This window comes from Drosophila rhopaloa, unplaced genomic scaffold (genome assembly GCF_018152115.1).
Source record: "Drosophila rhopaloa isolate 14029-0021.01 unplaced genomic scaffold, ASM1815211v1 contig_178, whole genome shotgun sequence".
Classification (NCBI taxonomy): domain Eukaryota; kingdom Metazoa; phylum Arthropoda; class Insecta; order Diptera; family Drosophilidae; genus Drosophila; species Drosophila rhopaloa.
The window spans coordinates 6719780-6841675 of record NW_025335059.1 but is presented as its reverse complement, the minus strand read 5'-3'; the positions used below and the strand labels follow the sequence as shown (position 1 = coordinate 6841675).

Below are 121896 nucleotides of genomic sequence, written 5' to 3'. Positions count from 1 at the left end.
TGATGTAATAGGTAATCATTTTTATAGCAAGGAAAGTGTACATAACAGCTTCGCATTTATGTAACTTTCAGTACATTTTTGGTCTCAATGTTTGTCACTCACTTTTCCTGCTCACCCTTTATCGAACATATTTGCTTTTGATTTATGCAGTGTTGTTCGAGACCTTCATTCTACCCTCTCCCATTTTGCTCTCGTGTAAACATTTGCATTATGTTAAATAAACCCGTCATTTTTTTCGACAATATCGAAATATTATTTGCATATACGCAAAAACAATAACCCAAACTCTGCTCAAATATTTGACTTCTATGGAAAGCTTAGAACTGAAGCTCTTCTTTACATGTAGCTGAATACATTTTTGAGACTAGTGTTATTCAATCTAATACTTTTTGAAATGTATTTAAGTTATTGTTTAATTAAATAAAACAGCTTAATATTTGACGAAAACAATAAAGCTTTTTAAACAAAAGTAATTTTAGATATTGGAGATTTTAACTCAAGTGTCGATTGCCAACAAAAATTTCAAATTAAAAGTAGTAAAAATTAAAATCTAATTATAATAAATATTCATTTTATCTTATTTTGTAAATGACAAGATCATTAGAGATGTAACAGGTTTTGTTATGTAAAAACAGAAAAACTAAACGAATTTTATTATTCCTTTCCCTTTCAGTAAAACTGATTCGTCAAAATAGCCAACTACCAGGACCTGTTGGGCAGCCATCATCAACTGCTCATAGCCGCCACCGCCGCCGCCGCTGCAGCAGCCGCCGAACCGCAACTGCAACTGCAACATCTGTTGCCAGCAGCGCCGACGACACCAGCAGCCATTAGCCATCCGATAAGCAATCCGATCAATTCGATAAGCCCAATCAGTTCGATTAGCCCGATCAGTCAGATCAGCAGCCACAACCCGAACCACAACAACCAGCAGGCGGTGTTTGAAAAAGCCATCACCATTTCGTCGATTGCGATAAAACGCAGGCCGACGCTGCCGCAGACGCCAGCAAGTGCCCCACAGGTGTTGTCGCCGTCGCCCAAGCGCCAGTGTGCCGCCGCCGTCTCCGTGCTGCCGGTGACCGTTCCCGTGCCCGTTCCGGTCTCCGTGCCGCTGCCCGTCTCCGTGCCCGTGCCCGTCTCGGTCAAAGGTCACCCGATCTCGCACTCACACCAGATCGCCCACTCGCATCAGATCTCGCATTCGCATCCGATCTCGCATCCGCACCACCACCAGCTGAGCTTCGCCCATCCCACGCAGTTCGCGGCCGCCGTTGCCGCCCACCACCAACAGCAGCAGCAAGTGCAGCAGCAGCAGCAACAACAGCAGCAGCAGCAAGTGCAGCAGCAACAGGTTGCCTACGCAGTTGCCGCCTCACCGCAGTTGCAGCAACAACAGCAGCAGCAACAGCAGCGACTGGCCCAGTTCAATCAGGCGGCAGCAGCAGCTCTCTTGAATCAACACTTGCAGCAGCAACAGCAGGCCCAGCAGCAATCTCTGGCCCACTACGGAGGCTATCAGCTGCACAGATACGCACCCCAGCAACAGCAACAGCAGCAACACATCCTGCTGAGCACCGGCAGCAGCAGCAAGCACACCAGCAATAGCAACAGCAACAGTAACAGCAACAACACAGCAGCAACATCAGCGGTTGTGCCAATAGCAACATCCGTTGCTGCAGTGCCGACCAGCGGCGGCAGCTTGCCGAACAGTCCCGCCCACGAATCGCATTCGCACGAGTCCAACTCCGCGACCGCCTCCGCGCCGACCACGCCCTCGCCGGCAGGCAGCGCCACCAGCGCCGCCCCCACAGCGACAGCAACAGGAACCGCTGCGGCAGCAACAACAGCAACTGGCGCACAAGCAACGTCGGCCGTTAGCGACAGCAACAACAACCTGAACAACAGCAACAGCAGCCGCGACAGCAGCAACAGCAACGCCATAATGGAGAATCAGATGGCTTTGGCCCCACTGGGACTTTCGCAGAGCATGGACTCCGTGAACACGGCCAGCAATGAAGAAGAGGTGAGTGACAGCTTCCATTTCTCTATCCGAAATATATACGAAATAAAAATATATGAAAAAGTAAGCGAAAACGAAAACGAGAAAGAATTGGCCCAGCAGCGAAATGCGACAAAAGTGACAGCTTGGGGAATACGGCGGAGTCCTGCATACTGAAATATTGCCTGAGTTGGTGTAGAATCGCGCAAAGTTATCCTGGCAGCTGAAACTCTAAGTAGAGTACTAGAATTTGGGCTGAAATTTACATTTATGTACATAAGCAAGGTCCATGCAAATTATTCTGGGAAATATCTTGGGAGGTTTTGGTTATAGCTTAGTTAAGGCAAGTTTAAGCATTTTCTGAGAAGAAGTTTCCTTATAATTTTGATAATTTAATGAAATTGGAATACAGCATGGCAACATCCGTTGGAAATAAGCTTGCTATTTATTATGTTTAGTTATCTTTATTCAAACTATTTGAACGCATACCAGTTAATTAATGTGTAATAAAAGAAAAAAATCTTATAAAAATATACAAAAGAGCTTACTTAAAAAAAATGGCTGTCATGAATTTTTTAGAAATTTGAACTATGAATACTTATAGAAAACTTCAGTTCATTAACCAGATTTCAATTTATTTATTAAAATTCTCAATAGATCATAAATTTAAAACTCATTTATGCATATGTACTTTAAACACATATGGTGTATATAAACCATTTTCAATCATTCGCTTTCATTTGATTCATTTAAAGACTTTCGCCTGATTTCGAGCTGCAATAGAAAGCATGATCGATATGTCGAGTGCTGGCCCCATACAAGCATATCCCCTGAAATAATGGTGCGCTACATCAACTGGCAGCTCGGGCGTAGAATTTTTGTTTGGCGCCCTTTGTTTTTGGGCAAAAAGGGGGGCAGCCTGCTGCTTTATGAAGGCAGAAAAATAAGGGGAGGGGGTGGAGGTAAGGTGGGGCGACGCCTTTGCAGTGTAAGTGGCGTGTGCATCCAATGGTGGTGCTACTGCTGCTCCTGTTGTTGTTTCCTACATTTTGATTATGCGCCTTGTCTTATGCTACACATATTTCACGCTGCTTTCCTTTCATATTTCTTCGCAGCAGCATGCCACGCGTAATCCGCGCGGCACGTGCCCAACCACCCAACCCACCAGCACCCCACCGAACCACCCAACCACCGCACCACCCATCGTTCGCTTCGCTGCACTGCCTTCATGTCAAGTGGGTACGTGGCCTTACACGCATACAAAGGCCGTTGGTGGGGGGGAGGGGGTTGTTTAAAAAAGGGGGTCTACTACTACTACCACTACCGAGCGATGCGTTAAATTTGATTTCATCCTTGATAAAAAAAAATGTTCTTACTTTTGTTTTACTTTTCTCGTTTCTACTGCGATTATGGATTTTATGCGCGCGTGATTTTGGGAAATTTATTGAAGTCCTTTATCGCACAGGTTGGTGAATAGTTGGCCAAAGGTAAAAGGATAACGTGTTTTCAAGTTAAAGTTGCAAGCGAGTAGTGAAAGAATATTTCTTACACTAAAAATTTAATTTATGTATTGTTTTTCTATTAACTTAAAAAAAGCTTGAAAAAAAGGATATTAAAAAAAGGATGTGGAAAAACATATATTTTCAGATTTGTTCATTGCGTTGTAAAAACTAAAAGAATATGAATAAAATACAAAATTTAAGTTTTCGTTTACCTTAGTCCAGTAGCAAGCTAAATTTAACCAAGAAAACGTTTTTAAAATGCAGAAAAATTCTCTTAAGTGTTCAGAACCTTTTCCCGTCTTACTGCGAAAATTCTCGTACGGAAATTCGCATTAAAAATGCATCAATCACTTGACTCCACTTTCATTTCACCCCATCCCCTGCAGTTTGAGCCAAAGTAAAAGGCGAGAAAGATCCAGGGCGAAGGAAGATAAAGTTGCACATGAAAATGAAAAATATTACCGACTAGGAGACTTAAATTAATCAAAGTAAATATCAAGCCGAAAAGTAAACGAAGGCAATCTTCCTGCAGTGCGAATGGAAGAAAAAAATGAAGGCAAGGGGCTGAGGGTCGTTGACCTGAACCTGGAAAAAGAGTTGCAAATGCAATTCACCTTTTCCGTAGCCCTCAATCTCCATTTTCTCTCACTCTTTCCCATCCCATTCATTCACACTGCATTCTGACTTCATTTGTATTTATGAGTATTCCCCCCACTTCTTTTGGTCCTTCGCGTATGTGTCTCTGTGTGTGAGAGCTGCATGAATTATTGATAAGTCAATTAAAAAAGTATGACAGCGGCTGATGGTTGGTAAATATTTTACAGAGACCTCAAGCCAGGGGGCTAGAAGCATATCCTTGATGAATCCTGGCCACGCTGTTTGCTTGTCATCTGCAGGCGGCAACATATTGCTTTTCTTTCATTTAAACGTTTTACGAGCAAGGAAGCCAATTCCCCCAAGCTTCACTGCGACAAAATTGCGACTTAATTGAAAAAAATCATCTTGAGATGGGTAGAACAAATTTCAAAAATTCAAAAGTTTGTCAAGTTTTTTAATATTAAATCTTTGTTGAACTTTTTTTATCCACTGGGTTTATACAAACTAATATTTGTGATTATTTAAAATCTCCTGAAAATCAGTTAAATTAAAATTGAAAATTAGATTCAGCCATCATATTTTATGTTCAAAATTTAAGCAGTATTCAATTGAAGAAACCAGAAACAATACTCTTTAGTATACAACTGAGGAATACAAATTTGTGGATTTTTTTTTAGTGATGAGGGTGCCGGAGAAGGAGAGTCCAAGAGTCCGGATGCAAAGTGGCGGACTTCTGGGGCCATCGAGCAGCCAAGTGTGCGCAACCTGCCATATAAAAGTGTGTGCGATGCAATCGAGTGACCTCTGGTCCTTAGATCCCTCTCAGATTCCGCCTACTTAACCCCTCCGGCTGCAACAACAAGTTTGTGGCAGCACGTTCTGCTTTGTTTAAATGCAAAATGTGAGAATGTATAAAGTAAACTTAATAGAACTTGTCACAGATGTCCTTTGGCCCCGAACCCCGTTTGCCTGGGTTGACATCACATCCTGCCCAAAGTTGCGCACAATTAAACTTTTAACTTTTTGCCAGTTTGCAAGAGGAATTTTCCCACCCCTCTACCCCTCCCAGGAGCCGCCCCTTGTCTGGCACTTTTTATGCACATTCCACATTTTTGTCATGTGCACTCAACGGAAATTGCCATGTGCCAAAATGGTAGCTGCCTCAGCCTCAGCTTCCCACTTTCCCACTTTCCCACACCAACCGCTTTCCATTTCCACTCCCATGACAGTTTGCAGTTTTCCAGTTTGTTTGCATTATTTTGTTTCACATTTTTTTTCAATTTGCTTATTTATTTGCCGTTGTTTGTGCACAAAATTGCAAATAGAATAATGGCCAAGGAATATCAAAGTTGAGAGTTTTGGCCACTAGGTGGCGGGCGTCAGACTGTCAGCCTGTCTAACGAACAGAGGGAAAAGTTAGCAGTTTCCCTGTCGCAACTGTTGCTCACCTACTGTATGGCTATGGCTAAAAATAAAAAGAGCACAGTACCGAAATGTGTGTATAAAACCTATGGGAAGGAAAGGGAAAGCAAATGCTTTTGGCCCAATGCATTTGGCTAAACAATTCACGCCCCACTTGGAGCTCTCTTCACACATTTTGTGTGCAGGGCAACCCATTTTACCCAGCCCCTGATCAAAAATGTCAACTGTATTTTATTTACTTATTTACATTTGCATTTTATTTGTCCTTGCTCTTTTCAGTCCCCGGTTAACCCCTCGAAATGCCAAAGAGTTGAGTGTTCTGATTTTTCCATTTATTTTTTTGTTTTTGACAAGGCTTTTAAGCCAACATCGATGCAGTTGGCAAATTGCTTTACGTGGTCAAATGTTTGGGACCCGTCTGTGCCACTTTTAAATTCCATTTCCGATCAGGTAACAATGTCCACTTTGCGGCCAAGTCCTTGAAGCATCTTGAGCGCCATTAGGAGAAGTCAACTGCCGACCTTTGGGTTAAGCTTAAGTTGATTAAGTCAACACTTGACGAATTTTCTTGCTAAATAAAACTGGCAGTAATAGATTGCAGGCATTAAAATTATAAAAAAGAAACTTATTTCTCAGTCACATACATTCATAAATGCGCAAGAAATGAATAAGCGAAAGCATTGTTAAAAAACACTATTTAAATGCCTCTTTTCTAGACAGCTTTTTTCAGTGTAGCTAAAGACTACATGAAATTGAGGAAAAAGAAAAAAGGATGAAGTTGCCTTTTACGGAATGGGTGGTGGCTTAATTCAATTTGGCTAAGGACAATTTCGCACTAAACGAAATTATTAAAAGGTTCAGGCCAAAAGAATGAAACGAAAGGAGAGGCAAGACTCTCAAGATGTTATCGGAAATAATTTGTGTAAAACTAGAGGTGGCAACATAAAAAAAATTAAAAGAAAAGCTGCACTCAGCTAGAGGTCGTTGAAAAAAGATCCAAGATAGCTTAAAGTAGTTTGGAATGGTTGGAAGATGCATCTGAGTTAGTTAAAGTGGCTTTGTTATCGAAATCATCAGTGGATTTGACCTTTTCGATCCTGCTGGGAAATGAGAATTGGAACGTGACTTGTGGCAGCTGTCGCTGATTAAACTTCAATTAATAAAACAAACGCCATGCAACGTCACCTCGTGTGACACTTCCCTCCAACGCCCTTTTTCCCCTCCTATCGGCTTACGGTGCTCATTATGCATTTAACATGCATTAACCTACCGCCGTGTAATGCAATTAAAAGCGCCAGCTGAACACATAAATTACACGCTTAAATAATGCAGAAATTAATAAGTTCTGTGCGGCCTCGACTCCCAGGCCATAATTCTTAATTACCTGTATGCGTGGGTGAAAGGGAAGATGGCGTGCCACAGGTGAGAAGAAAAGCAGAAAGCTGATGGAGATGAGGTGAAGGAAGTGCAGCCATAAACTCCGGCATATATTGCATGCTGGTAAATGTTTGCTAAGCTTGCCCACTGGGAATTCCCCCAAATCCCGCCACTTCATCCTGCATCATTAATATTCCTTTCAACTGTTTCTGGAATCGTATTTTCCCCGAGCTGATGCTCTTTTTGGATTTGGCCATTTTGTGGCTGGTTTTTCGCCTTTTGTTTTCTCTGCTCATTACGTCCGAGATATAGCACCCGGGAGCCCCATCTCTTGGCCCCTTAAAACTCATTAGTCGCTGCTTTGTCTCTCTCTAAATACAGCGCTTTGTCCCTGTCTCGTGTTCTTGTTTATGCGTTGCCATCAAATCGACACAACATGCAAACGCCTCATAAACGAGAATTCCCCATTAACAAAGAGCCAAAAAAAAAAAAAATCGAGAAAGAGTGCAAAAACAAGTAATTAAAGCAGAATAAAATGGGACTTTTATTGGCACAGAGTGGGTTTCTTTCTTGGGAATAAGGATTTAAATGTGGTGGCTAATTCTGATTATGGTTGATTTTTCTAAGATGGGTATTTAAAACATATTTTTTTTTTAATATATCCTGTATTTAACATTAATCTTCTAAAAACAAGTAAATAATATTTAGTAGCACAGCCTTAAAAATCCATTCCTTCGGCCATTGATATTTTTATAATGAATACTTCTTTAAAACCATTGATAAATTATCCTGCTTTCAGTCTTTTTCGTTATTCCTCTTTTCATTTTAATATTTCTTGTAAATCTCCCAATTGTCTGCTACATGTATTGTGTGAAAATTCTTATAAAATTTGTTAGCAACATATCTTAACCTGTTCTCTTCCTTTTTCCCCGATTCCTATTTTCAACCATCAATAAATAAGGCTGAATGTAAACACGCATATACAAAAAATGCTGCTGACATTTGCTACAATTTCCGGTTTCGGTCAGTTGGCTGTTTCCTCTCTTCGCACGTTTTCCCACTCATTTTCCTCGTCCCTGCTCCTTTTTGTATGCAATGCGACATCTGCCGTCTGCTGCCTTTTTTATGATTATTATAAGTTTTTCCCATTTTTTTCTTTTTGTTTGTGGGTGTCGTTGGGTGGTTATGGTGGCTTCCCCTTTTTTTTTTTTGGGTGGCATTTTTGTTGCTTCCTTTGTTGTTTATTGTTGTTGGCGGTACTGTTGCTACTGCTGATGTTTTGTGTTGTGTCATCATCGACACGCAAGTCAAACAAATCAGCAAACAAATAAGTGCAAACGGGCATTTTGGGGATGGCCGGCACAAAGGTAACGGCGACGGTAAATGAAAAGATTCAACACACAAAATGTGGGGGTCTTTCCCATCTCCTACCCCTTGTAAACACAAAATCGTGACGAGGCCAAAACAACAAAGTGAATAAAAATTCGCTTCCTTTCAGCTCCGTTTTTCTTCTTTTTTTTGTTCTTGTTTTAGTTACAGTTTATGGTCAGGGAAAAACTCCACGAACGCCACACAAAAAACATCCTCACCTTCAGCTGCTTATTTTTTACGTGGAATAATTGAAGTTTCATTTGAGTTGTCCCTTCTTGTTGTTCTTTTTCGTGGGGGTGGACAAACTGTTGGCAAGCTGAAGTTGAGACTCCTGCGGTCAACGCCGAGTAAGTGAAAAAAGGTTAAGCTCAATTAAATATTGATGGAGTTGGGTAAAACTTGGAGTTGGGGAAGGGGAAAGTGAATTCCCATCAATTGAAAATTTATAAGCATGCTGACCGTTCTGCCTTGCGGAAAATTTAATTTACACGCTGCGGTTGAATTTGGGTTGTCCGTATAAATGATTTTATGTTGGGGAGAGAAGAGGCTTTTCTTTTGTGCGGAGTTCGAATTTTCTTACTTGCCATATTTTATATACAAAAAGTTATTTATATTGAAAATTTTGCGGGCCTTAAAAGCATACATTTCTGAGAAAACTACTGCTAGTCAAATATTGTTTTAAAATTATAATGGCTAGTTTTTACTGAAAAAAAAGCCGTAAACCGTAAAATTTTTTTAGCCAACCAATTTTGTACTATTTTTTATCGTTTTTACTTTATTTACCCAGCACTGTTCAGACCTTCTTGCCTTGGGATACAATGATTTCAGAGTTTCTTGCAATGTTGCTCTTGCCATTTTCTTTACATTCTTCCAAAATACCTTTATTTTCCCTTTTCAATTGTGGAATATATTTTTGACCCTTATTTGCTTTCACTCAAATTGCAAATGTCTCACAAAAAAATGGTCAGAAGTGTAATATGTGGCACTAAATAAATAGAGGATCTTATAGATTCTTCAGCCCCTCACTCCATTTGCCTCCTTTTACCCTCAGTCCAACGTTAATGTGTTGAACATGTTGGCGGTAATGTGCTGACAACACGCAATCAGGAAGTTTCTGGGGGAGTGAGGAAGCGGATCGACATCCTCTAAAGGCCAGAGACAAATGACAATGCCACATGCCACACGATTTGTCTGTGTGAGCGTCATCTTCTTGTTCCACCTAGCTTTCCTCTTCCCTCTTCTAGTTTAACTATTTGCTCGGTTTCCGCTTGAGTTCCTTGGAGAGTCGAAATAATTCTTGGACTGCGCGTGCTGTGTGTTTGATCTGTCGCACTTGGGAGGCCTTCATTAGTGGGCACAGAACAGCAAAAGTGTTTGCCGTCCATCATAATTAGGCCTCAGCCCAGAACATGTGTTTTCCCCCTCTCAATTACCGACTCTTCACCCCCACTCACTAACCATCCGCAGTCATGCAAACATTATGCTTGTTTCGCTATTTTTTTGGGTTTCACATAGATTTGTTGGGTATGCCAAAGGTCAATTTACTCAACGAACTATAAACAAAGTCAGCTGAGAAAAAAACTAATTTTTTAGATCTACCAAAATGAAGATACATTTTATTACTTTTATTATATTGTTTTAAATGTATCTGTGCAATACGATAAAATAAATAAATAGAGTTTAGATCTATAAAAAAATAAAATTTATACTAATCAATATAGCTACAAATTTAAACATTCTAGACAGAAGGACTCTGTTTTCAAGCGCTTCCTTTACAAAGTAAACTATTTAACACAAGATACGCTTGTCAAATAAATAATAAACTTGAATAATGCAAACAGAATAAATTTGACATGATTACACTCGCCCGACATGCCTTAAAAACTTCAAATTTGCTTTCATGATTTTTGGTAGATGTATTGTTTTTGCTCGTTTCTAGTTTTCCAAACTACATGGGTGGAGTCAATCATAAAATATGAAATTTACACACCCCAATAGACACGCCCACCAGGCTACACGCCCTCACGCACACAAACCAACAATTACCCTGCAGCTGCACTCAATCTCGCACGGAATTCTCGCACGAAAATCGCGGGGAGAGGGGAAGTTGGGGGGCGGCAGCCATTTGAGCGGAAACCGGAAATCAACTTTAGGGCGCCTTTTGTTTATGCGATTTTATTTTTCTCTGCACTTTAACACAAAAAACAAAAACAACATGCAGTGCACCACCGCATGAAAAAACAACAACAGCCAACAACATTCGGAAAAAATCATAGCACAGCTTTAGGGGCTGTTCGGTTTCGCCCCCACTTTTTTTTTCATATTTCCCAGTTCCATGGTCCTTATTTGTTTAGCATGGGAAAAAGAGAGAGAGAGAGAGGAATGGGACAGTGTTAAAGCCTTGGCAGGAGAATTCTGTTTTCACACAGCTTTTGATGTTTTATGCAAGCCGAAGAGAATGACTGTCAGGATTCTTAACAAGGGTACAGATATAAAACAACAAACAAACAAAAACTTAACCCTATTGAAAACAAAACAGGGGTTTACATAGATAAATATAGCAGAATAGGTATTGGAGAGAATAACGTAAAAGAATATTAATTAAAGGCCTCACTGACTTCTTAAGTTACTTAAGCAGAAGAAAAACCCAGAAAAAGTTTGATCTACATTTTACCTAGAACACTTAAAACTTTTACCTTTTTAAAAAAATCTTTCATTTTGCTAAAGACCCTTTCACCGAGTTCTTTTTAGTACTTACAATTTAATGTTACAAATTACCTTAAATTTTTAAGGACACAACTTGCTGATTTTACATATTAAAGGCGAGTCCTAGAGCGCCTTGCTTTTCCCCAACCCCTGGCGATATCTCAAGTCTTACCCCCAACTGACTGGCAAAATTGCTCCATTAAATTTCCCAAAGTGCGTAAATCATTTAGCAGGCAAGTGTTCCACAGGTTCATTTACCTAGAACAGAAATGGTGGCGTGGCATGAAGTCGCTCCATGCTTCATGCTCCACGTTCCACTTTGCCACTTGGCTTGGAACTTTTGTGTGCTGCCTTCATCTGGCGATGCAACAAAGCTGGAAAAAACTTCATTGAAGCCGGGGCCAACAACAACAAAAAGAGCGGGTAAAAATGGTCAAAAACCATTGAAGCATGATTTTAATGGCAGCGTAAAAGAGTGGCAGAGGGGGGTGCAAGGGGGTGAAAGGGGGCATCCATGTAGCTGGGTAAGCAATTCATTTAATTTGCGTGCCATGTAAGGGTGCGAGTTTAAGGGCGGGCAGGATGCACTGTGGTCGTCCTTCGGAGCCATCGAAGTGATTCGATGGTAGTTCATATTAGAGAAGATTGAGAATGATCTAAAGCAGTAATAAATTAATTACAAATATTATAGATAAGCAGTTTTAAAACCATTTTTAATATAAATAAATAATTGTGAATTCGGTTTTAAGTACAAGCAATATTCAATCTGTTTTAAAAATGTATCTTAACAAAATTAAATTATTTTTATTTCTTGTTTATATATTTCAAGCAATAATGAATGGAAAAACAATAATTAATGATGAAAATATATAGAGTTACATTTATTTTAGCAGGATGTTTTAATAACTATGTTTTTCAAACCACTGTATACTAAAAACCCAAAAGATTCCCGTTGGAAACATGAAACCGGCGGAAACTCCCTTGCCCCACAACTCCGCTCTCTTTGCGTAAACATAATTTTCTTTTCCGCCTATTTACGTCACAAAAGGCGAACCAGGAAGGCAGGAGTTTCCAGAAAGGCGGCAAATAAGAAAGGAATCGCCGCTTAATTCAAAAATGTTGGTGTGGCAAAGAAAAAAAGTTGTAGGCTGAGAAAAAAAGGAGTAGAAGAGGCAGCAAAAATACTTGGGCATAGAAAACAGCATTGAGTTTTTGAAAGGCCATTGTTGTCAATGAATGGGAAAAATCCATTTAGAGGGCCATTGGCAATCTGTGAGGACAAATTGTCGCCGGTCAACATGGGTTAAGTGTGGTGAGAGCGGCATAACTGTTGATTCAGCATCTGTGGGGAAACTTTCCATAATTTATATATGTTTGAAGGTCCAAGGAAATTTAATTAGGCCTTAATGTGATATGCAGTATTATAACTAATACAATTTTTGTATTTTTTTATCTTTCCAGGTATGTACTCCTTACATGGACTATCAAATTTCGTGTATCTATTGAAATTTATCTCATACCACACGCAAGTATACAAAAATAACTTTTGGTTACGCTTGGCTGGCCGGAATATCAATGAAAAAAACAGACTCAATCAAATGCTCATTAGCCGGCACTGAAATTTGGGTCATGAAATGTCCATTTAGCTATGGAAAAAATCGCACACAAATTATACAGATCCGATGCCACGTCGGCCCCCGCCTCCCAAAACATCCTCTTTAAGTGCACGATATCTGGTGATTCAATGGCAAACGAACACATATAATCCCAGCTGAAAATCAAATATGCATGGTACATAATGCCGGCTATGTGAGGGTTTCAAAAAGGGGGATCGGAGGACGATGGCTCCGATAGTCGTTGGAGCGGTCAGTTGACGTGCTCTCGCGTAATTACAGTCCAAAATGTCGACAGCCAACGCCCCTTTCCCCATTCCCCCTTCCCGGAACCCCGCATTTCCACCTATCCAAAAGCCTTATTTAGCTTGCAAAATTTTCAATTGTGTGCGCGGGAGCCAAAGTCGCACAATGTCTCCCCCTCTAATGATGCCTCGTTGTTGTCGCTGTGTGCAATTTGGCGAAAACTAAATTGTTCTATTGTATTTAAGTTAATTACTCATACTAATGCTAATTTGTGTCTCGTACGAGTCGCAATTTACAATTGTCGTGAGTGCGATGGCAACAATAACAATAAAGATTGCCTCCCTTTTTATTGCTGATAAAATTGTACTAGCCTGAAGATGATAACGAGTGGCCACCCTTTAAAAAATCAACTGAAAAGCTTCTTTCAGGAGTTTATGAACCATAAAGTTATAAAAATAACGATAAAATGATGCCTTATATGAACAGATATATATATGGTTCCAATTAAATATGTTATTCTGACAAAAACGCCATATTTCCTTAAAAAAAAATAAACTAGTCAACCTTTTATTGCGTTTTAAAACGCTAACTACAACAGAAAAAGCCACACAAAATTCCCATGTACATATGTATATACACCCACTTTTATATAGACTGCGGTTATATGTGCTCTATCATTCAACCTTCATGGTTCGCTGCTTCACAAAAAAAAATAAAGAAAAAACAATAAGTTACGAAAATTTCATTGCAAAATGTCCAAATGTCTCGAGTTGATTGTTTTATTTACGACCCTCTTGTTTAATGTTTGACAAATTAGAGACAAAAACAGCAGCAACAGCAACAACAACAACAACAGCAATTAACAGTGGCAAGTACAGGAAGTTAATGGCATTTCGTTGCCAAACAGAGACAATGGAAAATGGTAAAAAGTTGTACAGAAATGAAAATGAAAAATAATAACATTTTATGCATAAAGGGAGAAATAATGTTTACATTCGAGTGCGGTTGAGCTGGGGGCTACGAGGTGTTGGCTCAAATTACTCGAGCGACTTATGCAAGTCGAGTTGCCACAAAAGTTGCCTTACCCCCGAAAGAATTGCTCAACTTATCCAGTTACCCTGGCACACACTCACCCATGATTTTGGCCACGCCCAGGGCCTTAGGCCTCACGCTCAAATTACCGGCAACCACAATCATCCAATCCAATCCGATCCATTCCAATCCCCTCTGCCCCACACCACCACCCACAATTGCATGTGGTGTAATGAGCAAATGAAATAATAAATATTAATCAGGCGCCTTTGATTTGGCTCAAAAGTTGATTGCCTTGAGTGCGATTTCGAATCTGACTATGAGCAGTCGTCTCAATTGAAACAATGTTTGGCAGAGCCTTAATTAAACGAATTAAGTGAATGGCCCTGTGTGAATCGCTTTAGCTTATGACAGCCAACGATCTTGCCATCAATCAACCCGTCAAACAATTAAACTAAGTTTATCCAATTTCATAAAAACAATTGTTACTTTCAATCATTAAAAACTAACAATGCACTTGCCATTTCAAAATGTCGAAAAAAATAAAATATTCCTTAGGGAAATCCAATCAAACACAAAGCACATATGTTAAAAAAAAATAAATAAAATAAAAATTGCAAAAAGAACCAAGTAAATAAATTCCAGCTCTTTAATATAACCGAATTTTCCGACCTACAATTGCAAAATAATTCCCATTTAAAATCAAATAAAACGACCACAAATCAAATTGTTTCAATTGTTGTCCATTTCAAAGTTCAATGAAAAGGAGCCTACAATTAAAACCAAATAAAATGTGATTAAATTTTGCCTGTGCGCCAGCTCAATGTAAACTCTCCACCTTAAATTTCTGCCCCACCTTGAAATTGTTTAAAAATAGGCCTTTTCCCACTCTCTAAATTGCCAGAGCAAGCTGCTTAAAAATTCTGAACGCATTTGGCACTTGTAAGATGGTGTAAAGTGGATTTGCATGGACATTTCAGCAGCCTGCCTTCCCCCGAAATAAAAAAAAGGAAAACTTGTTGCTGTATATGAGTGTGTTTTTGTTGGCGCATAATTAAATATTTCATTTGAAATCTGACAGTGCTCCCCTCTTCAGGAACTGCCAGGCTGTCATTTGGTAAACAAATTACTTTACACACTCGGCAACAGAAGACACAGACACAGACTCCGGCAGATTGCCCAGTTTTGATAAATCTGTGCTCCGCTTCGGTTTTTCCGACCCCCCACTCCGCTTTTCACTCCAATTTTACTAGCAGACTGAGCAGACACTTCCATCAAGTTTATCGCGGCAATTTCATCTCATGACTGACTAGGCAACGTCTGAGAGAAAAGTTGAGTGGCAGTTGCAACTATAAACCAGAGGCGTAGTTTTTTTCTTTGATAACAGATTTTCCCGGACCGCTTTGGCATCTAATCAGAAAAGCATTTTGGAAAATGGTCCGTTAATAGCCGGGCCAGAAGTGAAGGCAGTGGGATATGGTAAGTTGCAGAAAGTCCAGCTGTTGCCTAATGGCAGGCAGACGGCTACTAAGCCGAAATTAAAGCCCAACTTTTGCTTAAGCAACTTCGACTAAGCCAATTTGTCAACGGAAAGTGGGGGAGGCAGAAATGTATAGATAGAGGGATGGTAAAAAACTTTTAAGCCAGCAACGATGGCGTTAGGTGGTTTAAAGTCAAACTTTAAGTCTGATGAAAACCGCTGAAAGTGCTCATTAAAAACATGTCATCCCCCCTGCCCGCCATCCCTTTTGATGTGGAGATAATTTTCTAACCAAATGTGGTTACATCATTAGCGTGTGTCTACCCCCCGGAATCCCCATATCCCAACTCATGCCAGCATGCGTGTGGATGTAATAAATTTATTAGTATCTCACCCTGCTGCCTGCTGCCTCAGCAAATGATGCATGGTGGATATGCTGGACCATATATCAAGGGCCCGGGGTGTAGTCTTTTATTTACCTCTAGCCTGAAACAAAGGCGAAGTTTTCCGCACATCCTCCCACCGGCAGTTCCTTGAACTTGCCATGTAGACATATTATTTAGAGGCCCCTGAATGAATCTTCCGCCTGCAGGATGGGCAGGGAGCTTCACTGTTTGCTATATGTATATTAAAACTGACATTTTAATGAGCTCCAGCAGATTAATCTTTGTCGGCGACAGGTTTCCCATAAAGGTATGAGCATTTACTTGGCTTTGTACATTTTTTAGGAAAAGAAATTCCCTCTTTTAGATTCTGGCTGAGACAATTAAAAAACAATTTAAGGCAATTGCATCGGAGCCTGGGAACAACTTTTTACGTTCGCCACTTTAAAGTTCAAACATTTTATGACAAGTCATGGACAAATCCCCCTTTCCTTCTAACAGTACCCATGCCCCTTCCCCGAGTCATAACCTCGTGCTAATGGAAAGTTCGCGTAATTTGTCAGCAGACCATAAAAATATACACAGATGTGTGGCAGGAATAAAAAAACTGAATTTGCCACATTCATTTTGCATATATGCGAAAGTGCAGTTGGCAGAAAAATGTTAACTGGTTGACAGGGCACGATGGTGCACAGAGAAAAAAAGAGCTTATCAAAATAAATCCCAAATGATGCAATTCAGTTCTGAAATAGCTGCTATAACTTAGGTGCGATTAAATTTGTATTTAAGGTGTTAAACAGGGGGTAATATATGAATTAAAAATGATGTACCCCATTATAGTTTTTAAACTAATACTTTAGATTCGAATTTGACAGCTTTGATGATACACATCAATATAAAAATAAACACCAAAGTGTTTTTGCAGTGTAAGATAAGCTGGCTGACGGGGTTAAAGTTTATTTGTCGGGTCACGCCTGCCAAGCGAGTCGAGTCTGTCTGGTTTTTACTGTTAATTAACGCCTGGAAAAATATCATCATCAGCATCTACCTCATAATTTTCCTTCATTTGCGTTTTTGCCTCTTTTCTGACCAGGTGACGATGACATTTGCGGCAAATTGATTAATGATCTGCGGAGATGAAAACTGTCCGCAGCTCTTGACATTTAACTAAAAGGTTTTCCCATGCTTATCTGGGAGCCGTTTCCCGTTTTCCGTTTCCCCTTCATGCGCTTCGCAAACAAACTAATAAATGCCATGAAAATATTATGTATACGCCACATGGCCAACATAAATATTCATTTTACCGCACGCACTCCTAAAATAGCTTAGCTGTGAGTTTGTGTGTGGCAGCCATTTTGCCACTTTAATGGTCGCAAATACATCACATGACTTTTCATAAGCATCGCCCACCACTTGAGCAGTTTTCCCCCCCTCCCCCTGCCGCTGCCGCTGCAGGAGATGTTTTCCCTGGCCAAGGACAGAGATGTCTCAGGGCGGAAAAAGTGCGGAAAAGTGGGAATCATCCTTGGCTCGGTGTCCCCCTTCGGCGGCGACAACTTGTCATATTTATGTGGAATCGTTTAAGCCAACTTGGCGTTGTGAATTGCTGTTGGTTTAGCAATACAAATGCGACACTTGCCAGGAGCAAAGGAAAGCAGCAGTAAGCTGCTCAGAGTTGAATGTTTTTTCAGATTGAAAGAAGTTACTTTAATGGGTCCACTCCCCTCATCTACTTGTCTCTTCACCACATGTGTTGTCGAAAGCATTTTATTTAATTACTGCCATTTGATTGTTGCATTCGATGTCAGACAGCATTAGCTGTGGCTTAATAAAGCTCACAAACTTAGGGGAAAACTTCGAGGATTTCCACCAAAGGGGCTGAGACACAGAGGTACCTAGTACTTCAATTGCATTAACATTTAAATAGAAACGTGTGTACGGCGGTGGAGAATTCCATTTGAAATTTGTTGTGTCGTGGCCCGTGACAGGCAAAAATGTTTTGTTATGAATTTTTCATAAACCAAAGTGAAATGTGCGATATGTCCCAACCAGCGGGGGAGTTGAGGGAATTGTGGATGCAATATTCACGTATACGCAAGGAAGGATGGGTGTTCAGCATGCCAGGCACGTAGTGTCAGGGCTAAGCTATGTTCAATGATATGCAAAAAATAAATGTATAAAGGAAAAATGTCCTAAAAAAATCGCCCACATAAAGAGGAAAATTGAGGGTGAAAAGGGAAAAAATAAGTACAGTAGATTGTCAATGAGTTAGGTTTGTCGTGAATTTTTGATTAAATTCCCGCTTAACCTACAGTTCCATAACTAACTTCCATCTTGGTATTAATTACCCATTTAAAAAGTCATAAATACCTAAATACCTATAGGAACAACATAAAATGCTATTGCAATTATATTTAGCTTAAAGCTAAAAATAATGTTGTAACGATAATAGGTTAAAAATAAAATTGGTGAAATGTAGCCAACAGCCGCAGTTATTTTTAAAACTATTTATGTACTTTTTTGTGGCCCATTAAGTGGACCGCATATTTCTCATAAAGCCCGTGTCTAAGCTGGCAAATAAAAAACCTGCCGAGATGATAAGGGGAAAGAGGTGGGTTAAGGATTGGGATTTTCAGGCCAGGTAGCCGCACATTATGTTAATGAGCTTTTTGGACGCTTTCGCCAGCTATTTCTGTTGCTATTTACGGCAGCTCGCTACATTTGGATGCTAATTATGGCATTTGCTGATCCCTTGGCGGCCAGGACTACCTGACTGACCTGCCACAGGCTTTTGTTTTCCCCACTTTTGGCTGCAACCGCCTGCTCCTTTCTCCTGCCAGGCTGACAAATTACGCGCTTGAAAATATTTCTTTTTTCCCATATTTTTTCGCATTGCTCATTTGATGCTGTGTTTTTTTTTGGGGCAGCAAAAATATGCAAAAAATCACAAATAAAAACAGAAATATAAGCATTTTCTGCGGTTTAATTATTAAAATGTTTCCATTTTGCTGCCGTGCAGTTTGTGCATTTTTAAATGCATTTTTTTGTTCGTGCCGGTGTCCTAAAGCTAATTAAATTAATTGCGAAAATCTGGCTCTGCCGTCCGCCGGAGGGCGCCAGTTTGTTGTTGAATTACGGATTGTGGTTAGACCGCAGATTCAGTGCGGAGCGGAAAAGAGCAACATAACTCGTGTGGAAAACTAAATATGCGTGGCTTTGGAGGATCATGAATGGGCTAAGTTGAAATATTTTATTTAGCTCTAAAAACCTTACATACTTGGCTTGCATTAAAAATTATCAATAGAAGCTCAGCAAAGTCAATTTAACTAATAAATTGTGTTTATTGTTAACAAAATTTGGTATTAAATTATTTAATGATGGATTTTATTGTTTTGAAACCAACGCCATTAAAAGCTAATTTTATCAATAAAATTGAGAAAATGGAAAATTGCAGCTAAACCTATCCTTCAATTTGGCTATCTGGCATGTTTGGGCCATAAACTAATTTAGCTCTAACCGACAACAGCAAAACCTACTCACAAATCAATGTAACATGTGTTGCCAGCTGCTGCTGCCCCCTCTCGTTTTTACTCGTGTACGCGCCTGTCAACGTCAATTTGCCAGCGGAATGACTAGACAAGGTTGACCCCTAACCCTAACACACTATTTACCCAGCCGCCCCCACATGACATTCAACGAAGGCTTGCCAACCGTTTTTGCCAGAGTCATGGACGAATATTTAAAATGTCCTGGACGAGGACAAAACGACTCGCACACATCGACTCGCAATGGAGCATCATTAAATGATTTGGCAACCTGATTAGGCAACGTGATCGGTGTTTCTGATGTGGCACCGCCTCTTGCAAGTGAAACCGCAACACGTTGCGTATGCGTAATGTCAAGCATTTGCCATCCTATCAATGGCGGTCCGAAATGAATGCAAATTGTTTCTGCAACAGAACCATTTTTCAACCGCGTCATATTTACTTAAATTTTGCCATGCCAATTGGGGCTTATCTCACGTGCCACAGCCGCAATATGCAGCAAATGCCACAAGAAAACAGGACGAAAAAAGCTGCAGTTACGCAGCCACAGTTGTTGCGTCATTGTGTTTGTTGACCAAAAGAAGAAAAGCAAAAAGGCAGAAAAGTAAAAAATGTGAAAAAATTCTGTTTGGTTAACAAAAAGTTTTAACCTTATTCGGTGTTATCGGCAAGCAACACTAAAATAATTAAAATTATATTGAAACATAAAATTAAAATGCTTTGTATACTAAATGAAGAAGAAAGCAAAAAAAACTGAGATAATTTCATTACATATTCTCCTTTACGATTGACCTATGTATCCTATTTAAATAGTCTTTACTTAGTGTCGTTAACTAAGTATTTATTTAATTTTTGAAAAGTAAGGAAGTTTTACTATCGGATTCTTTAAGTTATACACCTGAGTACTTGTCTTATTTTTCAAAGTGGAAATCGGAAGGGCAAGATAATCAAGCCAAATCCTCAACAAGCAAACCCTAGCGCCAAAATACAATTGAGCGGAAGTGAACTCTAACTAAGGAGCGACGGCAATTGCAGCTGCAGTGGCAGCAGCAACATCGCTCGAATCGCAGGCACCCTTTTAAGATTGGTTCTGCCGTAAGCTGGCCTACACCCATTCTGGATTTCCAGATAACAATGGCCACCAACCGGAACACAAGCAACAGCGTGCAAACTGCGGCAGCAATGCGAACAGCAGCAGCAGCAGCAATATCAACGGCAGCAACATCAACAGCAGCAGCAATTGCAGTTAATACTCGCTACTCCGGCGGCCTCACATGATTAACCAAGCGCAGATATAATTGTAATTGGTTTTTGTTTGCTGCTCGAGCTGATGATGGTTGTTGTTGCTGTTGTTGCTGTTGCTGCTGTTGCTGCTGTTGCTGCTGTTGCTGCTGATGTTGCTGCCGTTGTTCGTGTTGCTGCAGTTGTTCTATTGTTGCTGCTGCAGCTTTAGCTGGTATTGCTGGCGGTGCCACTGCAGTTGTCGTCTCTTTTAGAGCTTTGTTCCCACTTGCTTTCGCATATTTCGCAAGTGAATGGCATTCCTTTCTGCGCCAGTTTTTCGCAATCCCCAACCAACCTTTAAAACATCCTTTTTGCACCCATCTCTGTGCGGAGCGCACACTAATTAGCGCATATTTCACCTGTAAAACGAGAAAGGGAAACCAAAAAGCTGATTTCCTTGCTGTGATTTTCGACCCTGGAAATAGTGTGTGTGCGAGTGCAATTACAATTGCAATTAACATTGTCGCCTGTTACCCTGAACTACAGTTCGCTTTAATTTTGATTTGTCAGTTTCGGTTGCGTTCTGGGGGGAAGTAATGGAATTTTTAATAAAGCCCTACCTTCCCTTGCAGTTCAGTTTTCTGGGAAACCAATCTAATGCTTTTCGCCCAGAGAGCATCATACCGAAAGTGCAGGATACGAAGAACTGAATGCAATAAGAGCCTTAAATCTTCAAATTCTAGTGAAGAGCTGTTTGGCTAAGAAAAAGTAATTAATGCAAAACGTTAAGTATTTTCCTGTAAGAGTTTTCCATTTCCTTTGACTTTTATAGCATACTTTTCAGTCTTTAAACACCATGAAGCGGTTATTAATAATGAAACTAGGTGCTGCCACTGATACAAATTTATTCGCTAATTATGCACCTAAATCATCATAAAAAGTTGAACAATAATAAACATTATATAAAAATAATTGATGGCAAAGCAAATAAATATGTTTGACGCAACAAAAGTATTATTATCTAATTGGAATTTCAATAAATTCGTTCAACATGGAAACTAAATATGGTTTCAATCGAAATCTAGTGAAAAACGGGAAAAATATGGATGAATGGAAACGATTTAATGGTCTAAATGCATTCTCATCGAGGAAATGGGTGCAGCCTTTAATTGCGAGGGTGCAGCAGCAACAGCAGAACAGCAGTTGCAACATCAATTAGACATACCCACCCACTTTGGAGGCCAAATTATGTCACGTTTTGGTCCAATGATCATTGCTCGGGCAGATTTCACAGTGATTAGCTGCTCACAATGCATGCCCGATGAGGAGGGCGGGAAGTTTGGGGAATCGGGATAGGAAGGGGCGTGGCTCATTACCATTTGCTATCGGAGCAATTAATCGACCGCCTCCTCCTCTGAGAACCCTCGCCCTGGGGACTCAGTTGGCCCACCCTAAAGGCGTTTATGTTAAACGTCTAAAAGCGAAACTCATTTCGAAAGCCATTGGAAAAAAACACAAATTGATGCGGCTCAAAAGTCATATGGCAACATCAATAAAGCGGAAATTAAAAATATTTCCGTGCACCGAATAAGGAATGCACTGTGGAATATCCTCAATTTCGTCTGTAAAAAGTGGCATAAATAATAATATAACTTAATATCATCTCAGTTTTTTACTTAATGCACTCATATTTTATAAAACAATGTATATATAAAAGTGATAACTTAAAACCCATCAATTTGTCTAATAACAAATAAATTTGAATATTTACTTTCCAATTAGTTGAACTTGGAGTTCAAATAATTATGTCTAAACTTAAACAGAAATCTATGTTCATCTGTAAAATAGTCCTTCGAAATTCAATCTTCTTGTTAGGATCACAATAAATTTACTTTAAAATCGCCATAGAATAATCAAAAGCTCAATCAAATCAGTTTCAATTACTAAAAGTCAGTTGGCCTAAAACGTATTCCAACTGAAAAATAAAACCGCATTGATCCGGTTTCAAAGCCTTTCATTGGTCCCACATGCCCCGGTTCAAGTTTGGGTATAGAAAAAAGCATTTTAACCTTTTGCTGATTTGCATTTTGTCAATTTATTTTACATTTGTTTTCCTGACGTTACCGATACTGTTGCCTTTATTTTGGGTGTTGACTCGCAGCGCATCAGCCTGAAAATATGCATCACAAAATTGTTATTAATATTTTAATGCTTAAAGTGATTGCGAGTGAGAATGGAGAGGTGGAATTTGTACAGAGATTTCCCAAAGCCAACCAAATATTTCAGTCCAATTCTTGCAACTGGCGCAAAAATAATTAAATATTTATATTGAAATGCCTAAAAATAAAAAGTTCAGAGCGCGGCTTAAAGAGCTTAAAAAAATCATTTAAGCTGACAAATAATTTCATTACAACGACACATTCGGCCGGCAATGAAGAGACCAAAGTCTAAAGGCCAAAAGGGGGGAGACGAGTTAATCCTGTGGCCATGCGAAAAGTAAGAATTATTATGCATTCGCTGAGGAAAAAACGGAGGAAGCGAAGTTGCCACCCATCCAGCAGCAATAATAAATTATTCCCCAACCGAAAAAGGTGCAAAAACGTAGCCGGCAAAAGGAAAATCGAATAAAGTGCGAGAGGAAACTGGCGGTGGGGAGCCAGTCGAGCATGAAAACAGCAGCGTGCGCCACATGCATCCATCCTTGGAACTCGAAAGGGGCAGTCAACGGTATAATTTCTCATATACATGTCACGCGCCCCCAACGAACCGTGCCAAATGTGTTGAGACACTTGCTTGACGGACTCACAGAGGGGGGCGGAGGGGGAGGTGGTGCTCCAGGATAATACGCGGCAGTATCCTGGGACATTGGTCAGTTGCGGTGTCGCTGCACTGGAAAAAAAAACACCACACGATTGTCACAAAAAGCTTTTCACTAATTAAATATAATTTTGTTAATTCAACAAGCTATTTTATTACTCAAATTTTCGAATTTAATCTGACTTAATATGTTTGTTATTATATTTCAATCAATATATATAATTTATATATTAAATCTCATTATTGCAGCTTAAATTTGATTGATTTTACAGCTTATAGTTATTTAATGAGACTGAATACAAATAACTGTTAAACTGATGACAAACTGACACTCCGTTAAAACATTAAAGCCTTCTTTGGATTTAAACCTTTTACAAATGATTTCGAATCATTAATTGTGAAACGTTGTAGATTGCACACCATTGTGAGTCCATTATCGGATTTCTATAGATTCACATTTCACTGCGAGAATCAGTTTTGATAAGAGTTTAAGTAAGTGAATACCAAAAGTTATCCTTTAACAACATTAAAATCTATCTCTACAATCTCCAAAATATTAATAAATAATTTACAGATTCAAGACTGGACTTTTCTCAGTCTGTATCTGCCAGTTTGTTTTTGCCAGGAAGGTTTAAGCGCAAAGTTTTATGCCCAGCATTGCATAAAATACGAAATATGTTGTGCCAGGCAGTGGGATCCGAGTTGAGAACTGAAACTGAGTAGCAGAGGGTGTTGGCGGGTGGAAAGTGGGGGTGTCGGGAAAACTGGGTGTGGAAAACTGAACTCCCTCTCGAACAGGACAAGCAACAGCATCGCAGAGGACAGTTATTACCCAGCGGTTGTTGTACATGTGTCCAGGAGCGAACGTGCGTGCCACAATAAGTCCTTGTTACTCTTCTACCAACCTCCTTTCACATCCTGCTTCCTTTAAGCCAGAACTCCCCGCTTATTTATAGCAACTTTAACTCCCATTAGACACATTTCAATGCATATGCAAAAGATTTATGCGACAATGTGCATAAATACGGAAAACTCAGGGAAAGCTGGATTTGAAATATTTAAACGACTTTAAGTTTTCATATTAAACAGCTTAGTAGTTTTTTATTGCTTTCTTGATCTTCTTAATAAAATATTACTGCCAAATATAGCCACTTGTAGAAGCAAATATTTCATAAACTTTTATGTAGAATCATTAATGGTCCCCCCATAATTTTAACAATAATATTTGCATAAATTCCTTTGCTAAGTGTGTTAGCCCCGCCATTGCATTTAGTTTAAATAAATTTGTATATGAGAAATTTGTACTAACTAACTATAGTCTAATCAAAGACTTTAACCGAAATAAATTTCTAATTTTCTTTCTTCGCCTTTTTTCATTTCAGGTATGTACAACATAAATTTCGTTTATTGCGTCCATCTGTAAGTCCAACGGAATACATCATGCATTTAAAGCATATAAGCGCATAATTCGCCGCCGATCAGCCGAAACGAAGTCAGCGAAGGGAATGTGTCGGGCAATAAATTAGTCGCAAATTATTATAAATGCGAGGACATTTATCGCTGTCAACAGTTCGGTTCCCCCGTCGACAAGTGCAAATGTTGCACATATGCGAAGGGAGACAAGTGGCACAAAAAGCAGAAAAAGCGGAAAAATAAAAAGGAAAACAAGTTCGGAAAAGAGACTTGCGGGTCCCTTGACTAGGTCGCTGATTAATTGCAATTTGATGCTAAAAATTGTACACAGCATTTTGCATTAAATTTTCATTATTCGGTTTGCCAAAAATTCGAATAAGACAGAGGAACAACTCGTGGTAAAGGGCTGCCAAAATATCATCTTTGAATTTGTATTTAGTTCGTTGAACTCGTCGGGCATGTGACTGCCGGCCAAAATGTTGTAGAACAATATGCTCGGGCATTATATAATTTTAATGCTGCCCCTGCTCTTTGTTTACCACCCTTGAAACCCCCCCTGGTTCCCCAGATATTTTCGCCTTCTTTTTATGACAAACTACTTGGAACCCACGAAGCTGGTTCCTGTCACGTGTCTGTGTGCTCTACTTTATGCCCAGTGGGTAAACCATACAACACCCCCAAAATATCCCCTTTTCCGATCGTTCTCCTTTTTTTTTTGGCCACGTTGCCTCATGTTCGCATTCATGACATGTTCCGGCAAGTGTTGAAAATTTTGTTGCACAATCCCTCTTTGGATCCCCCTTACTATTAAGGCTCACACTGCCGCTGCCTCTGCCACTGCCAACTTTTTGGCCCATCAAGTTTGCTGCTGTTGTTGTGGAGGCTATTAAATTTTCGTGTCTACTGAATTGCTAGGCAACCAGGAACACCAACACCCCTTAAAATTTGATGTGTTTTCTGGCGCCTGACGCCTCTGCCTTTTGTTTGCCGTTGCCATAGTTTCCCGCTCATCATGGTACAAAATAAAATAAAGGCGAACAGGAAAAGTTCGCCTGACAACATTTCATCAATAACATGACAGGCAAACAACCCATCCCCTCAAGTTGTTTTGTTTAATGTTGCATGAGCCGCTGGACGCCTTTCGGTGGGCTAAGGAAAACGTCAGTCGTTAAGCTCTGGCAAACGACTTTTATGACACAGAGCGGTTTAAAATTTCACAAACCTTTAAGAAGTAAACTCAGATTAACCCCAGCGTGGCCATTTAATGAGCTCAATGAGGTGTTACGTGATTTGGCCTTTCAGCACGTTCCATCAGTTATTTTATCCCTGCCGAAAAAATAAAAATTCTTGCACAAAACTTGCCCTTAAAGACGCCTTCAACTCAAGTTGTATCAAGTTGAATTTGTCCAGACCAATTTCCATATGACGGAGCTACCTTCGAATATTTCAAAAGTCGTTGGCCGCCGCTGTCGCTGACATTTGGACAAATACAATTTGGAATTGGCCCCCCCCTTCCGCTCTGTTGCCAGCCACGCCCCCACGCCCCCACGGTCACTGCGGGCTGTTGGCAAATTACAGAACTGAACACAGCAGGCATCAAAACATAAAAAAGAAAAAACGCTAGCTCTAGAAAAAACCGGGCGGAAAAAAACGCAAAACATTTCCTGATCGAATCAAAGCAAAGTTTGCAAAAGAGTTGCACGAATCGAGGGAAAAACGCAAAGTGCAAAAGTGGAAAACTTCAGTCAGCCAGACGGGCTGGTAGTCGATTGGAAATCAGGGATGCATATGAGAATATGAGAACGGGCGGCCGGAGCCTGACACTGAAGTTGATGGGTTAATGCCATTAGACGGCATTGATTTGATTGGCGTTGATTGGGAAATGCCATCAGCAAGGCGCACTTTCACATGTGGCAGCCAATTCTGCGGCTCCTGGCAACCCACTGCGTATACGTAATGCGATGAAATTAACCACAAGAAAAAAGATTTAACGGTAGAGCCAATAGTTGCGAGGTGATTTTCAAAATTATATGTTTAAGGTGGAAACACTTATATTCACAGAATTTTAGACTTCTTATTTATTAAAGTATTTGTTAAACAAACAAATTATTAAGGAATAGTTTAAATAAAATAAATACTTAAGTAGGAAAATAATACCTATATAATAATACCTGTGAGACCATCAAGAAATATAACAAAACACTACACTACATTTGAGAGTCTCATAATATAAGATCACGCATACGCCACGTTTGACGCTTATGATTGCCGCCTTTCAAGCCTATATTCAGTTGATTTATATGCACATCCATCGTGAAGCGTGAGAACTTGATTAAATTTCACCCACCTCATCTGCCAAGTGGCTTCAAGTGGAACACGCACATTGCTCATTTATTTCTGTAGCAAAGGACGTTGCCATTAGCTACCTGAGCATAGTTATATCCTTTGATTGATTCCCAATGATTATGAAAGAGTGTGTACGCTTGAGATATGAGATGAGATGTTGTAATATATATTACCCTTAGATGCGAGCTTCAAGCGTGAAGAAAAGTAAAGTTGGCAGCTTATGCTTCGACATTTCTTTTGTCACTTTTGGTGGTAAAAACCGATAAAGTTTGGGGCGTAAGAAAAGTGCAAGAAGCTTGCACATGTCGCACACTTTGGCTTTCTTACCAAGAAAACATTTTGCCCCCCGTCCTGAAAAACGTAAAGTGTTATAAATGTTGCTGTACATAATTTTTTGCGACTGCATACACTTGGGGGAGTGGCTTTCTTTTTTTGTTGTTGTGGCTTTTAACAGTTTGCTTCATTTGCCTTTTGTCGCCCGCTGTCAGACGTCGAGAAAATCCAGTGGCACTTTCTCGATCTCTTTGTCCCCCTTTTTGTTTCCCTGGCTCAGTTTCATCCTGACATGCAACTGGCAGCCGCTGTTGGTTGCATTTTCATTGTCACTCAATGTCGTCGGCTGCCATTTGATTTTGTATTACGTATACGTATTTGTATATGTTTACCCCACCCCTGAACTGGGGCTTAAAATGTTTTGGCATAAATTTTACTGCATCATAATTCCATATCCCACAGAGAGGGAGATGTCATGGAAAGCCATAATATTGACGAGGCGGTTCGAGTTTGAGAAACGTGACTGGGTCCTCAACCTGATTCCCCTGACTCCTCGATTGGTGCGCGAAATTTGTGAAATAAGCCAGAAATCGCATAAAAATCAGAAGCTGCCGCTGCAGTTGCCATGTCTGCGTCTCCAGGGCAGGGATTTTCGGGCGATGTTTGCCAGGACAATGAATCGCTGTGTAGTTGTGCCTACTTGGACGAACGTGCTGAGCCTGAAAATATGGGACGTATTTTCCACTCCGATCGGAAAACTCTTTCTCCGCCGCAGCTACTGCGGCTGATTTAATTTTGAGTTCATTTCGCAGGCAACAAATAGAAAATAAATCGTTCAACGTTTGGCCAGAGCCCGAAGCTCTTTGGCACTCTTATCGCCGCCAAGCTGAGAGCTCTGGGCCTAGTCCCCTGGTTCCTCTTACCCCTGGCAGATAAATCTGCACAAAAGCCAAAACTCCAGGCGATGTGGTGGCACAAAAACAATAAAAATGGTTACAAAACGTCGCTGGGAAGATAAGCCGGGAGATGGATTGGGCGGTGGCTGGCGGTGCTGCTGGTGGTCTATCAACTCAGCCACGTTAAGCGATAAAAAAAATGGCTTCCCATAAAAAGGCAAAAGATAAAATGCGACAGACAGACAGAAAGACAGTCGTACAGACATACAAACAAACGCACTGGGCGACAAGAATCCTTATCCTTGAGGCCAAACACACACACACACACTCATGCAGGGCTAAACACTCCTGAACAAACACACACACATGGATGAAAAATGTCTTCATCTCATGGCTCGAGATTGAGTTTTGCAATTGTCGGGATGTTGGATGTAGTTGCCCAGCTTCAAGTGGAATTTCACTTTGATAGTAACCCACAAAGATGTGGGAGCTTGAATCCCTGCTTCACTTGAAAATGATCCCAGTCTGAACTCAGAGTCTGAGCCAAAATTTATCTGGTTTTCAGGTAAAAATGATTTTAGAAAATAGTTCAGATGAGATGGATTCATTCAAGAAAAATGGAAAAATAACATAGGTATTGTGAAAAAAACACATTGAATTGTATCACTATGTTTACGGTAAATTTAAAACATTCAAAGCAATTAAATCATAAATTCAATGGAATGAATAACAATAGAGACATGTTTCATAGCACAGTAATATGCCATTTCAGCAAGTTTATTTACAGAGAAGTGTACTTTTTAATTTGCTATCGTATACAAAAAATATGCGTTTTTTTTAGAGTATTTTTCAAATAAATATATAGCGCTATTCTTAAACTATGGAAAATATGTAACTTAATGATTTAAATAGGGGTTAGCCAGATAAATCAAGTTAAGTCAACTTCCAGCCCATAAGTCTTGTGATTTAATTATCCGACTATTTTACGGTAAACTATAAATGTTAATAACAATCACGACTTAAAATCAATGGACTAAACACAATTAGAAATATGTTTCACAGCATATAAATTTTCCACTTCAAAACGTTCATTTACCGAGTGGTGAAATGCATACTTTGCTATTAAATACAAAGTAGTTACATTTTTCCACCCATTGAATTTATGAGCACTTACACGACTCGTTATAAATGCCTATTGAGTATAGACCGTTATTGTGACTGCCTTTCTGCCATCTAATGAAAATTTGATTAAAATATAACTTATGCGATTAGAAGAGATACTTCCTAGATTGTGTTGCTAAGTTATCTGCATTCTCTTGAGGAGTTTCCTCATTCTTAAGCTCCTGTTAAGACTGCATTCATTTTCACTTCGGGGACTTTACCAATGTTTCCTGTCCACTGCTCATGCCATTTTGCATTTTGTTATTGGCCTAAATAATTTAAACAATTATAATTGTCTGTGTCGATGCGTCGGCTTTCGACGCAACAGCCAGCTAATGACAACAGACAGATGGAAACTGTGGGATGGGTTTATATATCCCTGCTGGCATTGTCATTGAGTCGAATGCCAATCTAGCACTCGTTTTCCCCTTGAAATCTCTCTAACCCTGGTTGCATTAGTTATTCGGGGCATTTTAAGTGCTCTGGCATTTTGTGTTTAATCTGCACATTTGTTGCATAATTCATGGCGCCACGTCGCAAACTGAAACTGAAATTGCAACTGCAACTGCAGTACCAGTACCAGTACCACTACCAGCATCGCCACAGCAATTGTAGTTTGTTTTTGTGTGCATTTCCCGCTGAGTGATGCAATGTTTGTGGCACCATACCCATGCTCATTCAACTCCGCAACTCTATGGCCCCATCATCTCTCTGATGATTTGAATTTTAAATGAAACTTTCCTCGCCTCGCACTGGATTCCCTTTGGCCATTTGTTATATTTACGCAATTTATTTTACAGCCAAAGATCAAAGCAAATTGCACAATTGGCCACCACCAGCCGTTGGTTGGAGTATATAGTCTAGTGTTTTCCATAGTTTTTTCGGCATTTTCTTTTTAGCGCTTCGGCCACGTTGAGTGTTGTCAAACAGAATTTATTTGTCAATAAAGCTGTCACTTCATTACGCGCATTGTCCTGCGTCCTGTGTCCTGCGTGCTGGTTCTACAATAACTCACCCGTTTTTCGAGTGCTCCTCCCTTTGGCTGCTGTGCATGCAAACCATTTAACAATGGCGTCCAGAAGTATAAACTTGGATTACCGAAGGCGGCGGTGGATGAGTGTGGGAGTTGCTGGCAGTTTCATCGAAACTGCGGCCATACCTGCTTGGCATTCTCCCCCTTCCACTTGCCACTTGCCTCTGACATTAATGAATTTGCCGCTGTCAATATGGCCAACTACCAGAGGAGAGAAATGGAAAAGGACGCAGGAGCGACAGGAGCAGCAGTTGCAGCAGGAGGAGTAGCAAAGGGCCACCTGCATAAAAACAACAAACGGGCGGGACAGAGCTTCCTCCGGCAGGATATACATCCCCTTGTTATATCCACACTGCCTGACGAACCGGACAAATTCCGGGAACAAGTCCGGGTTGCGTTTGCCGAAATGTTCGCATTACAATTTTCATTTTTGATGTCTATTGACAGAACGATATGAAGGGCGGGGGCCAAAGGGGACAGGATGCACCGAGGACACTAGCTGTCATCGCGATTGCCGGGGCCAGCCAGTAAAAAATGTTATTTTATACGCTCACCAAATGAAGAGGGAAGCTTAACTTCATAAGCGGCATTCGATGACAAATTCATGAAACACAGATAGCAACATTTACACTAAAAGCAAACATATTTTTAAAGTTTTAAAACTTTTCTTGTTTAAATAGATTAATTGATCAAATTAACATTATACTAACATTTAATATACAATTCAAAAATGTTAAGTTTTTTTTATTGACCTATTTTGGAAGAATATAAACTTTAAAATCAATGTAAATTTAATGTAGTGCAGAAATGGCTTGGGTTGCAAAAATATACCTGAAAGCCAATCAAAATATATTATTGCCCTAACATTTTGGCAAGTTTTTAGTTGTTATCGCAAACCAAACAACACCTTTTCCATTTTTTTTGGCGGACGCTAAATTCTTGTTTATCCTGCTGCATTTTCATGCTATTTTAACTGGCCAAAAAGCTGGGAAATGCGGAGGGACTGCAGTGCAGACTCAATTACGTGCTTGTTGGTGTCGATATTTGTGCAATAAAAACTCAATTGGATGACCGTTTGGCATTGAATTCGTTTCGATTCAAGCACATGGAATTTTTAACAAAAGTTGAAGTTATCTTTACAAACTCTGGTGCCGACAGTTTTCACTTTCATGGTTGACCACATTTGTTAATTACAACAAATAACCGAAATAATGTGAATTAAATTGTGCGAAAATTAAAGCGAAATGTTTGTACGTGAAGATTTTAATTTAATTCAATTGCAAGTCAGCAAGGAGGGAAATAAAAAATTCCATAAAAATACATTTCAACTGCTGCTGGTTTCAATTAATTTGCATGGCCAAGCAGAAAAAGCAAAATAAATAAATAAATGTGCACAGCATTTCAAACGCATTTGCAACATTTTTATTAGTTCTCAATCAGGTATTCCCCGTACTCTGCAAACATTTGCTTCAAGTTGCAGTTTATGAATAAATCAGCGTATAAATCACTTGTCGACTTGCTCGCTCCCCAAACAAATCGCTAATTAAAATCATCGACTCCATAACCCCGAACTGACTTGCAGAGCGTTGGGGTCCTGACCTCTCCCCCAACTAATTTGGAATCCAGATTTCCGTTTCAATTTGCAAATCAAATTGCAAGCTAGCCAAGGGGCGGTAAATTTCACCTTTCGACTCTTGACAACAAGTTTTCCGAACACCCCTTTTTTCTCAGAAATTGAAGTTCTGTGCCCGTCATCATATTGATTTCAGGGGCTTGTCCAATTAAAGAGTTTGTTACTTTAAATTAAATTTATACTTCATAAAAAATAAATCGTTAAATGTATAGTAAAAAAATATTATTTGTGATTTTTGTAAAAAGTTTTAAGCAGCTATTTTATTTCATCGAAATCTGTTCTATATTCGGTAGCCGGCGTTTGATTACGCTTTTAATCCTTCGAATCGGATAAAAATTCAATCCAATTACGGAAAAATTCTTTAAAAGGCGCTTTAAAAGGGAAAATGTTAACAAAAACAACTTAATTTTTTGCCACTACCTTAAAATGTATCCAAAAATACGAACTTATTTAGTTTATCATTGAAAAAGTAATCTTTTTACTTATTTAATAATCCTTAAGACGGCAACGCTTTGTAACTGGTTATGAATCGGGTATGCGTTTCAGCTTCAAAAAATGCTACCGAGCATAAATATTAATGTGGCAGCTGAAGATTCTCTTGTTAGTGTTAGCCGTGTTTTTCCAGCTATTTTCAACCTACACTCGCACACTCTTGTCCATATAAATATTCATACTCCCGCACACACACAGACATACAGATACAAGGATTTGCCTTTGGCGTTTGCATTTCATTAGCCAAAGTGGCATTGTCTGTGTGTTTGTGTTTGTGTGTGCTACCCTCACCATCCCTCGCCCACTCTTTGGCTCAAAAATAGAGCACATTTAGCAAACAACAGCAGCGGAAAAAAAGGAAAAAAAAACGGTAGAAAATGCAAAGTATCCAAATAGACTGAAGGACACTTGAATCCTTGTGTCCAAGTGTGTCTGTCCTTCTCTGCAGCTTCGGAAAAATATGCTAAGCGCTGGCTAACGCCGTCCCTTTCCGACAAGTGCCAGCCAAAGTGTTTGCCAGTGTGTGTGTTGCTGTGTTTGTTTCCCTGTATTGTCACACGCTGTCAAACCCGTTTTAGCCCCAAGTCAGTTTGAAGCACTGTCCCTGTCCCCATCTCACATCCAACATCCAACATCTCACATGGCATATCGCACATCCTTGCATCCTTATTTTTAGCCAAGCGGCTAATTGTGACTGACAAGCGGGCCAGAGACAGAGTATCAGATGCGTGTGCACATCGATGGCAGCTCAAGTGAGTGTGAAAATTGCCATTCCCTCCGCATTTCGAGGGGACTCTCACATTTGTCACTATAAATAGTCGCCTGAGAGCCCCAACCACCAGAACAGAAGAGACCTTGAAACACAGACATTTAAGCCACACAAAAACCAGGCTGCAACCATTCCCGATTCCTTCAGTTTCCGCTTGGCCACCTGCCAAGCAGCTAATAAACTTCCTCAACAATGGTAAAAAAAAACCAAAAAAGAAGGACGGAAATTCAGAACCCAAGGAGGAAGAAAAGTTTTGCCTAATTTGCGGCAATAAAAGCAACAGCCACCAAAAAGCAGTTAAAAATGTGTGCCAAAAAAAAAGGAAAACTAAGCTGGACAGTAAAAACTGAAAATTAAAAATAAATGTTCTGCAGAGCTTATATTTTTACTCAATGGAAATTAATTAAGTAGTAGTATGAACAATGAGGTGAATGCGTAAAATGAGACATCATAGGGTAAAAACACTAATAAATTAATAAGGATAAAATACATTATCTTAAAATTAATAACAGCATATATTCTACTTCGGAGAAGCTGTCTTTAATAACAAAAGCACTTTTGAACAAATCAAAAATAACAAAATAACTTTGTAATATTCTATTTTCTTTTACCATAGCAACTGTATAATGCAAATATAGATAACTTCGCATCTCATTGTCTTGGGAAATTTAAAATTTCCTTCCGTTGTTTATACAACAAAATTGTGTTTGTTTTAGATATTTATATTGAGTAATGGCAAATCAGCAATTCAAATAGTTACGGACAGATCAGACCACAAAGAGCCCCAAGCCATTGCCACATTAATTCCTCTTCGGTACCCAGTGCACTTAACCTGGCCGAATGTGTAAATAACATTTATAAATATTTAATTACATATTTGTGGAGCAACATTTTGCCAAACAACTTGACAACAATTCACATGGCCAATGTTTAATTGTCATACTGACACACACTCAACCAGACTCTGGATAATTGTCAGGTTTTTAATAATTCAGTTGGTATTTCATTGTTGTTTTGCGGTAATTGCCAAATGAACTTCTGCAAGGATGCAAAATGTTTTTATTGTTTCGGGTCCTCGGTGACTTGCTTAAAAATTGATATTATCAAAATTGTTTGTGCCATAAAAATGTTATTTTCCAGCGACAAAAACTAATTATCAAAAACAATCAGCCACACAACAACAAATCAATTTGCAAAGGGAATGCAAATGTTATTCGGCGCAACGAAAAGAATTGGAACGAATCATTAAACTGCCGCATTGAGGAAAACTCTGAAAAGCGGATGGCCAAGTTCTCTAATGATTCTTTTTCTTTGCAGCACTTGAAGCAGGGCTTTTCAACTGGCTTTGATTGAAAAGCCGCATCGCTGCTTAGGTCAACATTATTTATTTAGACCGGGGGATCAAAGAGGAGAGCGGGGCGTGCTTAATATGCGTGCCCTGTTGTTTGGTCAATCGGAGCAGAACAGGACATGCCGGAAAAGTAACGAAAGTAGTGCAGGATGGGCGCTCGTTAGCCCGAGGATAACCAAAAAGATGGCTCAAATCTGGCACAAGAGACGGGCAGACATCGGGCATATCCTAGGCACGTAATCCATGTCCTCCTTGGGCTCTATCTCTCTTCACTTTGCTGTCTCCGTGATTGACCCAAAAATGCGATGATTCGTTTTGATTTTTCACTCTGTTTTTCGCATCCCCGCTCCTGCTTAAACCATCTCTTTTCCGTCCTGCTTGCCAGCAAATTGAAAACAAAAATATGGCCCAGGGCAAACTTTCCAATTGGCCCCGGAATTCAATGAGGGAATTTGCTGGACGGACAAAGGATGGGAAAATTGTTCGTCGAAACACATTAGTTTGCTCAGTTCACAAGGTTTCAATTATGGTTTTTGATTTGATTACTTTGAATTGACTTACTGAAAAAGTTTGGCCATAATTAGCTGCAGAAGTCCAACGGTGGCTGGATTTAGCCCCAAACCTGCTAGTTAACACCTGCACTTCAACACCTACACACACACACACACACACACACACACACACACTACAACCAGCTTAGCACAGTTATCCCATTTCCCTTACGCTATCTCTTTCTCTCTCTGCAACACATTCTCTGTCTCCCTTTTACCCCTGTGGCCTGCCACAACATACTTTTGGCATAATAAATTAGCTTCTACGGCAGCCAGAGCTCCGCCCTTCCTTTTGGCACTGCGGCAACTTCAATCTTAATTAACTGATGTCGACGCAGTTTACAGTTATCCAGCGTTACTGCTATGGCTAATGTTCCTGTGGATGTGGCCACATATCACGTATACGCCGCATATGCATTTTATTAGATGACACTAAAGTTGCAATTGCTCGCTGACAGAGTAAGACGTAAATCCTCCTAATGAACCTACATTTATCTTAAACGTTATCAAACCAACAAGTACTTGCTGTATGAGTAATTAATTACTTAACTTGATATTGTTTGAATAGGGAAAACTTTTGAGATGTATAAAGAGATTCAAATATTAATATCAATTTAATACGGCCCGGCTAGTTAATTACTGTCTTAATGATAAACTCTGTAGAAACTTTTGCTTCAGTTGGTCATTTATCTTAGTCCTGTCCCTCTTTCACTTTTAAAATATTTTTCTTTGAATAATGTTTCTTGTCAAATTGTCTGGCAATTTATTTGTTGTATATAAATCCTTTTCTTTGCATAGGAATCCTCTATTGTTTTGTCATTTGTCGCTGTTGGTTTTCATTTTTTGTTTGTGTTTTTCTTTTGGTTTCATTTCTTTCTGCTTCGCTAGCGGAAACAATTCGTTTTGTTTGGTTACCTTGGCCTAAACGTTGAATTGTTTGCTAAAGCCTCTGAGCCAGAGGCCTTGTCCTGTTTTTGGGTGAGGACATTATTCACCTAGCGATTGCCTGCTAAATTTTGTAGTTTATTCATTGCAATTACAGAAAATCTCATAAATTAGAAGCAGCTGCTGTTGCTAGAAAGGATTTCTCTCCGGCTCGGTTCATTATTAATAAGCCATCGTAACTGACACTACACTTAAGTTTTGCCCCCGCTTTTCCCCAAAAAGTATGCAACCGTTACGCCCAGGAAAAGTCATCGCTCATTTGTTATTTAATCTTTGTTCGGCCAAGGGGCTGCTGTCCTGCTTAACCCTATACACACCGTCCGTTGGCAAGCGAAAGTGTTAATGAGATTTAATTATTAAAATTCTGAAGTTGCTGCTCCTGCTCCTGCTGCATTTTTTAAGGGCGGGCGGGTTTTATTTTTAGATATTATATATTTCATGGGAAATACACACAACCCCAACTTTGCGACTTTCCTTAACTGCAGCAATTCCCAGTCGCAAAATGGTTTTCCTGGGTTTATCTTGTTATAAATTTTTGTTGTTTTCAAACTGCCAAGCAACGGAAACAACAACAACGATAATAACAACAAGTAAATTTTGCTGCTGGCAACAAACTTTTGTCAGCCAGTGTATGAAATTCGGTGTCTGTGTGTATGTGTTGCAAATAATTTGCAATCAAAAGTTGCCGGCTACAGAAATTTCCAGTTATGTGTGTGTGTGTGTGTGTGTAAGGGGGGTGGGCGTGGCTTAAGCCTTTAACTATTTATCTCACTCACTGTCTCTACGCTATTTCATTCTGATTTCGGGCTAATTTATAAAATAAGCTGGAAAGGCGGGGAAAGCATTAACTTTGTGGACTCTTTGTGGATCACAATTAAAATATTAGTTTTGAGCACGACTTATGCAAAGATTTGGCAAGCCCAAATAAACTTTAATTAAATGCAAAATAGCGACAGGCGCTAATTACCCGCCACCTCCCCGCGATAGTCTTATTAAAGAAAAGAAATTCGCTGGAAGAAAATAAATAAGCCAGGACTGGGAGACGTTGGGAAAGAGAAAAACTGAAGGAGAGGAGGCAAAGAAACAAGCTTAAACAATGGCTGGAAGCTAAGCCAAAGCTAAAGCCAAAGGCAAAACAAAAGCAAAAACAAACCAAGGCTAAAGCAACAATAAGAGCACCAAGATTGTGAAGAGATTAAAACCTCGACCAGTCTTAATTGAGCGGAGCAAGGAGGGGTAGCAATCCACATCGCGTATACGCGATGTTTGCCAGAAAGGCTAGGGGGAAAAAATTCAGGAAAAAACTAAACGTTTCCAACATTGTGATGCAGTGCCAACGAAAAGAAATGCAGCATTGACAGAAAGAGGCAGGGAAGCTCAACCATTTGGAATTCTTATTTATCCTTTCACCGACTTCAGTTCACATTTTGTATGCAAAATGCGCCATGGCAACTACAACAACATCAATGGCGAAGAAAAGAAAAACTACAATGAAGGCAACAACAATGCGGACAACGAAAGTCAAGCCACATGCATTCATTCATTTGGCTTACTCATTTAGTTACAGTTCTATTCTCTCATTGCTGCATTCTGCTCAGTAACGACAATTGAAAAATACACCAAGAAAAATATTTTAAATAATATAACAGAGATTTGGGGAAATCGAAGTTTTTTAATTTTATTTAACACACAGAGAAAATTGAAAAATCATCCTGTATTATCTGATACTAAATATTATTGAAAATCAATTCGAAAGTTTGATTTTATAATAAAACTGATAAATAAATCAAGTGCCTAAATTTAAATAGCATTTATTAAAAAATTAAAGGCAGCTAATTTATATTCAATGAGCGATTTTTTTCGGTTTTCAGTCAACAATCGCTGTTGCGGCACACTTCAAGATTTTCCTCGGATGCTTGTGTTGCCGCCACTATTATTGTTATTGTTGTTGTTCCACTGCCGAGAGCGAAGAAAGGAGCAGAGAAAGCAAAGAAAGCAAAGAAAAGCTAAGCAAACACAAGTAGCTGGCAACAATAACAAGAGCAGCACCAACAACACAACAATAACAAATTGTAACATAAACTTTTAGCTGCCGGCATTTTAGTTGACTAAATGCTCGACTTAATTGGCTAACAGTCGAGGGTAGAACAGAATAAAGAAAAATCTGAGGCATTGAAAACTATACAGCAGACTATTGAAAAGACTTTGGCCTGACCCGATTTGACAAGAAAATAAGAAAAATCTTGTAAACAAAAATCCCACACGGGCCAAACAGAAAACTCGTTTAAATTGCGGTTGGCATTTACCAAAAACATTTAAGCGATTTAATTTATGTTACATTATCTTAAACAAACAAAATGTTTTATTTAAATTAAATAACACAAAGACTATAAAAGTTCAACTAACGAAGTAAGGATACAAGTCAAATTGTTATTCAATTAAAATAATTAAAAATTAACAATGCAAATATAACGACATATAAACAATAATCAAACTAAAATAAATAAAAATCAAATAAATAAAACATATTTCTGAAAATGTATTTATTTTTTGATTATATTGGCTAAATAATTAAAGCTGACTACTAAAATAAATCAACATCAATCAAATTCTCTCATTCACTCGCACATTTTTCTCCATTGGACATCGCCATCAGCTAGTTTATCGTTTTTGCATACATCAATTGCAATTTAATTGCCAACTATTTATAGAAAATAAAAGCGATTGAAGCGGTGTTGTTTGCTTTGTGAAAATGCCGCCAAACGATAAAAACCAGACACAAATCAGCTTAAAAGTGGCTCAAAAACTCCTCTCATTTATTAGCGCGCAACATGGAAATATGTTAATTTGTTGAGGCTAAATAGTTTTAGCGTCGACGGCAACACGTTTAAGTGATTTGGAGGCTACTTTTGCCAGCAAATTGTTTGCTTTTATATGCCATTGCCACGCCCACGTCAGCGGTGAATGGGCGATTGTGACTGGTTGCATTGCTGTTGGTTATATGCATGTGTGTTGTGCCTCTGTCATGCTTAATTATTGTAAGTCAACACTTGACTACCGAGTGATTTATAAACGTTGTTATTTTCACTGTTTATGCTGGCCCAACAATGTTAAAAGACAAGGTCGACTTGTTCGCAAACCCCCGACACTTCATCGACCACAATATCCCGGTGGGCAACGCAGCGTATACGCAATGCATGGAGAATGTAGCTAAATCACCGAAGTTAGAACATTTATTTGCGGGGAGAACATCAAATGGAATCGAGCATAATTATAAACAAAGTTTGGCTAAGGAATATAGACTGTCGGAAAGTGGGGGGCATTGCGGCAAATGGGATATAAAGGGGGAGGGAGGGGGTCGTTAGGTGGACTTTAACTTCTTGGCAACAAACAGCAAACCGCAAATAGCAAAGAGAAACACACACAAAGAAAATCAGACAAAGGGGGGAGTGCATGTTTAGCAAGCCAAAATCAGAGCCAAGTTGCAAAGGTTGACCAAAAGACAACAGCAGCAACAACGGTTTTGCTGTATTTAAATGGATTTTGGCAACGAGAGTTAGACAAACCCGCAAAGTGCAACAACAACAGATGCAGATACAAACACAGATACGGATACAAAAACAGAACACCCACAGCATTGAAATCAGTATCAGAGACAAACTTTGAAACAGACTAGCACTGAGAAATGTAATTAAAAGAACAACGTTGAAAAAGATTTAAAATCAACTATTTAAAATATGGGAATACGAAAAAGTATTACTGTGAAATAATAAGTGAAGTTATTCAAACACATGTATTCTTTTATTACATAATTTGATAACTATTGATTTGTAATGATCTTTACACTTATTATTTTTAACACAGAAAACAGCGAGGCATTAACATATAATCAGTTTGATGATATTTTATATAAGTAATTGCAATCTCTTTTAAAAATATTTTCCAGAAATGTTAGCTTGCATTTTTCCCAGTGCCACGATATAATATCGCTTGCATGTGTAAGCCACAGTTTGTATTTGAAGTTAAGAGTTGGCCGCCGGAGTTGGAGTTGCAATTGCAGTTGAAGTTGCCAAAATACTAAATGTCTATCCGCAATGCCCACAAGCGCACACAAGCCAAATCCTCGTTCCCAGACGGAGACAGAGATAAAGCTATATAGATAGAAATGCAGAGCACTGGAACTTTAGAGAATATACTCAAATAAAAATGAACAAGAACTTCAACATCTTTTCGCCACTTGCTTTTGGTTAATTTACACTTTTCGGGGCATTTAATAATGGCATTTCAATTGCCATTAGCTGGAAAGCCGTTTAAGCCCGACACCAGCCTTCTCCTAATTAGGCTGCTTGGCTGGTTGCCCTTTTCCACCCGCAGACTCATTATTGCCTTCAATTAGCAAAGTCCGTGTGGCAGAAACCGCTTACTGCATAAAAATTAATTTAAATTGGTATTTAACTGACCATGCTAAGGCTTTTCCTCAGCCAACCACCTTGGCTTTTCTTCCATTTCCCAACAGAACATTTTCCCACCATTATTTGTTGTTTTTTTCGGTGGAGTTTGAGAATTTGCGAGGCTGCAGAACTTTTGCTAATTAATTTGTAAAAATGTCTGCGGTGGATAAAACCGTAAAATACAAGCCACTCTTGTCGGCGTTTCTTATCCTTTTCCAGCTGCACTTGAATTTTCCCAAGGGATATACGAGTTTTCCCTGCAACCATGACATCCCTCCTAGTCAATATGCGTGACATGTTGCAAGCTTGTATCGCTATTTTTATACAAACAAATTCAAAATTCACAAGGACAGAGTTTGGGTAGATTACAGCAGCAACGGCAAAAAAGAAGGTAGATGGCAATGATAGAACACGTTTTAATTTTGAACTCAACACACCAGCCGCAAGGGGAAAAAACTGTCTGAAAAATCAGATGCCCAGCAAAATATAAATTTTAAAGTCGTGAAAGACGTAAAAATTGTATTGATATTAGTAAACATGGACAGGATATAAATATTTGTTTATTTTCAATGATTAACAGTGCTTAAAAGAAGATAAAGATTATTTAAAAACAAAATTAATTTTCAGTTAAAAGTTCTTTATTTAGCCAGGAGTGATTGAAATGAAAATTAAATTATCAAATTAGTTAGTCATGGTTAGTAGAATCGGAAAATATTTAGGTAAATAGCAGGGAATGATAGAAATTATTATATTTTACTGCACTGCAATGATGGGCTTCTCCTTTACAGACTTTGCTTGTACTTTTTCCCTTAAAGCTAATAATGCAAAAACTTTAAGGACCCGCAACAAAGTAAATTTACCTGCTCAGCACAAAATATACACCCGAAAAAGAGCGAAAATAAACAGAGGAGGTGGGTCGCTAACCCAGTTCCACACATTCACATCGCTCAAAGGTAGCGCTTGCCACCTCAACTCAAACATTTTCGCCTAGGTGTTAAAAATAAAAAGCTGTCAGTGCTGGGGACTCATTTAGTCCCTGCAGCACACATGTGGGATGGAGGGGATGGGGTTCCTTGACTCACCTGTACAATTCCCCAAAAGCCAGCCCCCTTTCCGCCCCTTATTTGCCATGTCCTTCTTGCCAACAAGAGTCACGTTCGTGGCGTTGTCATAATGAATTCAGCGTTTATGGCGCTTATTCCATTTGGTTTCATTATCAGCATGTACATGTGACCCCACCCCCCACTGCTTTCATTTACCACCCCCAATTTTCCACCTCCCCCTCTGAAATGTCATGTGCGTGTGGGAGTGGTGTCATGAACTTTTTGGCCAAGGAAAGGGAGAGAGAAGGGATGGCTAGGATAAAAGCGCATTACAAACATTTGAAGTTGAAAATTGAGGCTGAAGGTTGTATTTGTGTTTTTGCTGGGACAACGTGACAGTTTCAACTTAATTACGTAATCATAGGAAATTGGTTTTTGTGAACTAGCAATCATCTAACCATTCTCTATCTATCTTGCCAACATTGCAGGTTCGCACACTTTTTGTCAGCGGTTTGCCCATGGATGCCAAGCCGCGCGAGCTTTATTTGTTATTCAGAGCCTACGAGGTATGTTTTTCACAAATAAAACACAAGTGCATGGACACAATATTAATTAATTTATTTTAAACAGGGCTATGAAGGATCTCTTTTGAAAGTAACTAGCAAAAATGGCAAAACAGCATCGGTAAGCAAATCTTTGAAACATTTTTTAGCTTGTGTTTTTTATATAAGTTTTTGAGCTTTGTAAAAATTTTGTTTTCTTTTTTTGATTTTAATTTATTAAACATTAATTAGTTAATAGATAAATTTGTATGGGTCTCACTTTTTTTCGCAAATAAAATTCAACTTTAATTTTGGAATCTTTACTAAGTTTTAAATTTAAAATTAAAATGCTTTAAACATGTGTTTAACCATTTATAAATTATTAATTTTCCACAGCCCGTTGGCTTTGTGACATTCCATACAAGAGCTGGAGCAGAGGCAGCTAAACAGGATCTGCAGGTAAATATTAACACCAAATCTATCTCTATCTAATTGTATACCATGTATAATCGAAGGAACACCAACATGTTTTAGCAATTTTTTTGAGCAATACGACATAAAATATATTGCGAAGAAGATATTCTCAGCTACAGCAAAAGAATCTTACACTTTTAACATACAAATTGTAAAGCACCCAAAAACAAAAAGTACTGAAACAACAACTATCAAAATACTTGTATACTCGTATTGCCTGGCTTAAATACCGTTAGGCCCCCGTCGCCGCTGCTCAACAATCGAGCTCTAAGCTCAGTTTGCAACACCCGAAAATCACAACAAAAAATAAAACAATAGCAAACAAAACGAACAACAACAAGAATCCACACGAACACGTGCTTGCATTTGAAAAAAAGATACTTTTACATTTCACCCAATCGCATTAAGTGTTTCCCTCTCTGTCTAGCCTTCGCTGTCCCGCTCTCTCTCTCTCTCTCTCTATATATCTCTTATCTCTCTCTATCATTCTATATATCTCTCTCTAACTTTCTTTTGAGTTGTCTTATTGTTTTTGGTATTTGCATCCCCCCTCCCCTTTAATTTGCTCATTCTACAAAACACGTTGACACGCAGAGAACCCAAATACACATGTAAACTGGTACACTCATCACACCCACACACACACACCTTCATCTCTGGCAAGAAAATCTGCAAAAATGGCAAAAGCAAAAAGCACCAACAACCAGAACAGCAAACCAAATGAAAGCAACGTCTCGAGCCTGTGGTGCATGCCCCTTCCCCTGTCACGCCCCCTAAAAGCCACCACGCCCCCGGGAAGAGCACTATACAATTTCTAGAAATGCCTAGTTATGATCATCCGAGATTTTGACGAACCCTATAAGCTTAAAAAACATTTCTGATTATTGATAGACATAGGACATGGAAGACTTCATTCAAAAGATGTTACTTTGAACTTTTAATATTCCATTCGATCTTTAAACACAATATTTTCAATGAACAAATTTTGTTTTTGTGGTTCCATATATAAAAAATACAAAAAAATTAAATTTCAAAAGATTAAAAACAGGACTTCCTTTAATGGTGAATTTCATTGAAATTCTAAGCGCTCTTTGTCTTAAGACCCCAAAAAAAAAAATACACTCATAGCCAAACCCAGCTGCAAAGACCCCTTCCAAAAACTCAGATTGCAAAGCGGACACCGTGCAATAAAAATTCTACGTTGAATGTATCCCGCCCCCAAACCTTAAGCAATAGTTCTCTTAAAAAAATATAAAACATATTTTTTACCACCAGTTTCTTTTTTTTAAAACGTTACTTTCACGCGACATTCAAAATTATTTTTGGCGAATTGTTGCAAAAGAAATACTTGAAAAATCTCCCCCCGAAACTTTTGAACTTTGCTGCAAGAATAAATTACATGAAAAAAAAGAAAATACAAACCGCTGTATTTTGATCTGATCATTTACAGCAGGGTGTACGCTTCGATCCCGATATGCCCCAAACAATTCGCTTGGAATTCGCCAAGAGTAACACGAAAGTGAGCAAACCCAAACCACAGCCCAATACAGCGACAACAGCCTCACATCCTGCATTGATGCACCCACTCACTGGACGTAAGTAAAAAATAAAAAAAAAATTCAAAAGAAAAACAAAATACAAAAATGAGAACTCGGCAGCTGCTAATTTCTTTAATTTTGTTTCGTTTTCCTTTTGTGTATGTAGAATATATTTTATGAAAAACCAATAATATGTTTAAGGGTACAAGAAATCCGAACCGAAGGCGTACTCGAGCACCTCCTTACTATCGACAATACCACACACACACACACACACCGAACACTCACATTCACACACTGTTACACCGATCTTTCCAACAATTAAGCAGTTAAAAATGTTTAATATTAAATTGAAAAAAAAAACTTGCTTCAAGTGCACACAACTTTATATATATATATACATATATATATCAGCAAATATATATCGTAAATACTTTTGTATGCTATATCTACCATATCGAATTGTTATCTCTGCATACTTCGAGTCGCTATTGAGTTATATATATATATTCCCAACTAGGTTACAGCAACAACTAAAACATCTATATACAATGTACCGCACTTTGATCACTTGTAACACTTTGTGCAACTCACACACACGCTCAGAAACACAAAGACCATACACGCCTAAAAAAACAGAAGAAAATAAGCCAATTAGCTAAAAGTTAGTACTAAAGTGCCAATAAAGTTCAGAGATCTTATTAAAATGCGATAACTTTTTTATATTTAATATTGCATTCTATAATAATTAAACTATAAAATGCAGTAAAATTTTAAGGACTTACTAAATTTAAATATTACCTCAAAAAAAACGAAAGACTGAGACAACGAACTTTAAACATGAAAAAAATCATTTCTTAATATATTTTTTTTTCGTTTGGGAAACCGTTCTTGTTTTTACCATTTAGATTTTTGTCAACTAAAACCTGTGTATAATAGTTACTTAGGTGAGCTGCCATCTGATTTACTCCACTATCATTCTTCTCGACTCGCAGATCTGGGTGGGCCCTTCTTTCCGGGCGGACCGGAGCTATGGCATCATCCGCTAGCCTACTCGGCAGCCGCCGCCGCTGAATTGCCCGGAGCAGCTGCCCTGCAGCATGCAACACTAGTGCATCCGGCCCTGCATCCGCAGGTGCCAGTGCGCTCCTATCTCTGACTAAATACAGACAAAGTAATGGAGCAGCCTATGCATCAAGTAAGTGCGATATTATCTTCTACAACGTTTGTCTTGCCCAGGTACCAAAGATTTTACTAACTGACAAATCAGCATTAAATCAAATTAAATAAGATATTTAAAAAACTTGGTTTTAAAAATCAAGATTCATCACTTAGCTACTGAAATAGTGTACAAAGTTAAAATAAATAAATATTAGTTCATGACTTCTATTTATGGTGACATATATAATCTTAAGCTTAATAAATCAAAAGAGTTAAAATCTATTTCAGTGTATAGTAAAATTTTCGACAGAAAAATTGTAAAAATCTAACATAAATCTAAAACAACCAATTTTCCATTAAAGTTAATGTTTAATGGGTCGTATGAGCAATATTTGTTCAATTTAAACAATTTGTACGTTCAAATATATATAAAATGAAATATTTCAAATAAAATAAGTTGAGCTATAAAATTACTATTTAAAATTTCAGTCTGGAAGTCTTGATTATCGAGTAAAGTGGCAATCGTTTTTCTAAAAGTTAATTACAAGTGTCTAAATCTTTCCTCCCCCTTTTCAGACTCAAATGACCATGCCGCCACATCATCAGACAACTGCTATTCATCCCGGAGCCGCGATGGCTCACATGGCTGCGGCTGCGGGAGCGGCCACCGCTGCTGCCGCTCCGCAAAGTGCCGCTGCGACGGCCGCCAACAATGTGGCTGCGGCCGCTGCCGCTGCAGCTGCTGCTGCTTCGCACCACCACTATCTGTCGAGTCCGGCGCTGGCCAGTCCCGCCGGATCCACCAACAACGCCAGCCATCCGGCCAACCCGCAGATCGCGGCCAATGCGCCCTGCTCCACGCTGTTCGTGGCCAATCTGGGCCAGTTTGTATCCGAGCACGAACTGAAGGAGGTGTTCTCTAGGTAAATTCCACACAACTGACTCTGGCTCTGTCAAGAACCTTGTTGTTTTTGTTTAGTTTTTTTTGTTTTGAGACAATGAAAACCGCACTGAGATCACAGGAAACCACAGTATAAACCACCCAAATCACACATTACCACCATAACAACCACCACTCTTGATGGCACTTTGTGAACTTTCTTAACCGAGTACTAACCGAAAATTTTTGCGTTCTCTTCCTTGGTTCGTTTGTTGCCCACCATCCCACCCGATCACTCTTCTTGTATGATACATGATAACCGACATATATATCTAACAAAAAATTATATATATACCCAACTATGATATATAATATGCACAGTATGCCTGGCTTTTGTCGCCTACGAATGCACACAAAAGGTACGCACCCAATCACAACTTCTATGCCTATGACTTTGTCTTCAACTCTGACCTCAACAAAACCAACTTCAACTTCCTACTCCACAACAACAACATATGCGACTGCTCTTGACCCACTACCAGCCATGGCAGCAGCAACTGGCTCAAGCTGCTCCACCAGTAACGGCGGCGGCAGCAGCAACAACGCTGCGGTGCAGCAACATCCGGTGGCATTCATCGAGTTCAAGGACCCACCGAGCGCATCTCAGGCCATGCAGCAGCTGCAGGGTAAATATCTGCTCAGCTCGGATCGCGGTTCCATTCGCATCGAGTTTGCGCGCAGCAAAATGATCAATGAGATGGCCATCATGACCACCAAGGCACCGCCACCACCACCACCCCCTGCTGCACCACCACCACCCATGTTCATCCTGAACGGCGGCGGTGGGGTCGAGCACTTGCTGGTCACTGCACCACCGCCGTCGGCACAACAGCAACAGCAACTCCAGATGCAGCAACTGCAACAGCAACTGCAAATGCAGCACCACCAGCATCAGCAAATGCAGCAGCAGCAACAGCAGCAGCAGCAACTTCAGCTGACCGTGGCAGCACCCTGCACCGCAGCAAGCACCACCACCAACAGCACCACCACTAGCGTTGTTGTTAACTCACTACAGCACCACCAACTTCATCATCCAAATCAGCACCACCAAAATCATCTCTTTAGAGACGTATGTATTATCCTGGGTGAACCAAATGAACCAAGTTTCTTCTAAGTCTGTGTAGAGTAATCTCAAACCCACCATTATCATTAGTTGCCCCACTAAACTGCACACCCTTTAGCCCATAAATATTAGAGTAAGCCATTCAATCCGCAAAAAGGTTTTGCCCAGGCCCGAAAATCCCTCATATGCATGACCCCGAAAAAGACCCAACTGCCCTACTCCACCCCAAAAAATAAAAGCGAACCCTATTAAGTATTTATAAAATTTTGCAAATTGTTATTGTTAAGCTTGCCTGTTTACTTTGCATGCTACCAACCACCAACACCACAACAACAGCAGCAACATCAGCAGCAAGCAACAATCCAGCAGCAATCAGCAACAACAAGTAAGAACCTACCTAAGGGATGGCCGAAAGCATTTGAGTTTTGGTCCGGAGCACTCACACACACACCCATAGTCATAACAATTGGAGCCGCATTTAAATACAAATTATAGCACACAAAAAGTTAGCAGGCCAACAACAGTGGCCATAACAAGTTGTAACCCACAGAGAGAAGAAAGGCAAAAAGGTGGTGGGGCAACTTCCTAGACATCCGCTTTCTAAATGCCCGCTTCCGTTGGGAGACTGCACCCCAACCACTGACTTAAGCACCACTATATCTCTATCTCTATCTCGTGTGTGGGCTGTGACTCACGTATCTCAAATGCCAAAAGACCACATAAATTCATTTTTTCAATTTGCTGCAAGAAAATGTAGCAGCAGTAGCAGCAACAACTTCATAAAAAATGCAAAAATTAAACGCAGCATGCCACACCCATATTGCCATACACATAGCCCACTCGACTGCCCCAACAACTTAACCACTGCAGCAACAACGTTAAACGTTCGAGCTTTAAAATATTTTTGTTCAAGCCATGAACTTTTCTTTACAATATTGTAGGTTGTTTGCTCGCTTTTGAATATCATATTGAAAGGTTGGCATGTTAAAGCTGTAAGCAATATAATCACTAACAAATGGAAAATTTTGATTGCAAATGTCTGAAATAGCAGAGACCTTGGGTTATTTTAATATTTGTAGTACCAATAGTAATAATATTTGAAGTATTTTATCTTGTTTATAAATCTAGCGTATTTTGTAACCTTTAATAAATTAAATTTCATTTTTTCTTTCCAAATTTTGAATGACTTCTTTTAAAATAGTGGAATACATCTTAAAAATTGTTTATAGAAAACTTTTAATTGAATAATAAGAAAATGATTAAGTTTTTTTTTTTTAATGTCAGTAAGTTGATTTGTTTTAATGTCTATTTTTAGAGAACGATAAATTGCCCAAAATGTAGAAAAATAAATCATAATAAATAAATATTATTAAGTGCACGCATGGGTAGTCTACACATAGCCACTAAAATAGCCAGCATGCGTAGTCACGAAGCACCATCAAAATCCGTAGATAGACCCCGTACACTGACAAAAACTAACTTTTGCTTTTTCATTTTGACAATTATTTTCAGAGGAGCGGGTATGGAATCACGGCATGATTTGCTCGCTAAGAAGCTAGAGCGCGAAATGCAGCAACAGCAGACGCAAGTGCACCACCAGACGCAGCAGCAACAGCAACAGCAGCACCACCATGCAGCAGCGCAGCACTACCACCATAGCCACCAGACAGCGCACCACCAGCACCACCAGCAGCAGCAGCAGCAGCAGCAGCAACAACAGCAGCAGGCACAACAGCAACACCTGAGCCACCACCACCACCATCATCATCAGCAACAGTTCTTGATGACGCCGACAGCAACCTGACCCGGTGGCAACTTGAGCCACCATTATGCGACGCCGCACCACCACCTCCACCAGCCGCACCACCAACAGCAGCAGATGCAGCCGCACCACATCTATTCGTACGTGCTGCCGGCGGTCAGTCACATAGCAGCCTGATGAAATCACATTTGAGTTTGATAAACGAGGGCAAACAAAGCTCCGCATGCAACGGATCCATGCGAGGAGGCAAACCTTTAGTTCTAGATATAAAAAATATATAAAAAATGCAAAAAAAAAAAAACAAAACAAAATAAAAAAAACGCAAAAAGAAGTTAATTTATATGTGACAGAAAGAAAAGGCAGACCCCGTAACCCAGTTTAGTGAAATTTTTCGACAGGCAACAAAAAAGATTGTAGTGGAAACCAAAAACGGGATAAACTTGTAGTAAAATATACAATTTACGATAGATCGGAAGCTGAGCGAACTACTTACTAAGTTAGTTGCAATACATCCGATATGCCCCTATAAACGAATACACATATATACATAAACCTATATATATATAACGTATATATGGCATGCTGATCAAGAATTTGTTGTTTATTTACACCTATTTAGTGTTTTTTTTAGCTTGATAAATTGATTTTGTTTAAAGGTTTTTTGTTTGAAATTATTAGTTTCTTTTATTGTTACTACTCCCTCGTTCATCCCCGATCTTAACCGACTTTTAACAAATGGAATTGAGACATAAAATTCTTATTCTTTTACTTTTTTTTATGTATCAAGCAGTATAAGAGAATAAAATGAAGTTAAGGACGAAGAAAAATATATAATTATAGCTTAACCGAATGTGCCCTTTAAATAGCTCTCTTTCTAGAATTATAAAAAATAATACGAAACAAAACCAAAACAATTTAAATATATGCATTAATGTAATAATTGTATATCTAGTAAGGTAATTTTCAAAATGTTACTCAACAAGAAAATTCTACAAGTCAACCACAACGAGTAGTCGACGTCATCGTATAAATTTAAATTTATATTGAGGAATACTGAAAGCTGGTTTCGAAACATATTTCTTAAAAACGTAAGAATAACAAAATTTAAATGTGAATTTGAAATTTACCCGATAGGACATATCGACGACTTGGGATGAACGTTGCAGGTGCGCTGTAGTGAAGCAAAGACTCGAACAAAACGATTTTTAACAAAAAAGAAAAGCTGAAACGAAACTTTAACAGAAACTGGCACAGGACACTCTAAACTTTCCGCCCAGAAACATATGTTTTCTTTTAAAAGTTTGGTTCATCATTTTCTGCGTTTCCCCTACAAAGACTTGAACTTTACTAGAGGGCCCCCAAACCTAAAGGACTCCATCTAAATATTGAGAAACTATTCCTAACTAACTTTCGAAATGCTAGAACAATCAAATCACATTTCTTGCTAAACCAACGATCGATTTAGTGGGGGGAGGGCGCAGGATGAGATCGGATGAGGTGGGGAGAGTGTAGAAGAGGTAACAGCAAACAAGGACGAGTAAATAAAATCAATTGCATATCATCTTACGTAGCAAGCATAAATCGAGTATGTATAACTACAAAAAAGAACAAAAATAAATTCAATTGTAACTAAACGCAAGAAAACAGCAGAAACCAACTACAATTAATGATTAATGAAAACAATGTAAAGCTTAAATGCTAACAACTATATATAGTTAAATACGAAAACAATTTATAAGCAAGCTTTTTACATGATAATTTTCAACTTTTTTTTTAAAGAGTTCGTTCAGCCTTGTTTAAACCAATTTAAGCATATATATATATATGGATAAAATCTTCAAATTTTACCAAAGTTGTCCTTACTAATTTAACAAGTTATGTTAACCACTTCACAAACAATTTGTTAAACAAAAAAACAGATAAGACCCACGAGTAATTCAACTAATTTTAAATGTTTTTTAAAGTTTAGTTTAGGGTAAATGTGACTAGACATACCAAAGGCATATTTGAAAAAAAACACAATTGTTAAGAGATAATATGAAAAAAACTAAAGAAAAAGATAAATTAATTTGGTAAAGTTGTAACCCTTTTCTACACATTTCTCTTAAAATATTTACTTATTTAATTTCCTGTCTAACTTTAGTCGAATGTAAAATGCATATTCCGTCCAATTACATTTCTTGCTTTCCTCTTGCCCAAAAATATCATCTCTTCGCCAGCGTCGCGTTGGTTTGAAAAGCATCATCATTCGAAGTTAAGAACAGAGGTCTACTTATAAGTCTGCAATCCTAACACACACACACACGCACACGTTCGCCACAAAGACAAGTAAATTAGTTAAAGTTTTAGCCTATAAGCAAGGAAATGTTTAATTATACATAATATACTAATGCATATCATAAAATTGCGCCTTTCAAAACAATTATGAAAAAAAACAAACAAGCAGCCCGCTGACGGAAAACAAAAATATTTACAACTACAAATAAGCATAAATAACAAAACAAGATTTAATAGATGCTAACAAATATTTTCGAAATTAATTTTTAGCGCCTAAGAGTGGTCAAAGAGCCCAAAAGTATGCAACAAAAGCAATGAGGAATACGCATAAGTGTGTGTCTGTGCATGTGTGTGTGTGTGTGTGTGTGCATTTGGGAAAATCTTGTGCAATTTTCATTCACGACAGAAAGCAAAGAGGGAAAACCAGCGCGGTGGAAGGTTGTTAAGTCCCCACCCCCAAAAACCACTTCGAGGCTTGATTTCCAGACATTCTTTAATCTAAATTTCATAGCTATATACTTACAGATTTTACAAATCTGCAGCAAGCTAATATTGAACTAGATATTGGGAATATCCCAGCAAAAGCAGAAGAAAAGAGGAAAACCTAGCTCGTAAACGATAAACTAAAGAAAGCTAAAATGAATGAATGACAGAAAACCTAAACTAAACAATATGAATTATGGGAACATTATATGAATATATATACACACACATATATTAAAACAATTTTGAAACAAACGAAAACTAAATAACAATTACAAAAAAACGTAAAAATAACAAATACATATCAGCAAACGGATAATGAACAAAATGAGAAGAAACTTTTACAAGAAAAATTATTAAGGAAAAATAAAACCGATATGTTTTGATGTGGTTTTTAAATTTTTAAACATTGTAAGCGTAAAAAGGCAGAAAAGCAGTTACCAAAAAAAGGGGAAGAAAGCATAACTGAATGAAAGCTTAGTAATAGATTATGAAACTACTTACATAAATGCTAGCTATACGCTTACATAGTAATGGCATATCTACATATGTGGCAGCAGTAATAGAAAGACAGTAAAAAGTAACAGTAATTATAAAGCAGTAACAGTAAATATTCTATTCTATTGTATTTATTGTATTTGCTATAATTTGCGTCTCGAAAATATTTTCTTTGTTTAATTTAAGTTCCCCCCCAAATTGCCTTATGTTTGCCTGAAAAAAACTATATTAACAACAATTCAATACTAATTTCTAAGTAATTTATATGTATATGTATTGTATACCTCTATTATAAACCCATATATAAATATACTTATATCATTTGTGTAGCCTTAACTTAGAACTTTTCAATTGACGGTATTAATTATGCATAATAAAACTTTATATTTTGTTCGTTAAACAAATTCATTATTGTTTCATTTAAAATCACACACACACACACGCGATAAACCTTTGAAGAAACGAATTTTAAATTAGTGAAAATTTTTGCAAAAAAATTAAAACCAACTATACAATTACATATATTATACTACATATATGAATCTCTCCCCACTAAAAGTTTTGAGTCATTTGGGGGAGAGCCAACTAGAAAGGCATTATACTCAATTACAACTGGCTATGGACAGAGCAGAGAAATTCGCTGTACATTTGTAATACATAACGTACTATGCATATCTATATACAGACATACATATGTATAGTATCTGTAGAAAGTTAAGTAGGAAAGGAAACTGGTATTGAATATTGAAAATATCATGGCAGAGGTAAAGAAAAACCAGCAGAAAAATGAAGATAACACAAGTCAAAACATATCAAACTCGTGCCCGAATAAAACTATATATACACATATATATACACTATATATAAATGAAAAGCAGCCACAATTATGCGCAGCAGTTTTCAACGGTGTAACAACAAGAGAATTATGAAATTATTAAAAAAAAGAAAACCGGGAAAATGCAATTTTTATTTGCATAACTTAAAGTTGAGTCTACTTTTATCAGAAAATAATACGAAAATAATGATTAATATTAATTAAAATATTAAAACTACAACAAATGGCATATATTTGTCTATTTTGAGGCTCATTTATTTAACATTTTCGCAAAACAAAAATACGACTTTCTTTTTAAAAATCGAACAAAGATCTTTTGCTAATATTGTAAAAAACAAATTGATTTTTCAAAGCAAATGAAAAAGAAAACATATAGCTAAATATTATTATAAAACTTACATAAAGCAGAAACAAAACTCGTATATATATAAATATAAATATCAGCCTTGTTCTTTATATATATATATTTGAAAAACCAAAAAAATGAAAAACCATACAAAATATTAATAAATTATTAACTACTATAAAAAAAAAATGAATACAAAAACATAAAAAATATTTAGCGAAAATATTGTATTGTGAGTTTAAATGTATTGTTGCATACGAAACCAAAGAAATGACATAACAAATCGGTACAGTTAAGTTAAATGTAAAACTAAATGGCAATACCAACCGATTGGCAGTGACAAATGATTGACAAGAACCGAATAGATCAGATCAGATCAGCAAACCGAACCGACAGAAAGGTGAACCATTTTTTCACAGACAGCAACCAGCGATAAGAACTAAACGAAATTGAATTCATTTCCAATTACCAAGCAGATTATTTAAATTCAATAATAGCAGATGGGCAAGCCCGCAAGACAAATTATACAATTTGATAATGATAATATTTTCAAGCGATCACGATCGAGGGAAGCACAAACGATATGCCCTGCAGCTAAAGGGGAGCAGAAAAACAAATCGCAGTTTGCAGCAGGCGACAAATTATAATAATAATAATACAAATAATAAATAAAAACTTTAACAATTGTTTTGTGTAATTGTAAAGAATTGGAATTTGTTGTGCCACACGATGGACTGGGCTTTGACTTGGCGATGATTGCGGAATTGGTTCGATTTCCATGGGTTTGTATTAGATGGTACATCCAAGGTGGGTATATGGCTATACACAAAGTTTATTTTCCGGATTTAAAAAAATTATAAATCAGTCAAATAATATTTAGTGTGACCTCGAAATTAAATTATTGTATGTATTTATTTATTTTCAATTTACATTATTTTTATAGGAAGAAAAAAAAATATACCTACCCCAGACTTAAAATCTTTTTTCTTTCAAATTAAATTTAAAATATATTTTTTGGAATAGGGTGTAATATATATTCGTTGTAGCTGCATTTTCAGTTGCTCTGCTTATCGCTTAGCTCTCTGGTCGACTGATCTTTGGCAATAAGTTGCTAATGGCAAATATTGTGTTGATTAGCTCAGTACAAAAACCACAAAAACGGGTCATTTATTTATAAATTCAGCTCTAAGATAAAACAGGCAAACAGAAAAAAACTCGGTTTTTATTTGTTTTAACCTTTATACTTGGGGAAGAAATGTGAAACAGACTGGAAGAGATATCTCCGCTCGGTTGAGACACCCTGTATGGGACAAGCTGTTGATTGGTTTAGATTCATTATCTCCGATTTAGTTGTTTTCCGACCGAGCAACTTGAAGGTTCTACAATGAGATCTCTGTGTTTTGTCTTGCTGCTCGTTTGGTTTTCATGCCTAAGCGAAGCTAAAGCAAAAGTGTCTTGCAAGGATGAATCAGGCAACGATGTGGATTGGTAAGTACATTTAAAAGATTAAAAATAGTTCAGTTTTTTAATCAGTTTATTTTCTGTCATTATTCATCACGTTTTTTATCGCTTTATTTTGTATTGCTGAAAACATTTGCATACAGAAATATGGTTTGTGTGTTTAACAGCAAATATAAATGTTTAAAATAATTAATATGTCAATACCTAAATATTTTTGTTGATTTTGTTAAGTCCCAACGTATTATTAATATTCTAATTTGGTTATATAAACAAATCTACAGACACATTATTTGAAAGAACAATAGGGGAATTACCTTTGATAAAGAGCGGGGGGTTTTTGTAGATCAGTGGACATTATTCTTATTATGGAAATACATTATTATTTTTTATTATTTAATTTTATATTTTTTATATGTATATTTAAAATAATATTTATTATTTTGTTCCTTTTCTGACCTCGCTCCACACTTTCAGGTGGCATCTGTACAAGCTGCCCAAGCACTACCAGCACAATGATTTGGGCAAGGACACCAGTGGCCTGAAGTACCTGTATGTGACCAGCCAGAGCTACGACACCTGGCAGATGTCCGGGAAGTTCATTAGCGATCCCTTGTCCCTGCCAGCCCAGACCCTTAACCCCCTGAATGCCGATCCCAATCACACCCTGCTGGCCGCCTACAACGATCAGCTGCCGAATGGCACTGTTTTCAGCAGCGGAGGACATGCCAAAGGAGTGGTGGCCAGTGATGGAGAACAAGCCATTTGGCTGGTCCACTCGGTGCCCAAGTATCCCACCGTTCCCGATTACTCGTATCCCGAGTCCGGTGAGAATTACGCCCAGAGTATGCTCTGCATCACGCTGAAGGCCGAGGATCTGGAGAAGGTGGGTCAGATCTTGGTCTACAATGAGCCGCACTTCTACTACGAACGCAATCCGCTGGTCAGTCGCTCCGATGAACTGTTCCCGAGCTTGGAAAGAGCTCTACATGGCCAGTGGCGCACGGAGTCGCCTTTCCAAAAGGACGTGGAGCTGCGCAGCTTGGGTGGCAAGAAGTTCCGGCTGTTCGGAAAGAGTGGACGTGCCAATGTGGAGCTATATGCTGATGTGGTGGCCCCCGCCCTGGATGTCACCCTTTACGTGGAGGCTTGGCGCGATGGTGCCGGCAATTTGCCAAATAGCTGCGAGAAATCCGACAAGGTCCTCAACGTGGAGTCCATTTCCAATACGGAGCTATCGGTGGACTTCAGGACCACCCAGGATCACTCCAAGTGGGCGGTGTCCCGTCCCTCGGGCATTTTGATCTATCACTGGCGTGTTGGCGGTGGCGATTGGATTTGCGTGGGCGACATCAACAGACAACAGGGTCAGTTGAAGAGGGGCGGTGGAACTGTGTGCCACAAGAGCTCGAGGGTCTCGAATCTGTACCGCCAGCTGGTTGCCAATTACGACAAGTGCGCCGAAGAGTAATTGGATTCGTTCCTGATTTCACTAATATGCCTTAGAAATAAAGAAAATTGAGCATAACACTTTCTTGAATTTGAACTGCAACAGAAAAGATTGTTAATGGCTGCTGGCGCCATTTCTACATTTACTTTTTGCGGACATTTTAGGAACTACATATAATGTCTTAATCAAGAATTTATGTATTTCTTATTATTTTTTGTTTAGTATTTTTGTTATACTGTACAAATAGTTACAATCATAGAAAATTCATTACAACTAAACTAAAACTATGATTAACCATATTGCCCAGATATATAAATAGCGCCACCTATCTCTCACATTCTCCACCCGATGTTTACGATATATACCAGAAAATACGGCAGTCAGTATGACCATTGGCTAGAAAAACACAAGACAGCTGTTTACAAAACAGCGAAAAATATTCACGGCTCATAAAATCCAATTTAAATAAGGTTTAAGCAAAGCAGTTAAGAAAAGTAAATATATTTTGGGATGTTCTGCTGCCTACGCACCTGTCTAAATGGCGGACACATGAGGAAACCAACGGCAGCGGCCAGTCGCCTCCGGGAGCCCGATGTTCATTTGGATGCAGCGCATATGGGTAAAATTATATTAAGTTGTATACATTAATATCATAAATTATATATGCTACATAAATCCCATTTTTTCGAATTCACTTTCAACTGTATATCCTAATTTAATTAAATTGGATTTCTGGAGCACCCCCAAAGATATCAAGATATTTTGTCAGATCAATGTTCCTTTTATTATCAAAAAATATATCTCCGAAAAGTATGGTTGTAAACAAAAACTTTTCCCAACTGTACCTTAAGTCTGATTCAATAATGATTGATATGAATAAAGATATCCGCATTTGGAATATTTCGATACCAGTTATGATACCATATCAGTACTTATCTCCAAAACTTTATGAGTATAACAATGTGGGAAACTCCTTCGAAAAACAATTAACAATAAGATATACTACAGAAATCTCATCCAGATTCGGTTACAATTTTATTAAAAAATGTTTCTGTAGCACTCTAGACTGGAGTCACAGTTGCCCTATTATTCCCAATTATTATACCCTCTGAATAGCTATTGAAAACAGATTTATATATTTTCCAGGACCCGATGTAATCCTGCTGTCGCATCAGCTGCGCGTAACGGGCACTGGAGGCGTACTGGCCACAGCTCCTCTGGTGCAGTCGAAATCCTACTTTGAGGTGAAGATCCAGCAGGGAGGCAGTTGGTCCGTGGGCTTGGCTACCCGGCAAACGGATCTCAGTCGCAAAAGTGGGGGTGGAGACCGCGAGTCCTGGTGCCTGTGCTCCGACAATGCCACGCGCCACAACGACAAGGAGGAGTTCCGACCGGTGGTGCAGGTTACTTGCACCACCCAACCCTCGAGGACGGCCAATGGAATCCTGAACAATAGTGCTGCCAAGGCGGCCGGACTCATTGCCATCGAGGATCTGCAGCAGGAAGATCTGCTGATGACCACCGGGGTGGCACCATCCGATGTTGGTATCGGTGATTCATTGATAACTTCACCGCAGCGTGATTTTCCCGATGAGGGCGACATTGTGGGTGTGGCCTTCGATCATGTGGAACTGAACTTTCTATTTCAATGGAAAGAATCTGGAGGTTCCCTTCCGAAACGTTCGAGGAGCAGCATTGTTTCCCGTTATTTACGGTGAGTTGTAGTGTCGCTTTAGTTGACCAAATCTAAATTTTTGTATTTTCAGTTGGCAATGGTGCCATTCTGGACATTATTCTAGACAACTTTTCTCATGGTCCACCACCCGGATTCGAGCGTATTCTGCTGGAGCAGTCGCTTCTTTAGATAGTCCATACAAAAGCCTTGAACAAATTAGCAGCTTCAGAACAAAACATTGAATAGATAACAAAAACACAGTGCGTTTTAGGACTATAAGCCAGATTTTTATTTCAGGAAGACTAATCAAGTCGACCAAAGAAGACAATGTTTCGAAACATATTTTATGTATGCGTTTTTATGTAGAGTTGTTTTTGTTATGTAACAATCTTTCATTTTCCAGGTTTGGGATTTTTTTTTAAGTAAGTATAAAAGTAATTGCATCCGATTTGATTTTGATTAACTCATTAACTCATAAAATTAAATTATCTCATTTGAAAAATAGGCTACTTGCCATACTTTTTCTTTCTAGTCAAAAAAAAAAGAAAAAAATCTTTAAACCAAAGTTTTTTAAAGACACATAGTTGGTGTTAAAAAAAGGTTTTAAATGCATTTCACGTTTTCAAAAGTCCAAAAACTATTTGATAATTTCCATGATAATTTACTGTCTTATAGTTGTGAAATGCACTGCTTAACTCATATAAACATCAAGTGTATAAAATCTAGTCCTTGCACTACCCAATCCGAAAAGTATTGTTTTATTTTATTAATATTTTGTAAATTATTCATGTATCTTAACCTCGCGACTGCTTTTGTATTATACACAGACGTATGCATCTGCTTACAGATGCAGGTGAATTTTTTTGTAGATCGCAACAAATCAATTCTGACTTCTAACACATTCCAATTTACAACGGCAACGTACTCGAGCACGGAATTACCTAAATAACTATAAGAGTATATCTGTATATCTAAATAAATTGTATCTACATGTATCTAACGCTTTGAAAACTGATTAATCCGCGCGCGGACAATAAATCAATGTTATGTACTTAAATTCGATTGTGGGGGAAAGTTTTCCTAGTTCAGATTGTCAAGAAAAATTTGGTTTGATTAGGTTTTGAAAAAATAATTCTCCAAAGAAAGGAAATTAATGGTTAATATTAAGATATGACACATGTCCGGAAAGGGGGAGATCATCCAGATCCACATTGGCCAGGCCGGTGTGCAGATAGCCAATGCCTGTTGGGAGCTCTTCTGCCTGGAGCATGGCATTTTGGCCAATGGAAGGCTTACGCAAACGCCGCTCGACGACGCATTCCTGACCTTCTTTGAGTTCACCAGCAGTCAACCATGTGTGCAGCCCCGTCTTGTCATGATCGACACTGAGCCCACTGTTATAGGTATGTTTCTGTTGAAAATAAAGTAAAGTACTTTCTAATTTTTTGGGTCCACCTTTCCAGATGAAATCCGTACGGGCTCCTACCGCAATCTCTTCCATCCGGATACTTTGATCTCGGGCAAGGACGATAGTGGCAGTAACTTTGCACGGGGTTACAATCTGATGGCCAGCGAACTGTTGGATCGCTCAATGAATGCCATTCGTCGAGTGGCCGATCGCTGTAGGAATCTTAGAGGCTTCCTAGTCTTCCGGGCGATTGGAGGAGGATCCGGGTCTGGTCTAGGCACACGAATCATGGAGAGACTCGTAGACGACTTTGGGAAAAAGATGACCGTTGTGGAGTTCCTGGTCTATCCCTCACCTTCGTAAGTTGGCATCGATCAGTTTCTCTGTTGGTATTGTATCGTTTTTAAGGGCCATTATATCGATTAGATAAAGAAAAAAGAACAAGGCTGATAACAAATGCTTTGCTTATAAATTGAGGGGTTTTTAATAATTTGCCTTAAAAAATGTGTTATTATAGTACAGCTTTTATTACAATGGGTTATATTATACCTTCTTATATTAAATGTATCTTGTGATTTAATAGTTAGAAGTTTCATAGGTAGAACTCATTTAAACAAATCTTTCTAACCCAAAATACCTTACTGCTCCGCAGAATATCCCCGGTTATTGTAGAGCCCTATAACGCTCTGTTGGCTGCCCATTTCTCCATGGACTGTGCCGATGTGTCGTTCATTGTGGACAACGAGGCGCTGTACGACATATGTGCAAATACCCTCAATGTCCCTGCACCCACGTACACTAATCTGAACAGAATCATCGGTCAGGTGGTCTCCAGCTTTACAGCCTCACAGCGCTTTGGCGGAGGATCGACCGTGAGTTTCCAGGAGCTGCAGACGAACCTGGTGCCCTATCCGCGTATCCACTATCCGCTGATCAACTACGCCCCCTTGGTTCCCATTTCGCATTCGCAGTTTGTCAATATGTCGACGGCGCAGCTCACGGGTCAGTGTTTCCAGATGAGCAACCAAATGGTGCGATGCAATCCCTCGCACGGGAAGTATATGGCAAGTGTGCTCCTTTATCGCGGGGACATTGCCCCCAATGAGATCAATACGGCGCTGGAGAACATCAAGAGGAACAGATCTTTCAGATTTGTCGACTGGTCGCCCACGGGCTTCAAGATCGGTGTGAGCCCCATGCCGCCGTATTATGTTCCTGGCGGAGATCTGGCGCCCACCAATCGCGCCTGCGTGGCCATCTCGAACAACACGAACATCCGGATCGCCTGGTGCCGCCTGGTCAACAAGTTCGACAAGCTCTACCAACGGCGGGCCTTCGTGTATCACTATGTGGGCGAAGGGCTGGAGGAGGGTAACTTCAACGAGGCATCCGAGAATATCTGCCAGCTGGTGCACGATTACCTGGAGGTGGATGCATCGGCTCCTACATCGCGACGCGACTCCGATCCGGAAGAATAGTGGAGGACCTTTAAAGGACTGTTTCCCTGTCACTTCCTCTATTGTCGCTGTTTTCTTCTAGAAAAAAAAAAATAGATTAAATTCTTTGTGTGAAATTCAAATTCAAATTTCTGAGCAATTGCTGCCTCGATGGCTTCATCAAGTTCAGATTGTGGAAGCTGCAGATCCATGATTTAGTGTTGGTGGAATTTCTTACCCATTGTTGCAAACGAACTTTCCAAAAATAAAAACAAATTTGAATTTTTAAATTGTGTATAACATAGAATAATACTATCTAAGCTTTGAATCTTTAAAATGTTTTCTTTGGCACTTAAATTATAAGATACACAACTAAACGATGCACATTTTATGAGAGTATTTTCAGATTCGGTGTTTTAGTCCACCGAACTGTTTCCTTTTACTTCTTTTCTTTTTTGAGGCTTTCGTCAGCTTGAAACCGTTGGCCAAATTAAGTATTTATGGTTGGCTAAAACAAACATTGACCCAGCCTGTAATTTGCGTTGCTTGACCCCGGTCCCAAAAGGCAAGAGGAGGGGGCTGTATCGAGCCGATGGGCGTGGCCAATCCCTGGCGATATGGGGTATAATTAAAATGATCGCAGCCCGAGGGTTTAGCACGTACCGAGGCAAAAGTCGCGCTTATCGCGATCGCACCCAGGGCAAGGTCTTCCCGATCCGGCATCTGCGGATCATCTTCAGCCCGGTCTTCGGGATGATGCCCCCTGGCCCCACCTTAACCCCTTGGTGGCCACTCCGATTTCTGTGTGACGTGACTTACGCACGCTTAATGCGCGATTATCGATGGAGGGATCTTGGCCAGCACGCAGACCGCTCACTTGGCCATCTTATCAGCGGGCTGGCTGACTTTTGGTGTGGTCCTTGCGCAGGATGACCGCTGTTATTAAAGGCATTATCATTATGAGATCCCGGTGCCTTTCCGCCAATTCCTTTGTGTGTTAACTGTTGCTAATCTTAAATTGAAGTCGAGCCTTTTGCTTTTGTTTTACAGCGTGAGAACCGCTGCGTGTGGCTTCAGGCCGAAGGTTTCTTTCCACATTTTTTTCAGGGGGTGTTAATGAGCTAAAGGAAATGCCAAAGGACCACCTTGAGTTGAAAGTTTGGTGGAATTAAGCTGTTATACCAATCGACAGGGGCTAATAAAGCAATTTGCCCCGATTGCCAAAAGGAATGGTGCACCGGTGCGATTTGAAGGGGTAGAAATAAAAAGGAAGAAAGGATGGCGGGCAAAGACGACCCCTGTGCCACAACACTTGAAATATCTAGTTAACTCTGGGGCCGCTCTGACCTCCTTTATTTATGCACTAATCCGTGGGAAATGCTCGTCGAGACACCTGGGGCCGATTTATGCCACAAACGAAACGAACAAAAGGAACAACAACCATTGCAGGTCCGCACCCGCAACAAAAGAGACAGCTTTAAAAAAATGCATCAAAAGTCGATTAACAAATGCTCTATATCATAAATCCAATTCAGGATTCTGTTCTAACGATATAATCTGAAAAAATATAGCTAGCTTAAAATAAATTATTATTACCAGATTACTCACACTTGTAATAATATTATGATCAACAACCAAAAATATAATAGCAATATAATTTTCAAATACAGAAAACTTCTATATACAAAAGATGGTTACTCCTCGTCACAAACTTTACAGATACCATTTATTGACATATATTTTATATTGCTTATCCTGTTAATTTATTATATTTCTATTTATTTTATACTTACTTCTTGTTCCTACAGACCATTTATTTAGTCTTTTGCAAATCTATACAATAAATATTTTAAGTCATATATTTTTAAATCGTGGATTGGACTAAGAGGACCATCGAAAAAGAAAAAACTAGTTTTAAACTATTTAAAAATTTAGAGAATAGCGATCCCAAAACGATCCCAACGATCATTATAACCCATTAAATGAGAGTATCGCGAAGAGGTAAAAATATTAAACAACCGTCGAGTGAATTAATAAAGCGCCTAGCGAGGCGGCCACGCATTAAACGACACACACCACAGAAAACATTGCCACAAATCCAGGCAGGCCAAAAGGCAGGAAGAGCTCTATGCCGAGGACCCATGCCACATGTGTACGAATTCGAATAGATGCCACATGACTGACCACTCCAATGCACTGCACTCCATTCTTGTTGTTGCCCGTTTTTTGTAGCCGAGGGCAAACATTTTGGAATTGCAATTTTCGACTTCATTTCCAGGCTCTGAACGCCTTGGTTTCTTTGGGTTTTTTCCTTCATTTTGCAGCGAGAGCGGTGAGGCAAACAGACTTTGAGTTCGGGGCACAAGGCAACACCTACCAAAGGCACCAAGCCACCAAATGGGCAAACCAACACAACAGCCCGCTGAGCCAACGGTGGGCGGTTGAATCCAAGGCAGGGAGTACGAGGAAGGGGACTCTAAACTCTAAAAAAAATACACCATAAATTAGTTATATATTATATGAATACTATAGCTTTTTTGGTTGTTAGTTGTGTTTTATTTGATTTACTAAATTTTAAATTTGTTAGTACCAATATAATTTTGAACAACTTTCTTGATATAACTAAACCATTAAAAGGGATTAGAAGTCAAATTCTCGCAATATTAAGAAACTGCTTAGTATAAACTAAACCAAAGTTCTTTATTATATAAACAATGGTTGAGATCTTAAAACATTTGCAAGAATTAAGCTTTGCTGCTGGAAATGGCAAAAATGGCAAAAATGGATCGTTTTTACTTAATGAAAATACCCTTAAGGAATGATAATCCCCAAGTTTTTTTGCATTGATTTTCCCTCAGTGTAAGCCACGCAGCAAGTGTTTCGATTTATGTTTTTGCGCCTCGGCCGCCACAGCTAGCTACATGCCACATGCTCTCTGGCCGACTCGACTGCGGCATTTTCATTCAAAATGTTTAACCAGCCCCGCCGCAAGACCACTTGTTGCTCTTTTATTCATTCAATTTGTCAGTTTTGCACTAGCACAAAACGAAACCCAGTCCAGGCCGAGATCCCTTACCCCCGTTGGCCGCCGGATGGAGTCAAAAGGTTATCGCCACACTTGCCGCATTTATACGGCCTCATCATGATGTGGCATGATCATCACGACGATGATAATGACGCCGATCGCGGTTGTGGGCATGACGCCGATCTCTCCTCCGTTCCATGTTTACATGGCAAAATTATTAGTGGTAATATTTGTGAAATATTTGTTTTCTAATCTGTAAACACCAATCATATTAGCAATTTGAATATGACAGCGCCAGCTCCAAACAGTAACAGGCCTTGTTGTTGCTTTTATTTGTACGCTACGAAGAGGGTATTTCGATTTTGCGTGGAATTTGGTACTTCTTAGAATAATATAAGTCAGTCTTGTTAAAATGTTTCAGGATTTTGCAACTATAACCTATTAAACCGGGGTATAAATAACAAATATACATTACATTAACACACTAACTTTTTTATTAATTAACAAATTATCCATCTTCAATATTTGGAAGTTAATTTAAGTGATCCCATAAATGTATCTTTTTATGTGGGTAAAACTGAATAACTTTGAATTTCTTACACAAGAATAAAGACTTAAGAAACGAACACACTTAATATGGTTTATAATTATAATATAAATTAAAACGTAATTTTTTAACACAATACTTTGTAGAGCATTTAATTATTGGGATATCCTATTTTTATAGGGGCTTTTTGTGGTCAACGGTCAGTGGCTTTCGGCTAGTATTTTGGTTATTATGTTGGTTTGCCTGGTTGGCTTCGATGGGTGGGTGGGTAGGTGGGGCGTGAGTTATTATCTATTCAATTGTTGCACTTTGCTGCTTCCTATTGCCTTGAGACATGGCAATGGAAACCACACAAATCCCCCATCACTCCTCCCTTTTTGAAATTTGAAATTTGTTGCTGTGCAGTTATGAGGCGAGTGCCATGAAATTTATGATAAATGCCAAGATCTCCGCCGCTTCGAATCCGACTCGGCTCGTTAGCCGTCTCCCGAGCATCGTTTACAACACTTTAAGAGGATTTTACTGCAGCCCCAATCGCCTCGACTCCATTGGCAGCCATTAGCAAGGCAATTGACATACTCCTTGACAGACAGTCTGAGGAGAGCTCTAAGTGCATGGAATTTATCATTGACGATGAATCGACTGCAGTGGCGGTGGCGGAGGAGGCGTTTGCCAAAAATGGCACAAATAACGACATAATTTGGCCACAGATCTGGCCAACATCCGAGATCAGCAGCAGGCCACATTTGAAGCCAAATGGCAGGCAACTTGCAACTTGCAACTCGAAACTCTTGCAACGACAATCGACATATGCAAATTGACTGTGAAACGCAGACGACGCACGCGGGATAACAGCCAAAAATGGTGTGCAAATCGTTAGGCCACTTTGTAAGTGCACTTAGCGAAAAGTTTTTAGAGAGTTTTCCAATTTGAAGCCTTAGAATTGGATAGTCCTCAGTATTAGTTAAGAGCTAAAAGTAAGGTTTCAACCGCAATTGCCTTCTCTGTACATCGGCATTCGATAAATATAATTAAAATTAATTAATTTTTTACATTCTGGTGTTTTTATGAACAGATAATATTTTATATTGAGAAATTTATTGATCATTCAGTCTTTTATAATCTAACAGAATTATAAGAACCAAATCGACTATTTTCCCCAATTAAATCCCTGCATCATATCTTACATGTATTTCCCCCAGTGTTTTTGCAGTCGTGCTTTGCATCGCTCGCACATAAATAATTCAATTAGTTAAAGTAGAAATTAGCGGGCAACAAAACATTTTGTGAAAAGATTTGCCAATCTGACAGTCTTTGATCTCTCGGGTGCCATTTGAGCCGGCAGATGACATCATCCGCCGCCAGCAACTAAACGGCCAGATCAAATGGATTTTTGTGCCGCTTGACTAAATGGCTAAATGCTTTACCGGCTATCGGTTAGCATGCGAAAAGCATAGGCCATGTTTGAACTTGAAATTCCATATTAAGTGCATTTTGAAATAGAATCGAATGGTGAAACTGAGTCGCAGTCCATTGTGGAGTTCAGTGCTGGCATGGTAATTACTCTGGCTGAAAAAAAAAGTCTCAACCTCTTTCAGTCCGTTGCAATTTGAGCAACAAAAAAGTCAAATGCTGCACTAAACGCAATTAATCAAGCGCCTTGGGTCGTGCCTGGCCAAATGTTTTCCACTCCTAATGATGCCGTGGTCATATACTCCAGCTCCCCCTCACACCACCTCCGTCCCGTCTCCAGAAATTGCGCAAATATGGCCTGGGTCGAAGTTCAAGCCGACTGCAAACTGTGCTTAATGTCTCACTTATGGCCAAGACCAGCCGACCAAGCCTCTCCATTCGCCGTTGCGTGAGAATGTTTTGGGCCAAAACCGCGCAGCGTTTGTCAAGCTCCAATTTTCTGCGACTCGCAGTCACGTGTCTCGGAGCCAATATCTTGATGGATCGGCCAGCTGGATATCTCGATTGGGGAGTCGGGCATTATATGGCCTGATAATTTGGCTTAAATGCGTGGCCAACTCCACTCCACGGCCGTCAGTAATCACAGGTTAAATTAAAGTAACTGTGTTTTTTTATAACGAATTTCAGACACCCGTATCTTCGACGTATATTTTATTTTTTAAGTTAAATATTTTCTTTTTTTATTACGATTCTTGCATTTATAAATATTTGTTATTCAACTAAGGCTGTCATATTGTAACAGTCAACAGTTTACAAAAAGTTTAAGAACAATTTATGACGATTGAGTGTGAAGGCTATCAACAAAAAAAAAAAGTGGACGCCTAACCAAAAAATGAATGTTTTATACAGCTGAGAACATAAACTATCGATTCCAGGATGATTCTTGATTTTTTCATAAGGGGTTATTACATTATGAGTTTTTGCTAAAATAGGTCAAAAATCAAACTTTTCAACTGTGAATGCCAATCGATTGGAAATTTTGTAACGAAATAAACAAGGTATCACATTCCAGAATTTGACCCTTATTTTGATAAAAAAAGCGAGTCGTTAATTGTTTTTTTTTCGGATTTAGCCATAAACAAAAAAATTTTATTTCTAAGTTAGCCAAATTGGGAAGCCCAGCCAAAAAAAGAGATGTGTGCAGCTGGCGACCAGAGCTATCAATTCCAAGTTGATTTGGAAGAATAAATTATTTTCTGATCAATTTTTTTACTCGATCATTCGTAACAAACGCATAAACAAACCTAATATACCTCTTCAAAATCTCGTCATACCTTGTATAATAACTGTCTTTCCAAGTCATTCCTAATCCTAATCAATTTTGAACGCCTCACGAGGCGTCATAAATACGTTCATACCAAAGATAAAGACTTAGGGGCAGGAAGAGTGCGATAAAGCCAAGGAGGTTGTAATTTTTGCATTTTTAAAAAAACATTGCCAAAGTGTTACAATTTCCATTAGTTACAGTTATTTGGCCGAAACAGAGAGTGAGGCAACCGGGCTCGGCCGGCCACAATTATCAACTTTTTGCGTTGATTACGATGATGGATTATAACACTTTGCCAGTGGTTGGACCAGTGGCGGCTAGAAAAACTGGACCGGCCGACAGCGAAATTGAATGAGCGGCAATGGCAGCACTTTGGGGGCAGGGCAACAGCCGATTGCCATTTCTTATATGTGTATGTTGCGTATGTGTGGGGCATGCCACATAGCGTCTGGTATCCTGCTGCACTCGGGGGCACAGAAATTAATTTAACAGCTTGACAGGATTACGCGAGAACAGGGTCAGCAAAGCAGAAAAAGCCCGCTGACAGGCAGCACGAAAACTGATTGGTCACAAGTCAAAATCGGTAGACAGCAGCTTTCGGCCCTTGAGGCCATGGCGAATGTGGCCAGCAGTTGGGCACTGTGGCCAATTAGCGGATCATTTAACACGTGCTCCGGCCAAAAACCGGGGTGACTGATCCACCGGAGCCAAGACACAGGTGCAGTCGCTCCATCTCGCTGCCTCCGGGTGTGCTAATTGAGCCGCCATCTATGACAAACATAAATGTATTCGGGGAGGGTCCCATAAATGCACTAGGAACAAATAATAGATTTGGAAACCGAACCGAAAAATGCTCTAAAAGGTATTAAGTACATTTACATAATATAAAAACAATGGTTTTCTATTGATTCATTTAGATTCGTGGAACATAGCAAGCTCAACTGAATCTGATTCATCTTTATAATCTGCTCACATAAATGAAATTATTGTTTTCTAAAATTGTATAAAAATTATAAAACATTTCTCTCAAACACAAAATTGTGATGAAGTTGATAAGGAAAACATTGAAGACCTTCAAAGATTGTGAAGTTCATATTTCAAGTTGATGTCGTCAATGAACTTATATTGTTAATGTCAAGACTCACTTAAATATTATATAAATATTTGTATAGTCATGTCATTAATTCATTTTGATTTAATACTTTGCTTATCCAATTTGGTTATATTTTTAGTATGAACAAATATATAGTTATGCAATAATTTTAACTTTTGCAATATTTTTAAATTATTTTTTCCCTGGTCTTTTAATAAATAAAGTTTATGGTTTCAAAGACCTCCTTCATATCCAACAATACAACCCCTTGAAAGGGTATAGAAAGTCAAAAGTCGGCTTAACGATCATTGACTAGACCATTTGCTATATAAAGTGGCATATGCAAATATGCCGACGATTAGGACTGGACTACGACTGGTAACTGGATTGGACTGACTTCTGGCTACTGGCTACTGGCATCTCCGACTGCCGCCGGCCGATTAATCAATGATAAATCCGAAATAGATAAATGACCAGGCACATGGCAAATGCTGTGTGGTCCCCATCCCCTGTGCAGACTGATCACCTGCTGTTGCCTCTGTTGCCTCCAATCTGTTGGCCAAGCCCATTGGGCCGCTCCGTCCCTCACCCCCTCATCCATATACATACATACATCTATAGCGGGTGCAAGATAAATGCCCCACTGATGATGCTGACAGAGAGACAGCATTCAGGCCTGGAATCCAGAGTGAAGTTCCCCTGCATCATCATCGTCATCTGCATGGACTCTTTATGGGCATTGTCAATGTCCCGGGACGCATTTGCATCGTACGGTTAATTGTGACCGCTATTTGTTGACCAATTGTGGGTGGCAGCCGCACCACCGAACCACCGAATTCGGCATTTCGTGGCATTCTGCATATGCCGAAAAACATTGAGAACGGGTTTAGGTTTCCATTCTTGTGGATTTCATTCCCTCGCTGGGGGTATTTTAATTTCGTTCAAAGCAATAATTCTTTGAACTATATGAGGTATTTTGAAAATAATTTCTGAACTCAAAAATAGCAAATGTTTGATTTCCGGAACTGAATATTCTTTAAAAATGGACAATCGGCACGTATAATTGTATTTTGATGAGGAAAATTGATAGAGCTCACAAATATTTATCACATACGTAGATAAGCATACAAACTTAGTATTTAAATATATATTATTATAATTATTATGTTGTAGTAGTAAAATCCGCATTTATTAATAATAAAATATTGATATTGAAATTTGAATATTTCACATAAAGATACAAAATATCACTGAGAATATATTATGTTTTATTTTAAATGTAATACTTTGTATACATGGTAAATTCTGGATGTTTGTTGACTATACAAGGGTATTAGAACCTTCGATGCTGAATTCTAATGCTGCCTCCTCATTCGGCATTTGCATGGTGACTCTTTGTGACTCCAGCTCTTTGATCCAGGTTCGCACAGGTGGCACTTGGAGTGGCGACAAAAGGGGAGAACTCCAGTGGTCGTGTCCTCCTGCGAGCTTTGCCCTCGTTAGCTCAGCACGTTGCTATTGCAGCTAGCCGGATATCTATATATAGCCAACTGGTGTGATTTTGATTCATGGCGCGATTATATGTGCGCACGCAGTTTATCTTCTTTTCTTATTTCTCTGCTTTTTTTTTGAGCTACAGCAGCACAGTAGCCTGGACCCAGCGTGAAGGCTTGAAATCCGAACACTTTCTGGAGGAGCCCCTCGCAGGTTCTCTGTGGCCGATCCTCGCCTCCTGCCCCTGCCCCATGCCCCATGCCCCATGCCCCTGCCTTGTGGCACTTAACATTTTATTGTTAATAAAATATATTACAAGGCGCAATACAAAAGGCCAACCGGGTTGTGAGCCAGGCTCTCGTTGCATTCAGGCCCAAATGCGTTAACGAAATCATCTACCACATCCTCCGTCCCATTTGAGATCTCCCCCCTCGTCCCCCAGGTGAAACCCCCCTCCACCAGTCGACGCCCCTGGGAATGTCGCGTGAGTTCGTGTCGTACATTTAACGCGTGACTCCTTTTGAAAATTGTTCATAAATTTTGCGTTTAACAGTAGCAGAAAGGCAACGGCAAAAAAGGCCACAAAAGTCGGGCCAATACAAGACTGTTGAAGGCTGCGGCCAAGAAATTGGGTAACTGAAATTATCGCAAATCGGAAACTCAGGGCACAGATAAGCACTGATACCCTGCAAGATGCTTAAGATTATGTGGAAAGTCAATTATTTGTAAGTAAATTTTTGTATATTTACAAAGAGAACTTAAAATTTTTCATTTTTCGATTTATTTAAATTTCTTTTTTTTGTTGCTTGTTTTCATTTTAAATCGCATAAAAACAAATTGACTCAAGTGCACTTCAAATTCGGCGAAGGGCATAACGTTTCGAAACGGATTGCTTGGCCACGGATTGTTTGGTTCATAATTCTGTGCAACTCAACGAAAATGATTTCACAAATCCGACAGATGCAGCGACCACGGACCATGGCGACAGATGAAATGAAAGAGCTGAGAAAATGAATTACTGAATCTCAACCTTTCGCTCATTATAATGCGAATGCAATATATGGACTCATAAATTTATGCGAGCATTCGAGTATTTCTAATTAATAACACACAAAATGTAATCAGCAATGTTAATTAGGCACATCCGCTGCTCGGCTCATTCAGCGTTGTCACCTCCACTCCACTCCACTCCACGTTCGTTTTCATTCATAAAAATCCGACAGAGACTCTGTCACAGTTTTCGGTTCGGTTTCGACTGCTGCCCACATGGCAAAATGTTGGCTGGATTTGCATAGTTCGTAAGCCAAGTCAAGTGATCATGGCTGCTGTAGTAAAAAGGCACAAAATCGTTAAAATTTTGTGTGCTTGTTTTCGATCATTCAAAGTTTAGCCCGAGAATTGACTAACCGGTTTAGCGATTATGAAACTGTTTCAACTTTATCGCTTGTGTGTTTTTGGGTTTTATTTGTTTTTGACTTTTGCTAAAGTTTTATGAATGAAAGAGCGCAAAATTTGCATTTAAAACACGTGAAGTACCACTCGAGATTACTCATACGCCCCAGTAAACCTAAGAAAACAGCGATTCAGTTCCGAGGGATGGATTCTACTGTGAATCAACATTTCAGTGACAGGTGCGCCAAACTGATTCATCTTCTTGCTTATTCAAATAAGCAAAGTGAATTATTATTAATTTATTATTTCCGGTGCTGTTCAGTTTGAATCGTTGCCAAGCTCTGAGCGATAAATAATGTATCTATTGAAATGCTTACACTTTGCGCTGTGTTTGTTCTTTTCGGGGAAATATCCCCACAAAAGGTGCCAATTATGTCGGTGGCGAAATGATACCTCAACTGGCCTGATCACCCTGATCTGCCTTCGGTCCGCCTTTCCAAACAAAGAGCCCCAAGACGAGGTCAAACTCAAGCTGTGCAATCGACCAACTGACTGACTGACTGAATGACGGCCACGATCTGGACGATCGACGTTGGACAGGCAATTTGTAGACTTTTAAAATAGTTTCAAATGGAACCCAGCCAGTCCGCCAGCAGGCACTCCACCAGACAACCTGTGCGCTGTCGGATCGCCAAAAGCGATTGACCACAGCAAACACAACAATGAGGAGCCTGAATTGGGGAAGTCGAAGTTTTTCATACCCTTATCCTGGATGTTCTTCTCTGGCAATCGGGATTTATAATTGTCAGCAACAGCATTATAACACATTATAGATTCAGATATTTTACCACGATTTGTGTTTGTTGATAAGTTCATTCTCTGTTTCTGCAATTAATATGCTACATAATCTTGGAAACTAATATTTATATAGTGAATATAGTAATTCGTTTAAATTATATTTGTAGGATGTTACCGTATCAATAGAGAATTAAATAATGAGTCCTTGTGAGTTATACTTTACAAATCCAAAGCAATTTTTCATTTGGTTGTAAACATAATCTAAATCTAACTAACAACAAATAAAATAAATATCTTTGTACCCCGATCCCATATCCTTAGGACTCTCTTGAAAGGGTATAAAAAGCGCATGCAAATTAATAGCCAACTTTGGCCAAAAATTAATTGATCACTCGAGACAGGCAACATTGCAGAGATTGCGGACCAGACTTATAGACCCGACGATCGATCGATCGATCGATGGCCGGCTGATCGCCGCGAATTATGTTGGTGCTGGTGGGTAAGTGCCCGCATATTCGAGCTGATCATAGACTTCCTGAGGTAGCCGGCTCGATTAAGTTGGTGAAATGTTTTTTCATGGCTCCATGAACAAATTTCAATTAACATATTCACGCAATAATTGCAGGGGTCTCCGTGGCCCACGTTGCTTGTGGTCAGAGAAAAAGGCTGCCCACGCTCGAATCCCCACCAGACACGTGTCAAACTTCCGATCATTAGGAGGAGACAGCCGCTCATCGCACCACGCCCACTCGCCCAGCTGGAGGGGCCCTAATTAATAAACAGACAAAACAATTTTAGGGCCCCTCAAAGAAAAACATTTGGATTGATAAATTATCGAAAATGCAGTTTAGCGTGTGCCTTGGACAAAAAGATATTGAGATTAATCATTGGACCAGGCCGCTCGTCATCATCCGATCAAAGATGCGTTGGCGATCCTCTACGGTAATGCCTTCTAATTAATGATGGCCACGCATGGAAAGCGATGCAAATGTCGTCGTATAATCCAGTAGGTCACTGGAAAATAAAAACAATAAAAACAAAAGTCAGGCCATCATGATGGAAAAGACGATGGAAAATATTTGACAATTTGATACCGTAGTGTTAACTTGGAGAATTTATTAGTGTCTAGAATAATGAGACTGCATGGGAATAGAAATGTAACCAATGAAAGAAAACAAGACATTTATAAATGTATAATGTCAAATAATAGACTTTTTTGATATTATTAAATTTTAATAAAAGAACAAATAAATTAAGTAATTAATATTAATTAAAATTCAATTACTCAGATGAAATCGTATTAGATTTGTCAAAAATGTTTGCTTATTGACCTCTTAATACATAAATAAGGGATGACCACACGGATTAAATCAATTCAAATATAAAACAAATAAAAGTTAGTGTAAAATTGGATTTACAATTCAACCGACTAGCCCAAAATCCTTTATTAACTACAAACTTCGCTTTGCAACAAGTTAAACAATGAATAAATACTCCAGACAGTATCAATTTAGACTTCTGTTGGCTTCCACACCCACATTAAGTCATGGCAATTACCGTTGATCTCTGGCTTAGACCGGCTCATAATCAAGACACAAGTTTTAATTTAAATTTGCCCCAATGCCCGTATCTCACAAGTATCACACACAATGTTGCAAGATCGTTTGGATCGGATCGTTGGGACCACGAAGCATACAGATCTAAGTCGGCCAACTTTTGGCCCCTGGCAGACTCAGCCCATTGCGAATACGTCTTGGACCCCCGACCACTTCGACTATTTGGACAGTCCACAAATCTCCCGCAATTACAATACTTTATAAACTTATTTTTCTTCTCCTATTGCGGGGCCTGTATTATCGTCTAATTGCATCGCCGACGCTCTTGGCATTTAGCGCGTCAACAAACGAGCCGCCAACGCCGCGACCCCAACCCCAACCCAACCCCAAATATCCCCCCACCCACAGCCCCCTAATCCTCTCACACCTCAGCGGCGGTTTGAAACTGAAAAACAAAAAAAAAAAATAATAATATATAAGAGGGGGGAACAAAAAAAACAACTGAGTGGACCGCAGGCCGTTCCATTCATCATTTTTCGTTTAGTGACGCGCGTGCCTCGTGCGCCTCAAATCGAGTGTTATTTTTTTCACAGATTTTCAAATTGAGACGTCATGATCTCGTCGGATTCGTCGGCTCTCTTCGGTTATGGTTATATGTTTATCATTTTTTTTCGGATATGTAGGTACAACATTTATTGTTTCATAAGGCACTGCGGGCATGCAACTAACTCTAACATAAAACATTGTTGTGCTTATGGGCTACGAGTATAATTTAGCGAGTATAAAACTGCGAATACTACAAAGATCAGTACAATAAGAAATACAACAGAAATACAACCGAGTCTTAGTCCAAACTTATGATTAGGCATACTAGGTTCTAATATACTATACTATAATATATTTTAAATAAACTCTAAAGTAGCAGCTAGTTTTTGGTTTCACGCCTTTGGTGCAATTTTGGGATAATTTTTCTTTAAAGATATACAGACTTAAATCAGATATATATACATAAATTCGAGGGTAGATAGTTTTTAAAAAGTTTTGGTAACATTTGGCCATTCCTAGGACTTTAATTTTCTTTAATATAAACCATAGATCTTTCAAAGATTTTTCTAGGATCAAAAAATAATAATTTCTGAATAACAATTTAGATGTGTTTAAACTGCGGATTAATGGCTATATTGAAATTCTTTGATTTTTTCGCAGGATCGATTCGAAAGATTTGGAAAATTACCCTAGTTAGTTTAGTAATTACACCACTTTTGCAGGTTATCCGTTTCATCCTCCTCCTCATCGCTTGTCGAGGGCGGTGTATCGAGATTGGCAATATCCACATCCAGATAATCCTCTTTCGCCTGCAGCAGCTTGTCCATATACTCCACGATCTCCGTGAAAGGCGGCCGATCGTCTGCGTTAAAGTGCCAACATTGGCGCATGAGTATGTAGATGTTCATGGAGCACTTTGCCGGCTTCTCCATCCGCTGCCCGGACATCAGATAACTGTAGAGCTCCTCCGCGGACATGATCGTGGGATATGGTTGCTGTCCATATGTCATGATCTCCCACAGCAGAATGCCATACGACCAGACATCGCTCTTCGAGTCGTAGAATTTCTCCTGCAACGATTCCGGTGCCATCCATTTAATGGGTAGCCTGCCATTCGTGTTTTTTCTGTAGTAGTCCGTGCTCTGGATATCCCTTGCCAAACCGAAATCAGCTATCTTCAACACATAGTCATCGCTGACGAGCACATTCCTGGCGGCCAAATCTCTATGGATGCAACGTCGTGAGGCCAGATAGTCCATTCCCCGAGCGATTTGGTGGGCAAACTTGATCAGATCCTTTTCCGTTATCATATGAGCTGGTGGCGATGGAGGCGGCTGTGAACTATCCCTATCCTGATCTCTGCCAAAGGGTCGATTTTTGTAGAGAAAGTCCTTCAGATTGCCGTGTGGTGCAAATTCAACGATTACATAGAGTGGTCCACTTTGACTGCAGCAGCCCAATAGGTTAATAATATTGATGTGACGTCCAATGATCTTCATAACTTCCATTTCCCGCACCAAACTGGCTATGTCGTCATCCGTGTGGCCTTCCTTCACCATTTTCACAGCCACAATGGCATTGTTAACCTCGGCCATTACTACTCGACCAAAAGCACCTTCTCCCAAAGTAGCCCCCAACACAAGATGATTTCTTGGCAGCTCCCAATTCGAATCCAGTGGGAATTCGTACTCATTAAAGGGAGCCGGCTCATTGCCACTTTGAAGGACGGTGGTGCGCTGCTTTTGTATCCTCACCACCGGCATGATCATGGTGTCCATGGAACCACTGGAATCGCCGCCTCCTTCGGGCTTGAAGATTATAACTTTTTTGGTCCACTGGTGCACGGTTTCTATACGCTGTTTCAGCAGCTTTTCATGCTTCATTTTTCGCACGGCATAAAAGACAAACGTAGTGCACATGAAGATGAAAAGTAATCCGCCAAAGACAATAAAGTACATCAGGTTGGTCCGCTCCATTCCACCGGCCACACCGGCCTCCAAAAGATGAAGACTTCGCACCACTCGCAGATAGGCTGTGCTATTTGATTGACCCAAACTATTGCTCTCGATGCAGGTGTACCAGCCCTCCTTGTCCATCGTCACATTCACAAAGTCCAGCTGATCCTGATCCTGGGCTATGATCGAGCGGTTGTTGGAGCAGTTGTTCATCCCCTGGCAGGGCACAAAGATCCAGGCCTTCTTGCTGGTCAAATCCGAGAGATACTTGCAGTACATGCTTCCACTGCCATTGATTACGAGTGTTAGGTTCAAGGGTCCGGTCATCAGGATGGGCTTATGATTAACTCGATCACTTACGATCACCTGGGTGTCATGCCGAATGCAACCTAGGGTATTGCACACCTTGCACGTATAGTTGCCACAGTCACCAGGTACCAGATCCTCCATGGTTAGGGCCCAGCGATTCCTCTTAAGAGTGCCATAGCCGCGGGTCCACTCAACGGATCCATTGCGATACCAAGTGATATTTGGTTCGGGATTTCCCAAGGCATGGCAATTCAAAGTGAGCAGGGAGCCCGAGGGTCGCGTCTGCAGAAAACTCATCTTCTTGGGATGCCGCCAACTGGGCTTTGCACTGACAGTCTCGGGAAGATCAGGTTTATTATCATCATCATCCGCAGCGCCATCGTCCAAATCCGTTGCTGTTTGATTGGTATTACTAAAAGTAGCAGAGGTTTTGTTTTGTCTGCCTCCCAAGTTATCCTTCAGCATCTCCTGACTGTTGGCCATTTGGCGGCGTCCTTCAACTTGAAACACCAGCAGCAGCAGCACAAATATCGCCAGCGATCCGGTCTTCATTGTGATCGTTGAGTGACTGGCTCGCCAACTCCAGGCAGCAGCCATTTTTAGGATATTTATTTTTGTAACTCTTGCCTGAGGGGCAGGCACCCTCAAAAGTGCCACAATGGCAACTGCAACTGCAACTGCAACAGCAACTCCCTTGTCGGAGTTTGTCGCATGTGCTGTGTGGTTTTTTATTCACCGGAAATCCACTTTAGAGTGCTCCGCTCTATATGGACTGCTCTCCCTTTTTCACTCGCGCCGGAAGAAGATCGGTGATCTTCTAGTTTCTAATTTATAATGGAAACAACAACAGTGGCCTCTTTAGTGTGCAACATGTGTGCCTTTGAAGTGATCCTCCACTCCGCTTACGATTGCAATCGGATGCCGATGAAGATGATGCTGAGATGATGATCCTCTTGATGATCACCTATCTTGTTGGTGTAACGGAAATACTTTCCCCAAAAATTGGGGGCGGTCGTATGTGATTTACTCAGTGAGTTGATGGATTTATGGCAGCCATCTTGTCACCAAAGGAGCTCCGATCGTGGGCGTGGATGATCGCAGTTTCCATAGATCATTCGTCTGATGGGCGGGGAGGATTCCTCGGATCGTGTTTGATGTGACTGCAACACCTGGAAGAATGCATACGATTAGATTTATGATCACATCCGTTAAGTATATTATTTGCTGCTACAAAAAAAAATGTTCACCCAAAGAACAAGTGCGAAAATAAATGAGGGATCGGAAGTCTACAAGATACATCCGCCAGTTTCTTTGAGTCAATGAATTTTCTTTTCAATTTGTTTACAGTCAATTTCTGTGTATTAACTTTCGAGACTTTTTGCAGAGATTCTTTTTGGTCTTGACTTGATTAAAGGCCATTTTCATTTGGCGAGCTTAATTAAAATGTCGCGCACATTTCCGGTAACTTGTTCAACCATTTTTCCTCTCCCGCTCTGATTTTTGTCCAGCGCGTGCCATAAATTAAAAATGGTCCACAGGAATGAGCTCACAATGTTCGGCGGGCGAATAACAACAAAAATTGAGGTTTTTCATCTTTTACGCGTTGCATATTTTATTGATTTTGAAAATAGCTTTATAGCCGTGGGGCACATAAAGATTTTTCGGCTAGCGCTCTTTTAATACTGCCATAAAATGACGACCTGTCTTGGCGTTTACCTTTTTGGCGAGGAAAAACTCTTTTCAACTTGTTGTCAGTTTACTTTACGATGAGATTCTATATATAAAGCGCCCTCAAATGTGGTTCTGTTTAATGTACTATTCTATTTTTCGCACAACTCTCCGACGGTGTCACTCACGTTTCTCAGCTTCTATAGAAGGGTGAGAAGAAATCTCCCGACTTTTCGCGATTTTTCAATTTTCACGGAGCTAAACGAAAACTGTTCCAAATTGGTCTGCGTAGTCCGATGTACTGAAATATGCCCAATGCCAATTCCAATTCCGATTCCCAATGATCTCGTACAATCTCTCTTTCTCTCCCTTATTTCTCCGAGGCTCTCTCCCTCTCTCCCCGGATCGCCCTTCTCTCTTTCACTTTTACTATCTCTCCCACATAATGTCCTACTCAATGCGCCGGCGTCGGGAAAGAACGACTCAATTTAGTGGGCCCTCGAGTCGCTTCCACTTTTGCCGTTATTTTTCCAATGCCTACATACCCTGTTTTTGAAAGCTATAAGGGTATATTTATTTTCTAGATTTAAGTGCAATGTGCAAAAGAAGGGGTATGGCTTAAAAAAGTATTGGTAGTAAAAAGGGTTAGGATATCAGCTTTTGTTTTCATACCATTCTTTCATGCTCTTTTTTTTCAATATTTATCCATATTCATTAATGGGTTTTCTTTTTATAAATACAAGGTATCATTTTTTCTTTATTTAATTCTAAGTTTATTTTATTTAAAAATTATTATATAAAAAGTATCATGATTGGTTTTCTTTTTATAAATTAAAGGTATCAAAGTTTCAGGTATCCTATAGTCGACAAAATTCAAAAGGTCGCTTAGTTGTTCGTGTTGTGGTTCTGTTTGTTGGTCGTTGCCTTATGCGTCCCGCATCTTTTCGCTTTCAACGGCAGCCTTAATTTTTCACATATGCTCGCCCCGTTTCCCTCTGGATCTCCGGATCTCTCCTTTTTCCCCGAGTATTTCTCTCATCTTTAATTAAAACAGACACAGTTTCTCTCGCTGCTCTGGTGATCTTTCCAGTCCCATTCAGCCCACATCTGGCGCACAAAAAATTAAAGAAATTAAAAGCAACAAAAATAACGGCCGGAGAGACTGTGTGTTTTGTCTCTGTTCTCCGGCCTTCCACACGCCCCCCGGCCACGCCCACAGCCAGAGTCGGACACAAGGGCAAATATTGTTTCGGTTTGCATTTGGTGCTCTATTGTTGACTGCAACATGTGGGCACATCATCAGAATCGACCATATATGTATTATACGTATACATCTACCTAAGATCGTGCCACATGTGTTGCACAGACATTGTCGTCGGTTCCCGAGGGGAAATCGAAAACCGACTCCCGCGAGAAAACGACGCCGCGAGATGGGGTTATCCAAAATTTTGACTTCCAGGAAGGCAGCCGCCAAATCGGAAATTGTCAAAAAAAAAACAAAATTTCCTATCCCCCTTAGGTGGATTGACCTTCACCTCCATCCCAAACGAGCGCGCATTTTAGTATATTTCCTGTGCGGCCCGAAACCGCCGAAAATAAACAAACACGGTGCGAAAAGTATTTGCAAAGTATACACACAACATCCATCTCCTATCGCATTGAACCTGCGGTCACTGGGCATCCATTTCAATCGCACGAGTTCACCCCAAGTGACGCACTTGGTAACCCCGCCACCTCCCAGTGTATTCGATACCAAGTGGAGACCGGCACGAGTCTGTAATTTCGCACGGTTCGTCGGCAGGTTCCAGCCACCCATCTATCCATCCATCCATCCATCCATCCGCCAAGTGGCACTCAGTACGTGACAGCGGGAAGGTTGCATCTCGTGAGGGAAATGAAAAGAAGTAGATGACGCGAAAGGTCGAGTATATAAGACCGACTTTATCGAAAAGCAAAGCTGGAAAACTTCAAAAAACAGACGTTTTTTCTAGAGCTTCCAAAACATTTTTTTCTGTTTTTAATTTAATTATATTTAAAAAATATAAATTGAAAAGCACAGAATAACTAACATCACTTTAAAAAAATTCATTTATCAAAAGCGTTTAAATAATGGTAAATGTGTTATAAAATGCATTTCGCTCATTAACAAGTATTTATTTTTAAACGTAATTGATTTTTCATTTTTAATATACAACAAATGACACATATTGTTTGCGATTTTATCTTTTAAGAATAGTCATCATAATAATTTAAGTGTTCATTTCAGAGATTGTTAGCATATCTTTGAATACTTATTGCTTATCATTTTTATTATATGACAAACATTGTTAGATATTTTATCTTTTAGAATTAGTCATTATAATAATTTAAGTGTTCATTTCAGAGATTGTTTACATAGCTGTGTTTACTTTTTACAGTTATTGCTAACAATATTTATAATGAATTAAGAGAGAAATCATTCATTTAAAAATAATATTTACAAAATAATGTTGTAAACAATTTGAATTCCAAACTTGTGCAAACGGAAGTTATCCTCACAAATTTTTAATAACAATAATAAGTTGTAAAATAATATATAGCCTTACATATGTACATACATATAAACAATTACTTAAGTTTTCTCTTAATAAAGATCAAAAGACTTTTCCGGTACTCTTGGGTGATCCCACCAGGGATCGGAACAATACCAGGAATCGGACGTACAATTAGCTAAACAAACCTAACCTTAATTATCAACTATAAGTACGATCGCAGAGCAGAGAGGTGCAAAAGTAAGAACAGCGTTCATCAGGGAGCAAATTGAGTGATTGCCAAAGGCAACAAAACAGAAGCCGACGCAGAGAAAAGATGGCGTCGTAAAGCTTCCCGACCGACAAAAAAAATGCCCGATAAATATACAGATATCTATAGCCATATACACACAGATATAGAGCAAGTCGGAGAAAGAGCAGACAAGTTGAAATGTTTGTTTACGCGCCTAGAAAATATTGCATGTTCCGTCTAGATGCTCGCAATACAAGTTGGTTAATAAACAAAATCCCATTCCCTAAGTCAAGCTGGAAAAAACTGAAAACTAAATTATGAATTTGAAATATTTTCTCAGCTCTGCCGAGTGCCGCGTCGGTTGGGCTGTAAAAGCAAATAAATAAATATAAATTAGAATGGGAACCCTGTGGAAAAGTGCTTTCAATTTGAGCATGAACCATAACAGAAAAATAAAAAACGTATTCTGTGGGGCTTTCAGATCCAGAACTGGCCATATTCAGTATGTTATGGGGTAGCCAGAGAATGGATAATTGAACGATTGACTACAGACACACAGCGAGATAAACGACACAAATTGCTTTGGTTCACCAACATGGAACCACAGCGCATTTTACACTTTTTGGCCTTTGGGTGAAAAGTCAAATTGCTGTGTGCGGTCAATCAAAAAGTAGACCAAACAAATAATTTGCGCAATTACGCAAAAAGCAAATAAACCAAAGCGCATATAGTAACAAGCATATATTTTTAAAGACTTACCTCACAATGTGCGTTGCTCCAAAACAAAAAGCTTCTTGCCAAATAGCCCCAATGTCCAAAGTGTCTCTGCGTTAAATTTTCACTCGCCTTCGGTTGAAATGTAAATGTTTCACCAAAACACAATTGAGAAAGTTCATAGAATTCGTGAATGTTTCCACTTAAAATTCTTGAAATATTTTAGTACGTATTTATATGGCACTTAGGCACTAAAACAGAACCAGAAATTGCTGCACACTTGACTCTGTCTCACTCTTTCCTTCGTTCCGAATGTGTTTTCACAGTATTTCTAATTATTATTAAGTGAAATTGTTAAGCGAATACGCCCGATCGATCGATTTTCCTCCGATTTTCTAACTGTAACGGCACGCAGTCCGATCGCAACTAAAGTCAAACCGAACAGAACCAAGCGAGCGCTGCGAAATAAATCTCTTCAATTAAATGAGGGAACAAATGAAACGAATTCACATTCCCCCATCAACATGCTGGAGAACACATCTCTGCAATGTATTTTCGCGGCAGCCGCATAAACAAATACAGAAAACACACAAAATTGAACGGAACGCCAGCCACACATTGTATAATCCACCGAAAGAGAGGAAGGGTCGAAAAAACGGGGATATGGATGGTATGGTTGGAATATGGTGTATGGATAGGGGCTAAGGGGCCAAGGGGCCGAGGGGCTGCGGGGCACATGTGTGCATCTGAGTGGCGGCCTTCCCTTGGAAAGTGAAATGTAATTGAGTGCGCAGACCGCGCTCGTTCTAAATTCGTTCAATTGAGTCGAATGGAATGTCTCAACGATGGCCGACTGCACAATATGTTGCATAGTTTTGAGCGCACAGAGAAAATTCATGAATATTATTATGAGGGCACAAAACACTTAGGAACTCGCCTACTTCTAATTAAACCACGATCAATATTCCATCAATAGAAAATTACAATATTGTATAAATGGATCGTGATTAATTGCACAAATGTTTGCCTTACAACAAAAAAGCTGATAGCAATTTGATATGCATAAGAATCTTAAGAAGAGTAAATAACAAAAACAACATTAACAACATTAAACATAATGAAATAAAATTTTTTTGTTTTGTTAGCCATAATTATTTTTTGTGACTTCGAGTTAATTTCCCAAATTTAAGAAGTTTATCATGATTTCAATAATATATACAATATACTTACTCTACATGATAAATATCTTTCAAATCTTTAAAAATTAAGAATTTCAATTGATTTTAGTTTTGTCAATGGAATAAGAAGAATCAACTGTCTTACTATCTCTTATCAAACAACTTATTTTATATGTTCCATTTAATGAATTAACCAACAATCTATTCCAAAAACCAAAGTATCATATAATAATAATTTAATTTCGCTTTCGGTTCAATCAAACTACGAATTCGTTACAAGATATCAAGTTTTATCAAATGGAAATCAATTTAAAGAGATAATTCATATTGTGGATTTATGGAAACCCAAGGCATTTCTTCACGCTTCGTTCGAGGTGGAAAATCAGGAATGGGATTCATTAGTTGGCACAATACGACGCTAAGTAAGTTAGCAGTTATTAATTATGGGCTACTTATGTATAGTTAATGCCAAATGGCCAGAGGCGGCACCAGAACCAGTAGCCAACTGGAGATGGAAGAAAGCCATCCTAATGAATGATACTCTAGGAGAAAAAGCCATCAAAGCACACACGCTGTGAGCGAAAGACAATGGCATCGTTTAGCGTTTGTCTCCATGGAGACCCAAAAAAGGGTTAGCCAAACAATGGACTCGCGAGGGGATTTTGGCCGAGAATCGAAAACAATTAACGATTATTGACTATTGACCATCAATTGTGGCCGAGGGCCCGCTCTGTGCCAAATGGCGTTATGCCTGACTGATTAATTGATGCTGCTGCCCGGCGGAATGGGAGGATCCCCATGAGTGGCTTGCATAGTTTCAGCAGTTAACAACCTCGTAAAGCCAGGGACCGGGGAAAACTGGGGTTAAAGACGGCCAGCAACCAGTGTATGCTCATAATACTTAAATTTTATGCACTCCTGGGCAATCCTCCTGGCTCCCACCTCCTCGGGCTGCCGATTCTCGGCTTCCGTATGGCTTTTCAATTTGGCCAGAACGAAACGCAAGTTGTTAGCGTTTCGAACATAGAAATAAATATTAGAAAATTGGCTCAAAGTCTGGGCCTGGCTTTTGGAGCCTTTAGCCATTGGCTCTGGGAATGGGAAATCGGGAATGGGGACCGGCTTTTGGAGACACGATCTGGCGCGGTCCGAGTTGGGCGACACGATCTGCAACCATCTCGCAGAGATCTCGTGCAGAGCAGCCAAACAGCATAAAGTTAATTGCTAATATGATTAATTGCACATTAACATGAATTTTTATAGCCAATTATATGCGAAATATGCCAATGAGAAACTTTTTCGACCAGCAAATTAAACAACCAAAAAAAAAACGGAACAAAAAATACGTACATAATTGCTGGAGTTATTGAAGTGCAATAGATAAAAAGATAGGTCTTTGATGCTGTCATTGGAAATAAGGAAGATCAATATATTAAAATGGTCAAGTCTGATTAAATTTGATACTTTTTAAGCCAATAAAATTTAGGGGCTTATAAAAAAGTATATCACAGAATAAATAAACAATATAAATACTGAAATATGGTAATATATTGTACTATAAATCAAATAAAACAAAGACAATTTGCATAAAAATATAAAATTAACCAATGAAATTTAATTGAATTGATTATAGATGGTCTGGTTATCTAATAATATTTTTACATATATACAAAGAGCATTTTAAAGTACTGTAAAATAAGTATATATGTAACATTAAATTTATTAATTAACCTATAGTAACTATTGTTCAACCATACAAATATGTACTAACTGAGGTAAAATCTAGCACATTTAACAGAAGTTCACCTCTGCCACAGATCCAAAACCCGCTTCCAAACCAGACCAATTCCATAGATGATGTCGATAATTTATGCACAAACTATGCGTGGCAATTTGGCATCTTCCCAATCCGAGTGGGCTGCTGCCAGGCGAAATTATGCGGGTGTGTTTGCATTGCCACAAGAGCAGACAAATAACAAAATAAATAAATAAATGAAAATGCAATAACCCTCGAGACAGACGGAAAACAAAACCCAAATCAAATTTCCAATCACTCAAAAACTATTGGAGATTCGAATTTGAATTATTGGCTCCACCTTGCCTTTGCCTGCACCACCGCACCACTCCGCACACCGCACCACCGCACCACTCCGCACATCGTTTCCGGTCTTAAATCTTTAAGCGCGTGAGCTAATCATAACTTACAATGTGGTCCGGCAATTTGACAGGCGGGTTGCTGGCTTTTTCTGGCTTTTTAGCCTGGCCCGGTCCACTTGGCCGCCTGCCAGAGAGATACGAGTACGAATACCAGAGCCGAACCGAGGATCATGGATCATGTGGGGCTGGAAATTGTTGCCATCGCAGAGCAGAGCTCGGGGCTCGGCAAGCTGTGCGAGCTGTCAATGAACTTGTATGCTCTTGATTGATTTATATTGTGCTGGCTAGATGTATCTTTGTATCTTTGTATCTATGGTAAATCAGCTTAAGCAGCCGGCGATGTTCGACCGTTGATATCTTGCTTTTAACACGACGCCCGAAACCCTAGAAACGCTTGAATCGCCCCGAAACGAAACCCAATGGAAAGGAAAACCAAACCGCCAGAAATCTCGATTCGAGTCGGCGAATCTAATGAAAGGTGTATTAATTATATTAGATATCCCAGGCAACACGATCTTCGCTGAGCTCCGGCTACTGTTCAAGAGCTGGTTTATCTGCCCGTTTCTTACCAAGGGCCTTAGCCTCCGACGTGGTCTAGGCCATAATTTAAACCTGGCTCTCTCTGGGGAGGGGGGCAAAATGGGTTGAGGCGGCTAAAACTGGCGCTTAAAAGTGCGTTTAAACAGACCTTTCGGCCGGATTGGGCTTGGCGCGCGGGCGTGGCCTTTTTATATATTCCCAGTTCTTTTTTTTTTTTTTAGCCCGGTCCCCATAATCCCTAATAATAATCATGTGCTGTAATTGACGATTTATGCTAAGCCCGATATAATTTACGCCGTTGGAAACACCGGGGCCTCACCTCAAACCGTTGAGCAGGAGGCGGAGAAGGAGTATCGCATAAATCATAACTGCACCTGGGATGGCGAAAGGGGGCAGCCGAAGGAACCCTGGGACTGCGATCTGGGTGCCTGCTACCGGCCATGGACCGATGGCTGAATGCCTCGATGGCCCGATGGCTCAACAAATATTTCCCACACACGCCGGCGTCGCTTACATGGCACTACACAGGCATACACGTATGTCGGGCAGGTTACACACAATGCAAATGCGTTCGCATAAGTCAGTTAAGGTAATGGGCCCAAAATCAGTAAACGAAGTGCTTATACTCTGAGGGGGCATTATAAAAAAAAATATATTAGATATCACAATTATACATATTTACTTTCATTTTCATTTCTTAGTAAAATAAAATTATATTTTTATATGCCCTTTATGTCTTTAGCTAAAGTTGAAATTTGGATGTCGATATTTTTATAAACTTCAAAATGGATATATACATTTTTTTGCTGACCTAATTCGGATTTTAAGTAAAAACATATACCGTTTTATGTAAAATAAAATATATCGTTAAAAATGTTTAGGGCCCAATTAATATTCTCAAAGATAAAAATGATTTAACCAACCGGTAGATAATCAAATTATTGATAATTTTTGTAATTGATCAATACTATTTGAAATCTAAACTCAATTGACCAAAATAAAATATATTAAACTTTGAAATTAAGTTACTCCTTCAAGCAACACTTACCACACTTTTAGAAAAGGTTCTCAAAATAATAGTTATCATGCTGACATTGGACAAAAATAAATCAAATAAAAATCATTAAATTTTAGATCCACTTCATCTAATAGCTTTTATACTCCTTTGCATCCAAAAGTGTACTCAAAAGTGTTGGCACGCAAATTTATTGTTGTCGGTCGAACCGCCGATTTGCGATCCATTCCGCAAAAGGCTACCGTATTTGATCTTGGCCTCCTGCCCCCCTGACTCCCCAACCACCCCCCCTGTGGCCCCCTGACCCTCGTAGCCCCCGCAACTACCCGCCGCTGTCAAAAAAGCAATCCAAAGGGGGAGCACAAGGGGGATATCTTTTGGAGCTGCGTGCCAGTGCCAGTTTGTCTGGCATTTGGGCAGGCCTTCCAAAAACGTCGCTGACATAACTGTACCAACCACCGAGCGGTCTTGCGTGGTGTGTGGTTGGTTGGTAGTTGGTGGTTTCAGTGGTTTTGGTGGTTTCCGCGGTGGTTTTTAAGAACCACTGCTCCGGCAGCCCCAGATTTCGGCTAACGTCGCTGTTTTTGGCATCAAACACATGTTGAGGCACATGAAAGGATCGCAGGCTGCTGACTGGTGACTGCGGACCTGGGATCTGAATCTGAATCGGTATCTGAATCTGGACGGGGATCTGGTGGTATGTGGTGGTGGTGGTGATGGTGGTGGTGCCGGTGGATCGGGTCTAAGGCTTTGCATGTTTGGCGTTTCAATGCGCATTAATTTTGCATAGCCGGCCGTTGTTGTCGACACGAATGGCTATGAAAGGTTAATAAATCAAATGCATATGCATGAGAGACAGCGTCTGCACCTGAGATCCTGGCATGCGACTCTTGTTTGTTGTTTTATTTTTTTTTTGGTTCGCAGGTTTATGCGTTTATAATTTCCTCAATGCCCGATTATGGCCATTCCGGGGGCAATCAAAGTTAGCGCCTTTTGTGACCGAACCGCATTAACACCAAATTAAGTTTGATTTTATGGCCAGGGAAATTGGGTCATCTTCATAGGCAGATGATGCAGTCCGGAGCAATTTCGTTTATCATTCCTGCCGGCCGACTTGAATGTGTAATACGCCCGGCCACTTGGGTGCACTTAATCTGGGTTTTACGACCCAGTTGCAACGCCACTGCCGACTTTGTTACACCGATCACGTACTGGGATTAATCACTAAATTAATTGAAACAATTTTCTAGCACGGTCGACAACAGGCAGCCAGCGCCACAAATTAATCAGGCGATCTGCGAGAGATGCTGATCGATCGGATCACGATCACGATCGCCGATGATCACCATCCCCGTTTCGCTCGGTGTTGATCGCCATGTTCGTGGCCCGTACGTGTCTGGCATTTCAATGCCGGCCAAATGAGTTGTCCAACGATCTAACACATGTCGCTCAGCTCATCAGCCGGCGATCAGTCGGTGATCAATAAGGTCCGCCGATCATTGGAGCCCCCAATCACCACCGAAAAAAAAAATTGGATGAGCTAAAAATGGCCAGCCATTTCTATGGCCAATTGCCAGATACTAAACGTACCGTCCAAAGTGATCATTAATGATCGTTTGTGTGGAGGGACGAAAACCCCACTGGCTGAATGCTGCTAATAACTTTTAATTAAATTAAAACTCCGCCTATTTGCGTTCAGCGTTCAGCGGTTGGCGATCTCGCGATCGTGATCAGTCGGTATCATCATTATCATCGGCGTTAGCAGCGGCCAAACAACAAATGCCTTTTCACACCAGCGATCAGCAGCGACCCAAAACCCAAAAGGCAGCCGTGCAACAGGTGCAGGCACGATCTTGGGCCCCTTTTTGTCTTATTCTCCTGATCTCGGTGGTGCTTGTTGTGGCATTAACCGTTGGCTTTCGAGTCTAGCCAGACGAAGACGCCGGCTCCACCCACCTCACGTCCCCACACTCACGAAAAAATCGCGTTAAAACCGAATACACTTTGTGGAAATTAGAAAAAGTATTAAAAGTCATTAATAGACACAAGGAGCAGACCTTCTTTCTGGTTAGCAGATAATGAAAAATGATTTTTGACCTTCCATAGTTTTTTAAAGAGTATTTTCTCGAAACCAATAACCAGTCATATGAAAATAAATTATGTTTTTAACTTTCCAGTGAAATAAGGATAACCTATTTAAAGACAAATATCTATTTTAAAATGATTTACTCTGATGTGACCCCAATAACAAAGGGTATACTAAACAAAAGTGAACATATTAAAATATTAATATATATACATAAACAAATGGCACTTTTTAAGTTAATTATGTGTATTTCAAATATATTATTTATAGGTAATAGCACAGGAGTAGCATTTGATAGACCATAATATTTATAATTTAAATATAATTTAATTTCAGGATATAGAAAAGTCCAGACTTTAATTTAGAAGTTCCTTTAGGATGATGATCCTTTTAGTTTAAGGAACTATATCCTAGATATCAAATGCAGTCTATTCCGCAGTGTACTGCTGGCACTCCACCCCAATCCCCAATCCCCATTCCGCAATCCGCAATCCCCAATCCCCAATCCAAACGCTGGAATGGCAATCACTTAAATCGTTGCGATTATGATCAGCAACAGGCATCGTTCGGCGCTATGTTTTCCTTGAGCTGCACCACTTTGGCTAGTAGCCGCTTGTTGCAGTTGCGGTTTCCTACTATTGCCGCTGTTATTATTGCTGCTTTGGTGGTTGCACTTGTTGCTGCTGCCGCAAAACATAATTGATCAATTAAAAATTAATACCAACTTTGTTTAGCTTTGGGGTGATCGAAATAAACTTCCTCATTGAGCATGCCAGTTTGTCGTACGAAATTAAAATAGAGATCTGCCAAGATAACAAATGGCTCGATCAATATCCACTTGTAGTCTAAATTTGATCATCAAATCATAATTAATCATTATAGATTGCAACGAATTCATTTTATTGGTAAGCAAGTCAATAAATTATTTAATAATAAACTCTGTTTAAATATGTTTATTGGTGGTGAAGCAAAGATTTTGATCCTGATAATATAAATATTCCTGTATAAAAAATGCAGCATTATACATAATCGGGAATTTTTTTACAAATAACATATTTTTTCGCCTTCAATAAATTTTTCATAATTTTCCAGTTATTTTTGGAGCACAAATACAAATCGGAATCTTTTGATTCTCAGGTGTCTCAATCGAAAACCAATTCCGAAGAGTCCAAAGCCTTTGAAATTTCACCTCGTTGGGAGGTCTTTTGGGCCACACACGACTGGAGCGACTAAGGTATTGTCATAACACCGCGATGGCCGGCTACTTAAATCAAATGAGTTAATGCCACCAAAACGTCTGTGTCGCACAATGTGTAAACAATGGAGCAGAGCTTTCGGCTCTTTGATTTATATAGTAAATCGGGCGAGAGAACGAACTCCAGCCGACTTCGATATAGGCCCTAATCCTCCCGTCGTCATGCACCGACTTTGTTGTGCTAATCAGCGTTCAAGTTTATGTGACATTTTAAAGTATGCCACACACATGGCCGGCGATCTGATCCACCAATCCACCGATCTAGCCATCCACCGGTGGTTGGTGGTTATGGCCATATGCCATATGGGATGGTGGTGCGGCGCTGTCGAGGTGTCGCTGCCAACGATCGTTACAACTTGGATGCCATTTGACCACTTTCCTTGTCGCATTGATAATTCAATTTCTTCTAACGTTTCCCCCTGTTGTTATCTTGACTTAATTTTCTTGGGGACCACCAGCGATCAGTTATTTTGTTTTTGTGTGGACGGGACAGCAGCCGATCATAACAATCGTCACTGGATTCTGCGGGTTGCGTGTGGCCTTTGTCCGATTTATGATTCAATTTTATTGTTAATTGAAACCCAACTAGTTTAGTGTGTCGGCCATTGATCGTTGGAGATCGTTGGATATCACTGGGTGCGGTCGAAGCCCCTTTTGTTTTGACCCTTTGGCTTGTTTTGGTTTTGTTTTGATCGCTGTAAAACTGTCATCTCAATTGGACTGCCACTGCCCCACTCCCCCGATTCTGCTGATCCTGATTTATGATCATCACCATTATTGCTGCTTTATTACTTAGGGTGTGGGTGTGGGTGCTGGAAACAGTAGTCTGGCAATAAATCCGATAATGGGCTTATGACTCCTTTCACATCTCCCAACTTTCACTGCGGCGTCAATTGAAAAGTAGCTCACTCTAGTCGCCGGTAATCAACAAGTTAATGCCGAATGCAACAGACGCCATTATAAGGGTCTGACCATCCGTCCGGTTTGTAGAGAGTCCATGGAGGAGGAGTTCGGCTCGGAGTACATGCAACGATTTCCTGATTAACACTTTGAGCATAATTCTACCGCCGGCGACAGAGTGCACATAACAAACAGCCAGCCCAGCTGAATGGATGTGGCTGCCAGCATCTCATGCAATGCACTTTGGGAATGGGAGCAAGTAAAATGGAGTGGTCAAGGAGGTCGACTGCAAAAATACCCGGTATTTATTCATAGTCTTTTCAAATCTTTGTACTCTATCAAGTTTAGGTTTTGGATATATATAAATTAATATTTTAAGAAAGACCAATACAAAACAGTTGAACTAATTCCCCCAAAATACAGGTATAAGTTATTATTGTGACTAAATATCAGTAAAGCGTAATTCAGAAATAATAACCTGTATTGAAAATATATATCTATAGTATGGCAAAATTATAATGATACGAAAATTAAATTTTAAAAATCACTTGAACTTATAACAATGCAAAGTTTATAATCTTATTCAATGTTTTATACAAAATAATTTATTAATACGATTTTTTAAATTTAATTATAGTCATGCAAAAATGATACTATTCATCTAATAAAGACAGTCACGACTGTATGTTATTTTGGGTTATTATTGGTTTTAAGGAAAATTGTCATGAAGTATAATTAATGTGACAACACTTTTAGTAATTTTCTGTTCTTCATAGCTTTTGCTTTTTTACCTAATGTTGTCCGAAATAATTTAGTAATAAATAGAGAGAAATATTTAATTTTTTTCCAGCCCAATGCACTCATTAACTATCAAAGTACCGGGTATATTTAGCCCATTCCCGTTTCGGTTTTAGTTAGGTTCCCGTTCCCCGAGTTCGAAGCCAGTCCGCGTTCATGGCGCGTGCGCAAAGCCGGCGGCAGCCGCAGAGACAAATTCTAATGCTGGATAACAGCGGAGGAATTATTGCTGGAGCCGGGACTGGGGGTCTCCGGTCTGCGGCCTCGTGCTGATTGTCTGTAAGTAGCTGAGGGCAAAACTTCTTCAAAAACCGAAGACTGCACATTAAACAAAGTGAATTGCAGTCGCCGCTGTGCTTGCAGTTGCAGTTGCAGTTGCATTCACGTTTTGTATTAGTACTTGAAACTCGTTGCTGGTCGCTCACTTGGGGAACTTGGATTTTCCGCATTCCTTGGCTAATTTAATGGCGTGAAAATACATGTTCTACGCTAGGGTTAGTCACTGATTAGGCTTGATTATGCGAGATCATATTTCGCAGACAGATCCATTGACAAAACGGCGCCGGCGCCGTTCCTATTTTTTTAAATGAAAGTGAACTGGTGACAACTACTTGCGATTATTCACAATATTTTCTTAGGAAGAGGTCACTGGAATCGAAGTGTGTCATCCTTGTTATTTAAAGTTAATAAATTTAAGATGGAATAAATAAAGGAAAATATAACTACAAAACAATTCCACGGAAGCTAAAGCCAGAAAGGTTAAATTAACATATATTGACTGATATTTATTGTTTAAAATTTGAATAAATAAAATAATATCCAGAATGATCAGTTTAGTAATCTTATTAGACTTGATAACGAATTAAGCATAAAGTAAAGAAATCCCAATAAGAAACTCATTCTAATGGCATTTAAACTGGCTTTGAATTTACATACAAATTGTAATTGCCAGTTTTTAATAATTATTAAGTTTTATTTGATCATCAAGTCGTTAATAATTATTTCCTTTCATTTAATCACCAAGACGTTTTTAAGAGTACACAATTTCAAAACTTTTGTAATAAAATTTTTATTTGTGTTACGAATATCTGGATCTGGAGTAATGAATGCAGCAACTTTATTAGACTATACGTGGAAGAAACTCCAACCAGAAAACCATTCAAACTGGGTTTCGAATAGGATTCGAGTTCAACTGGCGATCGGCCAATGTCTCGATCGCTGCTCTTCACCATGGCAGCTTGAAAACTCCCCACACCATCTGGCTCTCTCTCCGGGCACTTTCCCCTACTTTTCCAGCACTTTTCGAAGTTCGAAATGCAACCCGTTTAGTTGGTCGCTCTAAAAATTTCCCCTTGCGAAGCGGCGACGTGAGATCCACTCCAAGTTAGAAGCCCTCCAGTCAGTCATCCGCTGTGAGCGGTGACTTTTGACTGGCAGTGGATGGATGTTTTGAGTGACCAAGCACCACCAGTAGCCATAAAAGTCAGAAAGCTCCAAACGGCCGCTTTTGTCTAGGCCATAAACTGGGAAAAGACGGCCGAAAAGGCTGGAATACCACACCAAAACACCATACCACACATAGAAAACAACTTATTTACGAGGCGGGCTCTTTCGCTCGCAGCAGGCGGAACAGACAACTATTGGTTTTTGGCCCCGAATGCGGACAACAATTAAACGGAGCTCCCAGCTGTAAAGCACTGTTAATGGCTCACTCTACCCGGAGCTTGCAGCTCTTTTTTTATATATTTTTTTTTTTTCAGTTTGGGCCGGACTTTTGGAGGTAGCATGCAAATGATGTCATTTGCTGGGAGGCTCGCCAGCCCAATGGGTTGACAGCTTCGGAGATTGGACGGCATTTGGCAGCTCGGCGAGACATTTATGGTCGGTCAGTCAAGTCGGACGCTGCCTGGTACGCGCTGTTATTCAGTTGTAAAATTGCCTCCATCAATCGTTTATGATGGCGTTCTTGACTTGGTCTACGACTTCGGCTGGAAGCTTTCCGCTTTTTTGGTTTTCGTTTTTTTTTGGTTTTGTATTTCTGGACCGTAAAGTCAGGTTAAGCTGTCCAGCTTAACCTTTAGCTGCTCTCTGCGCGTGCCAAAAGGCAACAAACGAGCTTTTTACGAGACGCGGACCTCCTGCCTCCATCTCTCTTCGTGGGCCACACCAACAAACCCAGCATGGATCCCCCGGACCATGTTGAACTCGGTTCACAGATTTATAACAAAGATATCGGCCCGCAAAGCCGACACGCTGCGTCGTCTCCTCAGAGTCTCCGGATACTGGAAAAAATACTATTTTAAAGACTTCGTACTGGTAACTAATTCCCTCGGAAGATAAATAATTGGAAAGTTTTCAAGTCTAACATTTTCGAGATGGATTATAGATTCTTCCCCCCGCTAAGCAAAATAATTTAAAATACGCGCATTAATAACTTAAAAACTTTTTTTCTCGTTCTTAAATTTTGTGATTTTTATTTTTAAGTTTTTTTTAGTATGAAATCAATTTTTTACTTTGTTTATTTATTTTAATTAAAGTGCCTTAATGACTTCTGATCATTATTTTCCCAACAAAATTTAAAGCAAGTGGCTTACCTTTAAGGACGGATATATATAAAATTTCCAAATTTTTTATTCAGTAAGAAAAAATTAAAATAATTTATAGATACTCAGAAGAGGTAACACATTTTAGGAATTATTTATAACAGTATAGTATTAATATGAGTTGCAAGAGATCAGTAAATCATTATTAAATACAAATACTAAGTCCCAGTTCCTAAGAACATTTTTTCTAAGTGCAGGGACTCCGTCTAGCCTTACCTCATGCTATGAGCTATTAGAGTTCAGCGAAACCAAGTCAGGGCCTGGAGAGCCCGAACCCGCTGCAATTCAGGCAATCCATTAGCAACTGCGTTGTTTTCTCCGCTGCTTTTCTTTGAGGTTTTCTCGGTGCGTTTTTCTGCTCTCGCTCTTACTGATTTTCCTTTTTTTTTTTTTGCATCGTCGGCATCTAACAAATCGTTCTGTAATTTGATAGCTCAGATGTTTATGACTGTGGCCAGGCAGTTTTTAATGGGGCGGCTTACGGTCCTACAGAGCAACTCTCGGGAATCGGGACTCGGTACTATGTTGCCTAAAAAGAAACGTTAGCTGGCAAATCAATGCGGCTAAGACAACAACTCTTTTACTCTCCGGAAAAACTGGACCTCGAACGTCTCGGTTTGGGCCATGGTAATGGGGCTGCCGGTGCGTTGATCGCCTGCCAAATCGCACAAAATATGCTAAAAGGTTTCGCTAGATCAATTTAAAGATTTTTTGTTAAGATAAGCCTTCGTTTATTGGCTAACCAAATGGTTAGAGCCGGGGCCTCTCGCGGACAGACCCCGAAACATGTTACTTAATCTCAAATGGCGCTGGCTCCGTCGATACGGATACCCTCCCGAAAATCAAGAGGGGCAGCAGCCGGATTGGGGGCCAACATATGTTTCTGCCTCATATCAGATCCGAGCCAACGGCAATGACAAAGCAAAGCCGGCCCGAGATGGAGGCCCAGATGGAGCTGCAGATTTGGCTGGAGTGGCCAACTCCGCGACTCAGGTGCAGCAGGAGGCACAGACTTCCGGAGGCCACTATGAATTCACTGAGAAAAGTGGTTTAACATTTTTTGTATTTCTTTTTCAATAAATTATATCACATTTACATGAGCTTGTAAGAGCTTCGGTTATATTTTGTGGCCCCAATTAAGATAAACTGAAATCGCTAAAAATATCATTTATCTATACATTAGAAAAGCTTTTACAAACATTAAATAGTGAAGTTATGTTTTCCCTAAGCACCATTAGTAAAGCTTTTAATTGCAAAAATTTTGAAATTAAGTTTATTTTGTTCCTAGAAAATGTCATATAATTTACTTTTGGTAAAGAATAAATAACATATTTTTGATCTTATGCAAATTATGTTTTTAATAAAGGCGCCTTTATAAAACATGGAAGTCAACTTTGTAAAGTATATGATGCCAAAGATAAGAAACATATTGATATGATTTATTGCCCAGCAAATGCCAAATTTGGGAGTTGCCTTTTCTCAGCGTGGAGGTGTATGCCTGGGCCTTATGACTAGATGAAATTGACATAAAAGGCCAAACCCATTGCGGATTGCATAACCAGTTGACCAGCAGTACCTGCACCACCCCTTCGCCCCATCAGCAATCCATTTCCATGTTGATTAATGAGCGGGTTGTGTTTTAGCCGCCAGAGTTTTGCCATGTTGCGACAGGGGCACGTCAGTTTAAGCTGGAAGAGATCTCGCTCTCCTCGGGCAGCGATGAGGATGATGCGGTGTCAGGTCAGCATCAAGAGCTGTCCGTCGTCTCTGGAAAGCCGGACAACCGGACAAACGGACAACCGGACAGAGGGGCAGGAGTTTAAATGTTTACATTTCCCCGTCGCCAGTCGGTGTCACAAAAAAAGAATGTGAGAAGGAAAAGTTGAGTGTGAAAAACGTAGGCCAGAGCGCCCTAACAAAACCATATACTCCTAAACCTTTTCTAACAAAATAACTTACAAGCATATTCTGGCTTACCAATAATTTATCAAACAAATTAAACTGTACTTGGGAGATATTGATATTCAAATATATTTAACAAATAAATAAACAAAAATATTGTATTGCAAAATTAAAGTTTGCTATGTCAACAATTGAAACCTTTATATGAAGAAACTTTAAACAGAATAAATATATATAAATATAATTAATTTAACCATTATGCTTAATGAGGAATTCAAAGATAATTTAGAAAAGTGGTAAGGAGTTGAATATTAAAAGACAAACTAACCATTGTCCAAATATCATTACCAACACAGTGCAAAACTGCAATACCCCCAGCAAGAGTATAGAAAAAGAGAGTTGCGCATAAAAATAAAATCGCAAAAAATTGCCAACTTAATTAAATGAAAATATATATTTTTGCAAAGCGATCTTGTTGTGGTCTGCACCTCATGTCGCAGCATCCCCGCCCGCGTGCCACTTCCCCCTCCTTTCGCTCCTGTCGCCTTGCGTGTCAAGTGAACATCATGCGTAGCGCAGAGTACCCCTTTCGGTGGATCTCCCCACCCGAAAAACCCAATCCCCTCCAGCTCCGACCACCTCCTCCCCCGGCAACTGCTTACATGTTACACCAATTTCAGTCTGGAAATCCTTGTCTGGTCTTAATATGATTTAGTAGCCGCATGCATGGCTTGACAAGTGTCCATTTGAATACTCATTGGCTCAACAAGCAGCTAGTCCGCAGACTGGCACAGGCTCCTGGGATCTAAACCCCCTCCCCTCACTCATTCCAAACACCACCACGCCCCTGGAAACCCCACCACCATTGATTTGTGTGTAATTTAATGAAATTTACATAATATTTTGTTTTTAATGAGGCCTAAGGTGATGTTTAAATGCTTTGACTTGGCTTAGTCGGTAGTCTTGGTCTTAGTCTGGCAGTAGCTGGCTAGAGAGTCCGGTTAGTGGCTGCATGTTGGACTACCAGTTTTGGCATTATTTTCGGACTTTGTGCCCCCGACCTGCCGCAATGAGGCAGCGGAAATCCAGAGATGGGAGGAAAAATAAAAATAAATCCCTTTAATTGTCTGACAAATTGGCTGCAACTTAATTAAAGGACGATAAAGTTGGCATCCGCAATCCGCCCGGCTTTCCCCAGCTAATTAAGTCACTTTGGCAGCGCTATCTACTGCTGGCACACACATATTTCATGATGCTTGACGGAGTCGTCCCGTACAGGTTGCACTCCCTGCCGCCGCTTGGGAGCGTGTCGCCAAAAGGGGCCAATCGGAACGGACAAACACCTTTGCAAAATGCACTCGACCACTGATAACTCGCAGCCCATTCCCTTTGGTGCCCCGTTAATAAGCGTAGATTATTTATGTTTATTAACCCTTAACATGTTTACATTTTGTAAAACGAGACTCTTAATGTGAACTTTATCAGACCCGGCATTTGCAATTGCTCTGGGTTGGGCTCTTCCATTTGCCTAAGTGCGGTACAAAACAGGAGTCGCGGAAATAAATTGGACTTTGAAAGATACATTTAAGAAATTTTATAGAAAAATCACCGTTTTACTAGCAAAAAATATTAGTTTTTTTTATAAATATGTGTATTTGGAATAACACAATATTGACAGTTTGCTTGTCTATTTTCAAAAACATTTTTATTGTAAAAGGATCAAAGCCACCAAAAAAATTAACTTACAATACATTTTAGTATGCATTTATTTACTTTAACAATGGTTGAGGACAATTTAAACATACAGAGAATTTTTGAACTCGAAAGAAAACTTAACTTAATAAAAAATATAAGAATCCAATAATTAATATACTTAAATACCAAAATTATTACTAATCATTCTTTTTGCATATGATCGAAATTGGTCTTTTGAGTATAAAAAATGCCAAATTTAGAGATAGTATAATGTCATTATAACAGTGGCTCATGAAAATAAATTGACAGTCCTAGCCTTGCAATAAAAATATAAAGCTGTTAACTTTCTCCTGTAGGGCATTCGGGAACCAAGAAAACCCAACCTTAGCCCGGCGATAAGTGCCAATCGGTGCGCTGCCTTTTCCTGTCAACCACTGGCGAACCGAACCGCTCCTCCAACCCAAATACTATGTGAGGAGAACCTAACCCGATTCCATTGATTTGACGGCGGCGCTCCTCTGCAGATTTTTTTAATGATGCTCCTCTGGAGGGGATTGGGGTATTGGGGGATTCTGTGCTGGCGCCCGATTCGAGGATGGTCGGTTAATGCATTTTTTTTACATGATCATACGCGTTTATCTTTTTGTCCCTCGATGGCGGCCGGTTATCGGCCGGTTTTTGGTGCTTTGGCACTCATTTAATAAGTTTGTTCTGGCTAAGAGATTACATGAACCTGCAGTGTTCAATCGCAATCATATTTTTCCAAGACGTTGCAGGTTGCGAGTGGCCCCCACTCCAGTCCACTCCACGACCCAATCTCAGGTATTCTGCGGTCCTCCCTTCCATATCTGTCGCAGGGTTTTTCCTTTTTTGCCGTGGATTTGAGTTGGGTTCGAAAGTTGGGGAGTTGGAGTTGAAGTTGGTCTGCGTACATATATATTCGTGTTTTGCGTTCTTCATTTGGACTCTTGGCGTAAAGTGTCGGTCGGCGAGTATCGTGTGACATATCGAGTGTGAAGTGTCAATTTGAATTTATTGATAACGCTCTGAGGTCGTCTCAGTCTCAGTCTCAGTCGGCTCAGCTCCTCCAATTGCAGCTACACTGTATTTCTGGTCTAAGGAGGGAAACCCAATTACAGGCGCATAAATTGCCGGGCCAAGTGCTTGGCCATTTGCGGTTGGAATTTATGAAACGCTGATTTTGCCATCGCCATTGCAATCAGCTGAAAAGCTCCGGGGGAGAGAGAACCATGTGGCCATGGCCATAAATGTGTCCTCGTCCGCTCATCATCAACTCTCTTACTTTCCGCGCAAATTGTTATTTATCACGGGGAGCTCTATAAATTCCCGCATGCAACAATTTCATATTTCGCTTGGTGGGGGGGTTTCCATCTAATCAATTTTCGAATGTCTAAATCAATGATTAAGAATGTCCAAGTTCTTGAAATGGCGAAATCTTAAAAAAGACAGAGAGACCTCGTGTCTGTCCTGAGATTTGTCTCTGCTTGCTTTTATTCATACTATTCAGTATACACTGGAAAAATTTTACTTTTAAAATGAGATAGAGATACAAAGATGACTATTTATCATTTACAGAATATTTCACATTCAGATTGCACTTTAATTTTAAACACCAAGAAATAATCTTTATTAAAATGTTATAATAAAATATACATTTCTAATTTGTATTAAATTTTTTTTTTTTATTTTTAAAATAAACTTTTATTAATATATAATAATATTCGTACAGGAATCTGAACATTTTGATGTCTCCTTTCATCAAATCCTTAAAAGCTCAATTATTTTACCATATCAGCATGAGAAAAAAAAAGTTAATATCCTGCTGCACAAGACATTTGTCAATTTGAGCAGTTTTTGAACTCACGATGTACTCTTGTTGTTTTCAACTTTAAATACTTTTTTTCCCAGTGCATATTGACAACAATTCGATGCGGCTGCGACGACAGGAAACATCTTGTAAAACTAGCTAAAGGTACATGTTGTGAACATGAAAGGGCTCGGTCTGGGCCACGGAGCAGCGGACATGGCTCTTATCGTCGCGTCCACAACAATGAGAGCAACAACATTGTAATGGACAGGCCAAAACCGAGCCAAAGCCAAAGCCAAAGCCAAAACTAAATCCAAAAACAAAACCCCACAGCTGCGGGGCGACGCCACACGCGCGATCGATGATCCCTTTGCCCCTCTCCTCTTCCGTTTGGCTGCTCCTGCGACCTCCACTTTGGACACGCCGGTGCACCGGCCCCGATAAATAAAAGCGGCGCTGGCTCAAGCCAGTCCCCCAGAAGATCAGGCCCAGATTCAGAGTCTCGAGAGTCCAACGGCAACTCCAACACCAACTCCAGAGCGCCGAGTGCCAGGCGACAATGAAACGTCTATTTTCCCCACATATCCAGACAGCGGGACGGACGATCAAGAGACGGGCTAATGTACACACGAATGTGTTGCAATTGTCACGCCAAGTGAAGTTACAAATTTATGAATGCCAAAAAGGCGGCGGCCCTCCTCCCTTTTTCCATTCCATCCGCGAAACTTGCTGGGCGTCTGCGGCTGAATCTTTACTCTTCGTTTTTATTTCCATCTCCGGGATGTGTTTTTTTTTTGCGAGTATCTGTGAGGTTGACTTGGCACACGGCACGCGGCAACACAAAAACCCATAAATATGTTAAGAGTCAAAGTCAAAAGTTTGCTGGTGCTGTGCGGTCTCGGGCAAAAAAAGACGTATCCAACTTTCTCATTAAGGAGAAGAGTTCAATTCGATTCGATGGGCAGGTCAGGGTCCTCAAGACGTGAAGGTAAGTCCCTGAAGTCGAACCCTTTTTAGAGCGCTGAGGAACTAAGGTATACGCCCTTTAGTTAGCCAAAAAAAAAGGTTTAAAAAAGGTTTATTTTTTTTAATAATTTCCCTTTTTTACACAAAAGTCATTGAGATTGTCTACAATGCATTAAAATCGGGACATATGTAATATTTTTCAATAATTTTAATAAATATATTCATCTGAATTAAATGTCTTAATTCATGATCTCATTTAAAAACAATTTCTTTGTCAATTATTGTACAAATCTTGTCAAGAAAATTATCAAATCATTACGACGTTCTAAGAACCATCTAAACCATAATTTAGATCATGTCTGCTTCCCCCTCCACTAAACTAAATAGCCAATTTAAATGAGATAAAGTCCTGGGCTAAGACGAACCCAAGTGAATGCCCCACCAATTGTAATTAAATCGCAATAAGCAACATGAATATTTTTCGCTGGACTGGCAGTCAACCTTTTATCCAGATTCAGAGAGCCGAAGACTATCTACCAGATTGAGGTATCCAATGCTCAGATTCTGCAGCCAACCGCACCGCACTCACACTTCCAAAGAACCAAGAGCCAAGAACCAAGAGGGCTTTCTTGGGGTCTGAGCCCATCAATGGATCGCAACTCGGCCGGGACAGCGTTTCCAATGATTTATTGAATTTAAATCACTTGTATTGGCAACAGTCCCGCTGTGAATTTGTGACATTTTCGTAAACGAAAAATGTCAGTTACGATTTTTTATTGACTACAAACTCAGCAAAACCAAAGCGAGATGTGCTGGCCTTTGAGGGGCCACAAAATTTCAGGGCCTAGGATCCGGATCCCAGCGGTTCTAATCTTGGTAATGGCGTTACGGTACATGGCGATCATAAAACCAGCTTAAACTACTGTAAAATATAGTTCAGACTCATTTGGAGTTATAAATTCCAGTCGGGGCCATTAAATTACAGCACGCAACACGACGAAGAAAACATTAACGGAGCCTTAACCGCTAATAAAGTTATTAACTGGCATCAAAGTTTGCCTTGTTAAACTCCCATAAAAATTCAAAATATATCAGCAGACACGGCGAGAGGGCAAATCAATAAATGCATATAAATGCCGGTAGATATTTCGGAGTTTAGTACATGTGATGAGGCTGATGACGATGACAACATCGTTCATTAATTAGAAAGCGAAGTTGGAACCACGGGGACAAAGTTCCCCCAATTAGAAATCGACCAAAATGACTTCATTAGAAAACTATAACAGCCTTGTTAACATTGTCCCCAAACATGCGGGTTCCAGTCTAAACTTGTGGACCTAATGATGCAAACCCTTTTGTGTTTTTTTTTCGTGTGTTTTGAGTAGTATTTAATTATTTTATGGGAGGTACAATTTTGGGTTTGTCATAAAGTTTTACCTTCAGTTCGCCCAATGCCTCATTATCGGAGCTAAGCATTCGATGGACATTCCAAAAGGCCTCATAAATTTCCAAGCTCCGTGAAAACTGGGAAATCAAACATATTTATATGACAAGCAAATCACTTAGCCATCGGCTTGACTCGAATCCCAAGGCGTTTCAAACCAACACCTTCTATCCATGCAATCTAACCACCAGGCAATTGAATTCAATTGGGTTCGTCGCCGAGGCACGACTTGAGCTAAGAAAAAATCAATTTTTATGATCAATCTCACTTGGCGTGCCTCGAAATTGGCAAATTAGCCCGGAAAATTGCCGCAAACAATCTCCAAAGGTTTTCATTTTCCGCCGTCCGCCCCTCTCCCCGCCCATAATATATTAGACGGCAATTTATTTTAGTTTAAGCCGCTTGCCCCTCTGCCCAAAAATGCAAAGTGGATTCAAAATTTAAAGACAACAAGAAAAAAGGGGGGAAATATTTTCGATCAGATTTTATCGCATTTTTATTTGTGCCTTTATCTCTTTATCTCGATCGCAGTGTCGGCATCTCCAGGCGACAAAGTGAAAAATTTCCACCAAACAAAAACAAACGCACAGAGGCATACGAATACCTAATTAATTGAAGTCTCGTTCCCAAAAATTTTTAGACCTAATGACTTGCTTTGACACTTTGGCTTTGTCTTAGAGAAGAAACCCCTATGCAGCAGCCATAAATTCAACGGCAATTATGTCAGTTTATTTGGAGCAAAGCGTATGTTAATTTATGTAGCTCCAAATATTTAATGGATCCAATAGTCGAAGCAAAAGGCGGAATATGGGCAGTTCACAATTAGATGTTGATTTCGGTATGTAAACAGCAGGTGTTAACAAAGCCAAACAAGAGCCGGCCATAGGTTGCATTATAAATGTTTTGTTAATAATGCATAGCCACATCCATTTTACAAAAGCGGTTCAACTGTTTAACATTCGTGTTTTTAAATGGGCCACAGCATGTTCCAAAAGACAACCTTGTAAATATCGAAGAAAGTAGCTGGTCAAAAAAAAGAGTCCCAGAAAAATCTTCAGTCGAAAAAGATCTTTTGAATCTTTCTTTAAATAGTACAACAAAATAAGAAATTTTTTCCCAAGCTTCAGTCTATTTTAATGACATTTTGTATTTAAGCTATATTCAGAAGCCCTGTTATTACTTCAAATAAGTGGAAAATACATTTGAAATATGGAGTTAAATGGTACTAAATAAAATATATTTTCTTAGGATAGGATTTTCAAGTCAAAAACCGCCTCTCACGATTTACTTCAGTGCTCCTTAATTCACCCTCGGTCTGCTAATGATATACCCTCAATCATTTACACGATTTACAAGCCATAAACATGTGCAAAATTGTGGGGGGACCACCCTTTAAAATGTGGCATTTTCTTTTGTTGCCACCCAAGCACTTGTCAGCAATGGCGCCAAGTGGAAGATGATGGGCATTGGGAATCCCCCTCAATGGCAAGTGCCACAACTGGGTGACTTATTAGCAATCTAATTAAGTTGTTCAAAATGAAATGTGACGTATGTTCAACATGTCATTTATTTGCCACGATTAAATTGGATTCCAGAAAACAATTGTGAGGGGAATAAAAATACTTGATACTTTAATACTTTTAAAAGCGTAATTGTAGTCCATAAAAAATGTTTTATTTCATACAAAGCTCTAAGATTTCGTTTTTATGTGGTCTTTAAACATAAGTGTTGATTTACAAACTTGATTTTACTCCTTTTTGGTTCTGTCGACAGGTTTGCTTCCTTGGCATCGTCGTCCTTCACACTTGGCCATCATAAATTATCCTCGTAATGAGACTCAACAGGCGCCGCCGTTGATGCTGCTTCCGATGCCCCTTGCTACCCATTGCCACATTCGAATTGCATTTAAAATACATTTAAAAAAGCGCTGCCCCATTTATCATTTTGGTTTATTTATTGCAAGCCAATCCACCGATCCACCCAGTCTGGAGGGCCTGCTGCTGTTTGTTTGCTACCCGCCTCGATGAATAATTGCCACCATCTAGGCGGAATGTTATCAGCGCCATAATTAAATAACGCCAGGAGGGCATCGAAAAATCCCAATGGCCAACACCTCTAGTTAACTGTGATCGGCGATCGTGTTCTTCTAATTGCCATGAGCGTGCATATCCCAAATTGTTTTGTTTCAGTTTCGGCCAGTCATGGCATTTATCTATATATAAATAACCGAATTCATAAGCGAGTCAAAACAGAAATCAATTAAGGCGAACGCAACAATCGATCAATTGCAATTGCCGGAGCGGGAGAGAGTGGCAGATAGTGATCGGCCAGGCGATATCGTTACGTTTCCCCCATTCCCCCTCCTCACCTGCGGCTGCTCCACTCCACTTGATCTTGCAGGGAATAAAAAACGAGTCGGGCGAAAGATCGAGCAACTTCCAATTAAACGTCACGCTAAATGAAGCGTAAAATTGCCCGTTGCTGCCGGTCTTGAATGCGGTTCGCTTGAAACACACCAGCCAGAGCGAGAGGAATGTGCGATCGTCTTCTGCAAATGTGACAGTGTAATAAAAAATCAATTTCACAATAAATATCTCTCTTCGCAGTGCGATCGCCGAGGTAGGAATATGAAAAAAATAAACCAGAATATCTTATCACAGCCAGGCATCGCGGAGCGTGAAGTGGTACTTAGGATGAGGATCGCGAATCGAGAATCGGGTATCGGGAATCGGGAATCGAAAAGATTGGAGGGACAAATGAAAAGTGTGGTAGCCCAACTGTCAGCGATTGATGTAGCAGTCCTTTATCATTATCACATCTGGCCCGAGGGCAGGTACGAGACACTGACAGAGTCGCACTCGCCGCGTGTCCCGCTCGGGACAAATGCCTAAGCAGCCCGTCAGCGTCGCATAGTCTGGCCCAGATCCGCAATGCGGATTCGCCGTGCACTCAAAAAAAAATATACCAAACTTTCCCTGGTGATCAGGGGATTTTCTAGTTATGTTTTGGAATTTTGCCAACGCAATTTAGATACAAAAAAAGAGACAGACGAAGTGCAAACCATTCAAAACGGCATTGTCGAAACCAATATTATTAACACTAAAAATATAGATACCATATTCTAATAAGATACATATTTAAAACGATTTATTGACTTTGTATCAGATTTTGGCAGTTGATTATTATATTTACCATTTTACTCACCCAAAATTCAATATGCTACTTTGCATAGTTCATATTTGCGTAATTCATTATAGAATTGCCCATCTTTTGAGTTTCGGATTAGAAATCCAATGTAAGCTTGCGCAACACATTCTGAAAACGTCTCAAAATTTAAATAAATTTTTACGAAATTAAATTTGTAATTACACATTCTTTCAAACAATCAATCACATTATTTCTAAGGATATTTTTAGAGTGTATGCATACCGAAAATATGTACCCTGTAGCATGTCGTTGTCTCTGTCTGCTGTCTGTTATCTTAAAAACCTTGTTGTCGTCTTAATTATTGCGTTAATGAGTTTTCTGTTTGCTCTTTTTCCTTTCAGCCAACCCGTTCTGCCGTACAGAAATACAGCATCTCGTGCTATTATCAATCAATCGGCGATCGTCGATCGGCCGTCGATGGTCGATGGTCGATCGCTGGCCGGATCGCAAGTCTGTGGCAGGGATACTCGGCTGATCATATGCACCGATAAGCGGCCAATCTACAATATGTTTGTATAATAAATAGTGTGAGTGCTATCGCCTTGCACTGATATTTATTAAGAACCGGCGATAAGCGATCTTACTTAGCATGCCGCGGAAAAAGGAGGAATGCGATCTTAAAGACCGACAGGATACGGACATCCAGTAGTGGGGGTCACAGCTTATGGATTTCCATGACGAAAGGTTCCCCTCCGGCATCCCACATTTAATTAGCATGTTCAATTATACTCGTATATATCCACAACTCAGCACAATGGATCAATAAACAAATTATCTGGGTGTGCGTGTTCCATTTCATTGCCTTTGCCTCCAACTCCGAATTTCACTTTGATTAATTGTGGGAGCCAAGATTTCCCACTGCGAAAGGGTTCTCATTTCTCCCCCATTCCTCATCGTTCTCCATGATATCGGTGTGGTTTTCCATCTCAGACCCGAAGAAATTGGTAAGGTACTCAGGCGTGTAGTTTATTCGGAGGAGTGAAAAATTAATGATTTGTTGATTTATGAATTGGAACGGGAGGTCAAGTCAAGTGTACAATGATAAACGAAGGCGAAAACATAAAATATCCAGAGTGAGGAGGACCGGGGGTTGTCCGCTGTCTGTGCGGTCTTTTGAGAAAATTTCTAGGTGAGTAATTGTACCCGATCACTGAGAAATGGAAGTAGGGGAACCTCAGATGTGTGTTTTATGATATGGAATACACAGAAATAGCTAAATATTACTTTTATTCGATATAAATATATAACTGTGATTCCTGAACTATTTTATAAATTTCTATATAACGAAAACAGTCCTCTCTTGTTTGAATTTTAAAGACTAAATGATCGCCGCGACTTCAAAAGATCACTTAAGAAACTATCTTTATAACGAGCTGAAATGGATCGCATAGTTAAGACATTCAGAAGCAAAACAATCAAAGCTCCATAGAATTGAAATCTCAGATCGATAGTTTGGACATTCAGAAGCAAAACAATTTGCAGTAAAACAGCACTTAAATAAATTTCATCTCATCATCTAGCATCGGATCGCTCCAAAAAGCATACAATAGATATCCGCTCTTCAAAGACAACACAATACACTTCATCTAGAGTCCATTTGGGGAACATCAAGTGTTTGGAGATAATTTCGGTTGCATGCATCTTGTCTTTCCGCCGGGGACTCTACTTTATGACCGCGGAACATTTGTGACTAAATGCAGCTGGAAATGGTGGTGCTACCACCGCAGGTTGCATGCATTCTTATGCAAATCGCCTTTGGGGTACCAACAAAGGGGATCATGAGTCGGAGTTGGAGACGTTCTACATTTTGTTAGCGATTGTTAGCCGCTTATTGTTTGGCCAGTTTATGGATCGCCAATTTACGACTGCTAAGAAGGAAACGTGTCGAATGACACAAAGTGCTACCAAACATTAAAGTAGCAAAAGGTAAAACCATTAAATCCACATCTGACAACATGTTAATTTCCCGATTGTTTGTGATTTCCCATTCCCCCCCCCATCCCCCACCCCTCAATTAGTTTTCACTTTTATGCAGAATACATCGGCGACAGACCGAACATAATTGCAACAACTTAAGAAATCACAACAAACAAGCAGCAAAACAAACTCGAATTCAACCAAATAAAAACCCCAAGGCATTCAAATTGATTACAGCACACACACTCTGGAGCCCGAGGATGAATCCTGTCCAGTTCTTCTGATAAACATGACTTGGCGAAAAGTTTTGTTCAGTTTGTTTGGGCTGATGCTTGTTTTTATTGTTTAGCTCGTTATCAAGTCAAAATAATCAGCAGCCGGCTGTGGACTGCGGCACTAACAATTGTCATTGTTAAAGGCGAGCCGGGCTCACAGGAGCCAAGTTCAAGTCCATGGCAAATGTGCCCCATCATCCAGGGGCATCCAGGCTGGGCCCCGGCCCCATAAAAGTGAAGCTCCTCATCATCGCCACCGAAACAGAAACAGAATCACCCGAAGCTAAAGCTGCACCAGACGCCCGAACAATGCAACATGATTCGCGAATTATAAACACCACGCGCTGATTCAGAGTAAATGAGGACTGTATCTACGAACTAGCTACACCCTTGGATACTACTATTCTATAAGTTTTCACAGGAAGTGTGAAGAACGTTTTAAACAATATCTGTTTATAAATAAATCAAAATTTATTTACGGAGATTTATCCCAAATGACTAAACATGCCGATTAATTAACATAATAATAATTATAGCTATTTTAAAAGCATTTGTTAATTCCCATAATTCCCTTTAATATGAACATATTTTCCTTAAATTTATTAAAATGCACTAACTTTTTTTGGCTTATTGAAGTTTAATAGGTAATGTGTAAAGTTGCTAAATAAAAATTAAGATTAAAAAACACAGAATGGTAAACGAAAAAAGAATCAAGTCATATAGGGAATATCTTTTAATAATAACCATTTCCTGCATAAAATGAATTTTTTAATAAACGTATTCCCTTTTCAACATAACCCTTGGAAAAGGGTGTTTTAACCATCATTTTCGTATATTTCTGGAGCAATATAATCGCAGGCTGTCTGAAAATTAAGCAGCCGCCAGAGTTTTGCTGAAAGTCCCGTCTCGGTAATTGTGGCAAGTGGTGCGCCTCTTGTGGCTGCTGTTGCAGCTACTGCTTTCCACTTCACCATGGCAAACTGCAGCAGCAACTACAGCAGCAACTGCAGCAGCCAACTGCAACTGCAAACTGCAAACTGCAACTGCAAACCGCAGCTAACAACAGCTCTACACAGAAGCCAAAACGTGTCGTCCTTTTGAGCCACTTGAAGTGCTGCCCCTTCAGCTGAAGTGTGTGTCTTGATGTTGCTGCTGTTGCACTGCCACTGTGGCTGCTGCTGCTGCAGTTGTTGTCATCATCTTGGTACGTGTTGCAAGAGCAACACCAGCAACAACAACAGCAGCCTCGTTTTTAATTAAACAATGTAAGCAGCAGAAGGCAACGAAAAAACGAACAAGCAAAGCCAAGTTCAAGTTGGCTTGTGTGAGTTATGAGTTGCGCAATCACGACTTCTTGTCTCTGCCCCAAAAACGCAGTCTTCCTCTTTTTCGCGCTGGCTGATTAAGTTTTAGAACAAATGAATTAAAAAACGTGCACTTCCCTTTTTTTTTTGTCTGCCGGCTACCGATCGTGTGTATTGGCTTGTCGGCCGAGGAGGTGTGAAGTAATTTGGCCAAAAGGGCCTTACCTGATTTAGCAGTGGCAGCTGTTTTTGCCTGATCCTTTTGTGTCTACCGGGTTTTATGGCTATAGGAATTTCAAGCAGCTGCTTGGAAAGTTCTCAACTTCTTGATTTCACTTACCTGTAAGGAAAAAAAGAGAGAGAGAGACAAGTATGTGAACAACGTTTTAAGCTCCAACGATCTCTGTGTAAAGATAAAATATTGTAATTCATTTAAATGAACAAATCGGGGAGAGATCGAGGCTAAAAAGAACTGTCCACTTGGGAGCCAGACAAAGTGAAAAAGCCACAGACTCCACGGTAGATTGTTGTGATGTGATTACGTCAAAATTATTAAAACAGTCTCTCGAGTCCCTCCCCAAACATACACTTCTCATACATACTCCGTATGTCATGTTTCACAATTCGTCTGCTGCCTTGATCGACACTGATCTCAGATAAGACAGTCAAATAACAAACCAAAAAATATTATAGCCGAAAAACCGAACGGCAGAGACAAGTGCATTTGCATCAGAGATATATCCCCGATCCCCGTTCCCCAACCCAAGTTTCCAAGTCTCGTGTGAAGCAACGTTTTCCCAAATAAAAAGAGACGCTGAGAATTTATGAATATGAGTTCGGGGTGTACCAAACAACTTGTTGAAAAATATGAACAAATGAAAATATTTTCACCAACCAGGGCAAAACACAAATGTGCATTATATAGACATTAAGTTGCCTCCCTGGCCAAGATTGTCAGCATTGTCTGTTCCCGAGTTTTATGCTTTGACAGGCCATAGACACACACAAGGCTGACAACAATGCCATTAGTCCCTAACAAAAGCCAAGGCAACGACAATTGACAACAACGGGGTATCCAAAAATTATCAATGAGAAACGGAGGGAAACTGTCCAAGTTTGGCCAAGAAATGGTGTGAACCTTCTCGCACACTCACAAAAATTAATTCGAGATTTTTTAGAACTTACTAATGTTGATATTATAACAATATACCAAAACGTTATATTCCTATCCCTGTTTTTTAAATAATTTATTGGCAAAAGCTAGTGTTTGTTTAATAATTAATTTAAATTTCGTTGGCAAATACTATTGATTAAAAAGATTTAATCTTAATGACATTTTTTTAAGAAGTATTTTTTTTTTCAGTGGAACATTATGTAATTTATAGTTTAATTTTAAAACCTGTTTAAACATCAACTAAATTGGCTTATTTTAATTTTAAACTTACGTTGTCAGACTTTTCCAACTTTTTCATAAATACTCTCAACAAATTATATTTTTTTCAGTGTGTTCCCCATCTTTTCGCTTCCAATTGTGATTCCTCTAATCGCTTGCTAAGCTGCCAGACAAAAACATTTGGCTTTGATTATTAGATCGTTGAAGCTCACAGAATCCATTCTGTGGGACTGTTTTGCTTTTCTTGCGAGCACAGTGCGAGAGTTGTTAGCATTTCCTAGAAGCCAGGGCAAGCCAAATGCTGACCACGTTTTGTCCAACGCATCCGGCCAAGATTCTGGATTGGGCCAGGGAGCTGGGGAGGTAGCTGGGAACACGTCTGGGTTCGTGTAATATGCAAACTAGCGAGACTCTACGCGATAACTGTACAGATAGGGTTTTTTCTGCAACACACGCTTACAAATTGCAGGCAGTACGCGGTGCGATTTATGAGGACTGGCGAATCACGGCACGATCCTCTTGATCAGGTAGCACAGGTAACTACCAAGACTGCCAGCGACAAAAGCTGGCGCAGCTGTTCAAAAAGGATTAGTCCGGGAAAATGGTTGCCTAATATCAGGAGCGAGTGTAATCCCCTCCCACTACCTGCCTCACTCCGTAATCAGCTACCTAAACTTGCATAAAAACGTATTTTCGGCATACCTTTAGCACAGTCAACCGACAGCAGCCGTCAAGGAAGCATTGAAATTATCAACTTAAACAAAAATACTAGAAACTATACATTAAGCATGTCTCAAATGCACAACACCGTGTTTTACAAGAACGCTTTGGAGGCCCAGCAATATACTTGCGAATCGATGGAGGAGCTTGAACCGAATTATATAGACAATCTGCACATCATATTCTTTGAGCAGATCTTCGAGGAGATCGATAACTTGAAGCGATCAGGTTAGGATGGCCAGGGCATATCCCCAGTTTATGCCCCAGATCCTCAAGTTCTGGCAGAGGAGGCTTCACCTGATCGTTGGACCAAACACCGCTTTCCTGGGACTCCTGGACATCGAGGACTATGTGTTCTTCATGGAGCACATGGCTGATAGCTTCACCGATCTGCATGTCCACGAAGATGGCGTTGGCTCCTTTGCCGTAGTTCTACGATTACATCACACATTTGTGCGACATCAACATCACAAAGTTTCCCAAAGTGGACACTTGCATATTGGCGGGAAATCCCAATACAGTGGTTGATGAGGACATTAGGGATCTCACAGTAATGCTGCCCAATCTCAAACGACTGATGACCTGCATGAACCTATCTGGATTGTATATGCGTGGATTCAGGAAACTGGAGGAGCTGATCTTCAACTCCCTGTACCACTCTGTGCCCCTGGACAGCCGCTGGATGCAGGAGATCTGCCTGAACATGACCCAATTGCGTGTCCTCGACATCACCGATCAGTTCGACAGTTGCGTCCGACTCACCGACATCAAGTTGCCCAATCTGGAAGTGCTGAAGATCAACCTGAGCACCGTGGAGGGTATGCTCTCGGAGGTTCTACAGTTGCCCAAGCTGCAAAAGCTGTCCGTTCGATTCGATGACTCGCGGCAATTGAATGCGGATCAGGAGACCATCTTCCAGCAGATTGTGGTGGCCAAGAGCGATAGGATCACCAGGATTGCCGTGAACAACGAGGTGGTGCAATTGCCAGCTCGGTGGCAACATAGTCTGCTTCTCGAACTGCCCAAGCTGAGGAAAGTGATCTGCGAGAACTGGTATCACAATGACTTCTTCCTGGATCGCCAGCACATGCCCTGCCATCAAATGGAGGTGATCAGTTTCAGTGGCTGGGAGATCGTTCGGGAGTATCAGCTCCTCGAAATGGTGGCCGAGTGTGTCAATCTTGAGCATTTGGCCTTAAACGGCTATCACAGCAACTGGGAGAAACTGAACAAGCTGGTGAACATTCGCAACCAGGAGAGGAACCCCAGACCCCTGCAAGTTTTCAGCGACATGATGTGGGGCAACTTCACACCCCAGGAATACTATCACTGGCAGTGCAACAAGTACGTTCAGGTCACCTGTGATAGCAGCGAATACGAGTACCAGGAGGATGGCTTCGAGTTCGATTTTGAGTAAACAACGGCTCTTAACTGGCGGATTGTATATAAACACACACATATCCTAATATTTTTGTAATATTTTTATTGTAAATAAATAAGACGCACTGGCTAAATCAACGCAACGCAAATTTTCATTCTCAAACACTCCCCGATCGAAGGCAATTTTCCACGAGGTCTCCTCTACCCCAAACATTTATTTATTTCGCATTGCAGCGCTTTAGGGTCTGGCAAATGGAAAAATCAACACACTTTATGGCCAGCCAAAAGATTTAACTGTGCTCTGGGCCCGAGTCTCCTGCTTCGCGGACTCTCCTCACATGTGGCATGACCTCCACTCACTTGGCCAGTTAATTTCGCGAGGCATAAATTATTTGATTTGATTGAGTCGGAAAATGAGTTCGCAAAGTGCCCAAAGCTCTTTACCAACTTCTCAGCGGAGCTCCCCGATCCCCACACTTCATAACTGTTGGCCAACTGGCTAAAAGCGGTGAAGTTTGGCTTTGACTTGGCGTTGGTTTTTGGTTCTGTGACTTCAGGACTGGTATATGACCAAAATTCTAAAGACTAAACAATTTCAAGGGTTTTTCGATACAATTCATATAATGATAATCTTTGCTCCAATGTTAAGTTCTGTAAAACTTATCGGGAAAAAAAGGAAATAAACTTCGTTGGTTATATAGTATATTTTAGCAGTATAAGAAATACAATATTACTTTTATAAAAAACTTTCTTGTTAACACAAACTTTTATTCTAAAAAGCCCCTTAAACTGATCAATACTTTTTTAGGTTCTTGTAATATTTGCATTCGAAATTACCTATTAAGCTTTTGTTATTAGCCAACCTATCCATGCCCCTTAAACTGATCAATAGTTTTTTATAGCTCTTGTATTATTTGAAATTATCCTATTCAACTTCTGGTATTAGCCAACTTATGCGAACTTGCATGCAATGAAAATGAAGCAATTTTGAAAAATGTGCAGTCACAAGATTATTTACATATCTTTTCTCCCCCAAAAAAATGTGGCAGGGAAAAAAGAGCGTATTTTTGCTTTCGTTTTCCAGCATTACGTGAGTCGAACGCGTCCGTCGGTCTAAATTATTGGCCGCACTGCCAAGTCAACACACCGCCAGCTCTGGACTAATTTGTGGCCAGCATCGCCCATCGAGAGATTAAAATGCAAACGAGGGCAGGCAGTTGGCTTTGGGCGACTCGGCGACGACAGTTTGAAGTGGACCAAAAATTTAGAAATAATGGACTATTAATTTATGGCCAGCGGAGAGCAGAGATCGACCAACTGACCGCTGCAGTTGCCATTTTCGAGAGCTTTTCGGGCATTTCGGGCATTTCGGGCGGACCTTTCTTTTGGCTATCCACGAATTTTAGCCGCATATTTATGGGTTTTTCATTAATTGACTAATTGCAGTGGCCGCCGCACACGGGGGCATCATCACTGACAAATGCACCACTTAAGGCCCAAAACTAATGCGACCCAATTAAAGGCGGCTCCGCACTCTAGCCAACTCGAGCGCTTTGCCTAATTTCTCTATCAATTTTATTTAACATGACACTGGGGCACCCAATTCGTCATGGTATGGGAACCGACCTCTGCAACCTGTGCCAAGTGTGTCGAATTTGTAGGTGAAATTGGAACACGACTCCGAGGATTTCTCGAGTTCGAGGCCCACAATTCGTTCGGTGTCATAACTATGTGGATTTGCGGAGTTACGTGGAGCAGGCGTTGTTAATGAAATCGAATCGAATCAAATTAAACGAAATGAAGCGGACTGGCATCAAATGATTTTACCATAATTAAATTAAACATAAAAGGTCCCAAAACTCCGGAGACCCTTAAGTGGTGTACTGTGTCGGATAAGTCGGATCGCTCTGACCATAAATACGGCGATAAGACGATGCGGCTAGCGTTTGATATTGTCTTTGGGTTTTGTTTCCATGGTTAGGTTGAAATTGGAGCTTGTAATTATTGGTGATCAATTATGAGATTTCTACAAGAGTGTATTAAATATTGTCATTTAATTTCTCGAATTATCAACACAAACATAGTTTTCACCAGTACATCTTTTTTAAAATTAAAGCACGCTTTTTAAGAACATCTATTTGTCTATCAAAATTTGTCTGCGTTTTTTAACACTCAAATTTTATTTAAATTTATGCTCTACACCAAGGATTTATTTTTTATTCGCCGTAAAAATCTTTAACGTTATTCATTCGAATAGATCACAATGTTTTTTTGGAAAAACAAAAACATTCTTTCAAATCAAGATCAACAAACCACGGTCAGCAAGGTGAGTTTAAAATACATGTATTTACTTGATTTGAAAAATAAAGTGTTGACATTATGTTTAGTGAATTTATTATTTCCTGTCATAGAATACCCAATCGATCGTTGTAGAATTAAGCATGAACTGGCTTTCCAGGTGGTCTGCCCAGTTGATTTGCATCACCACTGCGCCAAGAAAAAAGCACAGAAACGAAAATAACACAAAACATTAACACGAGTGTCAACAAATCTTAACGAGCTAACAAAATGTTTGGATCCGGTGCCGGTTTCCCCCTTCGGCGCATAACTAGCTAAACGTTGACAAATCGTTTGGTAACTCAATACTTTTGTAATGCAAAAAGAGAAAAGTAAGACCCTATTTTGGTCTACGCACAATACAAAGACCTCGGACACAGGCGAACAACGCCAACGAACTACAAGATAAATGCTTACAATTTTATTGCCAAACCGAAAACTTGACGTTTTGTCGATGGTTCGTTGAATGCCTGTTCGAACCTCGATCGCTGTCTGCCATTTGTTTTCGGCCAATAACGGCCAGAAAGGCCAAAAAAAAATGAGTAAAATTGCATCCCCGAGTTGCAGTGGAATTGACATCTCATTGATTAATGCCAGGCGGGCCGGACCCAGACGGTCATTGCGGCAATTGCCGCGGCTCGATTAATTTGTCACTTGGCAAAAACTTAATTACCCCGAAGATTGTCATAGCTGGCTCAGTTGGAGGCCACTTTGATGGCTGGTGTCTTTCGAAAATCGCGTGACGTATCATAAATTCCAAATGATTTAATAATGTGAGCGTATCAAACTCAAGCCGCCTTTCCCATGAAAACGTTATAAGCACGAAAGGAAAATATTTTCCTTTACAATGTTAAAAAAATTGTATTTACTTTCAAAATGTATTTGGTTCTTATGTAAAAAATATTATAATACGACGTATAAGATATTTTATTAAAGTCCTGAAAATATACAAATATTAATTTGTATTAAAATATATTTTTTAGGTCAACGCTCTTTTTGTTTTAAACAGAATTGTTAATCACATTTGGAACAATTTTCTCAAGTGTAATGAGGCAGATGAACGGCGGATCGATCGACAAATGATCACCTGCTTTATGATGTGCTATCAATGGGCTATCAATGGCGGCGATTTTTGTTCTGTCCGCTCATTTGTAGAGCCATCAAAATGCTAATTGAAATCGCTTTTGCTTACCGCTTTTCCTTGCGTTGCCGCCTTTCATCTGCTGCCGTCGCTGCACCAGAAACTCAAACAAGCTGCTGATAATACTCCAAATCGAAGTAATTTAGTAGCCACGGCGGCATTGCATCAAAGCTATCGCCAACTGTAAACTGTCAAATTTAATAACTGCATCCAACAATGCTTAAGAAGCAGCAAAGTGCCCAAATTGAATATCTCCAGGCAACTTAACGATTCGATGCACTCACAGGCAGCTCTGATTTGCATTTAAATCGTCTAGCTACTGCCGATGAATTTTGTGACAAAAGACTTTTCTTCTTTCACTCAATTAATTAAAAGCGTTCGCCTGGGTTATTAAAAACAAATTTCTAGCATTAAACACGCTTATCGTTCGACGTCGCTAATGAAGACATCAACGGAGGCGCTGCGAAACAAAAGACTGAGGTGACGAACTTGACGAACTCTTCTCGAGGCTCGTATCAAATCAATTTCGTGGGTTGGCTCTAGCCACTGAACAGGAAAAGGAAATTATAAGCCCAAGTGGGTTTTAGTAGCTGAAAAAGAAAGTTATGAAATTGGTTCTAATTCAGTTAAGTTATTGGAAGTACTTATATACTTTTTTTCAATTTTTTTTTAGTATTAAAATGTACACTTATTTTAAGAATTTTAAGAACAAGATTTGCCATTTTATTTGCAATAAATTGTTTAAGCTTGTCTACTAAAATACAAATATTGGTAAGCGGTGAAAAAATTAATAACTCTGTTTATTTCGAAAAGTTACTCTTCTGATCAGTTATACAAAAAAGCTAAATCCAAGATAGCTCCTAAACTCTTAAACCTTTGCCAGTCAATTTTCCAAGTTCAATTCCAACAAACTTCTCCGATGCAAAGACTTCTTCAGCAATAACAGCGAAGAGTGCAACATTTTATAGCTCGAGGGCACGTGCATGCAATTTTCATTCATACATTATTCATTCATAATGCGCTTGGGCTTTGCGCGATGCTAAGAGGCAAAGTCAGAGGCTGAAACTGTGGCTGGGGAAGAGGAAAACGCAGAGAGACAGCCATTCACATATGGACGTCTGTCTGCGTCTCTATTTACCATTTAACTTTTGCCTGTCTCCGAAACAGACAAAAAATAATTGCCAATTTCAAGTCAATTGCCTATTTACCCTGGTTATGGCTAATAGAGAAATCGTAGGGGCAATCATCTATGCAAAGACATGAGATATCCATGGAGAACTATGGAATAAATGCTGGGGAATCCATTTGCATAGAACCAACAATTGAGGTAATGGTGAAATTTTCGTAATTGGCCCCAAACAGGCAATTACTTTTACACCACAGACCAAAAAGCCAAGGCTCAACTTGTTGACAAGCGCATTTTAAGGTGGTAACTCAATTTATTTATTTAAATTTTGCTTTTTGCACAGGAAGTGAGCTGAGCAAGTTGACGCCAGGCCATAAGACTGAGATCCACGTGTTGGTTATGATTTATGTGACATAGTTCACTCGCGATGCAGGCATGACTTAAAGGGCGTTGCACTAATTGAAATTGCAAATTTTGGTTGCTATGGAAAATTGATAGGAATTTTATACAGCTCTTTGCGGTGTGAAACTCTTGACTCTGTATGTTTCGAGATTTATGAAGCAGGCAAGGCTATGTCACATTTATTAATTGAAGAATTATAAGCTGTTAATCCAAGATCTCTCGTTTATGATTATTATGAGAGATGTTCAGCGATCGAAAAGATATATATGCCGCAAGTCCGGGTCAGAATTGGTAACCCTAGACAGTCAACCTGTGTGGCTTGCCCAATAAAACAATATAAATTGAGAAAATGCCCAATAAATATGACCACCAAAGAAAAGAAAAATATTTCTAATAAATTTTCTCCTAATGAAATTTGCATAAAACGAATGGAACACGTTATCGTAAATCAATGGGAAAGCAAGCAAATCCACCCGATATAAAAGTGTCACCTTATATATCCACTTATTAGATGCATAAGTATCTACACCCATAAGATGTTGACGATATTGATGATGATGAAAACAAATGCCGCAGCGCCACACACAGACCGCAGCCCAATTGAAATGTTTTTTTTTCGAAAATTTACGACTAGAAAAAGAAAATTTTCTAGGCTATTAAATTATCAAATCGAATCAGCAGACCACCAGCATGATTTGGTAAACGGATACTCCAAATGGTAGGGTATCTTTCTACCAAAAAGGCATAATGAATGCAGAAGAAAGGGGCTGCTGTTTTAATCATTTCTATAATTAATTTCTACGTTTTAATGTTTAAATTTAATAACTAAAATAATAATAATTCAAGATTTAAGGCTCCGGATGAAATAATTAAATGTTATGAGCCTTGACTAAATAATTTGTAAATACCCGTATTACATTTTCGCTACTTTAGAGCATTTATATTTAGTTTTCTTAAAGTACTATGTCTACAATTCTTGTTTGAAAGTGAATAAAAAAACGAATTTTCACTTAAAGAAGACGTTTCGGGGGCGTTTATGGGTAATTTTAAACGCAATTCAATTAAAAACTAAGCACTTTGTAAACAGCGCCTGGTCACAGCAAGCTAAACGTATGCGAAAGATCCAGTCAAGGGAGTTGTCCAGGGTAACCATCAGGTAAGCAACAACTACGACAACAACATAAGTTGGCAGTCAATGCTAATGAATGGAACGCGTTTTGTAAATTGTCTGCCACACGAATGAATGAATGAATAAGTGACTGAATGAGTGACTGACAGCCAAATGGCAGAGGAGTTGCCTTTTAATGAGCAACCCCTTAACCATCCAGCCAACAACAGAAGCCTCAGACTATAGTTGTCGTCGTCGTCTCAGCCTTAAGGTATATTTTCAATCTATGGGCTCTGAGGGACTCAAGAGTCTCTCATTAATTCATTAAATGGTGTTAAAAACGGAAGCCAGCGTCAGTTGCTGAGAAGGACTTAACATGGTCAATCAAGCGCCAATGGTGTTGATAGACTAAGAAAAGAGACATCAGACGATTGTAATTCATGACGTTTTAAAGAAGATAATCAACAAATTCACGAGAAATACATATGACATTGAGGAATGGCTACACTTTTAGACACATATTTATAATGAATTTCCCATGCTACTAATATTCATTGGTTATCACATTAACATATTGATTAACAGAAATCTGAATTATAATTTAAATGCTAAAGTACATAAATGTAATGTATTAGTAAAGATGTACATGGTTGAATAAGTTTATGTCAGTACTAAAATGTTTATTTATATATCTTAATATAAATAATTATATATCTTAAGTCTTAATAGAGTTTTTAATGCATTAAAACTTATATTGCGTTATTTGACTTATCACATTATCAACATAAATGTAAAAGCTGTTAAGAGCTGAAGTACATTAGTTCAATGAATCAGTAAAGATGTACATAGTTGAAAGACTTTATGCCTGCACTAAAATTTTTATGAATTAAGTGGATTTTTTGAAGCCGTAACTTGAAGTATAAAAAAACGTTTTATAAACGTTTTTAAATTGGTTTTCAAATTTTATAATAACAAATATTAATGTATTAACAAATGCTTAAAGCGCTTTTTTGTTTTTATTTGGCCAAGTATGTACTTAGATATAGAGTAATATTATATCCTGAAAATTATTATAACAGAATTGAAGCGGAGTTTCGAAATAATCTTCTTATGCCTTTTTGAATTGTGCCAAAATTTGTGTCACCTTTATTCTATATAGTGCCATTTTTTAAATTTATTGCTCTGACAAAGTATCAGCTATATAAGGTGTGAGCTAATTGTGCTGGCTTTTGTTACTGCTGTTGTTTGTGTCGCATTCTGAATGAGCAATTACAGTTAATAAGAGTACAAATGTCAAATGGCCATGTGGGCGATTCGGCTAAGTATAATTAATTTGACTTGGGGGCTTAGGTTTCGCTCAGTGTAAGACACTTGAACTAATTGACAAGTTTCCATATATAAACATTTTGTGAATGAAGTCGAGTTTTGAATGGAAAGGAAGGGGGTAAAATATGAATACGATTAGAAACCAAATTGTTAGTGTGTGTGTGAGAAGAGCTTAGTGGGCGTATTCAACGGGGTGCTCTGTCTCTTTCTCGTCGCTATATGCTGTCTCTGTTCAAGTTTTCATTCACAATCTAATGTCGGGCTTGATCCACGCCCACGTCATTTAAAGTGGAGCAGCGCCAAGAGGGGCTGTCCTTGTCTCTTTCTTTCTATGCTTCCCCGTCTCTTTCTAATTCCCTTTCTCCACCTGCACCCTTTCTATAGCCCTGTCTCTTTCTGCAGGTACAGCTGCATCGGTATTTTGCAATTCAATTTGCATTTAGTTGAAAGAGCGAGAGACAAAATTTATCAATGAATCCACCCACGTGACCCCATCTGTATATGTGTGTATCTATGTGGGTTTCGTGTCTTGGTGTGCGTTTGCGTGGGTGCCGATGGCCAAAGCTTAATTTCTAAGGGGGCCCAAAGCTTTTTCGACCAAATAGCTTTCGTTGGTGTTATTTTTAGATGCCCAGCTTTCCAGCAAAAGTTTTCAGGATTAATTTTTGTATTTTGAAAACTGTCGATTCCAGGAAAACCCTCGTAATTCTCTGCATCTCTGGTGCAAAAACATATCTGCACAAGTGCAGCTAATGACGCAAATGCGAACAGTGTCCTTCTAAAAGGCTTTGAAAGTCCGGGAAGGGCCTAAAATCTTCTTTGAGGGTTGAGATCAGCAGTGCTGACTAAGTGTGTGGGCTTTTCTACTTGGCCAAAGCCAACCACTCACACAAATATAAGTTGGCACGCTCGATTACACTCAAAAAAATGCTATGGCACACAATTTTGCGGAACAAATTTATTAAAATATATTTTGTCAAAAAAATAAATGTTTTCATTATGAAATGAAACCATTCAAATTTGTGATATATTTTTTTTTACGGTTTTCAGGTTTTTAAGGTTTTTTACACCCTAAATTTAACCGTAACATATTAAATCTGTACTGTACCCGAGCTTTTCTGCCTCTGGCCAAATAAGCCTTTCGGGAAATTCTAAGAAATCCCTCAAAGCTGGCTGCATTTTAAAACTTTCAAGTTATGGAAATCAGCAAAAGTTCAGCGAATGACGCAAATCGCCACAGAATTCAATTGCAAGTGTTATAAAAATGCAGTAAATTGGTTTTTAAACGGCTTATTAAATTGTTATATTTAAAAAAGGAAATGAAAATGCAGTCGAACTTTTTTTAATCGAACCCCAATACGGAACAAATTTCTCTACTTTTAGTCTTAAAAAGTAAACAATTTTTCTATGGTCCTTGAATTTTCAAAATTCAAGCAAATGACTTTTTAAACTTCACCAACAAGTAAACGCAAGGACTTTAAACGTGTTAACCACGGATCCAAAATTTACTTTGAGTGTAGGAAAACGACTTAAGAGTAATCCAAAGGTGTTGCAGCCTTATACTGGGCGATAGAAGCTCAACCGAGAGCGAAAAGCACTTTGAGGCGTTGCGGGGGTTGTGTGTGTGGTTTGTGGTGTTGGGTGTTTGTTGTTCGGTGTTCGGTGTTTGTTGCCCCTCCGGCAATCCTCCGCTCATGTGTGCGACAGGGACGGCTATCCTAGCCCGTTCGCATGTACAGTTGTGCCCACACACGGCAGTAACAACAACAGCAACAACAACAACAAGACGAGGCATCTCAACTGGGCGACAGATCTCTAAGTAAGGCGATGATCGGCCCACGACTGCCACTCACACACTCTGCAATTCCACAGATACAGATACAGATCCATGTACAGGGTACAGATACAGTGAAACCGAGGCAAAACAGTCAAGGCAGCGCTGCAAAGCGAAGCAAACCGTATTTTTTTATACCGCCGACAGTCGGACGACGAGTCGAATCGCAAAAAAACGCAACCGGAAGGAAATTATCGTCTAATAAGTTACAGAATCCAAAAGGGAGAGCAACGATATTAGCCCCGATTTACGCGCCCTGTGCATGAGATCGTTAAGCGAATTAAGCCGAAAGATACCCCGCATGGCCCAATATCTTGGCCAGCCCATCATCAAATTGCGTGTTTCAAATCAAAATTGCATAATCTACGAAAGCCGGGAACGAGTTTCGGTCGACGAGATCGCGATTACAGCCGGTGGATATCTTTCGCGTAATCGCAGTAGC

At 39.6% G+C, this 121896-nt stretch overlaps 6 protein-coding genes across 8 annotated transcripts; 5 read left to right on the top strand and 1 right to left on the bottom strand.

Annotated features, from left to right (window-relative positions):
- Positions 1 to 691: 691 nt before the first annotated feature.
- Positions 692 to 52813, top strand: LOC108054029 (protein couch potato; the record flags this gene model as incomplete). The annotated part of the gene is given in 11 exon segments (XM_044458839.1): positions 692 to 2023; positions 42160 to 42237; positions 42302 to 42355; positions 42610 to 42672; positions 44138 to 44282; positions 45221 to 45423; positions 45963 to 46309; positions 46648 to 46685; positions 46809 to 47395; positions 47726 to 47774; positions 48904 to 52813. Coding segments are annotated over 11 exon segments (3186 nt in total), but the record flags the coding sequence as incomplete, so codon positions are not given.
- A 2110-nt stretch (positions 52814 to 54923) lies between these two features.
- On the top strand, positions 54924 to 56576 carry LOC108054049 (plancitoxin-1). Its single transcript, XM_017136802.2, has 2 exons — positions 54924 to 55078; positions 55526 to 56576. Exons 1-2 carry the CDS (start codon positions 54975 to 54977, stop codon positions 56517 to 56519), a joined length of 1098 nt encoding a protein of 365 aa, XP_016992291.1. The 5' UTR covers positions 54924 to 54974; the 3' UTR covers positions 56520 to 56576.
- A 327-nt stretch (positions 56577 to 56903) lies between these two features.
- On the top strand, positions 56904 to 59168 carry LOC108054059 (SPRY domain-containing protein 7). Its single transcript, XM_017136812.2, is given in 4 exon segments — positions 56904 to 57117; positions 57645 to 58135; positions 58137 to 58212; positions 58265 to 59168. Coding segments are annotated over 4 exon segments (774 nt in total). The 5' UTR covers positions 56904 to 57008; the 3' UTR covers positions 58363 to 59168.
- An 83-nt stretch (positions 59169 to 59251) lies between these two features.
- On the top strand, positions 59252 to 61157 carry LOC108054038 (tubulin alpha chain). Its single transcript, XM_017136790.2, has 3 exons — positions 59252 to 59576; positions 59637 to 59940; positions 60234 to 61157. Exons 1-3 carry the CDS (start codon positions 59351 to 59353, stop codon positions 61057 to 61059), a joined length of 1356 nt encoding a protein of 451 aa, XP_016992279.1. The 5' UTR covers positions 59252 to 59350; the 3' UTR covers positions 61060 to 61157.
- Positions 61158 to 74326: 13169 nt separating this feature from the next.
- Positions 74327 to 82057, bottom strand: LOC108052688 (fibroblast growth factor receptor homolog 1). Of its 3 annotated transcripts, none has more exons than XM_017135142.2 (2): positions 81663 to 82057; positions 74327 to 77641 (listed from the first exon to the last, which is right to left on the bottom strand). In XM_017135142.2, exon 2 carries the CDS (start codon positions 77067 to 77069, stop codon positions 74907 to 74909), a length of 2163 nt encoding a protein of 720 aa, XP_016990631.2. In that variant the 5' UTR covers positions 77070 to 77641; positions 81663 to 82057; the 3' UTR covers positions 74327 to 74906. The 3 variants fall into 3 exon arrangements, with proteins under 3 accessions (XP_016990631.2, XP_016990623.2, XP_016990639.2); XM_017135134.2 differs by lacking the exon at positions 81663 to 82057 and adding an exon at positions 78189 to 78452; XM_017135150.2 differs by lacking the exon at positions 81663 to 82057 and adding an exon at positions 78329 to 78444.
- Positions 82058 to 110804: 28747 nt separating this feature from the next.
- Positions 110805 to 112318, top strand: LOC108052709. The gene is given in 3 exon segments (XM_017135179.2): positions 110805 to 111018; positions 111020 to 111229; positions 111231 to 112318. Coding segments are annotated over 3 exon segments (1347 nt in total). The 5' UTR covers positions 110805 to 110868; the 3' UTR covers positions 112218 to 112318.
- The last annotated feature ends 9578 nt before the right edge of the window (positions 112319 to 121896 follow it).

What these genes read in the sequence shown, in the direction of transcription:
- LOC108054049 (XM_017136802.2), top strand. Translation starts at nt 54,975, where the DNA reads ATGAGATCTCTGTGTTTTGTCTTGCTGCTCGTTTGGTTTTCATGCCTA. An exon ending in TCAGGCAACGATGTGGATTG is followed by an intron (nt 55,079 to 55,525) that starts GTAAGTACATTT and finishes CCACACTTTCAG; the next exon opens with GTGGCATCTGTACAAGCTGC.
- LOC108054038 (XM_017136790.2), top strand. Translation starts at nt 59,351, where the DNA reads ATGTCCGGAAAGGGGGAGATCATCCAGATCCACATTGGCCAGGCCGGT. An exon ending in CACTGAGCCCACTGTTATAG is followed by an intron (nt 59,577 to 59,636) that starts GTATGTTTCTGT and finishes CCACCTTTCCAG; the next exon opens with ATGAAATCCGTACGGGCTCC. An exon ending in CTGGTCTATCCCTCACCTTC is followed by an intron (nt 59,941 to 60,233) that starts GTAAGTTGGCAT and finishes ACTGCTCCGCAG; the next exon opens with AATATCCCCGGTTATTGTAG.
- LOC108052688 (XM_017135142.2), bottom strand. Translation starts at nt 77,069, where the DNA reads ATGGCTGCTGCCTGGAGTTGGCGAGCCAGTCACTCAACGATCACAATG.